General features: G+C 35.1%; 3 protein-coding genes across 6 annotated transcripts in view; all 3 read left to right on the top strand.

The window, feature by feature from the left end:
• Positions 1-2,333, top strand: part of LOC127848306 (ubiquitin-conjugating enzyme E2 G2) — a 15,033-nt gene extending 12,700 nt beyond the window's left edge. The window contains exons 4-5 of the mRNA XM_052380686.1: positions 352-492; positions 1,965-2,333. Of these exons, the coding sequence (XP_052236646.1) occupies positions 352-492; positions 1,965-2,077 (254 nt within the window). The 3' untranslated portion in view covers positions 2,078-2,333. The remainder of the gene's footprint in view (positions 1-351; positions 493-1,964) is intronic.
• A 55,863-nt stretch (positions 2,334-58,196) lies between these two features.
• LOC127847095 (chitin synthase chs-2-like) lies at positions 58,197-118,745 on the top strand. 4 transcript variants are annotated; one of them, XM_052378701.1, is made up of 30 exons: positions 58,197-58,303; positions 68,771-68,875; positions 70,328-70,476; positions 71,092-71,187; positions 71,588-71,841; positions 72,125-72,255; positions 74,100-74,241; positions 74,764-74,984; positions 77,461-77,774; positions 80,298-80,409; positions 84,888-85,054; positions 85,512-85,611; positions 85,879-86,048; positions 86,757-86,839; positions 87,133-87,220; positions 87,459-87,612; positions 90,979-91,180; positions 103,735-103,929; positions 104,617-104,709; positions 105,535-105,839; positions 106,527-106,691; positions 112,190-112,325; positions 113,021-113,105; positions 113,416-113,585; positions 114,486-114,684; positions 115,146-115,332; positions 116,301-116,459; positions 116,938-117,140; positions 117,506-117,619; positions 118,067-118,745. In XM_052378701.1, exons 3-30 carry the CDS (start codon positions 70,370-70,372, stop codon positions 118,275-118,277), a joined length of 4,563 nt encoding a protein of 1,520 aa, XP_052234661.1. In that variant the 5' UTR covers positions 58,197-58,303; positions 68,771-68,875; positions 70,328-70,369; the 3' UTR covers positions 118,278-118,745. The 4 variants fall into 4 exon arrangements, with proteins under 4 accessions (XP_052234661.1, XP_052234663.1, XP_052234660.1 ...); XM_052378700.1 differs by lacking the exon at positions 58,197-58,303 and adding an exon at positions 66,890-66,996; XM_052378703.1 differs by lacking the exon at positions 68,771-68,875 and having other exon boundaries at positions 58,224-58,303.
• A 7,193-nt stretch (positions 118,746-125,938) lies between these two features.
• Positions 125,939-134,736, top strand: LOC127849247 (microtubule-associated protein 6-like). The gene is made up of 2 exons (XM_052381967.1): positions 125,939-126,051; positions 133,551-134,736. The coding sequence occupies exons 1-2, from the start codon at positions 125,939-125,941 to the stop codon at positions 134,734-134,736; spliced, it is 1,299 nt and encodes a 432-aa protein (XP_052237927.1).
• Positions 134,737-144,179: the final 9,443 nt, after the last annotated feature.

Raw genomic sequence — 144,179 nt, 5'->3', positions numbered from 1 at the left:
TGTCTCTGATTAGCCAGTGCAAACTGCACAGGCTAGTCTAGGATTGTACTTTATGCTCATACATTTAGCCCAGTTTCCTAAGAATGCAGCTCAACTAAGTAGGCTAATTCACATTAATACTTTTAACCCTTTGCATGCTGGGAAAAATGTCGTCTGCTGAATTTCTAAAATTAGCATTTTCTTCGATTTTTTTCAAAGAATATTATCAGAATAGCAAACAGTTTGGATCCTGATGAGACGCCACGTTCTGTGGCGTCTCATCTGGATCCAAACTGTTTGCAAAGACCTTCAAAATTTGGTTCCCGCACTGAAAGGGTTAATCTAATTACTGTTTTTATTACATCCCCCTAGTCTACCCAGATGGCCGTGTGTGCATCTCCATTCTCCACGCGCCGGGGGATGATCCAATGGGGTACGAGACGAGTGCCGAGAGGTGGAGTCCCGTACAGAGTGTGGAGAAAATACTGCTGTCTGTTGTCAGCATGTTGGCAGGTAGGTGTTGGTTGGTCATGTGCGGTGTCAAAGTGACTACCAGTATGACCAGTCACTATCAGGAGTTAAAATTCCAGATGCCCGCTCGAATTGGAGACTGAATTGTTGCCCTGGATGAATATAGAACCAAAATACTCCATTTACCCTATTTTAACCCTTTCCCACTTAGAAGCAAAGTGAAAATGGCTATGTGCAAACAGCATAAAACCAGAACAGCCTGGGAGTAACTCAAAGTATGTTCTGGTTTTTTGCTGTTTGCTGCTCATCAGTATCTAAGGGTTGAAAATGAAGCTTTTAAAACTTAAATCTCGTAAGAAAGGTCTTCAATTAAATTTAACTTTCTTAAGGACTACAAATGCGTCAAAATACGTATCTAAGGGGTAAAGGATTAAGATCATTGAGTGCCTTTAGTTTTCAACATGTGTTGGTCTGGATATGATACGACTTTTACTTTTGCTACTTGATATTATACAATGCTTTGATGATACTGTTTGGAACATTAATTAGCTGATTTATGAGCATGTAGGAGTTATATTTACATTGACAGCATGTATTTGCCCATTAAATATAAAAAAACAGCTGCACACTTTATTTCAAGAAAAATCATTTTGTCAAAGGGGTGATTTTGACAAATGAGAAACTATATGTGACTGCATAGAAAGTAATTGATACATTATTTTGTCTGCTGGTATCTGTTCTTACTGACTTGTGCACCCCTTAATATTGACCGGTTGAAAAGTTTGTATGACTACAACTGTTCCTTTACGGGATATAGGTGTTCTCATATACTCAAGCGAGTATGAGAATACGCGCTTTTGATTTAGAGTTGAACTGATTCTCAATGAAAATGGGAATAAGAAGTGTTGTTTTCAGAAATAAACGACACACAAATTCTGATTTTTATATTGTGGTTCTCCTACTCTTTTGAACAAACAACATTTATACTTGAATTTATTTTGTTATTATATATGAAGGTCTGCATGTGCATTTGTTATGAACCCATGTTAAATTTTTCTGAAGTTGTGTCTCTTGTTCAATTTAGAATTTTTGTCATATGGTTATAAAAATGTGCTGCGATCAATAATACTACATGCGACATTTGCAAGTATTTGTCACTAATATGACATGTCTAGTTGGTCGTCAGTTTGCTTTGTATGGGTCCTCATTTGGCTGTGTATGGGTTCTCATTTAACTGTGTATCGGTCCTCATTTGGCTTTGTATTGGTCCTCATTTGGCTGTGTATGGGTCCTCATTTGGCTTTGTATTGGTCCTCATTTGGCTGTGTATCGGTCCTCATTTGGCTTTGTATTGGTCCTCATTTGGCTGTGGATGGGTCCTCATTTGCCTGTGTATATGTCCTCATATGGCTGTGTATAGGTACTTGGTTTGCTTTATATGGGTGCACTCTATGGCCCTTGTAGCTAATTTTCTACAAATATAGTATCTATTTTGTAGTAACATCATGTTACAGAGCCCAATGATGAGAGTGCAGCTAACGTGGATGCTGCCAAGATGTGGAGAGATGAGAGGGACAAGTTTGAAGAAATGGCGGTAAAACACGTACGCAAAAGTCTGGGCTTGTGACCATAACCTTCGTGTAAGGCTCAAGTGGCAACATGGAAAGTCAAACATTGGACTTTGTTGTGTCGTAGACAAATCATGACATTGATATCGGGGTCCTTATTCACAAAGAACTGTACCAAATGGAAAAGCTGATTTTTGCCTCTGAACAGGCTTTGAGTTTGTAGCTGTTGAATGAAATAATGATTGCATTCATGTTTTTGTGTTAACGTTTTTTGACAAATGAATATTTGACAGAATGGGCAATCCATTGAGGATTTTTTTTTAAAACAAAAATCATTGTTTTTTTAATTGAGACTTTGATCCCAAAATTTCATTCAAGTGCATCCGTACATGGATTTCTCCATGGAACTTGAGTGTCAGCATTAGGTTTAAGGATGAAGGCTGTAATGATTGGATGCATTGACACTGTTTATTGTCAAATATGTATACAGCCCACAGGCATTAGAAGGGAGATGTTCTTTGTTATGTTATGGTTATCATCATTGTACTCTTTGACCCATAAGGGTTGAATAGAAGGGCATGATTCCAGTCTATGACCCAAGGGGATAAACGGAAGGGTGTCATTTCAGTCTATGACCATAAGGTTTTAATGGAAGGGGGTCATTTCAGTCTATGCCTCAGGGGGGTAAATTGAAGGCAAATAGCTCAAAGTTGGTGTAACAGAATTTACTAAGCACTACTTTGTTTAGCATTTTCATTTTTCTAAAGTTTGCACCCGTATTATATGTGTTCTTTTGAGAGTATTCCATAGATATGTTTATATTTAAAAACCTGTCAAGAATTGAATTTCTACATTTAAAAAATGTATTGTTGCAATTGCTTAAAGTAAGTCAAAACGATAGTATGTGATAGTCTTTCTATTGAAAATTATCTCAAGGATTTGTATTGACATTTTGGAAGCTGATTAACAGTTTTCTTGTTTTCATTCTGTTATTATTTTTAGAAATTTATATCATTAATACTGCTAAACATTATATCATGTTATTGACTTTTTATGGGTGTTTCTTATAATATAAATGATTCTAAGGTGATTGTGTTTGACTGTGATATTAATAAGCAAGGAGTTTTGAAGATACATTGGTAGATCAAATAAAAAAACACTACATTATTAACTCTTTCAGTGCGGGAACCGAATTTTGAAGGCATTTGCAAACAGTTTGGATCCAGATGAGACGCCACAGAACGTGGCGTCTCATCAGGATCCAAACTGTTTGCTATTCTGATAGTATTCTTTGAAAAAAAAATTGAAGAAAATGCTAATTTTTGAAATTCAGCAGACGACATTTTAGCAGACGACAAATTTCCCAGCATGCAAAGGGTTAACCCTTTACCGCTGAGATACGTTTTTTGACACATTTGTAGTCCCATAGAAAGTTAAATTTAATTAATGACTTTTTTTACAAGATTCAAGTTTTAAAGACTTCATTTCCAACCCTTAGATACTGATGAGCAGCAAACAGCATAAAGTTTACCTGAACAGACTGCAAATTCGCACATAACCATTTTCACTTTGCCTCTGAGTTGGAAAGGGTTAAAGCTGCCTTTTCACAGATTTTGGCATGTTTTGAAGTTTTGCATTAAATGCTTTATATTGATAAATGTTAACATTGGATCTAAAAAGCTCCAGTAAAAATCAAGAATAAAATTATAGAAAGGAAAAAAAGTAGCCGGTAGCAGGGCTCGAACCAGTGACCCCTGGAGTTCTGGAGTGAAAACAAATTAGACCGCTCGGCGATCCTGCCAAGTATGTACAAGAGTCGTATTTTATACCTTATATAAGCAATCTTCGTAGTTTCACAAAATCAAACGACAACAACAGAACTCTCCAAATTATTAAATCGTTAACGTTGCAACGCTTTATAATTTTCAGGTTTTTAAATCTTCAAAAGATGCATATAATGGCTATATAAGACCATGGTAAATGTTCAGAATTACTGTTTCCTCACAAATATTATAACTTAAACGAAAATTTGTGAATCTGAAACAACTTTTTTCAATTTTGTCAATTTTCCAAAACGTGAAAAGATCCCTTTAAGTAGTGGTCAGTATTGATGTGTTGTAATGATGATATGATGCCAGATTCAATGTTTTTTAGCTCATCTATTTTTTGAAAAAAAATTATGAGCTATTGTCATCACCTTGGCGTCGGCGTTGGCGTCCGGTTAAGTTTTGCGTTTAGGTCCACTTTTCTCAGAAAGTATCAATGCTATTGCATTCAAACTTGGTACACTTACTGACTATCATGAGGGGACTGGGCAGGCAAAGTTAGATATCTCTGGCGTGCATTTTGACAGAATTATGTGCCCTTTTTATACTTAGAAAATTGAAAATTTTGGTTAAGTTTTGTGTTTAGGTCCATTTTTTTCCTTAAGTATCAAAGCTATTGCTTTCATACTTGCAACACTTACTAACTATCATAAGGGGACTGTGCAGGCAAAGTTATGTAACTCTGACTGGCATTTTGACAGAATTATGTGCCATTTTTATACTAAGAAAATTGAAAATTTGGTTAAGTTTTGTGTTTGGGTCCACTTTATTCCTAGAGTATCAAAGCTATTGCTTTCATACTTGCAACACTTATTAACTATCATAAGGGGACTGTGCAGGCAAAGTTATGTAACTCTGACTGGCATTTGGACGGAATTATGGGCCCTTTATACTTAGAAAATTGAAAATTTTGTTAAGTTTTGTGTTTTGGTCCACTTTACCCCTAAACTATCATAGATATTGCTTTCATACTTGGAACACTCGCAAACTATCATAGGGGACCCGGGTACAGTAAAAGGACAAGTTGCATAACTCTGATCGTCATTTTTACGGAATTATGGCCCTTTTTTGACTTAGTAACTTTGAATATATGGTAAAATTTTGTGTTTCAATCCACTTTACTTCTAAAGTATCAAGGCTATTGCTTTCAAACTTCAAATACTTTCATTCTATCATGACGTTACTGTACCTGGCAAGTTGAATTTTACCTTGACCTTTGAATGACCTTGACTCTCAAGGTCAAATTATTAAATTTTGCTAAAAATGCCATAACTTCTTTATTTATTAGATTTGATTGATACTTTGACAAAACTACTCTTACCTGACATACCACAATAGACTCCACCCAAACCATCCCCCGTGCCCTCCCCCGAATCAATCTCCCCCCCCCCCCCCCGCCGAATCCCTCCCCTAATTTTTTTTTGTTTTTTATAAGATCATCGCACAAATGACCACCACACCCTCACACTATACTATACCCCCCGCCACCCTACCCCACACATTGTTTTTTTTTTAAACGGTTAAAAACACAAATATTTATTTTTATTATTTTATGTTTGAAATACCGTCCAACCATCGCACCAAAGAATACACCCCCCCCCCCCCAAATTTCCCCCCCCCCTATTTTTTCTTTTTTTTAAGATCATCTCACAAATGACCACCACACCCTCACACTATACTACCCCCCCCCCCCCCCCCCCCCCCCCGAAACCCCCTCCCCCCAAATTATTTTTTTTTAACTATCATCTCACAAATGACCACCACACCCTCACACTATACTATACCCCCCACCCCCACCCCCCCCGAATCCCCCCCCACTATTTTTTTTTTAAGATCATCTCACAAATGAACACCACACCCTCACACTATACTATACCCCCCCCCCCCCCCCGACCCACCCCCCCATTTTTGTTTTGAAACGGTTAAAAAACACAAATATTTATTTTTATTATTTTGTGTTTGAAATACCGTCCAACCATCGCACCCAAGAATACCCCCCCCACCCCCCCTATGTCCCCCCCCACCCCCAATTCCCCCCCCCCCCCCTAATTTTTTTTTTTTATAAGATCATCTCACAAATGACCACCACATCCTCACACTATACCCCACCCCCACCCCACACACCCCCAATTTTTTTTTTTCAAACGGTTAAAAAACAAATATTTATTATTTTATGTTTGAAATACCGTCCAACCATCGCACCCAAGAATCGCCCCCCCCCCCCCCACCGATTTTTTTTTTCCCGCATTTTTGGAAGATAATGTAATAAATGTCCACGCCCCCACACTATACACCCCTCTTCACTCCACCCCTCCCTCCTTTGTGATTGAAAATGAGAGTCCCTTCACCTTTAAAAAGAAAATAGATGAGCGGTCTGCACTCGCAAGGCGGTGCTCTCTTTATACTACAGATAATATTATGTATTTGTCATAAATTAATTAACATGTAATAACACATGTTGTGATGGATTTCTACACATACTGGCACATATAAGTATTTGTTAACAAGTAAGTTGCAATAAATATATGACTATTTGTTATGTGTTTGTATGTGTGCTTCTACTGTTTGAAACGTGGAATAAGTAACTAATTATGCCCCCCTTCGAAGAAGAGGGGGTATACTGCTTTGCTCATGTCGGTCAGTCGGTCCGTCCGTCCGTCCACCAGGTGGTTGTCCGTCCGTCTGTCCACCAGGTGGTTGTCATACGATAACTCAATGACGCTTGGGCCTAGGATCATGAAACTTCATAGTTACATTGATCATGACTCGCAGATGACCCCTATTGATTTTTAGGTCACTAGGTCAAAGTTCAAGGTCACCGTGACTGGAAATAGTAAAATGGTTTTTGAATGATAACTCAAGAATGCATACACAGCTAACAGGGCACACTCTGAACAATATTACTGAAGCAACTGGTCTGTTATCCTAAATCTATAATTATCAGTCCAATGAAACATCATCCTTTTAGTAAAATACAGTGGATCAGTAAAAATATTATCAGAATATGAGATTTTTTGTATATTTTGTATATTAAATATTGTGTTAATGTTTAATTTTGTTGATTAATATAAATATAAGCAGGACAGGGGAGGTAATTGTTACAGCATTTGCCTTCCTTGTAATATATTTAAATTTTACCAAATGTAAGGCTTACTGCTTTTTTGTAATGCATACTACTACTACTACTTCTACTACTACTACTACTGCTGCTGCTGCTTCTACTACTACTACTACTACTACTACTACTACTACTACTACTACTACTACTACTACTACTACTACTACTACTACTACTACTTCTACTCTCCTCCTCCTCCTCCTCCTCCTCCTCCTCCTCCTCCTCCTCCTCCTCCTCCTCCTCCTCCTCCTCCTCCTCCTCCTCCTCCTCCTCCTCCTCCACCACCACCACCACCACCACCACCACCACCACCACCACCACCACCACCACCACCACCACCGTTCACAGTGACAAAAAACGTATTCACACAATAGCTGCTACTACAACTTATAGCCCATATAGGGGGGCATGCTTGTTTTACAAACAGCCCTTGTTAGCAATTGCAGCAGCTACCAATCCTTAAGCTGGCTTGGAAATGTCAGGGGAAGGTTTAATAAAGACTTCCAGTGTGGCTGCTCTTACTGAATTCATTTTTTTTCGATTTTTTTAGCATCCATTTCTTCTTGTATGTGAGTTTATTTCTACAACCCTGTATTCCTTATAGTTGGTCATTTAATATGATTTAACTCCTACAGCTCTGTATTCCTTATAGTTGGTTATTCAATATGATTTAACTCCTACAACACTGTATTCCTTATAGTTGGTTATTCAATATGATTTAACTCCTACAGCTCTGTGTTCCTTATAGTTGGTTATTCAATATGATTTAACTCCTACAGCTCTGTATTCCTTATAGTTGGTTATTCAATATGATTTAACTCCTACAACTCTGTATTCCTTATAGTTGGTTATTCAATATGATTTAACACCTACAGCTCTGTATTCCTTATAGTTGGTTATTCAATATGATTTAACTCCTACAGCTCTGTATTCCTTATAGTAGGTTATTCAATATGATTTAACTCCTACAACTCTGTTTTCCTTATATTTGGTTATTAGTCCCCGTCCGTCACACTTTTCTGGATCCTGCAATAACTTTAAAAGTTCTGAATATTTTTTCATGAAACTTGGAACATGGATAGATGGCAATGTGGACATTATGCACGTCATTTCATTTTGTTCCTACGTCAAAAATTGTGGTTGCTACGGCAACAAATAGACTAGAAATAGTGCTGAAAATGGTGTGTTTTTTCTGGATCCTGCGATAACTTTTAAAGTTTGTAATATTTTTTCATGAAACTTGCAACATAGATAGACGGCAATATGGACATTATGAACGTCATTTCATTTTGTTCCTGCATCAAAAATTGTGGTTGCTATGGCAACAAAAAGACTAGAAATAGTGCTGAAAATGGTGTTTTTTTCTGGATCCTGCGATAACTTTAAAAGTTCCTAATATTTTTTTCATGAAACTTGGAACATGGATAGATGGCAATATGGACATTGTGCATGTCATTTCATTTTGTTCCTATGTCAAAAATTGTGGTTGCTATGGAAACAAACAAAAAATATTCTGAAAATGGCGAAATTTATGACAATGGTGGAGCCGGTAGGGGACTTTTATTGCTTGGCAATAGTCTTGTTCAATATGATTTAACTCCTACAACACTGTATTCCTTATAGTTGGTTATTCAATATGATTTAACTCTTACAGCTCTGTATTCCTTATAGTTGGTTATTCAATATGATTTAACTCCTACAGCTCTGTATTCCTTATAGTTGGTTATTCAATATGATTTAACTCCTACAACTCTGTATTCCTTATAGTTGGTTATTCAATATGATTTAAGTCTTACAGCTCTGTATTCCTTATAGTTGGTTATTCAATATGATTTAACTCTTACAACACTGTATTCCTTATAGTTGGTTATTCAATGTGATTTAACTCCTACAACACTGTATTCCTTATAGTTGGTTATTCAATATGATTTAACTCCTACAGCTCTGTATTCCTTATAGTTGGTTATTCAATATGATTTAACTCCTACAACACTGTATTCCTTATAGTTGGTTATTCAATATGATTTAACTCCTACAACCCTGTATTTCTTATAGTTGGTCATTCAATATGATTTAACTCCTACAACTCTGTATTCCTTATAGTTGGTTATTCAATATGATTTAACTCTTACAACTCTGTATTCCTTATAGTTGGTTATTCAATATGATTTAACTCCTACAACTCTGTATTCCTTATAGTTGGTTAGTCAATATGATTTAACTCTTACAACTCTGTATTCCTTATAGTTGGTTATTCAATATGATTTAACTCCTACAACACTGTATTCCTTATAGTTGGTTATTCAATATGATTTAACTCCTACAGCTCTGTATTCCTTATAGTTGGTTATTCAATATGATTTAACTCCTACAACACTGTATTCCTTATAGTTGGTTATTCAATATGATTTAACTCCTACAGATCTGTATTCCTTATAGTTGGTTATTCAATATGATTTAACTCCTACAGCTCTGTATTCCTTATAGTTGGTTATTCAATATGATTTAGTTTAGTTTAAACCTATTTATTTTAGCTCGATTGCATAGAAAGTAATTCCTACTTATTTGAAATGCTCTCGAGTCCGTTTCCTGGGCCTAGAACCAGTACTTGGTGTCTATATGGGAGATCGAAAGAACGCTCCCACTGCGGGGATCGAACCCGTAACCTCCCAGTCGCAAGGCGGACACCATATCCATTACACCACGGCGACCTTATGATATATGATTAAACTCCTACAACACTGTATTCCTGATAGTTGGTTATTCAATATGATTTAACTCCTACAACTCTGTATTCCTTATAGTTGGTTATTCAATATGATATAACTTCAGGCTTTCCAGGGTTCCTAGTATTTCCTAGTTTTCCTAGTTATTTAAATGTGCTCCTAGTTTTTCCTAGTTTTGTCTAAAACCTCCTAGTATTCATAGTTTTTCATTTATTTGGCACTTTTGGGGACAAGGTAAAACTGTCTTTTTATGTGTTTTAGAGATTTTGATTCAAAATAGGACCTTCAGGTTGTTGAGCTGACAATATTTGATAGTCTTTGTGGGGTCTGGTGTCACTGGTCACATAGTCTAGCCTTCATAGGTGATACCTGAAAGTTGGATTTAGCTCTTTGATGACTACAAATGAAAACTTATGGCCATATTCTGAAACGTTCCTCCACTCAACCCAACATCAGTTGAATCCGATCAGTATAATTACACACGTGATTTTATATAATGGTTCCCTCCTTCACTCACAAACGTAAGGACAGCTCAAGGTTCCTCGCCTGAGGGAGGATATGGTGAGGTAGTGAAGTTGTTCCTGGAGCCTCACTCGCCGTTTTTTTTTTATGAATACCGAAACAGAAGCTCATACAACTATATGTTTATTTTGTTAGTTTTAGTTATTTTAAAGTGTGGGTAACCTGAAAAATACCCTGTATTGCGGATTTGGAACCACAAAATCTTGTGTTAATGGATATAATATTTTGTATATTCCTATAGAGCACTTTGGTGATGGCTATTTTTAGCTCGGCTGTTTTCGGAGAAAACCCGAGGTATTGTCATAGCCAGCTCGTCGTCTGCCGTCAGCCGTCCACCGTAGGCGTCGTGCTAAAACCTTAACATCAATCTCTAAAATCAATGTGCTTCCACCTACAACTTTGAAACTTCATATGTAGATGCACCTTGATGAGTTCTACACGCCACACCCATTTTTGGGTCACTAGGTCAAAGGTCAAGGTCACTGTGACTTCTAAAAAAAAAATAATCTGACAAGCTTTCGCTGCCGAGTATGGCACCCGTTATGCGGTGCTCTTGTTTAGTTTTATATACCACTTGAATCTTGTGCGCATGAAGTACAAGATGGTAAACAACATTTAGTTTGAGGAAACCCACTTATGTCAGTACTAACAATCGCTTTTTGTGACATTTTTTCAGGTGAGATTTTTAACCAGGTTTTCCGAAGGAAAAAACTGGTTATTAGATTGGCGAATGCGGGCGGGCTGGCTGGCTGGCGGGCTGGCTGGCTGGCGGGCTGGCTGGCTGGCTGGCGGGCTGGCGGAATAAGCTTGTCCGGGCCATAACTATGTCGTTCATTGTCAGATTTTAAAATCATTTGGCACATTTGTTCACCATCATTGGACGGTGTGTCGCGCGAAATAATTACGTCGATATCTCCAAGGTCAAGGTCACACTTTGAGTTCAAAGGTCAAAAATGGCCATAAATGAGCTTGTCCGAGCCATAACTATGTCGTTCATCGTCAGATTTTAAAATCATTTGGCACATTTGTTCACCATCATTGGACGGTGTGTCGCGCGAAATAATTACGTCGATATCTCCAAGGTCAAGGTCACACTTTGAGTTCAAAGGTCAAAAATGGCCATAAATGAGCTTGTCCTGGCCATAACTATGTCATTCATTGTGAGATTTTAAAATCATTTGGCACATTTGTTCACCATCATGGGACGGTGTGTCCCACGAAAGAATCACGTCAATATCTCCAATGTCAAGGTCGCCACGACTAAAAATAGATTTAAAAAAAAAAAAAAAACTTACAAAGGGGGTTAATTTTTTTTGGTCATTTCAAAAGTTCAGTTTGAGTTTTCTCCCTTTATCAGATTTTTTTTTCACAATGAAAACCTGGTTTTGTGACAATTTTGTCCCTTGTTAATTATTGTTTCGAATAGTAATATTTTTATTTGAGGATTGTTGCCTATCAATTAGTGTCATTTAAAATTAATTGTGTTGAATGTTATATAGCCTCTCATTTACTTGTAATAGTATAATGATGTATATAAATTTACAACAATGGTCATGTATTCGACAACGTTAACAGTTAAAGCGGGTATGCACGATCTTGACAAACGTTTGTTCAACAAAAATAAACTTAAAACTTGATATACATGCAGTTCATTATTAATTTGGAGACCCTTTCAGAAGAACATGTGTCAGAAAATGTGAATTAAGGAGGATATTTAATTCAGAAATTACACTTAACTGTACAGACAGTTATTGCATCATGTATTAATAATAATAATAATAATTCCATACAGAAACCATTTTGTGGGTATATAACTTTTGTTTGCATTTTTCAATTATTATATTGATATTTAACATAAATTACTCTAATCTGTAATTTGTTTAAGTAAATATGCTTCATAACAACGTTTAATTGAGGATATTAAAGATTTGTTTCTTAATTCCTGTCTTAATTTGTTTCATACAATAATATGCAAATGTATCACTATAGTATTTTGTGCATGGGTTGTTTTTGTCAAAACAAGATCTTTTTGCAAAGCTGATCTAAGACAGTGGGATTTATTATTTGAAAATGTTACTAGATCATTCATATATGGAGGTGCTAAGTGGAAAATGGTTTTATATTTTTGTATCACAGTGTGATAATATACCCTGTCATGAATTGGCATCCCAATCAATGTTTTAAATAGTTAAATGTAGATAATGCATGTACACTGTAATACTAAATTTATATTTGGTTACCAAGCCGATCATTATTGCTCATAATTATAACCCGTCGCCATTTACGAATATTTATGATTCAGACCAAAATCATTCGTTATGCTCTTATTCCACTAACACACAAATGCAATGGTTGCTGTTTGAAAATATATGTATAAGCTTTTTCCATGTCGGCATAAAGCACATAATTGTTCTAGCTGCATTAAATGAAATGTTTCGCCACTCTGTTCTTTGTTCTTGAATATTTGGTATTCTTTCAACATATTGTGATAAAACTATTACAGAAAGATATATGTTAAAATCACTTAAATGATTATGATAATAGTACATGTTCGAGCCAAAAAATCTATCGGTAATATAAACATTTGAAGCCATTTATATTGTTTGATTTTAATTTCATAAATCAAAGTGAAAGCAGCTGCGTTTAACCATATTTACCCAACATAATTTTAACAGCGTTTAATCAATTTAAAAAAGCCAGCACATAACCTCTAACCTGTAATGAATATACATTTGTTAGTCCGATATTTGTATCACATCACGTATTTACATTTAAAAAGGATCTTTCGTATGTGCTTATGGTGTGATGTAAATTTGGGTCTATGGCTTTTTAGTTTGTGATGTGGTTTCGTAAGTGTTTAGAAAATTTATTATTTGCAACATACAAGATAGAAAGCTTATACTTAAGAAAGCAAGTATTAATAGCATACCATAGTTTTATTGTATTTCAGACCCTGCAGATATTGTGCCTACTTACCGAGGCCACACACTAAAGACTTTGAATCTACAAAACCAATAATGATGATACTACTAGTAATTATGTTTCTGATAAAGTCGCGCTTTGATGTGCTACCCATTCCCTTGTTATATTCGTAAGCATTTGCCTTTTGGATTTTTATGCCCCAGGATCGAAAGATCGGGGGTATATTGTTTTTGGCCTGTCTGTCTGTCTGTCATTGTGTCAGTCAGTCATTGTATGTGTGTGTCCCAAAACTTTAACCTTGGTTAAAGTTTTATAACTTTTGCAATATTGAAAATAGCAACTTCATATTTGGCATGCATGTGTATCTCATGGAGCTGCACATTTTGAGTGGTGAAAAGTCAAGATCAACATCATCCTTCGCGGTCAAAGGTCAAATATCATTGTATTTTTCTTTCCTAAAACTTTAACCTTCGTTAAAGTTTTGTCATAACTTTTTTATTATTAAACATAGCAACTTGATATTTGGCATGTTTGTGTATCTCATGGAGCTGCTTGTATTGAGTGGTAACAGGTCAAGGTCAAGGTCATCCTTCAAGGTCAAAGGTCAAATTTATAGCTTCAAAGCAGCGCAATAAGGGGCATTGTGTTTCTGACAAACACATCTCTTGTTTAATATTGAACACAGCAACTTCATATTCGGCATGCATGTGTATCTCGTGGAGCTACACATTTTGAGTGATGAAAGGTCAAGGTCATCCTTCAAGGTCAAAGGTCAAACATTACAAAATATATTTTTTCATTTCTCCAATCAAGCTCTTACTTACTTCTCATGGAGCTGCACATTTTGAGTGGTGAAAGGTCAAGGTCATCCTTCAAGGTCAAAGGTAAGAAAAAAGCGGCGCATTAGGGAGCATTGTGATTCTTACAAACACATCTCTTGTTTTTTTATCAAGTTGTATACGAACAGAATAAAAAAAACACATAGAATCACTGAAATATAAAATTTATTTTTGTCAACGCAAGCAGTCAAGTTAGGTTAATCAGGGCCGATACTTTCCGCTTTTATGGTATTTTGAGTTTCAAGGAAGTCTCTCCTTACCGAAAATCAAGTTTAGGCGGAAAGTGTCGTCCCTGATTAGCCTGAGTGGACTGCACAGGCTAATCTGGGACGACACTTTACGCGCATGCATTATGCCCAGTTTTCTCAGAACACGACTCATTTGTTTGAACTCTCAGCTGTGTACAAGATTGGAAACCGCATTGACTCAACAACTTTTCTTGTTGGTTAAAAGATGCAGTGAAAAAAAGTACATAAAAGTCAAACTAAATAGCCTAGCCGCTACAAATGCGGTGTTATCAAATTGTATTTTATTACTAACCTTGAAATCATCAGGATTGCGGAAGATGATTAATACGTTGTTTCCACTCATCACACACACGTTATCTCAACTTTTAAACAGGCACTTTCGAAACTGGATATCAATCGACGGATACCCCAATTAACCCGTCTTATGAGCCGCGTCATTCAAAAATGGGTCTTATGCCATCCGCTCAATCTGGTTAGTAGGTTCCCTGTTTGCTAAGGATTCCACGCAACCTTGCGTAACTTAAAGGCGGTCAGAGTAGGTATTTGACCATATTGCGCAGGCTGAGTTGAAGTTACGATGACCTCATATGACAAAAGACCCATTTTCGCATGACACTGCTTATCATCATATGGCATAAGACCAATTTTCGCATGACACTGTTTATACGGTAATCTCGAGTCTCCTGGTGTCCCGCAGCTGATAGATTGGCGCGAGTGTTGTTAAAAAAGGTGTTTCTGTATCAGAAATGATTGAAACTTAAACGTTCACATATTTGGCGGCATAGCCCTCTTAAGAACGTATCGGCTTAACTGATACGATTAGCATGTCAACGCTCAGCGTAAAGTTTTGATGTTTTTGTTGAGTCGATGTTCGATATACGTAATGATCACGTGCGAATTGTTTAAATGACGTGCACAAGAAACTCCACCCGAAAATGCGAACGTTCACGCTACATATCTGTGATTCTATAAGCAATAGTTACCGTTACTTAAGAAAGATAATTTTGTGATAAGAAATCATTGGGGTTTTATCGAGCATGAGGTTTAAGAAAAAAACAAACATTAAACAAGTAACCAATTTTAAGAGTGGTTAAGTGTTGGAATGACACTTTCCGCAGATAGCTCAGTCTGCGCTGACTAATATGGAATGACACTTTCCGCAGATAGCTCAGTCTGCGCTGACTAGTATGGAATTACACTTTCCGCAGATAGCTCAGTCTGCGCTGACTAGTATGGAATGACACTTTCCGCAGATAGCTCAGTCTGCGCTGACTAATATGGAATGACACTTTCCGCAGATAGCTCAGTCTGCGCTGACTAATATGGAATGACACTTTCCGCAGATTGAGTTTCACCATTTGATGAACGTATTATTATCTGATGTACGCATTAATTTGTTCAAGATAGATGGCACGTGGGATTTGATGATGATTTGAACATACTATGATTGAATTAGTGAAATTTTAGGTGAGAAGAAGATAGGCGTGGGGATGAGTAAGCATGCCTTCTTAATAATATTAGTCAGCGCAGACTGAGCAGGCTAATCTGGGACGACACTATACGCACATGCATTTCCCCTTATTTTCCCAGAACGAGGCTCAAAAGGAAGAGCACCCGAATGTGGTCCGGCAAGCACTCCAAGAGGTAAGCTCCAAATGTTTTGCATTTACCGCAACAAGGTTTAACCACTGTTTGTCTCCACATTAAGCAGTAAGTTTTGTTTCTAAATTTTGTTTGTTTGAACTAAATAAAGAACAATTATATAAAAAGGGGGGTTTCTTCACAATACAATGTTTAAGTACTAACATTATTAACATTAATCTATTTTCAATAAACGAGTTACATTTGGCTAATAGTTTTAATCAAACCATAAAAACAGTTCAAAGTTGAAGAATGCGTCCAAGCACTCCAATCAAACTTAACCCTTTGCATGCTGGGTAATTTGTCTTCTGCTAAAATGTCGTCTGCTTAATTTCTAAAAATAGCATTTTCTTCGATTTTTTTTCAATGAATACTATCAGAATAGCAAACAGTTTCGATCCTGATGAGACGCCACGTTCTGTGGCGTCTCATCTGGATCCAAACTGTTTGCAAAGGCCTTCAAAATTCGGTTCCCGCACTGAAAGGGTTAATCGTTTTTATGTGTAATCGTTTCTACTTATGACAAGTATATATGTGCTACCAGTTTAAACGTAATCAGTGACTATTCCCTTTGAAAATGTCCATAATTTTGTGCCAAGTTTCAGTTTTATGTGGAGTGATATTTTTAAGGGGCTTTTTAACGTTTTGGTAAATTTACAAAATTAATAAAAATTGTTTCAGATTCGTAAATTGTCGTTGTAGTTGTGATATCTGTGAGATAACAGTAATGCTAACCATTTGCCATGCTCATATATATCCATCTCTTGACGGCATATAAAGCTATGCATTATTTCTTTCTTTATTTTTTTTCTTGATTTTACCGGATGTTTACAGATCAAATGTTTACCTTTATCAATATAAAGCATTTAATGACAAACTTCAATACAAATCTGTGAAAAGGTTCCTTTAAGGTTTGCCGCAATGTAATTTTGCTAAACGCAAATTTCCTTGGAGGCAAAAGGTATTAAAGTTTCATTGAAATGTGGCAATACTTTGCGAAACAACGTCAAACAATGTCTTTGTAGGTATTGAGATGCGTTAACATTACGTATTCGCCCACATAGACAACATCACCGATAGAATCACCATGGTAACAAACTCGCGAGTCTGAAAATTGACTACGGTTTTTGCTTTCTTAATTGAATCACATTTAATTGGAAATTAATAGCGTCGCATAGGATTCTGAGCGTACTTGGTAAATGCCGCGGTGATTCAAGGCTAAATATAATGTTGAGACAATTAGGAACACATATAATTGAAAATTATATGCGGCGTAAACGTACCTGGGCATACTGTGTAATTGACAAGATGATACGAGGCGCAATATAACGAAGGGAAAATTAGTATTTCAAGTGGATTTACTATTAATTAGATGCAATTGAAACTTATTAATGTTTCATTTCATCGTGCCTAAAACAGTTAAAATTATGTTGCTATGATTATATGGTGTCATTTCTATTAAAATAATTCTCTTGAATTTTGATGTTAGGAAACTTTTTGTATGCACTTAATTGAGCCGCATTCTTAGAAATCGATGTTTAACCCTTTCAGCGCTGGAATCGAATTTAAAAGGCCTGTGCAAACAATTTGGATCCAGATGAGACGCCACGTTCTGTGGCGTCTCATCTGAATCCAAACTGTTTGCTATTCTGACAAAGAATTCTGATAGTATTCTTTGAAAAAAAATCGAAGAAAATTCTAATTTTTAGAAATTCAGCAGACTACATTTTAGCAGACGACAAATTTCCCAGCATGAAAAGGGTTAAAGCGTGTGCGTAAATTGTCCGCCTGATTAGGTTGTTGAGTCCGCACTGGGTAATCAGGGACTAAAATATCCGCCTAAAATGGATTTCCGCTAATAAGACTCTTCTTTTATGCGAAACACACGATGACAGCGGAAGAAAGCCTCAGTGATTAGCTTATGTGGACGGCACACGTGGGCGGCTCACAATAATCAGGGACGACACTTAAATGGGCCTTTTCACGTTTCGGTAAATTGACAAAATAAAAAAAGGTTTTTCAGAATCGCAAGTTTTCGTTTTAGCGATGATATGTGTGAGGAAATAGTAATACTGAAAATGTACAATGCTCTAACATATTGATTATATGCATCTTTGAACGATTTGAAAACCTGAAAATTATAAAGCGTTGCAAAACGAAACGATTGAATAATTTGCAAAGTGCCATTGTTGTCGTTATATTTTGTAAAACTGCGAGGAGTGCTTGTATAAAGTAAAAAATACACAACCTCATAGCATGAGCATGGTGGCCGAGTGGTCTGAGCCGAAGACCTTTTTCCCCAGGACTCAAAGGGTCAGTGGTTCGAGCCCAGTTGAAGGTTCCTTTTTTCTTTTATAATTGCATTCTTGTTTTTTACTGGAGATTTTTAGGTCTTATGTTTATATTTATCAATATAAAGCATTTAATGACAAACTTCAATACAAGCCAAAATATGTGAAAAGGTCCCTTCAACGGACTTGTAATACGCCCCGTTTTCCCAGAGCGAGGCTCAAACGTATTGTGAATAGCACTGGGCCAAGTGTGAGGTTTGAGCTCCTTAAGGTCGGTTTGAAACCCGAATACCTTCCATAGGCAGAACCAATGCGGTGAACCCAGGTTCACTCTTTTTGTTGTTGTGTATTTGTGTGTAACATCTAGAAAATACGGAATCCGGATAGTGCCATATATAATATCGCCCTTCTTTCATCAAGGGCGACACGATATTTTGCGCGATAGTCGCGGCGACGCACGATATTTTGTGCGACAGTCGCGACGACGCACGATATTTTGCACAATACACGAAGTGATGCGCGAGAATGAACCACGAAATATCGTCCTTGTGTAGGTAGCCCAAAAGGTGATATATCGTGTTAAATATATCGTGCGTCGCCGCGACTGTCATGCAAAATATCGTGCGTCGCCGCGACTGTCGCGCAAAATGTCGTGTATCGCTTCGTGTGTCGTGTGTCGCCCTTGATGAAAGAAGGGCGAGATTATAGATGACACTATCCGGATTTCGTACAAAAATGTGTTTTGTGAATAACTGTTAAGCAATTGGTTCCTTTTCAAATGTAAAGGACTACTTGCTATGCCGCTTATGATGCTGATGTTTCACTTCGTTTATAGTAAAATGGACTTTTACACCATTTTGGATATAGACAATACTAGCTTAAACCTCACGTTAATATCACAAGACTCTGAAACCACATTGATTGTTCTAGTTATTTAGTTATAATGATTTTGTTTTAGTGGCTCTAGCATCATATGCGCTTTTTAATAAATCACGCTGCTTTCAGCTTTCTTAGTTTTGTTCAGCATCATTCTTTTATCTATGCAAGAAATGCCATAAGAAAGGACTTTCGTTCTTCGACACCTCTCCGGCGTATTTCCAAAATTAGACAAAACGTTCTGTTATTCACCCCGAAATCAGTACATTGAGTGTAATAATTTATGTTTTGCACCTGTCGGTCGGACGTTCTGTCGGATGGTTAGTATGTAGACCTGTTTTGTTTCCCCATATAACACAAAAACCTTTTGACATACGATCAATTAAACTAGTATTTCGGGTAATGTCGAAACAATCGAAACGCCAAGCACTTTGAGGTCAGCAGAGCAAACATCGAGGTCACTGGGAATTTGTTAAATGAAAATCGTTTCTTATTGTAAGAACGTTTATCTTGACAAAGATCAAGAGCGAGTTCAAATCTGGGTCACAGGCCTACATTATTTGACATTATCTACCTCGGTATGTCAATCGTTGTCGCGTGCATCAATTAATATGTTTTACAACTCTAGGAACGATTAATAACTAAATCTTGGTGAAACTTGTTTAGAATGTATATATTGACAGTATTTAAGCCACACTTGAATATGGGCCAGTTGTTTCCAAAATCTAGGTCACCAGGTCAAATCTTATTAATTCCAAAGTTTTTTAGCAATCTTGAGGTCACATATTTGCTCCAGTCTTGAGGAAACTTGGCCAGTACGTTTTTTTGACAAGATGAAGGTCATGTGTTAATCTAGTCAGTATTTTAAGCAACTAGGCCAACCCTTCAACATTTGCTCTCCGTGCACTTAGGTTTACACTTGAAGAACATCATAAACCCTTTAAAAATTGTTATTTGATCTGTGCCCATTAGATGCCCTGTAGCGTAATTGCACATTGTTCGTGGAGAACACACAGAAACAAACAAAGTTCATTTCTGTTTTCATCGCGATTTATTTCTGTTGAATATTCTCTTATACAACGCTTGCTAATGTTCGTGAAATACAATCTAACAGCGCGGCGGCCAACATGGCCGCCCTGTCAAGAAAACGTGACAACTCTCACCGCAGATTTTCAAATCTAACCGCAGAATGAAATTCTTACAACAACCACACAGCATTTTATTCTCATGAAAATAAACATAAAATTAAGATATTTTTTATCCCATTCTCGATTGGTTGACGGTTACTCTTCCCCCGATTTACAAAACCCACCCCTTCGAATAACCCTTGTTGATTGGATGGATCGCACATGCATCTACCACATGTCACAGCAGAAGAGTGCAATACACAATTATCACTTTGGGAACAGGAGACCTCATTTCATTAGCATACTTGATCATACAAACAGATGTTCTCTATGGACAAACCACATTGGTAATATGAAATCTAACACTTCTATAATAAATTATGTAAACCCTGATACACATTCGATACACATTCAATCCGAACTTGTATCATTATGTATCTTGGGAAATTGGAATTACCTTTATATAATTATCATATCTGAATTATGTATTGGTTTGAAATAATGTTGACCAACGAGCCAAACTGTTAATTAAGAACTAAGACCATGTCAACAGATGTTCCCGATAATTTAACTGCATTGGAGAAATGAAACCATACTTCCATAATCAATTTTCAAACTTCATTACATACCCCATCCGAAGAAATCTATTATGTTTATTCCTAAATACCCGCAACATACAGCTACTTTGCAAGATGAACTCTCAAATAGTTTGACCATTTTAAACTTTTAAATTCTGTTTACGTATAAGATAGAAATATTGATGTAAATAGCCTTTCAACATTTTCTTACATATTAGTAAACATTACAGTTACTAATTAATTACTCAAACATATTATCAAAATATTTCCCTATTATTTAATCTATCTGTACTTAAATTTCTATCATAAGAATAAACAATATGCATATACCGTTATGTCACAGCCCATTAAGCAACAGTTTAATTCATTAAACATAATTATAATAAATCTTTATAACCGTAGCGTACAAAATAAGTGGATTCATTACTGATACATGGTCTATATCGGTGACTATATCGGAAAAGTCATTAATTAACACATTTGATTTAAATGGCCTGTAATGAGGTTTGGCATGACTTAAGTCAGCACTGGATGAGAAATGTGGTAATCATTACCGTACAAAACTTACCTGAACACAGAAGATGTCAAAAGGCATCTGAAATTTTGTATCTGAAATCGGTTGTTCGAGACAGAAAATAATAACACGAAGGGTTGAAATTGCTTTGATACGATTATGGTATTCATATATAATATTTGTTGCATTATTCACCAGAAAGGGCGTTATTAAATGAGTCGTGTTCTGAGAAAACTGGACATAATACATGAGCGTAACGTGTCGTCCCAGATTAGCTTGTGCAGTCCACACAGGCTAATCAGGGACGAAACTTTCCGCCTTAAGTGGATTTTTGCTAAGAAGAAACTTCATTTAAACGAAAAATTTCATAATAGCGGAAAGTGTCTTCCCTGATTAGCCTGTGTGGACTGCACAGGCTAATCTGGGACGACACTTTACGCACATGCATTATGCCCAGTTTTCTCAGAACGCGACTCAAATTTTGTTTTCCCGTCGTTTAGTATTCCCAAAGATGATACTTAAAAATTTGAGCAAATAACGTATGCATACGTATGCTACACATACAGTCTTCTTACTTTTACAGTTTTCAACAAGAAAATGATGCATATACATATTCTTTTTATATATTTAGTGTTGAAAACTGTAAAAGTAAGCATACGTATGCATACGTTATTTGCTCAAGTTTTTAAATATCATCATATATGTGTTAATAACACGTGATGATCGTGTGAAGAAGTGTTATTGGAAGTTAATTTATAACACATTCATTTTGACAAGAATAATTAGTTCATTAAGCTAATTTAAAACAGTGCGCATATACCACGATACTGTTTTACACGGTGTAACATATTAATATCTACCCGTATTTTTAATCTCAATTAGTACACAAATAATATACGCAAACATTTTCATAAAATCAAATTTTTTATGTAGATGGACATTCAAATAAGAAAAAATAATTCCTAACTATGATAACACTTAATTTCGTTTTAAATTGCCAAAATATCATCATTTATAACATGTTTACTGGTTAAGAAACAATTTTCTCTGCAGTCTTCCATATTGCACACACAGCTTCTAAATGTCATTATCCCTTTGCATGCTGGGAAATTTGTCTTCTGCTAAAAGTCGATTGCTGAATTTCTAAAATAAGCGTTTTCTTCGATTTTTTTCAAAGAATACTATCAGAATATCAAACAGTTTGGATCCTGATGAGACGCCACGTTCTGTGGCGTCTCATCTGGATCCAAACTGTTTGCAAAGGCCTTTAAAATTCGGTTCCCGCACTGAAAGGGTTAACTATGAAACAATAAATTTAGCAAACATATACCATATACCAATTTTAATGTTGATACAAAAAGATACAACAAACTACTGGAAAGAGTTAGACAAAATACTATTTTACATCATTTATGTAATAAAGACAAAGTGATAATATCAATCCTCGAACATTCACAGAGTGCCGAGTAAAAAGACGTAAAGTAGCAAAAACAATTATGTGTAACATAATTTAAATAAAAAAAGAAACGCACAGAAATTGCTGAATAAGTTAATCATTGACAGAGTTCTACAATATAATGGAAAAAAAGTTATTCCAACATCTGCTCTGCAATATGACTGGTTCCGACTGGTTCCGAGCATTTCACCATACGCTCTGAGGTATGACTGGTTTCGACTGGTTCCGAGCATTCAAACATTCGCTCTGAGATAAGACTGGTTTAGAGCATGCAAACATTTGCTCGAGGATATAACTGGTTCCGAGCATTCTAAAATCCACGCTGGGATATGACTGGTTCCGAGAATTCCAACATCCGCTCTGAGATATGACTGGTTCCGAGCATTCCAACATTCTCTGTGAAATATGACTGGTTCCGAGTATTTCAACATCCGCTCTGTGATATATTACTGGTTCCGCACACTTGACCATCCTCTTCGAGATATGGCTGGTTCCGAACATCCCAACATCTGCTTTGAGATATGACTGGTTCTGATTATTCCAACATCCTAAATGAGAAACGACGGATTAAGAGCATCCCAACTTAAGAAGTTAGATAAGACTGGTTCCGAGTATTCCAACATTCGCTCTGAGATATGACTGATTCCGAATATCGCAATATCCGCTATGAGAAATTACTGGCTCCGAGCATCCAACTGTTTCAAGATCCAATCCCTTTCGTCCTTGCAAACCAAGTGACGGTAATAAAATCTAATGATATAATATTATATGTGGTCGTTATTTGAGACGCTTGTTCCCGTTTCGATTTAGACTGATTTAGACTGAAAACGATAAATTGTTCAAATTTTAATATGCATACAGCTTCTAGATTTGGAAACTGTTTAATTAAGGCGGCATTGACTAGCGCCTTTAGAGTAGGTGATTTCTGGAAGGGGTGTGTACAAATTCAAATAGGTGATGATGAAGATTTTCTCAACGGCGCATGCGCAATGATGACGTTACAGGAGGCGGAGTCGCTGGAACTGCGTATATCCAACAACGAAGGCACCCTTTTAGGTTGAAAGTGAGCGACCATCGGTGATTTACTGGACATTCCGGGCAAAGGCATTTCGGTGCGAGTTAATCGATTGACTGCCAGGTCTTTTGTTGTGATGTGGCTAAAGGCAATGGACGCTTCCATGACGCTTTGTAACCCCGTAGAAATCGTGTAGACTTCCGTTTCTCTTAATGGTACCACCTTGTTGTGAGGCTTAAACAGTGATTTTATGCTTTGTCGAAATTTAATATTTAACGTCGTTATAACCAACGGCGTGGAAATATTACATACATAATATAGAAAATATACCAATCGAATAAATGTTTTGGAATGCCTTTGGTTGCCCGCAGCCAGGACGATATACAAAGCATGTGGAAAGCACGTACACAAGTAGATTGCAGTAATAATGAGAAAAGCTCTCATGGCTCTGTAGGTGCTTCGATTGAAGTTTATCGCCTGGCCTCCGCGAGGACCCGTATACATAACAACAGAGAGCTGGGCTATTGCCGTTACTCTGTGGTGAGAACGGACCTCGACCATTATTATCACTAAGGTGACCAGGATGATACATGAGGGCACTATTGTGCACAGTGTTTCCTTGACAACGGTAAACGCCGGTGATGAGTGTTCATATAATAGGCACCTACCGTACATTTCAACAAAACCGTAGTTACCAACGTTTATCAAAGGGAGCAGAGCAAAGCCTGCGCTGACGAACCAAATCACGCTGATAAAAGCCGAAGTGGTCTTCTTGGTGACAAACGCGCTATACTGTAAAGGGTGAGAAATAGCGATGCACCGGTCAAGCGAAACTCCCAGCATGCTGAGCGATTTCCCAGCACGAGACAGTGACGTCATATAGGCAACGAATTTACACAGTGGAACGTTTAACGTAATAGAAGATACGTAAAACACAACCGCGCTGAATGGCATAACGAAGACTGAAAAAATAATATCGCTTGCAGACACGCAGACCAGAAAAGCGTTTGTCTTTGTGTGAAGATATGTTGTTCGAAACACGGCTGCGATCAGTAAGGTATTTGCTACCAGAGTTCCTATTGCTAAGAGAAGTGCTAAAACGCCGAGAAAAATGGAGACTGACGTTGACATTAAAAACTCACTGTCCTCAGTTAGTGACTCATTTCCCGAAAACGACGTATTGTTCATCTCACTACCACCCACTGTGTCTAATGTATTCCATTAGATGCCACAGTAGTTCTATTTAATTGTGCACGCGATATTTAATTAGTGTAATTATTCAATGATTTATACGAAATTGAATAATCGAAAATAACATAACAATAGTTTTCTTCTCCGATATAAATCTACGGTTGTATACACCTTAGTTAGCGTTCTTATTCAATAGCTCAAGTTCAGTGTATCAATTTTTTCTGCAAATTCTCAGTAATCAATAACAAATATTTTTCACAAGTTTCTTACTATAGTTCCTCACTACTGTCAACACTTTCTACATGCTGTTCCACAAGCTGACTATATAAACTGTTCCGCAGTCGCCAATAATCAATTAAGGACAGCACACTGTTCGTCATAATGACTCCAGCACTTCATATGATTTTATCAGAAACTTAACTACTCCACATGTCTTTTAACTATCACAATAGAACGCACGTTCGTCTTCTCTGTCATTTTCTTGGTACAGCATATACCGTACTTGTAATATAAATAAAAAGCAAACTCCATGTACGTCTTAATTTCTAAGTCGCCGTATATTACAAATCCAATGTTAATAGGATGTCACATTTCACAGAGAATCTTCATGAGAACTATAAAAATAAATAATGTACGTTTTAAAAAAAAACTTTCCACACTCAATCCTGCTATTAGCTGCCTGGTATCACATGTTGAAATGCAATGTCAATGGTCGCAGAAAGTTCAACTCAGAAATTAGCATCATCTGATGTAGATTGTCGTTGTGTTACGTATGACGTATTGAGAGAGGCAGCCAGATCTGAAAGTCGTTGTCGTCATCTGTGTTTCCCGATACGTTATTGAATGCGTTTGCGTGAAATCCCAATTGAGTAGTTAACCTGGAGTGAAATCAGGCGGCACTGTATTAGTAAAATTGTGTTGCTGTGTTTTTTACATGAGCGTTGTTTTGACATTATATTTTTATTGTATTTACTTCTCAGTAATCGATTTCGTTTTAGGTTGTTATGTCGTTGTATAACTCGAAAGGATCATGGTTCAAACAGATGAACTCGATGGCAACTAACGCGAGATCTGAGAAACGTCCGACAGGATCATTATTACTTATTGAATTTCTGTCTGTGAACAGGTTATACTTGCGAATCGTTGATTGCGTTTGATGTAAACTAATAGAGGATACATAAAACGATCGATTAATGAAATAAGAATAAATAACACCCTGAACTGTTACCTATACATCGATTTAGATCAGAAAGATTATATGCAGGAAAATGTCGTTGATGGAGTTCAATAATTGCGAGTACTTCATGATGATGAAAATGATCCAAATTTCATAAGTAAAAATAATCTATTCTTACTTTTTTGCGTCCATTCATTAACGCGAATGTCCAATGCCTTGCTATTTTCCAATAATCATCAATGACAACATTAAAGCGTTCTTTAGTAAACACGACTGTGTACGACTGGCTCATACGTAAGCTGGTCTATGAACTGTCTCGTCACCCTGGATCAGCAGACGAGTTATTGCATGATTCGTAAGTGGGATGCCGGAGAAAGTCGATGAATCACAACTGAACTCAATGTATCTTACGGATGATTTCGGAGATAGTCGATGTATCACGACTGAACTCAATCTATCTTACGGATGATTTCGTAGATAGTCGATGTATCACGACTGAACTCAATCTATCTTACGGATGATTTCGGAGATAGTCGATGTATCACGACTGAACTCAATCTATCTTACGGATGATTTCGGAGATAGTCAATGTATTACGACTGAACTCAATCTATCTTACGGATATTTATGGAGATAGTCAATGTATCACGTCTGAACTCAATCTATCTTACGGATGATTTCGGAGATAGTCGATGTATCCAAACCATTGACTATCAATTGTGTGTTCAAATGTGGTTAATGCAACACCTTATACAATGTGATCTGAAGGTTTAACTAAATCTTGAATTGTGACATTTTATTTGCTTTTATTAAAGTGTTTATCAATAAAAATAAACACATTTTCCAAATGCTATCTGGGTAGATTCACATTACTGTCCATTTTTATATGTGTTTGTATCTTTCCTTTATTGTAAAATTTGTTTATTGTCATGTGACCTTTAGTTTCACACAAACGATATATATAACCTGAAAAAGAAATGTCCATTTTTTTTTAATTCTATCTGTATGTTATTGGCCTGTTTATTTCAATAATACCAATTTCGCGATAAAACTATTTGTGATATTCCTAGAATAAATAACAATACATCGATGCGCTGTCCACTGTCATTTTAGATTTTCACATTTCACACCTTCCACAACCCAATGTACAATCAGTTGATGAACTACTTTTTCAGTATAGACGTGTTGAAGCGTTTTTTATTAAACAATACTTGATTGAAGTAATCGATCAACAGGCATTATTTAATACTCAATTTTGAGTTATTATTTCAACTAAATGTGCGTAATAACAATCATAAAGAATACACGTCGTAATCAGTTATCAATCCAATACAGCGTTTCTATTATTTTTTAAACTGAATTCATAACAAATCGCCAAAGCCGAAGTCTGTTCTAGCTATACAGGGCTACTCATGGACAAAACGCATAAGGAAGATGTGTTCTGAAAATGTAACCTTTGATATATTATTAAAAGTAAATGCACTGGACATTATATATCCATGTCAGGATCGAGGGCAAGTCTCGTAGCGTCCACTTTTCATAAACTTGTCGCATAAATTAAAGTACACAAATACACTAATCTTATTTTCACTACATCACTAGAGTTATAGCAAGCTATCGATTTCATTACTTTCTATAAACGTGTAATGCTCGATCGATAAAATGGCAACATTTGTAGCGATGATTCCTATAAATTATTATTAATCAATAGCTATTACTGGATCATGAACAATTAGCCTTTATTGGTGATATCAAAGACTACCTTCGTGATTTATTTCTTTATTAATAATACACGTAAATCAAAGTCACTTTGATGATTGCAGTCATTTCGAGAAGGATATGCATTTATAAGTGGCAAGGATGGTAATGTGCAATTGAAAACGTTAAAGTTATCTTTATTCGTGGGACATTACTTCTCGTTGATTTCGTGGGTTGAACTACTGACGAGTTTAACACAAACGCATCCGAAAATAGTCGCCGCAAACTTCTCTTTTAATGAAATTCAGAAATCCTCGAATTTCATTTTTTAAATAAGAAATCCCCGAATTAATGTGCCCACGAATAAGTCATTTTTGCAAAACCACTTAATTTCATGCCGACGAGGGTAAATTATTTCACAGTGTTTGATATTCCATCAATTAATCATAAGAGGGCAATTTCAAAGTTTACCGACCGTATTCTTATAAACTTAAATCAACATCTTTATTGCATATATATGCTATTGTGTACAAAGGTTTTACCGTCTAAACAAGATCTGAACGCCCCGGTCTCACTTCGGAACAAAATACAATTGTGTTGGCCAAGCGGATGGACACATTACCAAACTATATGAGCCACGTCTATGGATGGACACATTACCAAACTATATGAGCCACGTCTATGGATGGACACATTACCAAACTATATGAGCCACGTCTAGGGATGGACACATTACCAGACTATATGAGCCACGTCTAGGGAAGGACACATTACCAAACTATATGTGCCACGTCTATGGATGGACACATTACCAAACTATATGAGCCACGTATGGGGATGGACACATTACCAAACTATATGAGTCACGTCTAGGGATGGACACATTACCAAACTATATGAGCCACGTCTGGGGATGGACACATTACCAAACTATATGAGCCAGGTCTATGGATGGACACATTACCAAACTATATGAGCCACGTCTATGGATGGACACATTACCAAACTATATGAGCCACGTCTAGGGATGGACACATTACCAAACTATATGAGTCACGTCTAGGGATGGACACATTACCAAACTATATGAGCCACGTCTATGGATGGACACATTACCAAACTATATGAGCCACGTCTGGGGATGGACACATTACCAAACTATATGAGCCACGTCTAGGGATGGACACATTACCAAACTATATGAGCCAGGTCTATGGATGGACACATTACCAAACTATATGAGCCACGTCTGGGGATGGACACATTACCAAACTATATGAGCCAGGTCTATGGATGGACACATTACCAAACTATATGAGCCACGTCTGGGGATGGACACATTACCAAACTATATGAGCCACGTCTGGGGATGGACACATTACCAAACTATATGAGCCACGTCTGGGGATGGACACATTACCAAACTATATGAGCCAGGTCTAGGGATGGACACATTACCAAACTATATGAGCCACGTCTGGGGATGGACACATTACCAAACTATATGAGCCAGGTCTGGGGATGGACACATTACCAAACTATATGAGCCACGTCTAGGGATGGACACATTACCAAACTATATGAGCCAGGTCTATGGATGGACACATTACCAAACTATATGAGCCACGTCTGGGGATGGACACATTACCAAACTATATGAGCCACGTCTGGGGATGGACACATTACCAAACTATATGAGCCACGTCTATGGATGGACACATTACCAAACTATATGAGCCAGGTCTATGGATGGACACATTACCAAACTATATGAGCCACGTCTATGGATGGACACATTACCAAACTATATGAGCCAGGTCTATGGATGGACACATTACCAAACTATATGAGCCACGTCTAGGGATGGACACATTACCAAACTATATGAGCCACGTCTATGGATGGACACATTACCAAACTATATGAGCCAGGTCTATGGATGGACACATTACCAAACTATATGAGCCACGTCTATAGATGGACACATTACCAAACTATATGAGCCAGGTCTAGGGATGGACACATTACCAAACTATATGAGCCACGTCTGGGGATGGACACATTACCAAACTATATGAGCCAGGTCTGGGGATGGACACATTACCAAACTATATGAGCCACGTCTAGGGATGGACACATTATCAAACTATATGAGCCAGGTCTATGGATGGACACATTACCAAACTATATGAGCCACGTCTGGGGATGGACACATTACCAAACTATATGAGCCACGTCTGGGGATGGACACATTACCAAACTATATGAGCCACGTCTATGGATGGACACATTACCAAACTATATGAGCCAGGTCTATGGATGGACACATTACCAAACTATATGAGCCACGTCTATGGATGGACACATTACCAAACTATATGAGCCAGGTCTATGGATGGACACATTACCAAACTATATGAGCCACGTCTAGGGATGGACACATTACCAAACTATATGAGCCACGTCTATGGATGGACACATTACCAAACTATATGAGCCAGGTCTATGGATGGACACATTACCAAACTATATGAGCCACGTCTATGGATGGACACATTATCAAACTATATGAGCCACGTCTATGGATGGACACATTACCAAACTATATGAGCCAGGTATGGGGATGGACACATTACCAAACTATATGAGCCACGTCTGGGGATGGACACATTACCAAACTATATGAGCCACGTCTAGGGATGGACACATTACCAAACTATATGAGCCACGTCAAGGGATGGACACATTACCAAACTATATGAGTCACGTCTTGGGATGGACACATTACCAAACTATATGAGCCACGTCTAGGGATGGACACATTACCAAACTATATGAGCCACGTCTATGGATGGACACATTACCAAACTATATGAGTCACGTCTAGGGATGGACACATTACCAAACTATATGAGCCAGGTCTAGGGATGGACACATTACCAAACTATATGAGCCACGTCTGGGGATGGACACATTACCAAACTATATGAGCCAGGTCTATGGATGGACACATTACCAAACTATATGAGCCACGTCTGGGGATGGACACATTACCAAACTATATGAGCCAGGTCTGGGGATGGACACATTACCAAACTATATGAGCCACGTCTAGGGATGGACACATTACCAAACTATATGAGCCAGGTCTATGGATGGACACATTACCAAACTATATGAGCCACGTCTGGGGATGGACACATTACCAAACTATATGAGCCACGTCTGGGGATGGACACATTACCAAACTATATGAGCCACGTCTATGGATGGACACATTACCAAACTATATGAGCCAGGTCTATGGATGGACACATTACCAAACTATATGAGCCACGTCTATGGATGGACACATTACCAAACTATATGAGCCAGGTCTATGGATGGACACATTACCAAACTATATGAGCCACGTCTAGGGATGGACACATTACCAAACTATATGAGCCACGTCTATGGATGGACACATTACCAAACTATATGAGCCAGGTCTATGGATGGACACATTACCAAACTATATGAGCCACGTCTAGGGATGGACACATTACCAAACTATATGAGCCACGTCTATGGATGGAGACATTACCAAACTATATGAGCCACGTCTGGGGATGGACACATTACCAAACTATATGAGCCAGGTCTGGGGATGGACACATTACCAAACTATATGAGCCACGTCTGGGGATGGACACATTACCAAACTATATGAGCCACGTCTAGGGATGGACACATTACCAAACTATATGAGCCACGTCTAGGGATGGACACATTACCAAACTATATGAGTCACGTCTTGGGATGGACACATTACCAAACTATATGAGCCACGTCTAGGGATGGACACATTACCAAACTATATGAGCCACGTCTATGGATGGACACATTACCAAACTATATGAGTCACGTCTAGGGATGGACACATTACCAAACTATATGAGCCAGGTCTAGGGATGGACACATTACCAAACTATATGAGCCACGTCTGGGGATGGACACATTACCAAACTATATGAGCCAGGTCTATGGATGGACACATTACCAAACTATATGAGCCACGTCTGGGGATGGACACATTACCAAACTATATGAGCCACGTCTATGGATGGACACATTACCAAACTATATGAGCCACGTCTGGGGATGGACACATTACCAAACTATATGAGCCACGTCTGGGGATGGACACATTACCAAACTATATGAGCCACGTCTGGGGATGGACACATTACCAAACTATATGAGCCACGTCTGGGGATGGACACATTACCAAACTATATGAGCCACGTCTGGGGATGGACACATTACCAAACTATATGAGCCAGGTCTATGGATGGACACATTACCAAACTATATGAGCCACGTCTAGGGATGGACACATTACCAAACTATATGAGCCACGTCTAGGGATGGACACATTACCAAACTATATGAACCACGTCTAGGGATGGACACATTACCAAACTATATGAGCCACGTCTGGGGATGGACACATTACCAAACTATATGAGCCACGTCTGGGGATGGACACATTACCAAACTATATGAGCCACGTCTAGGGATGGACACATTACCAAACTATATGAGCCAGGTCTAGGGATGGACACATTACCAAACTATATGAGCCACGTCTGGGGATGGACACATTACCAAACTATATGAGCCAGGTCTGGGGATGGACACATTACCAAACTATATGAGCCACGTCTAGGGATGGACACATTACCAAACTATATGAGCCACGTATGGGGATGGACACATTACCAAACTATATGAGCCACGTCTAGGGATGGACACATTACCAAACTATATGAGCCACGTCTAGGGATGGACACATTACCAAACTATATGAGCCACTTCTAGGGATGGACACATTACCAAACTATATGAGCCACGTCTAGGGATGGACACATTACCAAACTATATGAGCCACGTATGGGGAAACTGGGCTGTATGCTTGATCGTAAACTGTCATCTCAGATTAGCCAGTACGGTCCGCATCGGCTAATCTGTTAGGACACATTCCGCTTTTATGGTATTTTCGCTTAAAATAAGTTTCTTCTAAGTAAATGTCAAGTGTCAAGTTTAAGCGGAAAGTGTCATCACTAATTAGCCTATGCGGACTGCACAGGCTAATTTTGGACGACCATTTACGCACACACACATCAAACTCGGGTTTCCCAAAGCGATGGTTATTTAATTCGCACGCACTGAGCGGTCTTAAGATTAGCAGTTTATTTATAACGTCATGCCTAATTCCCCACTGATGGCCGGGAAACAAAAACAGGAAGCATACAGATTGCGACAAAACGTATTTAAGTGGAGAAAAATAAAATGCGGATATATTGAATACAATAAGCCACCTAATAATGACGTCCTGTGTATATTTCTTCTTTAGGTATCTATAAACATTTGATAAAGCATTTGTAAAAGTTATTGTGTTGCTGTTATGAAAATGAATATTATTTAGAATATAGATGACGCGTTGCAAAACAATCGAGTTGAATCGGTATGCCTATAGGTATGTCAAAAGCTGATACGAATAAGCGGTCAACACTCGAATTCATTATCGTTTGAAATATTCATTATAAATATATAGGATCTACGCGAGTTGTCATATCATACGATATTTTATTAAACGATTTCAGGAATTTTGTTAGTAAGCGAGCCATTTGCGAGCTTACTAACAAATTTTCTGGACATGTTTAATAAAATATTGTATGATATGACAACGAGTGTCAGATCTTTTTTATCACATGTTTTTAAATGAGCAAATTAAATAAAAATTCACGCAAACATAATGATAAATCCCGAATGTTGTTTACATTTTGTGAAGTCATTTCACGTTGCAACGTCATTTCATCAAAATAACAAAATGCGATTGGTCAATAAACGAAAACTAAGCCAATGAAAACGCTTAAAAATGTTGTTAAACACATGTGTAATATAAAAACTAGAAATATCTTTAAAAAGATATACGGCGTTGATGTTGAAATGTTTGCGACCAGTGAAAGGAGATGGAATGAAGCGACCATGTATTTTAATGAAGGTAGTGAGTGATAATAAGATAATATATTTCAATGTATTAACAAATAAAAATGATGAACAAGTAGAGATGAAATTGTATGTTTTATTGTCAATAAGTATTCTAATGACTAGGTTTTCATAATTGAACGAGTAATACATTAGTTTCAATAGAAAAAGAAAACATATTCGCCACTGAAAAACTATGAACGTAATGTTGGAATGAAATGAAAGATAATGCGTTATAATGTGTACAGATGTTAGTAGAATGTAAACATTAAAGACTCAATATTGCAAGCATCATAGTGATATGAATTTTTTGCAGAAAAACAGAACTTTATATAAAAAAAGAACGAAGCAAGGTACAAAGAAACATTTTTACACTAATAAACGCAAATATGGATTATAATATATCAAAACAGATATATTTCCAACACCTATATATTTCCTTAGTATCGCGGGCTACCGCCCCAAACCTTGCTTTGTCGATAGTGGTCAGAATATACTAAATAGTTTCCCTATAAAATTCAATGTGAAAGCGACAAGTTTAGGCCAAAGTAAATGCAACATTTTGCGCATAGAGACCCCCATAACCATACCTTTTCTTAAAGGCCATTCTAAGCGGAATCGATTTATGCAATAAAAAAGATATGTCATGTTCAATGCAAGAAAGAACTTGATACAAATCAAAATCGACTGTTTTTGCAACTTTTTTTTTCAGCCGTTTCTTAGTGGAATGTTACCTTTTTCAGTGCGATGGTTTACTATAGTATTCACGTTTATCATATTTCAGGGATTCAGTAGTGAACACCTATTCATGCCCTACCATTATTTCCGAAAGACAACACCCAAATAATAGATTAAAGTGTAAAACATGCCTTCCTGTCAACTATGGTATTTTTTTTAGAGAGTACAGCCCTTCATGAAACAGTTATTTAATGTACTGTAACCTAGTGGTAAACAACTGCGTACCGATAAAGTGCAATCTAGCCTGCTTTTGTAGTGTTTAGTGTGGCCGCTACGGCATGTAAACATTAGATTATTTTAATTGTACAGACATGTGATTAATGCTTTACTGCTTCGTAAACAAAGGAGAAACGTTCCGATGTAATGTTTAGAGGATGGTTTGTTTCATGACAGTTTTTAATTTATTGTAATTTACATGTAATTTACAATATGTTCATATTTCATTTTCAGTTCAAATGATATGCATCTAATGTTTAAGTTTGGGAACCAGACTACCAATGTTTACGGTGATTTTTGTATTATTAGCCAATGAACAATACGGGTTTATTTATTTTGGATGATGAAGGTCATCTAAGGTCAAAAGTGACGTTAAACAGCTATGCCGAAAAAATATGTAATGGTTATATTACATGGGATACAGGGTATGGCATGTTATAAATCAATATACGCAGATTCCATTCAAATGCAAACAAGCCGTATTGTGCTAACGTAGCTCAATAAAAATGCTCTTTTTGGTCATGAACTTGGTTTGCATAGTCTCATTTTTCGACATGTCAGCTTATTGGTTGCGCTAGGACTGAACAATAACTGTTAGAAACCACTTATTGTGTCTTAGACTATATTTCAGGAGGCGGGAAGCGAGAATCTCAATGAGTCGCGAAGATGGATTTTTCCACTCCTTACAAATGTCCAGGTTTCAAAATACTATACAAATGATGTGGATTTCAACAATGCGAAAGTGTATTCCAATTTTGGAATGACATTCAAATCTGTAAATAACAACTCAACCAGGCTATATAAATTTTTTCACATAAAACCCACGTTCAGAAAAATATTATTGAAACGTATTTGTGAACAGTAGATAAATTTTATACGAATAAAGAACATATCAGTATAACACAATAACTATTATTTCATATTCCAACACTAAAGACAACACACGATACAGATACAAAACACAAAATTTATTTATTCGAAAGTCTCCACAAAGGAATAAAACATTCTTAAAAATGGTTGATGTTTTGTAAAATTTTACACCTTGGAAAACTATTTCTTTTTGGATTTAACTAAGAAAACGTGATTGTGAAAAATGACTTCCTATTTTGTACTGCAAGGGATATTGTCAGTGACAAGCGACATATCCATCGCCAAAAGAAACGCCATTTGGGAGGCAGGCTCATTTGTTACTGGAGCGCCATGGAAACGACACTTATTGGAATGCAAATCACAAAACAGATTTATAAGAGTAATAAGCAGTATTTATACATTGTTTTTGAGTACATTTCATATTATGTATACTTTCATCAAAGAGTTGTTTTAATCAAACAAATACCTATCGCCATTGTCATCTTAAATGTATTGATGTTTTACTTCAAGTCTCTTTGAAGATGATTTGACATGCCACTTAAAAGTTATTGAAATGCCATGTCTGCGTAGTCATCACGAAACTTGGCATATTCAATGATGACACCGGTATAATGGATCTTCAATGTAAACAAGAAAAAAAGCAAAAGCGAAATACAAAAATGCGGAAGGAAAAAAAGCTTGAAAATACCGCATCAACAAATCCAAAACACTTCTGAAAATCTCTCAAACAGTGCTATAAGCAGAGCTCAAACACAAATAATAGTACAAAACTAGATGATCTATACTCACACTTCAATCAATTATAAGGTAAAGATCCTACAGATCCTACCAAAATAAACGCTAACTTAGATTTCGATGAAATAACTGACAATGGATTAGATTGAGAATTCACTTGAGATGAATTAAAATCAGCCGTTTTCAAGCAAAAAACAACAAGTCATGCGGCCCGGATAATATAAGCGCAGAGATAATTAAATCGTCTTTTGACATATTAGCACGGCAATTTCTTTCAATATACAATAAGCTATTAAGAAATGCTGAATATCTTGAAAGCTGGGGCCTTGGATACATAGTTCCAATATTTAAGGGTGGAAAGCAAAACGAAGCTAAAAACTACATAGGTATAACTTTAAATAACATTTTAGCCAAAATATATTCGCAACTACTTCTCAATCGTCTTACAAAGTGGACAAACAAACGTGGTAAAATTATCAACTGCCAATTCGAATATCAAAAAGGAAAAAGCACATCAGACTGCATTTTTATACATCATGCAATAATATCAATTAATTCAGGTAAAAAATTATACACAATTTTTATTGATTATCAACAATGTTATGATAAAATCGATCATACACTACTATGGCAAAAATTAATGACAGAAAATATAAGCTAAAAAATGGTTAACGCCTTAAGAGCCATGTATATTGTCGTTAAATCAATATTTAAGTTTATTCATACATTGTCAGACCCCATCAGTATTCAACAAGGCGTGAAACAAGGCGACGCCAGCTCATCTTTGTTGTTCATGATGTTCGTTAATGACATACTAGAGCACATTGAAACAAACATAGATGACTTATTCACCATAAACGAGTTAAAACTCTTTCTAATATTATACGCTGACGACCAAATTCTTTTCGCAACCTCACAAGTAGCGCTGTAAAAGATGTTAACCAACATAGAAACTTACTGTAACACGTGGAAATTAAAAATCAATACAGCCAAAACAAAAGTTTTATTTTTTGAAAAAGGAACCAGATATACTGATATCGGTATTTTGCTCTACGGTGACAAACTCGAAGTCGTAACTTCCTTCAAATATCTAGGAGTATACCTTTTTAAAAATGGCAGTTTTAACAGAACACAAAAAAGGATAGCAGAGCATGCTTCTAAGTCAATGCATCGATTATTCTCTATCTTAAATAAATACGATTTCAGTGCCAAAAGCAAACTAAAATTTTTCGATAATTTTGTTGCATCAGTCTTAAACTACTCATGCAAAATATGGGTAATAGCGCGAACAACCGATATTGAAGCCGTTCACACGAAGTTTCTAAGGAAGGTATTATGCGTTAATCAGTCAACTAATCTCAGCGCCCTGTACGGTGAATTAGGACGAATTCCTTGCAAAGAAATACAAAAAATAAATATTGTCAGGTACTGGTTTAAACTACTATCGTCAAATGGAAGCAGCATTATACGACTTACATACATGTTAAAAAACGATGCTTATGACGGTAATACTTACGGCAATCAAAACTGGGCTTGGCACGTGAAAAGCATTCTGGAAAACATTGAGATGTCTGAACTATTGGTCAATCAAAACATTACTGAAGTACAGTTACAGCTTTGTAAACAAAGGATAATGGATATTTATACACAAACATGGCATAGCGAAGTGATAAATTCCCCACGTCTCTCATCGTATGGCCTATTTAAACACCATTTTACACTTGAATCATATTAAGATAAAGTAAATGAAACAAAATATAGAATCGCACTTAGCAGGTTCCGCTTGTCATCACATAATCTCGAAATAGAAAGGGGCGGTATAATAATATCGAACGAGAAAATCGGAAGTGTAAATTATGCATCATGAACGTAATAGAAATGAATATCATTTCCTACTAGTATGTCCAATATATGCACACCTACGAAAGAAACTTTTTAAACCGCACTATTGCAGATGGCCAACAATAACTAAATTTGCAAGATTTATGTCCAGTAAAAGTAAAACTGAAATGATAAGTACTGCGAAATTTATTTACGAGGCAAATAACTTAAGACAGCATCTCGATTCGTATTCTATATTTAATCAGTGATCAATAAGTTCTCTTGATGTCGATGATAAAAACATAAACATGCTAGGAATGTGTACCTTGTGTGTTTTTGCCATCACTTGCAAATATAAAATTAATGCTCATTTTCAAATATGAGGGCTATGAACCTGTATAGGCTTTATAGATAAAGAAATGTATGTTGTTGTTCTTGTATACTCACATATACATAATAAATGCTCATTTTCATATGTAAGGGTTATAAACTTGTATAGGATTTATTGATGAATACATGTTGTTGTATTCTTGCATATATTAAATTAATGCTCATTTTCATATGTGAGAGTTATGAACTCGTATTAGCTTCATTGATGAATTGATGTTGTTGTTGTAAATATCTCATAGCATACACACAAAGAATTGTTTTATAATATGACGAAACAGTGCATTACATAATTTACTTACATGTTTAAAGAATTTTATTTAACATATTCCACGTAGATAAGATTCTCAAAATTGTTATTTCAGACACACCCACATATAAAATCCGTATTCACACATGTTTATTTCTCCAAATAATAGTGAAAATTCTTCCAATCGTATGTCTTGTAAGTAATTAGTGCATATAAGATGTGCAGTTGCAATATCAGATATGCAATTATGTATTCCCTTCATAACTAACCATGTTAACCAGTTCATCACACTATCGTCCAATTTCTATCTTCTACCATTAATTATAAATTGTTTAATGCATATATAATGTAGGCTATGAGCTTGTATAAGCTTTACTGCTGAATAAATTTTGTTGTTGTTGTTGTATAGATTTCGTAATAATAATTGATTGCAACAATACTTTTAACAAGTGATGTGTTCGTCAGAAACACAATGCCCTTTACTGCGCAGTCTTAAAATTAAATTTCTATTTATTATTGGCAGGTATAGAAATTATCTCCCTTTAAAGCTGATTACTTCCCTTGGATTTTGTCCAATCCAACCGGGGGGTAAAGTAAAGTAAAAAATGACCAAGTCAGACATCACTGACAACCAAGGCCTTTGGTTTATCAAATATATCATAGCCAGAGTTCATCATGTATATATTGACTTAAGTACACAGGTATGTAATGAACCCTACCATTCACAAATTAGTACAGGAAAGAAATGATAATTATATCATTAAAAAACTTTGACAAATCAATCATTTGAGTTATAAATAATCAAAATAAAAAAATCTGTACAGTAACTATGAACAGAACTTAAATTCTTGGTAAGGAAATATATAATCTAAGATTTATAATTATATAAATTACTTCCCTTGAAAATAATTGTCTCTAACAAATCTCTATTTTAGTAGCAAATAATTAAAAGCCATTACCGTGCAGATTCACCGCTCAAAATTTGCAGCTCCATGAGATACACATGCATGCCAAATATCTAGTTGTTATGTTCAATATTGAATAATTATCTCCCTTTAAGGCTTATTACTTCCCTTGGTTTTGTATTTACCTTGAAGGATGACCTTGACCTTGACCTTTTACCATGATGTGTTTGTCAGAAACACAATGCCGCCTACTGAGCCGCTTTGATTTATTTAACACAAATATATAATTATATAATTATGTCCATTTAAAGCTTATTACTTCCATTGGATTTGTTTTTTCGACCCCGTGACCTAGTTTTTGACCCGGCATGACCCATATTCGAACTTGACCAAGATATTGTCTAGATACTATTTCTGACCAAGTTTCGTAAAGATCGGATGAATTCTATTTGAATTAGAGAGCGGACACAAAAAGTGTGACGGACTGACAGACTGACGGACAGTGCGAAAACTATATACCCCCTTTTCTTCGAAAGGGGGCATACAAAATAATCATGATCAGTCAGTAATGTAGAACTAGTAAAATACATTAAAGCCGGTGTTTCCCGATACAAAACGAGGTTTTCTAAGATTAAGTTTTGGCATATTTATTTCAAGCAATACAATTTGTTATTACATAGCATTACATGTAACATTTATACAATGAACATGTTTGAATAGGATTAGAACGAAATACAATGTCTTATACAGTTCTTCTCCCTATACAAATGCAATTCCATGTTTTCAGGCGAACATGATCGGATTTTGATCATTAAACAACAATAATAACAGTTTGAGAAAGAGACAAACTCCGTGTATAGTGTTCCAATTGTAAAAAAAAAACAGTTTTAAGTTGACATATGCAGGGGAAAGATAGAGTGGTCGAGTTCTGAGAAGAAGATAAAAGTAGTTTTTAAATATTTGATAAGGAAAAAGAAGAGAAAAGGGTTGAGGGTCGTTCTGTAGCTTATTTACGAATCAAATCGCTTACTATTAACTATAAATTTTTGTGAACAACATCAGCTATTTTAATATTGGTAAGGTAGTCACGCGTGTTGTCTCCAAAATAGAATCGTTTCAATGCAGAGGACGGAATTTACGGATAATGTGTTCAGAAGTTCGCCGCGAGCATGTGCATACTGAGTGCATTCGAGAAAATAATGTGACGTCGTTTCCTGAAGTCCGCATACACATAATAGGGATGTAACAATACAACGTCTGAACAGATGGTCATTTAAGGCGCTTCACTTTGTACGTAAGCGCGTGTGTAATATTTGAGAGCGTCTTTCGCCGTACGAGAATATGGGATTTTGAATCGGTCGATAAATGTTAATAAGCCTTTTGAAGGAATGGATCGATTCAGCGATTTTGGCGTCATCTGGAAGATTATTCCATTCGGATACAGTGGACGGTAAAAACGAATTTGAATACAGTGACGTTCGCACGTGAATCGGCTAGAGATGTGACGTATTTCTTAATGAGTAATTGCTACGCGACCCAACTGTTACGGTAACAAGTGACTGTAAGTAGTTCGTAACATTGTTTGATTTCATGTTATACATTAATATTAGTTTATGTTTACGTCTTCGTTGACTGAGAGTTTCCCATCCTAGTTCATTATAAAGTTCTTCTAATGAGACTAGACGTGTGCATCCGGCTGTTATTCGCGCGGCTTCAGTTTGTATTTTCTCTAGTTCATCTTTTTCGTATTGCGTACAATTGTCAAATACAGCGTCTGAGTACTTAATGATTGGTCTAATAAACGAAAATATACTTCCTCTCGAGAGTTTTTCTATCAAGAATTGTTTTTAATCTACGCATCATATGAACTCGTGACCATGCCTTTTCCTTTATACAGGATATATGAGCATGCCAAATACAGTCATTTGACATAAAACACCTAAATGTTTATGGACATTAAAAATTGGAATATTAATGTTCTGCATGGTCAATGGTGGATTATTTGGTTTATTTATTTTGCGAGAAATAATCATTGATTCGGATTTTGAAGGGTTAAAAACTAACATCCATTTGTTAGCCCAGCTGGAAATTTTATCGATATCTGATTACAGAACGGCTGCAGTTTCGTTAGGCGAATTAACGACCATAAAAAGACTTGTATCATTAGCGAACAAATGTATATGTCAGCAATAATGTCATTTATTTATACTAGAAATATAAGTGGTCCTAAAATAGAACCTTGAGGGACTCCGGCGAGAATTTCAATAGGGGTTGATCCGGACGATCCCGGTACGATTACTGTTTGTTTACGATCAGACAGATAATTAGACAAAAACGATAATAGTTTTTCTCGAATGCTTGCTTGTTGCAGTTTACATAAAATACCTTTGTGCCATAATTTATCAAAAGCTTTACTTTTATCCCATTTTTATACCGACATTAAAGGTATAACACCTTGTGAAATAAACTTGCCTGTCTCCCACCTTGTTGAATATACCTGTCGCGTGCACGGACTACTTTTACTTTTTCACTGAATGATTTTTCATAAGAAATCTCTAGAGTCGAGAAAACTTTAGCTTCAAAATTATACGACCTTCAACCTTTAAATCGAGTCATCCGTATAATGAATCAGCTTATTGATGGCGACATAAAATGACATTGTGTCAATTTTCAAAAATATGTGATGTCATCTTCTGGTGTACACGAAACTAGTATGCGATGTCTGGGAATAAAACATTGAAGACGCGATTTTTTTCAGTGAACATTTATCCTGGATGTAATTATAATATGAAGTGCATAGTCTATGGACTACTTACCTCGGATGGAACCGGTGAGACGAAGGATTAAGATCTACATGAAGATCTAGCTTATTCGTGTTATTGATGTTCAGAATGTGCGAGCACATTTGGATGTGAAATTGTGTGTGTAGAACATATTGATGAGTGTGTATTTTGGTTCAGTAGTCTATTCGAATTGTTTGCTTTTGGATGTAAGTAAACGTAAGGTTAGTTTCTTTTATGAATTAACGTAGTCTTTGTTATTTTAATCAAAGAAAGTCTATTCAGTCAGAATAACCCGTTTGCAACAAGTGTTTCAAAAATTAATCGAATTATGACGGATTATCTTGTGTTTGGTCACAAACTACATGATGTGAAGGCTAGATCTAGACGCCATCAAAATCTGCAGCGTCCATTAAAAAATTAGGTGAGTATAGTTCTTTTGATAATTTATGTTTACAAAGACTCTGTGTGTCAATCTTCACGTACATGTATGTTGACATCGACATCATTTTGTCAGAAGCAATCGCCGCCATATTGGATTTTGATCATTTTCTATCGAAACTAAAATGAATTATATTGAAGTAAAATCTTCTTTTCGCGGTCGTAATGTGTTACCATTCGCATGCTACGTAAAATGGAATCGAGGCATATGGTGATATTTTTTCTCGTTTTACAGTTTGTGTGTGAATTTTTGTTAAGACTATTTTGCGTACCAGAACAAATACATTTATATCACACTACGCATGGTTACATTCGTTAGATTTAAAGCGCTTTTAAGAATGAATTAAAATTATTGTTTAGGTTATAAGATCTATTTATGTTAAATGTCACGTTGAAAAAAATCAAATGGCATAAATAGAATACTAGGATTAGCGTTGAATACAGAGAAGTTTACGTGTTTCTTGGCTCGAACACCTAAAGGCTCGCGCTCCCGGTATTCTAAGCCTCGCAACATAAACTTCTCTGTATTGAACGCTAACCTAGTATTCTCTATATATCGAAGAAAACAACCCTGACCTCAAGGCCATTATCTAGTGCTTTGCAATATGTGTTGAAAATATATGTAAGCTGATTGACAATAGTCACCAGGCAAAAAGCCAGATTGAGTGGGTGCAAAAAAATGAATTCGCACGAAGAAAATGATAAATGTGTTTATGCAATATTCTTTCAAAGACCTTCTCGGTTGTATTTAGCAGATATATGGGTCGATAATTTGACGTTAAGGATGGATCGCGTTTTTTGTATACTGGGCACACATTTGCAAGTTTCCAACAAGAAGGCAGTTTGCAAGTACTTAGACAAGAGTTAAACAAATCACACAAGGGGTAGCTTTATTGATGCATTGCCCTTGTTAGAATTCTATTATCTATTCCATCAGAACCAGACGCTGTTCCTACCTTTAGACATTTAATTGAGTCAATTACTTCCTCTGGTGTTATATGTATAGACTGAAGACTGTTCGTGTGTGTATGGTGCATCGGGGGAAGATCGTGATTTGTTTCATCAAGTGAACACTGGCTAGCAAAAGACTCGTTGAGCATATCCGCTTTACTTGTATCATCCGCTACAAAACTATTGGTTTGTTCATCGTAAAGGTGGTATTGTCTTAGTTGTGTTAGTATGGACAATTGTTCGCAGTGTCTTCCAACAGTCTTTAGCGGAAAGGTCTGATGACTTTAGTTTTTTAGCAATATTGTGAAAGTATTCGATTTTCGAGTTACGCAAGAGTAAAACAACCTCATTCCTTACATGACGGAATTTTGACCAGTGAATATCACTCTTAAATTGTTTTGCTTTTCGGTAAAGGTGCTTCCGTTGTCGATTGTTTTCTTTTTGTTATTGTTCATCCATTGAAGATCACGCAATAGGATACAAACATTTTTGTTCGGAATACATATAATTGCAATATTCAATATTGTTTTAGTTAAATTATCTGCATATATATCAACATTTTCGGATTTATGTAGATCCCAATTAGTAACATCATTTGTCGTAGTTGTGAATAATCTCAAAGATATGTCGATAAAACGTTTTGTATCTGGGTTTTGTAAATTTTATTGCTACAAAAACAGGGCAGTGGTACCGAACGGTTTGGTCTAAAAAGGATTCGCCTGTTCCAGAAAGTAGTACACTATTCCGATTACTTACAAAGATAAGATCAATAATGGAAGATGTGTGTTCAGTATAATGTGTTGGTTCGTTAATGAGTTGCGTTAATTCATAGTGTTGACATAAATCACTAATTTTTCGCGCCGACGGTTCAGCTAGAGCATTTATGTTAAAATCACCTGTTATTATAATATCATTTATTCGCGTGTCTCTGGCTAACCCTATAGAATATTCAATGGAAATCATATATGATCTATCCGCACTAGGCGGTCTATAAAACACGCAAAACAGAATGAATTCATTTTTTGAGGGACAAACTTCAATCCAAAAAACTTTCAACATTATTCAGTTCAAGATCTTGTCTGCGTTTAAAAGCAATACTTTCATTTACGTATATAGCAACGCCACCGTGTGAATCGAATGCGAGATCATTGCGAATTGGTTGGTGGAGACCGTCAAAGAGGAGATCAGCAGATAGAATAGAAATAATTAACCATGTTTCAGTAAAACCAATTATGTCAAATTCTCATTGACCTGTGTAAAGAACATCAATTTTATGCATCAAACTTTGAATATTGTAATGTACAAAACGGATGTGGTTTGTTGCCGCCGAATTTAGAAAGGAAGAAAAACTGCTTGCATCTGTGTTAGAAGATAGATCAGACAAAGTTGGCTTAGGGTTAGGATGAATTTCACCTGATCGCAATAAGACTATAGAGATCCAATAACATGTTGCAGCACACAAGAACCATTTTAGAAGTTTTTTGAGGAAAATAATATCCGTGTGTATGTTCTTTTCCTATCAGAACAAGTTTGCTTGGATGTTCAATTCTCAGTGTTGTGTTCATAGACGCATAAACATAAATATGTAATGAGAAAAGGCTTGTTACATTAAGACATAATTGACATACATATAATAAGTGCAGGAAAATTGGAAAAATAGCTGGTGATCTATATGCAATCATGACAGCATTTCCTGGCCTCTGTTCAATGTACAACATAATAATAACCTCCAATAAATACAAGATGGGCCAGAAACGCTGTAATGATACGCCTGTTGCGATTAGCGACAAGACACATTGCGACGGATACGTTGTTAAGATTTGTTTTCGTTGTTTGCTACAAAACTGCTGCAAATTGAAGATAAAGATAGAGAGATTAGAAGATGGAAGGGAAAAGAAGCAAATGGTAAAGGATGATAATATGTTTGGTATCATTATTATGATACGTGAGGTTATGTTGGGTGTATAAAATGTAAATTATAATAGCCTAGGATAAAAAGATAAACTAAAATCAGTATAAAAAAGAATGAGCCGTCAAAGCTACAATACGAAGGGATTTTGAGTGATTATGGTAATTGCCTGTACAGAGATGATAGTTTAAACAACCGTGCACTTACATATATCAAAATGTGTTAGCATTTCACAAAATACAGTTATATTATAGTGCAAACAAACAATGCGATAAAGTAATACAACAATTACAACAACAAAAAATAATTATAGCAACCGTATTTGTAATTAGATCTTCTCAAACGAACGCACAAAGGCATGATATTGACAACGGTTGAGCGTTGTATTTTACACTGTAGTAGTGAATTTATATACGCAACATAAAACGCATTTTATTTTGAGCACAATATATAGTAAAAAAAATGAAGCCTGAGGCCGTAAGTAGTATAATCTCAGTCAGCTGACTAGTTTCGTCATTTTGTGCATAGTAAGATACTTCTTTAGAAACAAAAAAAACAAACATTTAATGAATTGGCTTTGTGCCAAATGACGCAAAAATAGGATAGGAAAACTGTCATTATTTTAGTATATAGTGATCTGTTTATTCTTTACTTATAATACGATACTACACATTTTATCGTAAGTTTGTTTTTAAGCATATATTGTCAATGGATAGCGGTATCCACCCATTTCAACGTTAGTGTTATTTGAAAACATGCATAGTCACATGATAACGGGATTTACAATTTTAATCACATAATCACATGCTTAATAGAGGAACACAAATTAACTAAAATTAGTTGTATAAAGAATGGGCCGTAAAGGTTACACTACAAAGGGATTTCAAGTGATGAAGGTAATTTCCTGTACAGAGATAATAGTTTCCAGAACGTTCACTTACATATATCAAAATGTGTAAGCATTTCACAAAAAAAACCAGCTATATAATAGAACAAACAAACAATGCAATATGAAACAACAACAGTTACAACAAAAATAAATAAATAATTAGAGCAACCGTATCTATATTAAAATCTTCTCAAACGAACGCTCAAAGGCATGATATTTACAAGGATTGAGCGTTGTATTGTATATTGTAAAAGTGAATTTTTTACTATTTACTCAGGCAGCATAAACGCATTTTATTTTGAGCAAAAATAAAATAAACATTGTGGTTTTTAATTTGTATTAATCAATTGGCGTCAGACTAGATAAACGTTAAGTCATGTGTTGTTGATGTTTACTTTTACAAATGCGTATGCACACGTGCTGGCATTACTCGTGGAGACATAAACTCGCATAAATACAAAACAAGTTAACATCGATAAAGATGCATCATCGTACAAGTCTACGAAATCGTAGACTTGTACGATGCACGTGTACCTGTAAATAATTATTTGGACTTCTACATACATGGTATTTATGGCTTATCAGGCAATGTTACACTATAAAGAGAGTCTAACCGAAAAAAGAAAAGTGAGAGTCCCAAAGTGTACTGTTTACATTATCTGACATGAGAATACAATAACGTGATTTAGAAATATAATGTTTTCATCACTCAAAAACAGAAAAATAGGTATGAAATTAATTAAGCTTGAGGCCGCAACTAGTATATTAGTAAGGTGACTAGTTTTATTAATTTCGTGCATACTTGGATACTTCTTTAGAAACAAAAACACAAATTAAATGATTTGGCTATACACCAAATGAAGCAAAGATAGAATAGGAAACTGTGATTTTACTTTTCAGTAGTCAATGACCTGTATATTCTTAACTTAAGATAACATACTACACATTTCATCGTAAGCGTGTTTTTAATCATACAATGTCAATTGATAGCGGTATCCACATTTCAACTTTAGTATAATTTGAAAACATGCTGTGTCACTAGATAACGGGATTAATCACTTAACCACATTCTTAATAGATGAACACAAATAACAAAAGAATATCGTGATTATCGTGCACATTGTGAGGTCAACTGGAGTGGCTAATACGGCATGAATTGTTTTAAGTTAACTTATTTGACAAAGTAAATGTTGTAATTTTATTGAGATTTATTTTATTGAATTTGTTATTGATAACTTTTACAAATTATTTAACCTTGTTAATATATATATATATATATATATATATATATATATATATATATATATATATATATATATATATATACAAATATACAGTATTACAAAGAGGGTCATAGCAAAACAACATGTAAAGTTTAAAGTGCATGGTATCAAAATATTCATGTACAAATATACATCGAAAAACAAAACAAATACATAAATACATCTGACCAAACATATTTATAAAACTGAAGAAGCAATGCAATCAAGGATTAATAAGCTTAACAAGATTAACATTGATGTTTTACAAACTTAATATTTGCTTATGGCACTTTTAAACAAATATTCAGAGTTAATTTTAGGTAAGTAGAAGGTCTAGTTTTACAGGAAAACGGGCTATGCCATGGTAGTAAAACTAATCATACGCTCAGTATATATCGCACAAGTAAGAGTGCGTGATATTCGTGCAGCTAAAGAGGTCAGCGGCGAATGAAAATAAACTGAACAAAAAGACATGACGTTTTATAATTAGCTGCTTTTGTACTGTTCAAGTTCTGACGCACAGCTGATGCGTTTGATGATTGATTGGCCGTTTTCAGTTAACCTGATCAGAACATTACCATCGGCTGACCATGAAAATCAATGTTTTTTAATCTCACTAGTCCACATGTGATAGACAGCAGTTGCGCACGATCATGGGTTAGGTCTTCGGTATTCGGTCATGACAGTTTTTGTCTGGCCCTGTAGCTTGTGAACTTAACTATTATCGGGCGGGGTTTACGTCCGCTACGTTTACCAGTTCTGTGTGAGCGGTCTATTTCATTTATTGAAACATCAGCACCCATGGACTTGCACAAGGTAATCACTATGTTGTCAGTGTTTTTGTGTGAGTCTAAACTGTCTGGAATGCCAAAGATGCGAGCTTTATTTCGCCTACTGTACTGCTCGCTGGCAGCCATCTTGTTTTCTAGATCTGTAACTCGGTCTCGTAGCACTCTATTTTCATTTAATAGACCTTATTGTCATTTTCAAGTGAAGCTATCTTATTTGATAGTCCATCTACAACTCCAGCAACAATGGACTTGATTTGATTATGTGACCTATTTTAAAATGTCAAGGTGAACATGTTCGACCAAGTTTCTTCAAGAGTTATTCCTTACTGTGACAACGCTTTTAAAAGATTTGACTTAGTTACCCAGCTTTTGGATTCAAATGACATATACTATAAAAATTGTCAAAATAAACATTCTTACAATGTAAAATCACCTGTTATTATAATATCATTTATTCGCGTGTCTCTGGCTAACCCTATAGAATATTCAATGGAAATCATATATGATCTATCCGCACTAGGCGGTCTATAAAACACGCAAAACAGAATGGATTCATTTTTTGAGGGACAAACTTCAATCCAAAAAACTTTCAACATTATTCAGTTCAAGATCTTGTCTGCGTTTAAAAGCAATACTTTCATTTACGTATATAGCAACGCCACCGTGTGAATCGAATGCGAGATCATTGCGAATTGGTTGGTGGAGACCGTCAAAGAGGAGATCAGCAGATAGAATAGAAATAATTAACCATGTTTCAGTAAAACCAATTATGTCAAATTCTCATTGACCTGTGTAAAGAACATCAATTTTATGCATCAAACTTTGAATATTGTAATGTACAAAACGGATGTGGTTTGTTGCCGCCGAATTTAGAAAGGAAGAAAAACTGCTTGCATCTGTGTTAGAAGATAGATCAGACAAAGTTGGCTTAGGGTTAGGATGAATTTCACCTGATCGCAATAAGACTATAGAGATCCAATAACATGTTGCAGCACACAAGAACCATTTTAGAAGTTTTTTGAGGAAAATAATATCCGTGTGTATGTTCTTTTCCTATCAGAACAAGTTTGCTTGGATGTTCAATTCTCAGTGTTGTGTTCATAGACGCATAAACATAAATATGTAATGAGAAAAGGCTTGTTACATTAAGACATAATTGACATACATATAATAAGTGCAGGAAAATTGGAAAAATAGCTGGTGATCTATATGCAATCATGACAGCATTTCCTGGCCTCTGTTCAATGTACAACATAATAATAACCTCCAATAAATACAAGATGGGCCAGAAACGCTGTAATGATACGCCTGTTGCGATTAGCGACAAGACACATTGCGACGGATACGTTGTTAAGATTTGTTTTCGTTGTTTGCTACAAAACTGCTGCAAATTGAAGATAAAGATAGAGAGATTAGAAGATGGAAGGGAAAAGAAGCAAATGGTAAAGGATGATAATATGTTTGGTATCATTATTATGATACGTGAGGTTATGTTGGGTGTATAAAATGTAAATTATAATAGCCTAGGATAAAAAGATAAACTAAAATCAGTATAAAAAAGAATGAGCCGTCAAAGCTACAATACGAAGGGATTTTGAGTGATTATGGTAATTGCCTGTACAGAGATGATAGTTTAAACAACCGTGCACTTACATATATCAAAATGTGTTAGCATTTCACAAAATACAGTTATATTATAGTGCAAACAAACAATGCGATAAAGTAATACAACAATTACAACAACAAAAAATAATTATAGCAACCGTATTTGTAATTAGATCTTCTCAAACGAACGCACAAAGGCATGATATTGACAACGGTTGAGCGTTGTATTTTACACTGTAGTAGTGAATTTATATACGCAACATAAAACGCATTTTATTTTGAGCACAATATATAGTAAAAAAATGAAGCCTGAGGCCGTAAGTAGTATAATCTCAGTCAGCTGACTAGTTTCGTCATTTTGTGCATAGTAAGATACTTCTTTAGAAACAAAAAAAAAACAAACATTTAATGAATTGGCTTTGTGCCAAATGACGCAAAAATAGGATAGGAAAACTGTCATTTTTTTAGTATATAGTGATCTGTTTATTCTTTACTTATAATACGATACTACACATTTTATCGTAAGTTTGTTTTTAAGCATATATTGTCAATGGATAGCGGTATCCACCCATTTCAACGTTAGTGTTATTTGAAAACATGCATAGTCACATGATAACGGGATTTACAATTTTAATCACATAATCACATGCTTAATAGAGGAACACAAATTAACTAAAATTAGTTGTATAAAGAATGGGCCGTAAAGGTTACACTACAAAGGGATTTCAAGTGATGAAGGTAATTTCCTGTACAGAGATAATAGTTTCCAGAACGTTCACTTACATATATCAAAATGTGTAAGCATTTCACAAAAAAAACCCAGCTATATAATAGAACAAACAAACAATGCAATATGAAACAACAACAGTTACAACAAAAATAAATAAATAATTAGAGCAACCGTATCTATATTAAAATCTTCTCAAACGAACGCTCAAAGGCATGATATTTACAAGGATTGAGCGTTGTATTGTACACTGTAATAGTGAATTTTTTACTATTTACTCAGGCAGCATAAACGCATTTTATTTTGAGCAAAAATAAAATAAACATTGTGGTTTTTAATTTGTATTAATCAATTGGCGTCAGACTAGATAAACGTTAAGTCATGTGTTGTTGATGTTTACTTTTACAAATGCGTATGCACACGTGCTGGCATTACTCGTGGAGACATAAACTCGCATAAATACAAAACAAGTTAACATCGATAAAGATGCATCATCGTACAAGTCTACGAAATCGTAGACTTGTACGATGCACGTGTACCTGTAAATAATTATTTGGACTTCTACATACATGGTATTTATGGCTTATCAGGCAATGTTACACTATAAAGAGAGTCTAACCGAAAAAAGAAAAGTGAGAGTCCCAAAGTGTACTGTTTACATTATCTGACATGAGAATACAATAACGTGATTTAGAAATATAATGTTTTCATCACTCAAAAACAGAAAAATAGGTATGAAATTAATTAAGCTTGAGGCCGCAACTAGTATATTAGTAAGGTGACTAGTTTTATTAATTTCGTGCATACTTGGATACTTTCTTTAGAAACAAAAACACAAATTAAATGATTTGGCTATACACCAATGAAGCAAAGATAGAATAGGAAACTGTGATTTTACTTTTCAGTGAGTCAATGACCTGTATATTCTTAACTTAAGATAACATACTACACATTTCATCGTAAGCGTGTTTTTAATCATACAATGTCAATTGATAGCGGTATCCACATTTCAACTTTAGTATAATTTGAAAACATGCTGTGTCACTAGATAACGGGATTAATCACTTAACCACATTCTTAATAGATGAACACAAATAACAAAGAATATTCGTGATTATCGTGCACATTGTGAGGTTCAACTGGAGTGGCTAATACGGCATGAATTGTTTTAAATTAACTTATTTGACAAAGTAAATGTTGTAATTTATTGAGATTTATTTTATTGATTTGTTATTGATAACTTTTACAAATATTTAACCTTGTTAATATATATATATATATATATATATAGATATATCTTATATATATAATATATATATATATATATATATATATATAATATATATATATCTATAATATATATATCTATATATATATATATATATATATATATATATATACACAAATATACAGTATTACAAAGAGGGTCATAGCAAAACAACATGTAAAGTTTAAAGTGCATGGTATCAAAATATTCATGTACAAATATACATCGAAAAACAAAACAAATACATAAATACATCTGACCAAACATATTTATAAAACTGAAGAAGCAATGCAATCAAGGATTAATAAGCTTAACAAGATTAACATTGATGTTTTACAAACTTAATATTTGCTTATGGCACTTTTAAACAAATATTCAGAGTTAATTTTAGGTAAGTAGAAGGTCTAGTTTTACAGGAAAACGGGCTATGCCATGGTAGTAAAACTAATCATACGCTCAGTATATATCGCACAAGTAAGAGTTCGTGATATTCGTGCAGCTAAAGAGGTCAGCGGCGAATGAAAATAAACTGAACAAAAGACATGACGTTTTATAATTAGCTGCTTTTGTACTGTTCAAGTTCTGACGCACAGCTGATGCGTTTGATGATTGATTGGCCGTTTTCAGTTAACCTGATCAGAACATTACCATCGGCTGACCATGAAAATCAATGTTTTTTAATCTCACTAGTCCACATGTGATAGACAGCAGTTGCGCACGATCATGGGTTAGGTCTTCGGTATTCGGTCATGACAGTTTTTGTCTGGCCCTGTAGCTTGTGAACTTAACTATTATCGGGCGGGGTTTACGTCCGCTACGTTTACCAGTTCTGTGTGAGCGGTCTATTTCATTTATTGAAACATCAGCACCCATGGACTTGCACAAGGTAATCACTATGTTGTCAGTGTTTTTGTGTGAGTCTAAACTGTCTGGAATGCCAAAGATGCGAGCTTTATTTCGCCTACTGTACTGCTCGCTGGCAGCCATCTTGTTTTCTAGATCTGTAACTCGGTCTCGTAGCACTCTATTTTCATTTAATAGACCTTATTGTCATTTTCAAGTGAAGCTATCTTATTTGATAGTCCATCTACAACTCCAGCAACAATGGACTTGATTTGATTATGTGACCTATTTTAAAATGTCAAGGTGAACATGTTCGACCAAGTTTCTTCAAGAGTTATTCCTTACTGTGACAACGCTTTTAAAAGATTTGACTTAGTTACCCAGCTTTTGGATTCAAATGACATATACTATAAAAATTGTCAAAATAAACATTCTTACAATGTTGCATCAACATTTAGTCATTAATGTGGCCTCTAGAGTCGTAACTAGGTTTTTACAAGATTTGAACTGGTAAACTAGCTTTCTACGCCACTCCGGACCCAACCGGATGTTATTGCATAAAGTAGCCTCTGGTATAACGTGGGCGCCATTTTGTTTTCGGACTACTTTTGAAATTCAAAATGGCCGAAAAAATGTCGGCACACATGCCCGAATGTGATTTGTGCTTCAAACCGGACAGGGGCATGTTTTCTTTTATATCAAGCAAATATGTAGATTTTACATTGTGAGGAATGTTGTGAACATAAATTTTCCTGCGGGAAATACTATTACATGCTGATTAAATCAAGAGAATGCTCGAAAAAACACACAGTGGAAGACGATTTTTATTGCGATAAATTGAGAAAGAAATTTAGTACATGCGTCACGTTGCTAGAGTGGAATAGTGTTATTTTCAACTGTGTTCGAAGCAATTGAACTTATAGTGGAATTGTTGGTGAAAATGGAATTTAGAAATATGTAATAAATTAATGCATCATCGTGTAAAATTATCATCAGCATCATTTCTGTGTAACATTGCACTATTCATAATACAAGTGTTTCATAGTTATGGTGCTTTTGACATAGTTCACAAACCATTAAGGCTAGTTCACTAACCATCTAGACTGAAGTGATCATGTACACAGGTAAAGTAAATAATTGACTTTGTGTAGAATGTTTATTTTTAAAAATAATGATTTATTTTTACCAATTTATTTTAGATAGATTGCACCGAAAGTCTAAAGCTTAGTAAGACACTCAAGCCTGTTTCATATGTAGACACAATACTTGTTCAGAGTATAGAAGGCTAATGTGGCCTCGGGTTTATTTGCCTCGGCCTTTAACCTGGGTCGATTTGATTTCAGTTTTTTGCTTGGCTGTTTTCGGAGAAACCTGAGATATTGTCATAGCCAGCTCGTTGTCCGGCGTCCGCCGTGATTTAACCTTAACATTGGCTCTAAAAGCTCAGTGTTTCCACCTACAACACTGAAACTTCATATGTAGCTGCACCTTGAGGAGTTTCTTTACGGAGACTCCGGAGATGGACGAAGTGTTACGATTGTTTCTACGCATGTAATCCACATCTAAGTTTGGTATAGATATTGCCGAGGTCACCATTCTGACCCAAAATCATCAATATATATTCTATATTCTACAACTTTTTAGACACATATCACCCTGATTAGAACTCGGTCGTATATAGTTTCATGCTTATTATTCTTACCAAGTTTCATCAAGATAGATATTTTAATCAATATAATTTAATTATTGTAAAAAAAAACACTCGGTATTTTAGAACTTTTCTTTTTCCATCAAGCGCGGTGTAAGGTCCCTTTAACAACAGATTACGAAATTACTTTCTGCATCTGAGTGTCATTAAAAAAACAAGAAGGCTTATCAACTTGCGCTTTGAACATTACCCCCAACGCTTTACATTTGCGCACTGCAGATGAAGATGGGGATCTGCACGTTGTGATCATTTACAATTCACGCACTTTCCCAAATATTCCTGTCCCAAATCAAAGACCGTCAAGCAAACTGTTATTGTTATACGGTGGCGTAGCCAGACCCACATTTTAGCCGAGGCAGTATCTTAGGTCATTCTAGGGGGGTCCAGGGGCATGTCCCCCCCCCCATGAAAATTTGTTATACCTAAAACGTCTCTGTCGCGTATTAAAGGCCATTAAAACCACATTTTATACCTTAATTATCGGAATCGTGGACGCTATATATGACCGTTTAGTATCAATAAAGTTAACAAAGTCAATTTTAGATTCTGTTACCATAAACGGAGTTTGAAGGGACAATGATGTAACAACCTTTACTACAGAAAAAATTCATATAATTCATTTGAAGTCAAATAGAAAAAAGGAATAAAAAGAGACGCAGCTCTCTCATACGAGCCACAATATGTATATGGATTATAGAATGTGCTTTATATATTTTTTATTGAAATACTAAAATCTACATTACAATTTGAAGAAAACAGATCTATCTAACACTTTAGAGAATGATATTTAAAAAATTGTGAAAAACTTTTCCACTGTCTTAACATGTTTTATCATTCTTCAACTTTTAAATATCAATCTTATTGAACGCTAATTCAACTCTCCTGTCTCCATCTTCACTTATTGCATACCTCAGCCAACAAATTGAAATAAATATCTGCCTCAACATGAGCCAATTGTACTCAATGATAATATTTGTTTGTGAATATCATAGTGCCTCAAAGTCATTAAATGGCCTCAATTTCTTATATAGATTTTATTCTATGACATAAATGTTCCTTTTTTTCCTTGTTATCTCAACATTTCTCTGCAAATTTTAGCTTCGGTGTGCCTCAGCGTGGCTACGACGCTGTTATATGTTGTTACTTGCTTTTAATCAACCAAAATCCCATTATCTGAACTTATTAGACTCGTAATGATAAACAGGTTAGTTAAAAATATTGATTGAAATAAACATTAAAATATGCATAGTATTTTTAAAGAAAAACATTTATTGAAGTATAATTGCTATGAGAATGCAAGACTATATACAGACTTTTCCCGTGTTTTTTTTAAAAACATGTTTCCTTTAGCTACTATTAGAATAATATATTGCCTTGCATCTACACCCAATTAAGGAAAATATATTCACTTTATACCATAACAATCTTTCAGTCCTCTTTAATTTATTTGAAAAGCTTTAAAAAGTAATTGAACATTTGCGTTTTAACCAATATATCGCTAAACCTTTTATTTAGTGAGAGTTCACTACTTGATGGTTTTTTAAATATCTTTATTAAATAAAACAAACAGTAATAATCCTTTTAGTTCAAATCAGTAAGTGGGAAGTATTGTAATTGAATTCATGTTTAAACAGGTAGAAATACACAATTGAAGTTGTTTTCTTTAAATTCAAGTCACTGTTGTAATGAGTGAACTTCGAACAGATATGAAGCCTGTTAAGGATACTTCATTGCAGATAGTTGTTTATAATATAGAGTCGAAATAGGATGCACACTGTGAAATAGATAATCGTATCTTTGAATACCGAAATAGGATAGATTACGTTCTGAAGAGCGAAGATAATAAATCAGCGACATTATTCAGTTGAGTGGGGCTGATTTTTCGAAAATAATGTAACCGGTTTAACCAGCATTCGCTTAAGCTCACTGTTTCATTCTGTAATAAAAAGTGCAAAAAACTCCTTAAACATTTTACTAGCTTTAATTGAAAATAACATGTAAACAAAGCATAAATACGTATTTATACGATTGCATCAACTTTGAAATAGACATATGAATACATGAAATAAATGACTTAAGTGGGTATTCTTAAATTTGGCCCGGTGTTCACAAAACGATTTTGCAATCGAAAATCGATTTTAAATGACATCAATTTTCATTTTTTGCCCATCAACTACAATGGAAATCCATTTTCAATGACAAGCAACATCGATTTTCGATTACAAAAAATGCTTTGTGAACACGGGGCCAGGTATAACTATTTTTGTGAAATCGAGGGTGGAAGTTTAAGGCAAGGATATACATCAAATGTGTTTGAGCAGGGTAAGTGCACAAAAACAAAAACTGGTACGAAAAAACTAAAAAAGTAAAAGCATTTTGCAAACATATTTAACCTTCTTTTTTACGGCTTTACTGCATGTACATTCACTTTTGGTCAACTATAGAATTCAACAACATCATAGGTTTTGTTGTTGATTGCGAACATCTGAAGGTACAGTGTTTTCATGAATCCTTGCTTGAACTACTCCGAACGATATATCCTTTCAGTACCCATAGGGATTTTTCAAACTGTATTTTCATGTACATGCTTATTGATTTAAAAATTTTAAACATGGTTTAAACCCCCAATGCTTTGCATTGACCGTTCCAAGGCGGAGACCCGAGCTTTATTCTTATTTGTGTTTATGTTGTTTTGTATTGTACTGTTTTGTACTGTTTGGGCAATTGGTCACTTGCCTTAAATAAAGGACCAACTGATTGTTTATGATAATAATTCAATACTGCTCCAGCAGCTGGAGTTTCACTTCTTTATATTGATATTGTTCTTGGCCGAATGAATCGGAGGCATAGTTAGGATATTAGAAATCAGCATCTTCAGTGGTAAAACATTTTGCATTAATTGTGCCCGCTTTGTGTCTTTACTCGTATCGGCATGAATTTGTTTGAATATGTGAATGCTCATACCTATTCTTTCTACAATGAATAAGCTCCATAAAATGGTCAGGAAACGAGTCGTGATTATATAAAAACACCTTTCCTAACGTGTTCGTCTCGTTTTCGGCGACTTGGATTGAACGTCAACTCGGATTGCCTGTTGAGCAGGGAATTATTAGTTATTGATCTCATGAATTTCAGTAGCAATACGGTCAGAATTACAATTAACAAATTGGCATGTTTAATGTGTTGTTATTACATAAATACAGTTTAAGTGTTTTCTATGAACATAGCTCTTATCGAAAACTAACTATAACTATGTCTTACGTAGATAGCAGATGTTTCGCGGCTATATCTAATCGGTTACACTTTTCATATCACAATTCTTCCCTTTAGTTTACAATCGGTGATTTAGTCTAGTGATCAACGCGTAAGACTTACACCACTGATTCGTTCAGGTGAGATATATATTTGTTCTCATTTACTTATTTCTTCGGTTGTATATTTCATATAAGAAAAACTGCTTGCATTTGTGTTAGAAGATAGATCAGACAAAGTTGGCTTAGGGTTAGGATGAATTTCACCTGATCGCAATAAGACTATAGAGATCCAATAACATGTTGCAGCACACAAGAACCATTTTAGAAGTTTTTTGAGGAAAATAATATCCGTGTGTATGTTCTTTTCCTATCAGAACAAGTTTGCTTGGATGTTCAATTCTCAGTGTTGTGTTCATAGACGCATAAACATAAATATGTAATGAGAAAAGGCTTGTTACATTAAGACATAATTGACATACATATAATAAGTGCAGGAAAATTGGAAAAATAGCTGGTGATCTATATGCAATCATGACAGCATTTCCTGGCCTCTGTTCAATGTACAACATAATAATAACCTCCAATAAATACAAGATGGGCCAGAAACGCTGTAATGATACGCCTGTTGCGATTAGCGACAAGACACATTGCGACGGATACGTTGTTAAGATTTGTTTTCGTTGTTTGCTACAAAACTGCTGCAAAAAAGATAAAGATAGAGAGATTAGAAGATGGAAGGGAAAAGAAGCAAATGGTAAAGGATGATAATATGTTTGGTATCATTATTATGATACGTGAGGTTATGTTGGGTGTATAAAATGTAAATTATAATAGCCTAGGATAAAAAGATAAACTAAAATCAGTATAAAAAAGAATGAGCCGTCAAAGCTACAATACGAAGGGATTTTGAGTGATTATGGTAATTGCCTGTACAGAGATGATAGTTTAAACAACCGTGCACTTACATATATCAAAATGTGTTAGCATTTCACAAAATACAGTTATATTATAGTGCAAACAAACAACGCGATAAAGTAATACAACAATTACAACAACAAAAAATAATTATAGCAACCGTATTTGTAATTAGATCTTCTCAAACGAACGCACAAAGGCATGATATTGACAACGGTTGAGCGTTGTATTTTACACTGTAGTAGTGAATTTATATACGCAACATAAAACGCATTTTATTTTGAGCACAATATATAGTAAAAAAATGAAGCCTGAGGCCGTAAGTAGTATAATCTCAGTCAGCTGACTAGTTTCGTCATTTTGTGCATAGTAAGATACTTCTTTAGAAACAAAAAAAACAAACATTTAATGAATTGGCTTTGTGCCAAATGACGCAAAAATAGGATAGGAAAACTGTCATTTTTTTAGTATATAGTGATCTGTTTATTCTTTACTTATAATAAGATACTACACATTTTATCGTAAGTTTGTTTTTAAGCATATATTGTCAATGGATAGCGGTATCCACCCATTTCAACGTTAGTGTTATTTGAAAACATGCATAGTCACATGATAACGGGATTTACAATTTTAATCACATAATCACATGCTTAATAGAGGAACACAAATTAACTAAAATTAGTTGTATAAAGAATGGGCCGTAAAGGTTACACTACAAAGGGATTTCAAGTGATGAAGGTAATTTCCTGTACAGAGATAATAGTTTCCAGAACGTTCACTTACATATATCAAAATGTGTAAGCATTTCACAAAAAAAACCCAGCTATATAATAGAACAAACAAACAATGCAATATGAAACAACAACAGTTACAACAAAAATAAATAAATAAATAGAGCAACCGTATCTATATTAAAATCTTCTCAAACGAACGCTCAAAGGCATGATATTTACAAGGATTGAGCGTTGTATTGTACACTGTAATAGTGAATTTTTTACTATTTACTCAGGCAGCATAAACGCATTTTATTTTGAGCAAAAATAAAATAAACATTGTGGTTTTTAATTTGTATTAATCAATTGGCGTCAGACTAGATAAACGTTAAGTCATGTGTTGTTGATGTTTACTTTTACAAATGCGTATGCACACGTGCTGGCATTACTCGTGGAGACATAAACTCGCATAAATACAAAACAAGTTAACATCGATAAAGATGCATCATCGTACAAGTCTACGAAATCGTAGACTTGTACGATGCACGTGTACCTGTAAATAATTATTTGGACTTCTACATACATGGTATTTATGGCTTATCAGGCAATGTTACACTATAAAGAGAGTCTAACCGAAAAAAGAAAAGTGAGAGTCCCAAAGTGTACTGTTTACATTATCTGACATGAGAATACAATAACGTGATTTAGAAATATAATGTTTTCATCACTCAAAAACAGAAAAATAGGTATGAAATTAATTAAGCTTGAGGCCGCAACTAGTATATTAGTAAGGTGACTAGTTTTATTAATTTCGTGCATACTTGGATACTTCTTTAGAAACAAAAACACAAATTAAATGATTTGGCTATACACCAAATGAAGCAAAGATAGAATAGGAAACTGTGATTTTACTTTTCAGTAGTAAATGACCTGTATATTCTTAACTTAAGATAACATACTACACATTTCATCGTAAGCGTGTTTTTAATCATACAATGTCAATTGATAGCGGTATCCACATTTCAACTTTAGTATAATTTGAAAACATGCTGTGTCACTAGATAACGGGATTAATCACTTAACCACATTCTTAATAGATGAACACAAATAACAAAAGAATATCGTGATTATCGTGCACATTGTGAGGTCAACTGGAGTGGCTAATACGGCATGAATTGTTTTAAGTTAACTTATTTGACAAAGTAAATGTTGTAATTTTATTGAGATTTATTTTATTGAATTTGTTATTGATAACTTTTACAAATTATTTAACCTTGTTAATATATATATATATATATATATATATATATATATATATATATATATATATATATATATATATATATATATATATATATATATATATATATATATATATATATATATATATATACAAATATACAGTATTACAAAGAGGGTCATAGCAAAACAACATGTAAAGTTTAAAGTGCATGGTATCAAAATATTCATGTACAAATATACATCGAAAAACAAAACAAATACATAAATACATCTGACCAAACATATTTATAAAACTGAAGAAGCAATGCAATCAAGGATTAATAAGCTTAGCAAGATTAACATTGATGTTTTACAAACTTAATATTTGCTTATGGCACTTTTAAACAAATATTCAGAGTTAATTTTAGGTAAGTAGAAGGTCTAGTTTTACAGGAAAACGGGCTATGCCATGGTAGTAAAACTAATCATACGCTCAGTATATATCGCACAAGTAAGAGTTCGTGATATTCGTGCAGCTAAAGACGTCAGCGGCGAATGAAAATAAACTGAACAAAAAGACATGACGTTTTATAATTAGCTGCTTTTGTACTGTTCAAGTTCTGACGCACAGCTGATGCGTTTGATGATTGATTGGCCGTTTTCAGTTAACCTGATCAGAACATTACCATCGGCTGACCATGAAAATCAATGTTTTTTAATCTCACTAGTCCACATGTGATAGACAGCAGTTGCGCACGATCATGGGTTAGGTCTTCGGTATTCGGTCATGACAGTTTTTGTCTGGCCCTGTAGCTTGTGAACTTAACTATTATCGGGCGGGGTTTACGTCCGCTACGTTTACCAGTTCTGTGTGAGCGGTCTATTTCATTTATTGAAACATCAGCACCCATGGACTTGCACAAGGTAATCACTATGTTGTCAGTGTTTTTGTGTGAGTCTAAACTGTCTGGAATGCCAAAGATGCGAGCTTTATTTCGCCTACTGTACTGCTCGCTGGCAGCCATCTTGTTTTCTAGATCTGTAACTCGGTCTCGTAGCACTCTATTTTCATTTAATAGACCTTATTGTCATTTTCAAGTGAAGCTATCTTATTTGATAGTCCATCTACAACTCCAGCAACAATGGACTTGATTTGATTATGTGACCTATTTTAAAATGTCAAGGTGAACATGTTCGACCAAGTTTCTTCAAGAGTTATTCCTTACTGTGACAACGCTTTTAAAAGATTTGACTTAGTTACCCAGCTTTTGGATTCAAATGACATATACTATAAAAATTGTCAAAATAAACATTCTTACAATGTTGCATCAACATTTAGTCATTAATGTGGCCTCTAGAGTCGTAACTAGGTTTTTACAAGATTTGAACTGGTAAACTAGCTTTCTACGCCACTCCGGACCCAACCGGATGTTATTGCATAAAGTAGCCTCTGGTATAACGTGGGCGCCTTTTTTGTTTTCGGACTACTTTTGAAATTCAAAATGGCCGAAAAATGTCGGCACACATGCCCGAATGTGATTTGTGCTTCAAACCGGACAGGGGCATGTTTTCTTTTATATCAAGCAAATATGTAGATTTTACATTGTGAGGAATGTTGTGAACATAAATTTTCCTGCGGGAAATACTATTACATGCTGATTAAATCAAGAGAATGCTCGAAAAAACACACAGTGGAAGACGATTTTTATTGCGATAAATTGAGAAAGAAATTTAGTACATGCGTCACGTTGCTAGAGTGGAATAGTGTTATTTTCAACTGTGTTCGAAGCAAATGAACTAATAGTGGAATTGTTGGTGAAAATGGAATTTAGAAATATGTAATAAATTAATGCATCATCGTGTAAAATTATCATCAGCATCATTTTTGTGTAACATTGCACTATTCATAATACAAGTGTTTCATAGTTATGGTGCTTTTGACATAGTTCACAAACCATTAAGGCTAGTTCACTAACCATCTAGACTGAAGTGATCATGTACACAGGTAAAGTAAATAATTGACTTTGTGTAGAATGTTTATTTTTAAAAATAATGATTTATTTTTACCAATTTATTTTAGATAGATTGCACCGAAAGTCTAAAGCTTAGTAAGACACTCAAGCCTGTTTCATATGTAGACACAATACTTGTTCAGAGTATAGAAGGCTAATGTGGCCTCGGGTTTATTTGCCTCGGCCTTTAACCTGGGTCGATTTGATTTCAGTTTTTTGCTTGGCTGTTTTCGGAGAAACCTGAGATATTGTCATAGCCAGCTCGTTGTCCGGCGTCCGCCGTGATTTAACCTTAACATTGGCTCTAAAAGCTCAGTGTTTCCACCTACAACACTGAAACTTCATATGTAGCTGCACCTTGAGGAGTTTCTTTACGGAGACTCCGGAGATGGACGAAGTGTTACGATTGTTTCTACGCATGTAATCCACATCTAAGTTTGGTATAGATATTGCCGAGGTCGCCATTCTGACCCAAAATCATCAATATATATTCTATATTCTACAACTTTTTAGACACATATCACCCTGATTAGAACTCGGTCGTATATAGTTTCATGCTTATTATTCTTACCAAGTTTCATCAAGATAGATATTTTAATCAATATAATTTAATTATTGTAAAAAAAACACTCGGTATTTTAGAACTTTTCTTTTTCCATCAATCGCGGTGTAAGGTCCCTTTAACAACAGATTACGAAATTACTTTCTGCATCTGAGTGTCATTAAAAAAACAAGAAGGCTTATCAACTTGCGCTTTGAACATTACCCCCAACGCTTTACATTTGCGCACTGCAGATGAAGATGGGGATCTGCACGTTGTGATCATTTACAATTCACGCACTTTCCCAAATATTCCTGTCCCAAATCAAAGACCGTCAAGCAAACTGTTATTGTTATACGGTGGCGTAGCCAGACCCACATTTTAGCCGAGGCAGTATCTTAGGTCATTCTAGGGGGGTCCAGGGGCATGTCCCCCCCCCATGAAAATTTGTTATACCTAAAACGTCTCTGTCGCGTATTAAAGGCCATTAAAACCACATTTTATACCTTAATTATCGGAATCGTGGACGCTATATATGACCGTTTAGTATCAATAAAGTTAACAAAGTCAATTTTAGATTCTGTTACCATAAACGGAGTTTGAAGTGACAATGATGTAACAACCTTTACTACAGAAAAAATTCATATAATTCATTTGAAGTCAAATAGAAAAAAGGAATAAAAAGAGACGCAGCTCTCTCATACGAGCCACAATATGTATATGGATAATAGAATGTGCTTTATATATTTTTTATTGAAATACTAAAATCTACATTACAATTTGAAGAAAACAGATCTATCTAACACTTTAGCGAATGATGTTTAAAAAATTGTGAAAAACTTTTCCACTGTCTTAACATGTTTTATCATTCTTCAACTTTTAAATATCAATCTTATTGAACGCTAATTCAACTCTCCTGTCTCCATCTTCACTTATTGCATACCTCAGCCAACAAATTGAAATAAATATCTGCCTCAACATGAGCCAATTGTACTCAATGATAATATTTGTTTGTGAATATCATAGTGCCTCAAAGTCATTAAATGGCCTCAATTTCTTATATAGATTTTATTCTGTGACATAAATGTTCCTTTTTTTCCTTGTTATCTCAACATTTCTCTGCAAATTTTAGCTTCGGTGTGCCTCAGCGTGGCTACGACGCTGTTATATGTTGTTACTTGCTTTTAATCAACCAAAATCCCATTATCTGAACTTATTAGACTCGTAATGATAAACAGGTTAGTTAAAAATATTGATTGAAATAAACATTAAAATATGCATAGTATTTTTAAAGAAAAACATTTATTGAAGTATAATTGCTATGAGAATGCAAGACTATATACAGACTTTTCCCGTGTTTTTTTTTTAAAAACATGTTTCCTTTAGCTACTATTAGAATAATATATTGCCTTGCATCTACACCCAATTAAGGAAAATATATTCACTTTATACCATAACAATCTTTCAGTCCTCTTTAATTTATTTGAAAAGCTTTAAAAAGTAATTGAACATTTGCGTTTTAACCAATATATCGCTAAACCTTTTATTTAGTGAGAGTTCACTACTTGATGGTTTTTTAAATATCTTTATTAAATAAAACAAACAGTAATAATCCTTTTAGTTCAAATCAGTAAGTGGGAAGTATTGTAATTGAATTCATGTTTAAACAGGTAGAAATACACAATTGAAGTTGTTTTCTTTAAATTCAAGTCACTGTTGTAATGAGTGAACTTCGAACAGATATGAAGCCTGTTAAGGATACTTCATTGCAGATAGTTGTTTATAATATAGAGTCGAAATAGGATGCACACTGTGAAATAGATAATCGTATCTTTGAATACCGAAATAGGATAGATTACGTTCTGAAGAGCGAAGATAATAAATCAGCGACATTATTCAGTTGAGTGGGGCTGATTTTTCGAAAATAATGTAACCGGTTTAACCAGCATTCGCTTAAGCTCACTGTTTCATTCTGTAATAAAAAGTGCAAAAAACTCCTTAAACATTTTACTAGCTTTAATTGAAAATAACATGTAAACAAAGCATAAATACGTATTTATACGATTGCATCAACTTTGAAATAGACATATGAATACATGAAATAAATGACTTAAGTGGGTATTCTTAAATCTGGCCCGTTGTTCACAAAACGATTTTGCAATCGAAAATCGATTTTAAATGACATCAATTTTCATTTTTTGCCCATCAACTACAATGGAAATCCATTTTCAATGACAAGCAACATCGATTTTCGATTACAAAAAATGCTTTGTGAACACGGGGCCAGGTATAACTATTTTTGTGAAATCGAGGGTGGAAGTTTAAGGCAAGGATATACATCAAATGTGTTTGAGCAGGGTAAGTGCACAAAAACAAAAACTGGTACGAAAAAACTCAAAAAGTAAAAGCATTTTGCAAACATATTTAACCTTCTTTTTTACGGCTTTACTGCATGTACATTCACTTTTGGTCAACTATAGAATTCAACAACATCATAGGTTTTGTTGTTGATTGCGAACATCTGAAGGTACAGTGTTTTCATGAATCCTTGCTTGAACTACTCCGAACGATATATCCTTTCAGTACCCATAGGGATTTTTCAAACTGTATTTTCATGTACATGCTTATTGATTTAAAAATTTTAAACATGGTTTAAACCCCCAATGCTTTGCATTGACCGTTCCAAGGCGGAGACCCGAGCTTTATTCTTATTTGTGTTTATGTTGTTTTGTATTGTACTGTTTTGTACTGTTTGGGCAATTGGTCACTTGCCTTAAATAAAGGACCAACTGATTGTTTATGATAATAATTCAATACTGCTCCAGCAGCTGGAGTTTCACTTCTTTATATTGATATTGTTCTTGGCCGAATGAATCGGAGGCATAGTTAGGATATTAGAAATCAGCATCTTCAGTGGTAAAACATTTTGCATTAATTGTGCCCGCTTTGTGTCTTTACTCGTATCGGCATGAATTTGTTTGAATATGTGGATGCTCATACCTATTCTTTCTACAATGAATAAGCTCCATAAAATGGTCAGGAAACGAGTCGTGATTATATAAAAACACCTTTCCTAACGTGTTCGTCTCGTTTTCGGTGACTTGGATTGAACGTCAACTCGGATTGCCTGTTGAGCAGGGAATTATTAGTTATTGATCTCACGAATTTCAGTAGCAATACGGTCAGAATTACAATTAACAAATTGGCATGTTTAATGTGTTGTTATTACATAAATACAGTTTTAAGTGTTTTCTATGAACATAGCTCTTATCGAAAACTAACTATAACTATGTCTTACGTAGATAGCAGATGTTTCGCGGCTATATCTAATCGGTTACACTTTTCATATCACAATTCTTCCCTTTAGTTTACAATCGGTGATTTAGTCTAGTGATCAACGCGTAAGACTTACACCACTGATTCGTTCAGGTGAGATATATATTTGTTCTCATTTACTTATTTCTTCGGTTGTATATTTCATCTTTTTCACGGCTTATATGGTCTTTAAAGTCGATTGAACATTACTTTTTCATAGGCATCGCTTAGATAAATAATAGTTATTATCTACCCGAGTATTCATTTAGACGAAAAGGTATCATAAAACAAATCGGCATGTCAAGGCATGTCAGCATTTCAACAGAAGCCGGTCGATTAATCCTGTTCGAAATGTGTACGTAGGTTTGTAAAGCGCTTTATCCCTTTGACTAACATTTGCGTTTGCAAACAATCGATTGTGTTGTGTTTTATTAATTTTATTTTATAATAAATAGTGGACTGTATATAACGGTGTGCAATAGCAAACAACAGCAGTGCCTCCGATGTTTTGAAATATTTCCAAAGCGGATAGCTGCATTTAAACTCAACTGAGATCAACAATAGATTCACCTGACGAACAATATAAAGGCCGCGCCGCATTTCTTTGCCCGTTCTTCATGAAACTGTGTCGGAATATTTGTTCTAATACAATCTTGACAGAGCTAGGTCACATGGGGTTAAAGACTTGGTCACTAATTCAATTAAAAAATAACTTGTGAACAATATAGAGACTCATTTATTATCCAGTCATCATGACACTTCGTCAGTCATAACATTAGTCCCAATGATATCTCAGGCGAATGTGGAATTGATTTTAAGTATGGTTTAAAACTAGGTCACTTCGTCGAAATAATCAACAAAAAGCGTGTCAACACTCTAGAGGCCACATGTATTGTCAAATCTTCACAGCATTTGTCACAAAACTTTAAAACTGAGTTTGGAACTGGGTCACGACGGGTCAAACCAGGTCAATGGGTAAAATTAAGAAAAAAACTTGTGAACATTGTAAATGCTTCGGTTGTTGCCAAACCTTCATGATACTTTGTCAGAAATTTCCCAATTATATATCGGCCGAGTTTGAATCTGTATCACAATGCACCTAAAAACTAACTTCCTAGTTTAAATGAAAGACAAACCTAATGAACACTTGAGAGGTCACATGTTTTTGCCAATCCTCTTGAAATTGGCAAGAACATGTATCCTTATAATATCTTGAACAAGTTCGAAACAGGGTCACATAAGGTCAACAAGCTCTTTTAGGTTAAATGAAAGAAGTCACATTTTAGACATGTGGTTCCGGTCCATTCAAAAACATGATGCCATGAGGATGGGCAGTTTTAGTATGTGGCTTAAGTAAAACCATTTTAACAATGCAAGTCACGTTAATCACTCACTCATGAAACCGAATTTGAAAATGATTGTGTATAGTCTAAAAGCATCTCCTCCACATGTCCGGGTGGTTTTCCTTATAGTGAACGCTATCTACTTATACATTTTGGTTTGTTGAGGTTCAGGTTAGCGCCTAATGTCATTTTGACATTCTTGTTAAAATATCTTTAAAGCGTGGTCGATTTCTACGGGTACCTTTTGTAATTTGCTTGGGCGGGGCAAACCTCAAATTAAACAGGTTCAGTTTTCACTTCAAATAATGATATAGATTTTGCGAGTACGTGAAGAAAACAAGAACGTAAAACAGACATCTTAGATGTGATTCCTCTTCTTAAAGGCTATTTTCTCTTTTTAAATTCCACATTATGTTTTTTCAAGAAGTTATTTGCCTTTCTGAACAATTAAAAAAATATATGGTGAACCGTGTATAGTGATTAGAGAAATAACATTCGATGTGTGTTTCCCAAATAAAATAATGCTCCTGACACTTATATCACAGGTTTTAACGATGCTAATGCAATGCCGCTGAAGGATCCCAAAGTCTCGACTGATGATCGGACGTACTTTATCTCATACACTGATACAATATAGCGGATTTAGCAAGGTTGGGTTTATCAAACCTCTTTTAATCGCAGTAAATACACTGATTTTTACATTCAGATTTATTAATATTCTTCTGTTAAATACATTCATCGTTTTATATTAGATTAATTTATATTAATTTCCGTCGGCTTCGACATTTTTGTGATCATTGGAAATTCGTAGATATACCGTAAACACTGCAGGCTGTTCACGTTTGGTTGTCAAATGTCTTTGCTGAACATTCCCCAAAGGCTGGACATCTTTGTTCCAATATAAACACTATCACGTCGACTCGATATAAAACAATGCAGGAACACATATATTGCACAATTCGTATTTTACACATAATAGGATCTCACTCATCACAGGTCTGACACGATTTGTATGTTTCGCCTATCCCACTTGTATTATTCGAGTTATCAAAGTTTATATCACATTAGGTTCTGAACATTCTATACAAAAAGGGAACATCAATTATATTTATGTCTATAGTGTAGGTAAGAGATATGATTATACATGCATTTTAACTGCTTATTTTCGGCAAATGTTAACTTTGAATCCTTAAAAAGACTGAAACCGTTATTCATATAGAATGTATGTCTTACGATTGCAATAAGTATGTATTCCCTTGATTTATAAATTTTGCGTTAAATAATCCATAAATGATAAATCTTAGTATACAGTGACCTTAAACAGTTACGCCAAAACATATAATGGTTTTATATAATTTTTACCATATAACCGCTCTTAAACATCGTGCACTTAAGTGTGAATCAGAGAGGATTTAGCAAACCACAAATGTAGCAAGCATTCGATCAAAGCGAGTTTCAAAACGTGCGACATGATGGGAAATGGACCAGCTATGAAATACTGTTCATGTATCGATGAAATACTGTAAGAGTATCAATGCGATACGGTTACTGTATCGTCACAAAAAAAGAACGAAGAATTCTTAAAAAAATGTTTTTTTTAATAGTTTTATCTGTCATGAGCCCCAATAAAGTTCGTCGGATTTGTCGAAAATAAAAAAGTGAAATATTTTTAATTGCATCGTCAGGTATTCATGTTGCCCTGCATACGACTTTTTGTAAAAAGGCGAGTTTGTTTTCAATTATTTCCGCAAAGTTCCGCATTTTATAAAATGTTCATTTTTCTTATTTGAGAATTCACAAACAACATTCAATGACCAGATTGTATTTAGTGGAATATTTTATTTATATAAACATTTGATTGGATAAGGTAGAAATGTAAAATACATTTAGACAAAATATTTACTTTTTTGCCTTGTGCTCGCCTCGGATTACATCGAATACTAATGCATCTCTTTTTTTCGCTTTCTCGCTTGAACAACTGATCAATTTGTTGTGGTCTTAAGGGTTTCATTCTCAATTGGCCATACATATATCGCTTATTTTGCGTATAACAAATAGCACATTATGACTATTCACATTTGACGTCTTTTGTATTATCACAGTTTGTAAGTGAAGAGACCAGTTCTTTAAAGAATCGATAAACTATGAATCCGCAAAACAAAAATGATGCCTATCAGATAATTTCGGAAGACGAAGAGGAGACATTCGCAGTAAGTGACGACAGCGGTGATGAAACGACAAAGAAATTACGGTAATTTTGTCATTTTTTTCAATAATCGGAATATCTGTTTAAAAATGGGAAAACAAGCGCAAATAAACAAGCTACAAATATGAAAACTATTTTTTTACATTAAAAGAACGACAATGAAAATTATCAGTACAGTTTTACTCGAGAAGCATGATCTGCACCAGTATTAACCTCACACAATTAAATAAAACAAATATGTAAGCTAAAGATGCAAATTATGTCACGATATATTAGTTATAAATGAATACAATGCTATTTTATTTATGTCATGTTTGGTACGAAAGATAGTTATGTAACTCTAGCGCCTCGAGCAAGCGATCGCTGGGTTGAACACCCACTGCGTTTTTTTAAGAATAGCAGTTTACCGCGAGCCGAACGTTTCATACCTGTTCCTACTTATGTAATGCCATTGGTCGCGGGTCTGCATAGCTGAAAATTATTTATTTTCGTTGTCATTTTCTTTGTTTATTTTGAAAAAGAAGTGTTATATGAAGAAGATATCTATAATATTAACTGTATTTGAATACATTGTTAATATACATTTCATGACAGAAGCCGAACATGTTTTTTTAACAAATTTTAAAGTGTCTTACTATATTTTGAAACATTTTATAACAGTACAAGAGACAAGTGCATTACGTGTTCCGCTGAAGAGGGAGTTTTAAACTTGACTGATATACCCGTGCATTCTGATCCGCCATCAACGGGTACTGGGTAAATTAACGTTCTTGGTATAAACAAATTGTTTATCATCAATGTGTAATAATTGTGGATTTTCGGCTCTTATATGACAACGTAATTTATAGATGTTCATTTTCAGAGCAGAAATTCCATGTGTCATGTCATTAATGTTATTCGTTTTCTATGGTTGCTTATATTTGCCAAATCTGTCTGGCGTGCTGTTTAAAGGGCGCTACTGGCAAGTATGACAATTTTGACATGAGTCGTTCTTTGGTGTTAATTATTATGACACTGTCGAAACCTGTGTTAGACAGCTGCGCTGAAAAAGACATATTCTTGCACAAAAGTTAGTCTTAATGGAACATTCTATCATAACCGAATACATGATAATTTTCCTATCATTTACTGTTAGTATTCCATAATTTGACCCCAGAGAATCAAACAAATGGGACGTCTTACCGGAGACATCGCAGAACGACGTGACATCAAGTGACCTTGACTTCTGGAATAACACTTTCAAGGTCACGAAGGTCGTTTTCGCATTTGTCTTGTTCGTTATCGTCCTCGGAACTGCCATAATCTCGAAGGGAACGCTGGTTCTGATCGTCTCCAACACTTTCCCGCCAAATGCTCTACATAACTCGAGTCTGAAGACGGTAAACGGATACTTCCGGCACCACACAACAGGTACAGAGGGCTTCAAACTGTGTTATTTGATCAGATTAAGATAGTGCTTATACATATGAAATAATATAAATTTTCGGCGGGTAGATTTCAGTTGGTAGATTGTATTCAGTCCCGGTCCAAATATCCCAGATTATCTTTGCTACATGTTTAAATTCAACTTTGTGGCCATCAAATTTGAACAATTTAATGGTCATTTTCCAATACCTCTGAATGTATTAAGACAGTTGTCAGTTAGAGGCATAGATAAGTGTAATATGTACAATCCCAATCGTTTTTATTTCAGACACTGCAACAAGGTATATCTGGTCCCTGGTTTTGATTGTCCTGACTCCCTATGTCTACATTATCATCTCGTGTCTGCGGCGACTCATCTTTAAGAAAATAAAGCCGATACAAATCGAGCCTTTGGTTTTGGTAAACAAACTTTTATACGCTTTTTAGCTCTATTGAGCTCGCGGTTCGCAAGATAACGAATTTTGTGTAAGTCAAGCTCCGTGCTAATACGTAAGTCGTTGTCCACATTTAGCTTGGTACGCTAGGGCTTCATTCTTAGCTGAGGATGTATATTAACGTCATATTGCGATGTCTATTTGTTAAAGCAAAGATTTTTATACCGTGATCTTCGTAATGAATTGGGCAATTGCTTTACTTAATATGGCCGTTTAGTTTAAAGCTATAATACGTCTTTTACATGTTATTTAACTTATGGGATAACTCATCCAACTTTTTACAATGCTGTCCGTTAACGTGCCCTCAAAAGTGTTAATATATCAGAGGGAATACATAAAAGGAACTTACTAATTGCTACATTCCTTCCTATATCACGGAAACAAAGCACTGACATTTTAAAAAACATACTAATTGGGTTTTGACAGCAAATGTATTTCAACGTGTAACGTTGGCTTACGGTTGAGTCAATACTACATTTGGTTGAGTCACATTGGTTGAATGTTTGATCCTAATGTGCATAAATGTTGGTGAAAAAAAGAATTATGTAAAGTCAAGATGGCATTTGTTGAGCCATTTTTTTGGCCAAGTTGACAAAATATTGGGTATTTTGGTGAAAATTGAGTGTAGTAAAGATTGCATTAGGTTGAGTCAAATTGGCATTGTGCTGAGTCAAGTTGATTTTAGTTTGAGAATATATTTGGCACAAGGTGGAGTCAAGATGGCATTTTGTTTCGGTCAAAAAGCAAGTTCGTTGACTGAATGTGTCATATTAGTGGGTAGAGTTAAAATTTGGTTGAGTTTAATTAATACAAGCTTAAGTCCAAGTAGCACATGGTGCGAAAAATAGTCAAAAGGTTGAGTCTAGCTGACATACTATCTGGTATAGTTGACGTTAGGTTGATTCAGATAGACATTATGTAGAGTGAAATTGACATAATGTTGAATCAAGTTCTTCACAACGTATTGTAGTTTGTTATAACCCTAAATAATGTACACTAGTGTCACTGGCTTTCCTACTATCCTGCTTTTTTCACGAACAGATCATAAAGACTAGGCCATTCAACAGTGAAGTATACTGCTTATTTTTATTTCTGGAACGCAACATTTCAATACACTAACGTGGCTTTAAGTAAATACCACAAAACATATCATACATACTCTTGGCAAAACATAATGCTTACTTTACTCAATGTATATTTAACCTAGCATTATGACTCCGCCAAATTGCTTTTTGTTACAACAATTGGCAAACGTGACTAAACTAGGTGTAATATTGACTCATTTTTATGCCAAAAAAGACTCAATCATTTGTAAACTGAACTCGACATTTTTCCAATATGACTCAACGAGGTGTTATAGTAACTAAACATACTGCCAAATTGACTCAACAGAATAAAACTGGCCTTAATTTAAAGAAAACTTGATCCAACATTATGTCAACTTGACTCATGAAAATGCCGACCAGTCCTAACTAAACGCCAGATTACCAAACATATCCCTTTTCAACTAGATCCGATTTCGGCGATCTATATTCGAGTCTCTAAGTATGTTTATCTGCTGTTTGTGTTTTTTTAATGCATGAACAAAGTACAATACAATTACATGGTTACCATGACTTGGACTTGTCTTTATGAACATGTTATTAAATACTTTTTTTATAATCAACGATGTAAAGTATGCGAATTCAATACCTGTATAATCAAGTGATTTAGGTAATTTTTATTTTAAGTATTTAATGATTACACTTTGTGTAGTTACTATTTATGAAAGCCGTGAATAACAATCAAAATTTATGCCGCTTCCTTTAGATGCTCGTGACGGAGACTACGCACTCAGTCGGACTGAGTATCTTTCTGTTTGTCCTATTGCCAAATCTAGACCCTGTTTCCGGTTCCGCTTTCTGCATGAGTGCGGCTCTTATTCCCGCCATACTGAACCTCGTATATCCAGGTAAGTGTGTGTGTGTGTCTCCAGAATTTATTAACATCGATGCAAGTGTGAAAGATTATTACTTTCACATATATGATATACTTTTCCGTAAAAGGCTTTCTATAATATTTTGAACAGTTATAGAACACATGGTTAATATGGTATATAATATCATATATATATATATATATATATATATATATATATATATATATATATATATATATATATATATATCTGCTCACATAAAATTCAGTTAGGTGATATATATACCAAATTCCAGCAGATACACACTTTTATTCGGGCGTTTAAAAGTGATGTCTTATCACGCGTTTATTTAAAAAGTTAGCTTTTATCATTTACGTTATTATACAAATCGATGTAATACAACATATTTTGTAGTACCGTTCCTATGATCATAAGAGCGTTTAAGGTATGTTACAAAGTCATCAGATTAGAAATATCGAATTAGTTATTAGCTTTAACATTTAATCTCTAAGACAATGAAAATAACTCCACATTTTCTAAAATTGCAAATTTCAGACAGTTCACACAAAAAATCAGAAAATTCCAAATGGAAAATCGTTAGGCGAGTAGTGTCACTTGTTGCCATGGTAAGCAGTGTGCTTTCCACAGCGTTCTGGGCTGTGAACGTTCACAGGATGGAGGGAGCGCGGCAGAAGGACCCCCCCGGCCTCCTCATCTTGTTCATATTTGCTCCCATTTGTGTTTCCATCACTTGGTGGGAGAATTTTGTTCCAAATGTGAGTTTAATGCTGGTTTTAATGAAATGTGTGAAATAATAATATGTTTATATGTTTCTATCGCAACCGTTGTTGATTTTTGATGTTTTCACTTCATATACACTTATATTTGCTAATGCAGCACGAACATACTAAAACAATATCCAGGAAAGAGAAAATAATGCATTTGAATATCAACCGTACCTGCGTACCTTCGTTTTGACAACTGACGACAGAAATTATGTGAATCTTAATTTAGTGTTAGTGCAGATTCGTTCATACGACACAAAGACACAATTTTGTTTTGCGCATCATTTCGGCTTAGAGGACTGGGGCATTCTTGTAAAATATCGAATTTAATATATATATTTTTTATAAACAACTGGTAGCAAGATGAGTTGTAGATATTTGGTCAGTTACCACATTTTAACTAACTCTTTTGACCTGTTAATTCTTTTCAGCTCAATTCAACAGTGAAAAATGCCATTATGCGCATCTAACAGTATATGCTATGTTTATATGTGTCTATCGCAACCGTTGTTTATTTTTGATGTTTTCACTTCATATACACTTATATTTGTTCATGCAGCATCAACATACTAAAACAATATCCAGGAAAGACAAAAATAATGCATTTGAATATCAACCGTACTTTCGTTTGACAACTGACGACAGAAATGATTCGATGTGCGATGTGAATCTTAATTTAGTGTTAGTGCAGATTCGTTCATACGACACAAAGGCACAATTTTGTATCGCGTATCATTTCGGCTTAGAGGACTGGGACAGTCTTGTAAAATATCGAAAATACTATATATTTTTTTTATAAACAACTGGTACGAAGATGAGCAACTCTTTTGACCTGTTAATTCTGTTCAATTCAATTCAACAGTGAAAACTGTCCACAATATTACTTTAACAACACAATTATATTCCAAATATATACTCCAGTGACGTCATTCCGGCGACATAAGAAAACAAATACATATAACATGATTTATTATTAAATTACCGTGAAATCCACGTCAAATTTGGTTATATGCAAAATTTTAGTCACGCAAGAGATTCTAGTGACGTAAACACTACAAAAGCGTTACCTATTTGCATTGCTAACCTTATTCTGGTGGCAACACACCAAAGGGAGCGTACTCGATTGAACTTGGCAATTAACGTGGTGTGTTTACACTAGTGATCTGTTTAATTTTTCAATTTATGTTTTTTGATAAATTTTAATTATTGAGATGCATACAGATTTAGAAATGCGGTAAATCATATTTTTTCTAGTATTTGTATTATTTGTATATATGTTCAATCGCATTATTGTGATTAAAACAAAATACACGTACTGTATGCGTTTAACATAACCACAAAATTCTCGTTCTTAATGTAAAGAAATATCACTGGACAAAGTTTTCCACCGATATTAGGTCACTGGAGGATAGATGTATATAGCGTATACGTTACAGAGCGACATTTATTATTGTTCAATGTGTAAACCAACCGAGCGCCAATATGTGATCCCCTATAGTTTAAGATGCGCGTTTTGTTTGGGATTAAAAATGGGTTAAATGTAACGTTCGGCAAACACTTTTCCTGGTTTTAACTCTCATTGCTTTGCTCCAATGCGGTGATTTATACTTGTATCATTGTATGTTTATACCGTAATAACTTTTATGTTGAGGTTTTGGTGTTTTGAAACCATACTTTTTTCACCAGACTGTCTTGATTTTCAATGTCTGCTGTTCAAAACTAAACCTTAAACTCAAAAATACAAATAAACAGACTAATCCAAAATCTTTCCTTAGCCATTGAAAAGAAGAGGCCCCTACCCAAAGACGTATCCGCCACAAGCAACAAAATAAGCATATCAAAAACAAATGCGATGGATGTGCCTTAAATTTATTTTGTATTTTTTATGAGGTGGATGTCGGTAGGATCTGTAGCATTGTTTTACAAACCCATTCGTACGAATATATTAATTTATGTATTTATGTGTCTATATATTACGTGAGCCTTCGTTTTAGAGGAAAACCTCCTGTATAACAACAATAATCCAATTTACAGGAGGAATATGTCTGTGCAATGTTTTGCCCAGATACTTCTCAAAAACTCTTTACAAATCCAATGCTATTATAAGCCTTTTTTCAAGAAACGGCCTTGAGAAATTATTTTTACATATAATATAAAGAAGTGAAACTCCAGCTGCTGGAGCAGTATTGAATTCTTATTATAAACAATTAGTTGGTCCTTTATTTAAGGCAAGTGACCGATTGCCTAAACAGTACAAAACAGCACAAAACAGCACAAAACAAAACAACATAAACACATATAAGAATAAAGCTGGGGTCACCGCCTTGGAACGGTCAATGCAAAGCATTGAATGGGTTTAAACCAGTTATAGAGCGCTCAACCTCACACTTGGCCCAGCAATAGGCCGTATGTTTTTCTTGTTATCGAGCCAAATGAACACGTTTAACTGAAAAAAGTTTGTTTGAAGGGGGACGGAAATGCCACCGGCCTTAAAAGAATAAAGCGCCAATTGCGCGACTGCAAGACCAGGGTCTATTTGATCGTGTACACGTGGAAAATCGCCGTCACGATTGCCGTAGTAACCGTCATTTACACCGTGGACTGCGCCGACGGAACAAGCTGCCTTGAAACGCTCTATTACGTCCGACACAACGCGACGCTGCTATCCGAAACGTTTGGAAAAACATTGTTAGTCGAGAACTTCGTGCACGGAGAATGCTCACCTTATCTACCGCTGTTCGTCGCCATCGTGAATATCTTGTCAAGCTTTGTCTGTTACAAGTAAGTGGCCTTTGCATGTATTTGATTGCTGTCTTCGTTTTACATTATGTTCATGCTAACAAATACGAGTTACGTGCTGCCTCTAAAAATCAGCAATCAACTTATTATTCTTGTGTTGATTGACATGGGCTGACTTTGAAAATAGTGTCTTGTGTAATTACAGCGATCCACCTTCCGCCTTTGCTAATTTATTCACTCAAGGGGCCGCGGACAAAAATAACCTTAAAGTAGTCTTTCCTGATCAGATTGTTTTTTTTTCACATGGGATATTTGTCGACTTCGTGACAGTGATCTCCCCTGTGTTCAACGGCAAAATGGACGTGTTTTTTTTCATTTTACGTTTGTAAATTATGAAAATTGCCTACTCGGATCAAGCATACGCAATGCTCCATACCATTTAAGGCCACGGGGACATAATAAATAAGTTTTATAAAGCAAACAATGAAACTATAAAAAATATCAGAAGAGCAACCATTGTTTTATCCAGTACGTTGACAACATAACGTCACTTATAAACATTTATCTGAATTATCTGCATTGCATCACCGTCTTGGATCGGTTTATACCGGCTTCAGGGCCAATCGAATGTAACCCTTAAGAATGAAGCACAAACTGAACACACGTCTATACTATCGAAATTTAATGTTAGCCCATGCTAATAGATAATGAAACATGAATGCCAAAAAGGGGCGCGTCAATCGAATACGTCAAACATAATTTTAGAATGGAGAGCACGTCGATCGCACGTCTATTCTATCGTGATTAAATGTTTCCCTATGCTAACAGATACTAAAAATATGAATGCCAAAAATGGGCGCTTCACTCGAATACTTCACTCATTATTTAAGAATAAGGAGCACGTCGATTCTTTTTTCTAAGTACCTTATTCCTTATTCGACTAAGGAATAAGGAACAAATACCTATTCCATATTCAAGCTGAAGAAATTCATATATACTTTTAAAGAAAAACAATAAGTACAATCCTTAAGTAAATCAAAACTTAATATATTAACTCTTTTGTATAACGATGCATGTTCATGCACTTCGCGCTTGAATACGATCTCTTTTTTAAACATATTAGCATTTTCTACTTCGAATTCTTACTTCATATTTAACCAAGCTTTAAATCTATATACATTTATTTTACATTTATGCTATATAAAAAATGCAATCTTGTACATTTTAATATATGTGTTAATATTTATACTCTAGTTTATTTTTTGCTTCTAATAAAAAAACAACAGTTCCTTATTCCTTATTCAAATCGAATAAGGAACTTGCATTTTCTACTTAAAATAAATCAAAATGAAACTAAGAGCCCAATTCATCAATGGAAATTATTGTAAATCCAGGTTGGGTTTAATAAAATTTATTGAAGTACATTTCGACATTGTTTCATAACTAATAACCCAGTATCTGATTTGGTTTGAATGAGGAATAAGGAATTTGTTCATTATTTCTTAAACAAATCGAATAAGAAAGTGAATTCTTTTACAACTTCTTACTTAAAAAGGCGATTGTCATGGGCAAAGTAATAGATATTAATAAAAAGCATTGTAAATGTAGGTTTGATATTAAACATATTAGTTGAAGTTAATCTTTAATTAGTTTTGCTTAATGATAACCAAATTACTAATTCAGTTTGAACAAGGCATAAGGGACTGGTTCCTTATTTCTTGTTTGAATCGAATAAGGAACTAGTATTTTCTTACTTAACGAATACATTAAAATGAATCAAAGGGATCATTAAATCAATGAAACATTTTGTAAATCTAAGTTTGGTTTGAATAAGGGCGTAGTCTCATCATTGTTAAATATGATGTAAACCCGTCAAATTTGTAATTTTAGCGTCAATTTTTTTTTAAATGAGAACTTCAATTAATGTTTTATTTATAACATTTGAATAATTACTAAAATAACTTATATTCAACCGAAAAAATATCACAAACATTACGATGATTATAACATGTTCAACAGCACAATTAACAGCTCTATTTTCAATAAACTCCAATAATTAATCGTGCATTTTAGGATTACAGTATATTTGAGAAAAAAGATAACTTGAACCGTCAGGAATATGACAAAATAAACGCTATAAAATCAGCCTTTATAGATAAAGTTCTAGACAGTCACACACTTTGTTGATTCTGTAGCAAATTATACGAGTAAACGTGTTGCTTTTAGCGTAATGCTACAATTAATTTAGTATTTCTGAATAACATTTAAAAATGAAGTGCTATGAACAAACTTTTTCCTCTGCAAGAGATCGTGTGACCTAGATTTATCGCGATAATTTATATAGAAGGGGAATGCAATGCCAGTCAAAGTGTCGACTTTATTTACGGGATGCAAGCTTATTGGCATTGTTTTTATTTAAAAATGATATGTTGCAAACGGGATAAGTACGCAAAATACAGAACTACGTTTTGGTCGACATGTAGACTATTTTTGGAAATGTAAGTGGAAATCGACACCTAAGTAAGAAACGTGCCTTAAAAATTAGCAGTTTGTTTTAAATTGCAGGTGTTGTGTCGTCGCCACCAAAATCCGCACTCAGATCCCGAGTTTCTCGCTGCCTATCGTGCTGGCCACCCCTATAACGGTCGCCATCATGACCACCGAGTTGATGCAAAACGTGAGTAAGCCTTATGATGATTGTCCGTGTACCACGGTAAAAGCTGTTATTCGAAATTCTGTGAAAACGGTTTTTTCGGTCATGTACATAAGAGGCAAATTAAAGTTATTGAGACTCATACGTTTATATATAATCTTACAATTTAAAGTGACCTATAATTCTCTGCCAACATCCAAATATTGATGTTATACAGGTGCATGTTAAAGTAAAGTCTTATTAGTACCTATGCATAAATTGAGTTCCGCATAAGGTCTTTTTATTAATTACGTTGCGAAAAGTAGTTAACAGTACTATGTGAGATGTTTTGTAGGTAATCACTATAATAACTGGCATGTTCTGGCAGTACATGTGACATCGCCTGATGATTAAGTGTCGTTTAACGTAACTTATTCTGGATTGCCTTCATCATCATCTTCTGCATCGTTCCCTTCACCGGTCTGGCCGTTGGGGGGGGGGGGAATAATGGACGACAACACATAGATTCTCAGCCAGTCAGGTCAGTTGTGGCCTACTGATGGTAGCTCATTCATGGGGAGGGACGTCAATTATTTCATTTTCCAGCTTTTCTTTCGACGGCCTCGACACTGACTTCCCTCTAGCTTGCACTGAAGCACAGTCGTGCAGAGCAAGTCGTGCCTGGAGACTTGTGTAAAACAAAGCTAGCTTTCGTCGTTAAACTGTCAGATTCCGCACGTACTTGTTGGTCTTGTGCTCCATGTAGAAGTTGCGGAGCAGGCCTGTATATTGGTTTCTGTGTCCGCTTTACACAACTTGCAGAGTCTGGTCGTCAATAATGTTGCCATGGCAATCCTTATTCGTACCTCTGCGATACTGGTACTATCATTGGACGGGGTTTCTCCGAATGATAAGAAGCTGGTCATTTCTTTTAGCTTCTCGCCTTTCATTGTGATGTTTGCACTGGTGTTGTTTGTGTTGTTCATATTGACCGCGACTTCTACAATCTGACCTTTATCACATATGCTCCTTCTCTTACATAGCGTCTGTTGTCGAGGTCTTAAAGTTCACTGCTTGTGACCGCTCATGAAGTAAATGTCTTTAGCTAGAGATGGTCTGCTACCGAAGGAGATAAAGGTGTTGTGGTTTTCGTGGGTCTCCTGTATTTTCTTTTAAAGGAAAATGCTTACAGGGCGGGCGAGAGCAGACATCCATGTCGGTTCCCCACTGATGTAATGGATAAGTAACCCTTTGTCGATTGATCCATACTTCGCTGCTAGTGCTTTCGGCGTTAAGTACTTGGATGCCCTAAGCCACCTTTTTGTCAATGTTGAATCCTTTTCTAACCACCATAAGCCAACATACCACACGCGGTCGAAAGCTTTCTTTAAGTCGGTGAAGTTGTCGGAGATCTCACGTTGGTATTGCAAGTTTTTCTCTGCACATGCATATCTTTTCTACTGTGCTCCATCATTATCTCTAAATCTAGATTGCTTCTCTGCCAGAAGTTTCGCGGCCTCACTTTTCAATCGGTTGAATATGATGCACAATATGACTTTGCTGGGATGACTGATTGGGCAGATGGTTCGATAAATCTTAAATAGGTTGGGGATGCCTGTTTTCGGTAATTGGATGACCAGAGACTGGATCCGCTCCTTGGTTCGTTTCTTATAATACCAGATCGTCTGACATAGTGCCGTCAATCCTGCAGTCATTGCCTCTGAAGGAGACATAGGTCTGGTTGAAGCGGGATTCTTATAATGGTCGCTGCAGTATTAAGTCTAACTGTTCAGGACTTCTTCACTCTCGTTCAGGAGGACAGCGTCTGCGATAACACTGGCCTGGATCTGATTGGTCTTCGTGGGGGCTTAGACGATGCTGTAGGCGTTCTTACTGCTGCCGGTTGTCATCTCTTCGACAAAATTGATACATGTCTCCTCACTCCAAGCCTCCTTGCATCTTTCATATTCTTCCTCACCAATTTGTTCGCTTTCTGATATTCTGTTGTAAATTACTCGGTTGTGTACTTCTCATGCCTCAGCTCTCTTTTTTTGTCAAAAAGGTCCATGATCTTGGTCATCCATTGTTTGTTCTTTCATCTCGCTCTCTGCCAAGAAATTATTCGGCCAATGACAGCAGAATCTCCTTAATTTGAAGGAGTCAATGTCATTGTCTAAGATCTTTAGGGCTAACAACGTGCCTTCCATCTGTACTTAAAACAACCAGCTTATTTCTATACCTTAAAGTTTCTCTGAGTTGAATCGAATGTGAGGTTTTCTGGTGTTGCGCTTGTTCTCTTACTTCAGCTTGAAGTCGGTGAGGCATAAGTCATTGTTACTGCCGATGTCTGCGCCAGTAAACGTTTCTGCGTTCGGCTAGTTGATACTGGGCTTAACAATTTGCGGCGCTAGTATGAAATCGAGCATGCAAGGGTGCTGTTTTTAACAGTTTGTGTGAGTGCACCGTGTTGGCCAGGGTGGGTTTGATGCTTTGGGCGAACTCAAGAAGTCTCAACCCTTTGTCATTGGTCTTTCCTAAACAAAACTACCAATTGTCTCTTACCATTAGGCGTATGGTTCAACCATGCCCTTCCAGCCGCCTTTCACTATAAGGATATCTCTTTATAGAACTATATTCTTGTCAAATAATGACGAGAAATCGGTAGAATTATTTGGGTTTTCTTTATGTACAAAATATTGACAAGTATATCAGTGACGAGATTTGCATTAACTACCATTTTCTCGTGTCACGCATATGGCAAGTCGGTCCCTTTCTATTATATAGGTTTCTCTCCATAATATAGGATAAAATATTCAACAACACCATGTATCAGTTTCTAGTCAAATTTAATGTCTAACATACTTAATAATTTCGATTATACAAATACAGTCTGATAGCTACATGCTCGTATCTTTCTCAATCCGTACGCCTCCAAGTCTAAATGCTAACTGAACTATTCCCCTCTAACATTTGCCACATGAAACTCTGTTATGAATCCCATTGGTCAGTGTTCTATGCGTGTTTATTTCTGATTGGCTGAATTACAACCTAGGACCGGAGAAGTCACTATTGAAGATTACAAGTTGTGTCAAATAATGATGAGAAATCGGTAGAAATATTTGGGTTTTCTTTATGTACAAAATATTGACAAGTATATCAGTGGCGTGTGTGCATGACGGTGAAAAGATTAAATATTTGGATCTGGTGTATGTTCAACAACAAAGGGGGTACGATGCTGTTAACACAAGCCTTGGGCTGTATTTGCATTATTTATTGGTATCACAATGCTGATTAGCGGATGCATACTTGAATAGTGACAAATGTATTTGTTCTGGTACGCAAAATAGTCTAAAACCAATTCACACAAAAACTGTAAAACGAGAAAAAAATATCACCATATGCCTCGATTCAATTTTATGCCGCATGCGCGAAAAGAAGATTTTACTTTTATATAATTCATTTTATTTTCGAAAGAAAATGATCAAAATCAAATATGGCGGCGGTTGCTCCTGCCAAAATCATGTCGATGTCAACATACGTGTACATGTCGCTTTACACACAGAGTCGTTCTTAACATAAATTATAAAAAAACTATACTCAACTAATTTTTTCATGGACGCTGCAGATTTTGATGGCGTCTAGATCTAGCCTTCACATCCTGTTGTTTGTGACCCAAGCTTTGAAACGCTTGTTGCAAACGGGTTATTCTTACTGAATAGACTTTCGTTGATAGAATAACAAAGACAAAGAAAGTTTATTCATCAAAGAAAATACCCTTATGTTTACTCACATCCAAAAGCAAAACAATTGCAATAGACTACTGAACAAAAATACACACCCATCAGTATATTTGATACACACAATTTCACATCCAAATAGGCACGCACATTCTGAAAATCAATAACACTAATAAGCTAGATCTACATGTACATCTAAATCCTTCGTCTCACCGGTTTCATCCGAGGTAAGTAGTCTATAGAATATGCACTTTTTCATAATAACATCCAGGATACATTAACACGAAAAAATGCGCGTCTTCAATGTTTTATTCCCAGACATCGCATATCTACTAGTTTCGTGTACACCAAAAGATGACATCACATATTATTGGAAAATAGGTATGTCGTCATTTTATGACGCAGTCAATCAGCTGATTCATTAATCGGATGGCGAAAAATTATGCCCCTTGACTAGATCTAAATGTTGAAGGTCGTATAATTTTTAAGCTAAAGTTTGCTCGACTTATGAAAAATTATTCAGTGGTAGAATAAAAAGTAGTCTGTGCACACGACAGGTATATTCAACAAGGTGGGATACAGGCTAGTTTATTCCATGGGGTGTTATACCGTCAATGTCGCGGTGGAGATGGGATAAACTCGAGTAGCTAACGAGTCACATTCACCCTGGAGACTAGCAGTAGAGTGTGCGTATTCCCCGATAACATTAGTTATATAAAACTTATTCAGTAATATTATTATTCGAGAATCAATAATTAGGAAAGTAATTAAACATACCTTTATCAGGAGCTATCAATGACCTCCGGGTGTTACCTCCTTTTTCCAAGATGGATGGATGGACATGCCTTCGATTGGTCACTGATTGTGGCGAGCATCATGGGATATACGACAATTGTCATGGTGACTTCGTACATTTGGCGGCATACAAAGCAGCGCATGCAACGAAAACATCAGTAATAACAAGATATGTCCTAAGTTTTATCAGTCTTTTATGCTTGGTTGAATTATCATGATAAATGTGTACTGACAGTTTTGTTCTGTAGACGATTTTAGTCCGAATGGATATGAATCACATAGTATTTCATGTTTGAAAAACCCGAGTATTATTTTTAGGCGAAGAGCAACTGTAAGACCCAAATTAAATTAAAAATATTGTTTGAGTGTTTTCTATTATATACCCTGTGTTATTAATTTGTTTCAACGTCGATTTGTTGTCATATTATATAATTTGATTTAGTGCATGTTATATATTGACAATAGTTGATGGCATAACAATAATTATCAAGCATATATGTTACATATAACTGTAATATGAAAGACGTGATTTTGTTAGCAGTATTACAAATTAAACATGGTAACTTAACACAGATTTACCAAAACTTGGTAAATGGTATGGAACTTTTTTTCAAGAATATTCGTACAGCCGATGTACTGCGGCGTTCTGCTAGAACAGTCGTTGCTCCTGAACAGACAGAAAGAAAAGGGTGACACTAAGGCAATCGATGTCAAGGTGATGAAAATAAAGTCGTTAAAGTAGCATATTCATGTATTCATTTTTCATTTTAAGTGCGGAAGAATCGTTTAAATAACATATATGTCTTCTTATGACGTTTATATCACAAGTAAACTGACAAGACAAGTATGGACACAAAAAAGTGCTTCGAACTTCCGTAATAAAGCAATATCTTGTAATACATACTTGATATATCTTGAGACAAAACATGATCTATTCAACTTAACAACGCAATTTTAGAGTTTTGCTAAATAAATTTCGCAGATGAAGGAGAGCAAGGTGCCGACATCGGACAACATCGAGATGTCACAACCCGGAGAGCAGGGCTCCCATAGCCCTCTGCGAAAAGACGACACACCTTTCATATACGTTTGCGCCACCATGTGGCATGAGACCGAGAACGAGATGACACAGATTATCAAGTCGCTGTTAAGGTAATCTGTAGGTGTTTACATAGTCGCTGTTTCGGTGATCTGTTTGAATATTTTCTCGCGACCTTTGGGATCATGTCGACTCTATTTCATCGATTAAGCTTAATTTGTCATCGGATTGAAACGTGTTTTGGAACAGAATTGACCTTTTTGCCGCGAGTGAAATATTTATATGTTAATGTGACTGGTTGGACTGCCTGGGTCGGTTTGAGGTGGAGCACTGAGCCAGAATGGCCTGTTCCCCCATCAAACTAAAAAACTAGGTATATAACCAATACATAATGCCATTGTGGCCTAAAAATCGGTCCATCACTGAGTCATCTCATCTAAAATGTAAATCGGTACTGGTAGTTTCTATTGAATTCAATATCCTTAAATATAGAAAACTACGTATTTCACCATACATAAAGCATTCGTGGCCTAAAATTTGCTCTATCACTGAGCCATCTGATTAAATGTTTCGGTTTAAAAATATGTAGGTCTGTACCAGAAGTTTCCATTTGAAACAAATTCTTAAATTTCGTTATTTCATTGGTCAGACATGCTTCACTGTTTTAAAAATAAGGATGAAGTAGAAAGTTAGCACACAATTGTTTAAAAATATGTGTACGTAAGAAATTGGTAAAACGATATTCCCTTTACCTTTTTAAATTACATCGCATTTGTATTTATCTTAGGTCTTGAAAAATAAATTCTTTCATTTCTATTAAGACTGGACAAAGATCAGTGCTCTAGGGTGCGCTTTCAAGAGGACTTCTCTGGTGCCAGCGATCCAGACTATTACGAATTTGAGGGTAGGGTTTTCTCATTATTGAATTGTTTAGTTATAAAAAGGTATTTAGTTCAAGTTTGTACTATGTCTTTAATATATTTGTTATAAAATGTTTCGATAATATTGTGGGTGTTTCTTCTAGGGACCGTAAGTACTCTCTTTAAAAAAAAGACGTTAGTATTTATTTATTGTTCGGATGTACTTCCTGTCCGGACGAAAATATTCCCGTGAAGTACGGTAAAATCCTCCAAGTCACTGTGCTTGAAGACAGTTTAAGTGAATGTTACACTTTATGAGCTGTTCACTTGCTTTCAGCCCACATATTCTTTGATGACGCGTTTAAAAAGTCACGCGCTAATGTTTACGTAAAACAACTGATGAAGACGATCGATGATGCAATCAGGTGAGATTTACGAAGATGTGTCAAATGTTAAACACATGTTTAATAACTCTGATGTTTAGCTGCTTGTATCGCTCGAGTGCAAAAGTAAACCTGAAACCACCCAAAATACTTCTTGATTCATAAGACACTCATTGTTACTACAGCAACGCCCACCAATATAAGCAACTATTTTAAATCGCCGTCATCTTCTACTACACCATAATAATAGCAATTAAAAAGATATACACACGTGTTTTAGTTCCTTCCACACTGATTATATAAAGATCCGGCCTCCAAAAAAGATCGTTACGCCTTATGGGGGTCGGTTGGTGTGGCGACTGCCCGGGCGTAACAAGCTGATCGCGCATTTGAAGGACAGCGAAACAATACGTCACCGGAAAAGATGGAGTCAGGTAGGTAACACTGAAGTCATTCTTTGTTAAAAACAAGCACGAACAGCACAGGAGTCAAATGAACTGAAGGAATCTAATATGTTAAACTGCAGTATTTTTTTCCCTGCACCTCTTGGAAAAACAGAAGATGAATCAACGGAAGAGATTAAGCCAGATTGCACCGCCGTTACTCTGTGTGCATCCGAACAAAAACTGTAAGAACTGTTCATGGTAAGAACTGAATCATGAATGTTGTACTGCAGAAATTCTTTTGCGCATCAAATTGAAGACTGGCACAAGATCGGTAACCGAAAGACGTGGGTTCAGGTAAGTTGCATGACAGTAATTCGACTCAATGACAAACACACGATTCGTTGACAGAAAATGTGGGACCATGGATTCTTAGCTGCAGAAATAGTTTGAAATAGGTAGGTACATCATCGACGGATACACAACGTAAATGCATTTCGTTTCTACCAATGCCGGAACGTAATCAGAAAACAGGGATATTCTTCTCTAAGTTCTAATACGTCAACCATTTTTATATAGACGTATTTCTTAGCAAGTTCGTATGTCTCCTTTTTATCTTCCCGTCTTCGACATATGCACACATCTTATATTTTCCTGTTCCATACTTTAGGTGATGTACATGTTCTACTTCGACATTTCAGTGATGTACATATACTTCGTCCATACTTTCATACGTCCTCCTCTTACCAGAAAAGAAATTAGATCACGCAATTGGAAATCTGTATCAAGAGACATCTTACAAGCAGATTTTCAAGAATCAAACACAATCGTTGAAAGCTCATCTGATGTTAATGACCTTGAGTGTGAATTCACCAAACAAATTACAGAAATTGTTCAGAAGCATGCACCTCTGAAAGAAAGAACCGTTATATGAAGACAAAGTGTACCGTGGAGTTCTGTGTATCTTAAACAGCTTAAGCAGTATAAACGATCAATAGGAATAATCTTTATGCGTAACAAATCTGGGTTCGTATTCCAGAAGCATCTTAAGTTAAATTTTATTTTTATCCTTAAATTGGGAATTTTTCTTAAGTGATTCGTTTCATACTGCAATAGTTATGCATCAAATATTACATCAAAATAACATCATTATGTAAATGTTATTTTAGGAATACAAAAAAAACATGCAAAATTTGTACAGTAAAAGCATACAACACATTGTAATTTTGAACTTAAGTAAAAATATTTGAGAAATGATTTATTATGTTTCTGGAATACGACCCCTGACCTTTCTAGAAAAGTCTAAAAAGGCTTATATAATGCAGAACTTTTCATAGTCAATGATATATACTACAAAGGCAAAATTTGGGACGCAGAAAGGAATACAAGAACGTTATAAGCTAATATAAAACATCAGCTTTTATGGGTTGATCGAAGGAAAAACCCACTCCAATACATACAAGTGCAGTATCTTTAGCTTATTACTTCATGCGATACTTTTCAGATAATATAATGAAAATAAGAAATGCACTGGACAATTTGCCAATTGAAACGACATGCAACAGTAATTTGTTTTGCTTAAGTCCACCTGTGATCAGAAATCCACTTACTGGTTTTAAACCACTTTCCCAAAGAGATATTCTTAAACTTCTAGATGCATCCAAACCTACAACATGTGAACTTGATGCAATTCCAACTGTGAGACTGAAAGTACATCTTTCAGAATAGACACTTAAAAAGAAATAGTGAAATAGTAAATATATCGTTGCTATCTCGTTTATTTCACTGACACACAGAAAAGCGCTGTGATAAAACAATTGTTGAAGAAGAAAGGTCTCCCTTTGGAATTACCGAACTATCGTCCGGTTTAAAATTATGCATTTCTTTAAAAAATTCTAGAAAAGCTGCATTAAACCAAATAAAAGATCATATTGAGGCTTATAATATCTTTCCACCGTACCAAAGTGCCCAAAGAAGAGATCACTGAGTCGAAACGGCAAAGCTTAAAATGTATAATGAACTTCTAGAAAATATTGATGAAGGTATAGTCACCATCGTGGTCATGCTTGACTTGAGTGCAGCGTTGGACATCATTGATATCCCAATACTTATTCGACGAGTTCGGTATTCATGGCATTCCCTTAAAATGGATAAACTCCTATCTCACCAACAGAACAATGAAAGTGTTAGTCCAACAGTCAACATCTGAAACTGAGCAATTACTGTTCGGTGTTCTTCAGGGTTCTTGTACCGGGCCAGTTATATTTACTTTGTATATATCGGCTCTCAACAGAGTGGTTCGAAAATACCCGGCTGATCTTTATGGATATGCGGATTACAATAAGCTAGCATTCAAAATTCAAACAGGTATTTCCGAAAATGAGTCAACTGTTTTTCAGCAACTTAATAGTTGCCTGGACGACGTCATTAAGTGGATGTCAACCTTCGAACTAAAAATGAATCAGTCAAAAACTGAAATGTTTTTATATTGAATCAGGCAACAGTTGGCGAAATTGAGTACTTCAAGCGTGGTTGTCGGTGGTTTCGAAGTAAAATGTGTCAATCATGTCAGAGATCTTGGTGTAATCATGACCAACACACTCAACTTTGACAAACACATCGAGAAGAAGTGTCAGATCGCACATGCACAACTACGAAATATCAAAGCTATACAAAAACATCTTAAAACAGAGCATACGGCATCGTTAGTACATGGATTAGTTCATTCGCATATTGACTTTTGCAATGGTCTTTTACGGAAGTAACGAAGCTACAGCGAGTTCAACATCATGCCGCAAGAGTAGTCTCGTACGCTTCTTTTGAAGAACCTATCACTGAGCTCCTAAAAAAGTTACACGGGCTCCCAGTAGAGGCCAGATTGATGTTTAATCTTTAAGTTATTGTATTTCGGGTAATCAATGGTACAGCTCCAGTTTACATACACGAATTGTTTGTACCTGCTCGAGGACAACATAAATTAAGGTCACAAAATGACACACAATTTTACATCCCGAGACGACGAACAAAATTAGCTGACAGATCACTTGCAGTTGTCGGTCCCAAATGGTGGAACAATCTACCTGAGTATCTTAAGGCTTGTCAATCTGAAGCCAGTTTTATATCAAGGCTGGAAACACATCTCTTTGGACAATTTGACAATGAGTGTACTTGTAGGATTAATATGAAGTCTGCAATTTTACTAACTAAAATAGTAAATTCTGATTGTTTTAACGTTCTTGAACATGAATGTATATTGTTAACAAGTTTTGGTCTAATGCCGAATATGTAATTGTGAAACGCAATAGAATATGTAAATAATTTTTGCGCTATATAAATGCTATGTATTTTTATTCAGATGGTGTACATATACTTCTTCCATACTTCAGGAGATGTACATGTGCTACTTTCATACTTCAGGTGATGTACATGTACTACTTCCTGGCCTATAAACGGCTCTCGATTGGTGAGGGGAAGGAGCGCATGGCCGACAACACGTTTATCCTCGCACTCGACGGCGACGTCGACTTTCAGCCGTCAGCGCTGCAGCTGCTCTTAGACCGAATGCGGCGGAACACGAACGTCGGCGCCGCGTGTGGCAGAATACACCCGATCGGTTCCGGTGAGTATCCTTGTAAATGCAAATTGCCCGTAAGATTTTGTTTGTTTTTGTGTAGCATGTAAAGCTTGTTAGCATTCCTTACGGTGATTAACTTCCGGTTAGTGTTTGCGTCGTGTCTGCTGATTGTTTGCATAGCGTCCGGCTATTGTTCGCGTCACTTTCGATGATAAATTATTTACTTTCCGGTGATTGGTAGTGGAGTCCGCTGATTGTTCGCGTAACTAACGAGTATTCGCGGAAGTTCCGGCACGGGTTTGTATAAATTTATGTCATGTTCAACTTAATTACCGCTTAATGTCTGCACACATTCCGGTTTGTATTCATGTTATGACGTTAATTGTTTACGTATGTCCCGGTGAAGTTATGAGTAACGTTCGAATAATGTATATGTAATTTCAGGTAAGTGATTCTATTTTTAATGAAGTATTTGTTGATGTTTTTTTTTGTTTTAATAAAAAAAAACATAATAACACGCATTCAGTAAAAACAATCTAAAAAATCAAAATCGCACACCAAACAGTAGAAATACATATAATTATATACGGTTCGACAAAAAGATCACGGCATAAAAATGCATGGTCAAACTACGGTTTTAACGATTTATGCCAAACAACTGTTCCAACTTTCACCAACGTTTTCTATTTGATCTTTATTGAAAGCAATAACCTATTCTGAAAATATGTATTTAAATTATTAATATTGGATGTGTTGTTTTGATACTTATTTGTAAAAATTTGGCAACAATATGATACAATTAAACATCTGTGACATTTATGAATTGCCAACTTAAACGTCTCCGTAGCGTATTTGTTCATAATCAAAATTCGAAACTCACAGCAAATTCGAAGTTTGTTTAGTATGCACTTCTACATCGCTCCAAAACTGTTGATTTATAGGCCATTCCCAAAACAAATGCACATTCGAATCTAATGAGATGCTACAAAAATCACATATATTGAAATGTGTTAACTTAAACCACGCAGCCGTGAGTATATATATTGTTTTGAAAAATTTGCATCAAATATTTATTTTGGAAAGTAGTTAGCTTGGCTTCATGTGTCAATCTTAACGGTTGAATAATTAATTGAGACACTTTGTAAAAAATAATTCTCTTTTTGTAATGGATTTGATTCGTCAGAACGAGTTTTTGTTTGGTACAATAATTTGAAGATTTAGTTGACCCTGTTATTGATGATAGTTCATATAAGTCAAAATGATAAAAGCATGAAACGTTGCAGAAATGGAGTTAAGGTTATAACAATTCATTTTGGATATGGACCCATCTTGAAAAATCAAAATGGCGGACCTTGGCAGCCATTTTAAAATGGCGGCCATAATTTGTTCATAAAAAATCTTCAAAAAATCATCAAAATTATATTATTTCATCTATTTCAATTAAATCTGGTATACAAATCTCTTATAATATCCCCCAATGAATAAACTTCTTCAATTGGCAAAAATGCGACGGCCATCTAAAAAAGCGGCCATTTTGAAAATTACTTTTTTCGAAATTGCCAAAAAAATGCATTTTTAAAATAATTTTTTATTAATAGTAGGTTATCTTTTTTTCATTAAATTACAAACGCTATCTATGTCAATTACTTTTCAATTGAATACATGCACATATCTATTATGGATGCCAGACTAAAATGTTCTGCAGTAATTCACACGACGCGCTTAGCAATTGTTTTCGCAACCTCTTTGAGTCTTTAAAGAAGATGTTGGCGAGGTTTTGAAGCGAGCAACATCTTAAAATTACGATGATGAAGGTATAATCTTAGCAAAAGTTGCAATGATAGTGAGAAGAGATATGCTAAATACTAAGTACCGATAAACAGGAACATTCAATTAACGCTGCCAACAAGAATCAGTTGCACAAACTTTACTTTCATTAGTAAGAATGATCTTAGGAGGACTCAGCATTGAGACTCATGCTAGTAATGTTGTCGAATCGCAATCAATATTAACCATTTCTAAGCTATTACAGTTCAACTGCGCAATATGTCGTCTAAAAGATTCAGATGCAATTTACCATTCTTCAGATAGAGAGCCTCCATTGCCAATATACTTATGAATGGTTATCCACGCAGAAACAAGAAAAAAGGATCTTGTTGATAAACAGTTTAGGTCTCAGCATATCAAATGATATATATGAATATATCGACAGCTGTGGGAAATTCTATTTGTGACATATTTCAAAATGATGATTGTGTGTTTCCAGCAAAACTTCGTGGCAATATTTTTACAACCGGAGCAGTTAATAATATTGACCACAATCCAAGCTCAACAAGAGTTAAAGGATCATTGCATGGAATAGCGATTTCTCTATTTCAACACCCAGAAGTTGATAACCTAGGTACTGACAGTGAAGGAATCTTTATCAATGAAAACCTGAAAAGACACAATATAAAACCATTACCAGAAAGATACTCAATAGTACCACCTGTCATTCTCCCGAAGGAGCCAGCGGCTGTACCACTTTTGGAAGGATCATTGATGATCCATTCAGACCATTTCATTGATGCACAAGACTAAGAGTAAAGATATATCTTATGAGTAGAGCTTATAATTTATATAAAAGCATGTAGTATAAAAATAACACTAGCGCATATAATTTCACATATTTGCTTAATAGCCGTTTCGCACAGATATACAAACAGGAGAAGAAGATGATGATAGAGACAAGGATACAATGACATGGTCTGCCTTTCATGCAAATTTATATCAGAGTCATTTGGTTAAGGCCATTCCTTTGGACATAAGTTCCGTATTACCCTTGTTTCAGGAAGAGGCAAAGTCTGCTGCAATGATTCGGCTCTCAATGACCATTATCAAAGAGTGTCAATTTTCTTAATCCATGACACATACCTGTTATGGCATGTGATCAGCCACTTTATGCCCTTTGCCAAAAACATTCAATGGATTTGGCCTGAGAGATATGGAGAGAATCTTATTGTAGTGATGTTTGGTGGTCTTCACATAGAGATTGTTGCTTTGAGAACGATTGGGGATTGGCTACAGGATAGTGGCTGGGTGAATGCGTTAAGTTAATCTAATATTGTATCTGCCGGTACAGAAGACTCATTCTTTAAGTCATCACATGTAACTAGAACCCGACATGCGCACCAGATAACTGCTTGCTTATTACATATTTTGATGCATAAAGAATATAATCAATTCTTAGACAGTGTCGATGATATAGGGGTCAATAGTCTCAGTTTTGAAAAATGGAAAGAAAGAAGAGAAATGTAAAGTCTACTGTTCAAATTCTGGTCACTTACATTGAAGTTTGAACTGATAATTCTTATCTTTGTCAGGTCTCTACCAGAAAGAAATGAGCTGTATAAACAATCTTTAACCATGTTATTTCTCTGGTTCTTCGCTTTGGACCATCCAAATAATGCTCGTTGGCTTTCTATTCATGTGAGAGATATGATAGCATTGGACAGCGTAGCGCCATGTATAGCGACAGAATACAAGAAGGGTCATTTTGTTGTACAAAAAACTCACCACGCATTTTCTGCAATAGCTATCGAACATGCTCATGAGCAAAACAACACATTAGTGAAGGGAGAAGGTGGAGTTATCGGGCTTACTTAGAATGCATCTCAACTTCGATGGATGGTATGTGGTCCAGAAATGGCTCGTGTGGTCAATGAGTTTGAGATTTCACAAGAACGTATCAAGCAAGAACAAACTAAAGGGCCGGACATAAAACACCATGAGCAAGAAGAAAGTAAACATAATTAATTTGTTAAACAAGTCCAAGCGATGACAAATACTCTTGAGGAAATGGGTAATTCATTCTTGGGAGAAAGTGAGGATCTTTTAGTCCTAGGCACGCGTGACATTGCTGATCCAACGGTTGCAAATACAATACGAAATATTGAACAGATTGGGTAGAATCAATACCAGGAATATATACGGGACAGATTGGACAATCGAACTAAACCTCTTTTTGATCCCATTACACAAAACAAATTACGGCTATTCAGTCGTGAGGAATCCCAAGTTGTCGCAAAGGATAAACCGCCGAAACAAAATTGTTCGTTATTTTCTCAGTTGTATGTCTCTTGTCAGGTTCGTGACGGTAATCTTGACGAATTCTTCCGTCATGAGAACCAAGTGTATTCACCTTCTCTTTCACAATTAAGTTGAGACTCGGTTCAAAGTCAAATTTGTTAGTGCCTCTAGTAAAGATCATCATATAACAAACTGAATGTCCCGAGATAAAAGCTTTGATCTTAGACGGAGCTGTAATTGTCAATATGCTGAAACCAAGATTCTGCAAGACGTTCGATGATTATGCCAAAAACGTTTTTCTACCTTATATTGACAACCAATTGAAGACGTGTAGCCAAGTTGATGTTGTATGGGATGAATAGCGCGTAGACAGTTTGAAAGCTTCAACTCGTGGCAAGCGTGGAAAAGGAATAAGAAGACGTGTTCAGGCAGATTCATTTCAGGAAACTGGAGATCCTTTCTTCGCATTGATGACAATAAGACGGAGTTATTTACCTATCTAGCAGAACAGGTATCTACATTGCAAGCAACCGATGACAAGATAGTGGTCTCGACACTCAAAATGGAAGTTGTATGCAATTGCCCAAGCAAGGATACAAGTCAATATCACCGTGTAACCATGAAGAGGCAGACACGCGCATTATGTTACACGTTAAAGATGCAGTACAAACTGGTATGCGTCAAATAATGATCAGAACCGTAGATACTGATGTTGTTATCATTGCAATATCCAGTGTGCATAAATTGAACATACTTACCTTGCGGATAGCATTTGGAGTCGGTAAAAATCTAAGATACAAACCAGTTCATGAAATCGCTGCCATTTGGGACCTTCCAAGTCCATTGCACTTCTTTTCTTCCATGCCCTTAGCGGCTGTGACCAAGTGTCATCCTTTTCTAATCTTGGAAAGAAGACTGCATGGGAAACATGGTCTGTCTTTGATGAAGTAACTAAAGATTTCGAAACCTTGAGCGATAAGCCAGATATCGATAGAATCAATGAATGTTCTTCAAACATTAAACGTTTTGTTGTGTTGTTGTATGACAGGAGCAGTGGGTGCATAACCGTAGATGAGGCAAGAAAAGATTTGTTTACTCGAAAAGGGCGTGCAATCGATATTATCCCACCAAGCTCTGTCGTATTACACATCATGATAGAGGCTTACCAGGCAGGATTTTGGTGGGGAAAGTCACTTAACAAACAACAAGAGCCCCAACCACCTAGCTCCTGGGGTTGGAAGCGCGACAAAGATGGAAAGTGGGAACCTTTCTGGACAACCTTACAGCAAGCTTCCGAGACTTGTGCTGAACTCATCAGATGTGGATGCAAAAGTGAAAATGGCTGACGAGGACGTTGCAAATGTGTTAAATCAGCTTTGAGCAGCACAGCTTTATGTAAATGTGAAGGGCAATGTGATATGGAATCAATACATTAACTTGTACTATGGGTTTGACAATAAATGTTTATTTGATCATGCACATGTGATCTCTGTTGTCCACGGATAGTGACCTAGTAATTAACCGAATTTGTTTAAAAAACTATTCAAATTATACCAATCACTTGCTTTTGTTATTATGTTTGCAGTGTATGTTTCAAATGAATCGTAAAAATGTTCAAGACAGTTTAATATAATATTTTCATTGATTTTGACAAATTTGGCTAGAATTTCATATTTCAAGATGGCCGCATTTTAATCTTATCATATTTATTTTTAATTTGGTTGTTTGATAACATTAATAAGGTCATTTGCATGGTAAATACAAGATTTTAGGTCAGTTGATACACTAATAAAATGTTGATGAATTTGTATATGTAGTTTTTGAAAATTTGACGGCCGCCATTTAAAAATGGCCGCCATACTTCTTTATGCATTTTTTTAGAGTGGGTCCATATCTAAAATTGTTCAGTATGCTCTTAGCTAGTATTCTGCACATTTTCATGCTTTTATCACAACTTGAATAATTCTTGTGATAATCTGCACAAATCGACTGGACTATATTTAGGCGGTTGATAAAGTCTGAGTTCAGCTTTACAATCTACTGACACACTTTTATGAAGACTGTAGTATTTCATAAAATAACTGGAATTTAACACGTACACATTTTGTTATTTTCCAATACTAGAAAATTGTTTCCTTTATAGTCGTATATTTATTTTCCATGTGTGACTTTTGTAATTTGCTAACCTTTGTTGCACAAAAGCCCTGAACATTGTGTTATAAATGATTCATTCAAATTTACTTCTGCTGCAATATTTGTGAAAAAAGAAGATAGAAAGGTACTGTAAAATTAAGTCATTTCGAATTCAGATTGATGTATAAATCGTTTAATCTAAGCAGCTTTGAAACCACCGACAAAGCTGTTTATATCAATCATTTTTTAACCCCCATTTTTATATTTTTGTATTATTAAGCAACGTTTAATCTTGAAGAATCTTTCTGCAATATGTGCGGTTTAGAAGTCAGTAACTCGAAAACTAGAATAACGGTTTTCAGAGAACGTAGTGCACTACGTTAGGGCGAGCGATGGTTCTATTAAAATGAACCAATACAAATTATTGATTGAATTTATTATCTAGATTGTGTTTTTAAATTAACTGGGAATTCTGCTACAAATAATAGTTCATAATTGGTAAATCTTTAAAAGCTTTAAATAGTTTGCTATACAATTCAAAAAATTACCTTTCAGTCTACAGACGTGCTTTGAATCGGTGCTTTTGTAGATTCTACACTCAATTATGCCATCGAAGTTTGGGGTTTTACCAAGTCAAAAGATATTGAACGTGTGCTTTTAAATATTATATGTAAGGAAATCAACTTCATCAGTAGGAGTTTACGGCGACTTGGGGCCATACCCTTTGTTTATTTCCAGATACACAATTATCATCTCGTATTGGTGTTAGATTTTGCAGAGCGATACTATAATTATTTCAACTTTGTATCATAGAGCTTTAGAAGACTATAAACTAGGTAACTCTAACTGGGTGTCCTGTGTTAAGAAACTTTTAGATGTTGTTCGGTTTTCAGAGGGTTTTTTAAATGTAGAAATTATATGTAGTTCTTTTCCTTTCATATTTAAGGAGCAACTTTATTCAAGAATGGCAAGGTTTGTTAATGCGTAGTTCAGTTTTAACAGATAACGCTCATTATAAAACTAACTTTGCCTATGAAAACTATCTTGATATATTTCCTGTTAACCTGAGGATATTTGTTACACGCTTTAGGATTTGTGCACACTCATTAAGAATTCATACGGGCCGTTATGGCTCGATTTATATACCAAGAAACGGAAGATATGTTACACTACTATACGGAGGAGATTTCTCGATAGAAGATTTTACGTTAGACCTTCTGTATATAAATTCAATTCTTAAATTGGATCTGTTAACGCATATGTTCTTAACATTTTTGCAAACTATATAAAATATGCACTAGATATAAGACAATCTGTTACCGTCTAATACATGTACGTGACTCTCCAAGTGTATGTTACGTAGTCTGAACACTGTAGTTGAATCAATATTTGTATTTTATGTGTTAAGAACATAACCTAGACAATATGACCACTGATTTATTGTATTTAATCACATTACTTTCAAGATTATGCACTATGTACTGATCTCTAATAAAACGCTTGTCTATAAAGCATATGATAAACTTATATGGCGAAACGGGAGAACCTTGTCTCACTTCCTTATTGTTGTCGAAGAATTTAGACAAATACTTATAATACATGTATCAATATTTTGCATAACTATACAAAATGTTTCACCCACTGTATCAGAGATTGGGTGGACCCCATGCTATCTAAATATTGGTTTGTAAAATTATGGTTTAAGCTAGCAAAAGCTTTAAAAAACAAAGAAAAAGAGCAATCCTGTTCAGTTCACTTTGTGAATTTCATAATTCAAAACACTAATGTTTTCTCTAATATATCTCTCTTTAATGAATCCCGTTTGATCCGTGTTTATAAGTTTAAAAAAGGTTTTATTCTATTTGCTACATATTTACTTGCGATTTTATAGTCAAGAAGAAGACAAGTCGCAAATTGCTAATAGATGGAATCTCTTTATGGCAAACGTGAAATAAGACCTGGTGATTGAAGTTTGTTTCAATATCATGTTTCAAAGGAATACTTTACCGAACTGATTCATCATTGTTTTACGTAATGATAAAACAAGTTTATAAACTTTGTTGTTAGTCCATCTGATCCTTGGCTTTTGTTATTTTTTTATTTGATTCAATGCTTGTAAGCATATGTATTCGGATAAATCGGGGTATTTATCTATATCTTCTTTTGAAATATTTTCAAGATTTTGAAATAATATATCGCTTTTTTAGGTCCAAAAATACCTCTATTTTATAGAGTAAAGCGAAATATTGTTTTACGTGTTTAAAAATCTTTGAATGATCATTTTTTATTTCATCATTTATGTTAAGCTTTTTTAGTACGTTTTGTTTTGATCGTTTTTGTTCTGAATTAGAGGTAGTTTCTATTTTTTCTCGGCGGCTCTGTCAATCCACTCTGCTTTTGACCGTATTAAAATGACTTTGACTTTTTCCTCATTTATATAATTGATAGAGGAATTTTCTGTTGTTTCACCTCTTTATATCGATATGTTTGTGGTATTGTTGCGCTATTAGATTTATTTTTTAAATTGTCTTAAATAGTGCTTCTGATTCTGTTTTTATAAGTTTTAATACTTAATGTTAAGTATATTATGCACGCATCACTGATCCTAATATTTATTAATTTTAATAAAATACTATGAGTCGTTTCTTTTTTACATTTAACGACCTCTTTAATTGAATGTTTGGCTTAAGTTTCATAATCTTGATCAACAAGAAGTGAACGATTCAGTTTGAAGTTACCTGGACCCCTTATTTAAGTATAAAAAATAAAGCCGAGTAAGATGAGTTGGTAATCCGAGTAATTTGAAGCCACGATTTATAGTATATGTTTTTGCATTGCTAATAAGTAAAGCTGTACAAAATAAAATAATCGAGATTTCAAAATATTTGAGGGTATGAATTATAATTCCATGCACATTCTGTTGCATGTGGGCAATTTATGTAAGAATCCAATTTATCGTTTATTCATTAATGTTATCAAAACAATTTTATTGGTTTCATTTCTACCATTTAACTTGTCTTTGTACAATTTTAAACGATATTGAAGTCACCACAACCTATCGGCGAGAACTCTTCTAGGTAAGCAATAGTATTTCAAGTTTATTAAAAAAAAATATTATTTATGTCGTAATAATTTGGTGCATAAATAATTATAATAGCAAGTGTGTTATTGTCGACTAATAGTTTTACAGCCAGAAGTCTTCCCACCATAATGTCATAATTGGTAGTATGTATTGCACTTCTTCTGTTAATCAAAATTCCCTCTCATAAACCGTTGGTGCTTTGGCCACTTAAAACATTCCCCCTGCTCAATATTTGACCCTGATCGAATTTGTCTAGTTTGTCATCATAATGAATTTCTAAAAGCAGTGCTATGTCAACCGACTTCTGTTTCTTTCTTTAATAAAATTAATGAACAATGTGGAGGTCAGTTTTCATTTTGTGCAATAAAATTTAATAATAAAGTGTTGCATTCTGTATGTAGAAAAAGTGGAGTTTCAGTGGTAGTTGATATGTAATCACACAAAGCACAAAAAAGTTCATATTATCCATAGTATTTCCATATTGTTTAATACAAATGCGTGCATTTATTAGTTGAACATGTTGAAAAATATACATTAAACTTTGCTACGATTGCTTAATACAGAGCTCTCAAACAAAAATGTTCATCACTGTAAAATAATTGTGTATAGTGTTTCTGTACTGCTAGATATTTATGTAAAGTATGTTATGTTGCATTTCAGTAATATTGAAAACATCAGGTAAATTGCTTTAATAGACAATATATTAGTGGAAAAAATATATACAGGAGGACATATACATATACCCACACACACATACAAATTAACACAAATATACACATAAAAACAAAGGCATTAACAAATATTTCCAGAAATATATTATAAAGAATACATCACAAAATATTTTAATTTATTTTAAAAAATAACAAGAACATCTTCCTTAAATAGTATATTAATTTATGTTAAAGTTTTTTATAATAATAAATATTAAAAAGATAATGACATTATTTAATATAGTTATATATATGCAAGTGTTCTATTTCACATTTAATGCCACAACTTTCCATTAATTTGTTTGGCATATTTACGGCGAACTATTTTAGTATAACTATCATTTACTGCCACCAAGCCATACTGATAATGACGTCCCGGTTAAAGTATAAAATTGTTTTACTATTAATTATTCCTCGAAACAATTAAAAAATCAGAAACTGATTAAAAAGATGCACCGAATATTGGAAGATTGAATGTTTACAGAATCCGAAATGAACAAGATCTCCCCGATTCGCGATTCTGATTTTCCAAGCGGCATGCTCTATATACTGTGGATCACCGCCTGTCACCACTGAAATGTATGTAATTAATTTTCAGGGCATCGAATTTTATTATTTAGGAATGCCTGATATATTTTGAATCTTCACGGCTTTGGGTATATCTCCGTCGTTTTAGCAAAGGTGATGTATAGACAATGCTGCGAGGGTAATGGTTAAACCGACAAGTATTTTAGCTGGTTATCTTGGTTCCAACGTTATTTAAAAATCCTTAAATGTGTAATCATTGTCTGGCTCTGCCAATAGGCTGCCTTTGAAACCCAATGGCACCGAGGGTCTTAGATTTTGAGCTGTCGATGTACACTTCAAGTACTCGGGTTTTAACAAGTTAATAGGTAAATTGGTAAATGGGTTAATTAACTTCTCACTTAGCCACGTTATGTTAATACACATCGCTTAACCACTAACCGATCAATCCCCTTATCTTGATTACAATAGTTAAAAAATGCTGGTAAAATGTGTATATTCCGTCGGAAACTGTTTCCTTGCTAAGTTCTTTGTAACATCAAATCATAATTCAGTGTCAAACCGACACCGTCGTTGAACTACAACATGCATAGTCTGTACATTCATTACATATATCTATCGACGATTCATGTGTTCACAGAAATACTGTGTTTGTAGATAATGCAAATGATGCACACAGTATATTTAAACATGTAACTTTGTTATTTGAAAGTGATTATAAAAACAAATAAGCTGACTACATAAGAAAAATCACTAAACACCATCAGTCATGCTATTTAAAGGGATTTAAAAGATCCGTATAGCACTTCTTTTTCGTTTTATTATAGGTTGAAGTGTTCTATTTTCATTGTAAAAACAGTATATTTGTAATTTTAGTTCAATGTATGATACGTTTCTCAAAGTTGACAAAGTACTAGATATTTAAATCATATTTAACATATATATTATGCCCCCGGATCGATAGATCGGGGGTATATTGTTTTTGTCCTGTTTGTCTGTCATTCTGTCCCAAAACTTTAACCTTGGTTAAAGTTTGATAACTTGTGCAATATTGAACATACCAACTTGATATTTACCATGCATGTGTATCTCATGTAGCTTCTCATTTTGAGTGGTGAAAGTTCAAGGTCCATGTCATCATTCAAGGTCAAAGGTCAAATATCATTGTATTTTTCATTCCTTAAACTTTAACCTTCGTTAAAGTTTTATCATAACTTTTTTAATATTGAACACAGCAACTTCATATTTGACATGCATGTGTTTCTCGTGAAGCTGCACATTTTGAGTGGAGAAAGGTCAAGGTCAAGGTCATCCTTCAAGGTCAAAGGTAAAATTAGAAAAAAAATCAAATCATTTCTACATTCAATCTTTTACTACTTCTCGTGCAGCTGCACATTTTTAGTGGTGAAAGGTCAAGGTCAATTATCAAGATCAAAGGTCAAATATCATTGTATTTTCTTGCCTATAACTTTAACCTTCGTTGAAGTTTTATCATAACTTTTTTAATATTGAACACAGCAACTTCATATTTGGTATGCATGTGTATCTCGTGGAGCTGCACAATTTGAGTGGTGAAAGGTCAAGGTCAAGATCATCCTTCAAGGTCAAGGTCAAAATTAAAAAAAATCATTTCTTCATTCAATCTTTTACTTACTTCTCATGCAGCTGCACATTTTTAGTGATGAAAGGTCAACCTTCAAGGTCAAATGTCATTGTATTTTTCTTTCCTAAAACTTTAACCTTTGTTAAAGTTTTATCATAACTTTGTTATGCCCCCGGATCGAAAGATCGGGGGTATATTGTTTTTGCCCTGTCTGTCTGTCTGTTTGTCTGTCTGTCATTCATTGTGTGTGTCCCAAAACTTTAACCTTGGTTAAAGTTTTGCGATAACTTTTGAAATAAAAAAAATCAAAGCGGCGCAATAGGGGACATTGTGTTTCTGACAAACACATCTCTTGTTGTTGTGTGAAATTGCACTGTAAATGTTTACCCCAATTTGTGAACATTTTGAATGCCTACCTCATTGTTCAAATCTTTTTTCGTGACTTTACAACGTTGGCTAACCTGTGGTCGCATTGCAGGACCTATGGTCTGGTACCAGAAATTCGAATACGCAGTCAGCCATTGGCTCCAAAAGGCAACCGAGCACGGGCTAGGCTGCGTCCTGTGCAGCCCCGGATGTTTCAGCCTCTTCCGGGGCTCCTCCCTTATGTTCGTCATGAAGCGCTACACGACGCCACCTACAGAGGCACGCCATTATGTGCAGTATGACCAAGGTATGATAAACCCTTTATTTTTAATCACAGCCATAAAAAGTAACTTTTGGCAGCATAAATGTATGCTTTACTTATAACATCGTATTCAATTTTCATAAAGCACTAATAGAAGGCAGCGATAAGAGATTTTAATGACAAATTAAGTTAAACGTGTCGAAGTGTTTTAAATTATATAGCTATTTTTATATAATTAATGTAATACTAAAAATTGCAAACCAGAAAACTGCGATTTCCCGTGCACGAATGTAGTTTACATCGTAACATTGTTTCCGTACTTGATAAATTCCTGATTATGTACTGTCAACTAATCTAAAGGATAAAATAAAACGATGACTTTTTAAAGATTTGTGAAATTTACATTAAATCATATTCAGATTTTACTAAATTTCATATCAAATATGACCTCGTTTAAATAAATGCTCGTTAGGCTCCACCAATTAAACACATATTAAAATAATTAAATTAGCTGTACATACCATTGATTTCTGTGCGCTTTATTAACAAATCTCTTTGCCAAAATATATACTTGTTTACCTACGTACTGGACATAAACAATTCTGAATCCCCCAAATGAACGTGTTTTGTGCAAACGGTTATAATTGGGTAAGATTTCCGTTCTGTTTGGAGAAATGATGAGGTAAGGTGATGGTCGTTAAGTAAATTGTATTATGTGTGTAAACTTTGTAGGAGAAGACCGCTGGTTGTGCACGCTACTGCTTCAGCAAGGATACCGCGTGGAGTACTGTGCCGCATCGGACGCTCTGACGTACGCACCGGAAGGTAGGCTTGTTTTCGTCTAGTTTTATAGTGATTCAACGCATGGAACAAAATACAACAGACTGTAAATTGATGGATTAAAACACAGAAACAGTCAAACACGTTTCATAATATAATAGTGTACAACTTAAAATATAACCTCTGTGTATGCTTAAACTGTTAATATATAAATATCATTTCAAACTTAACAGTGTCCGCAAAATATATTACGCTTTTCTCCTATGTGTATTTTACTATTGTGGTTTCGTTTCCTCACGCATATACTTATGATATGTTTTCACATAATATTCTGTAAAAAATACTCTTATTTCTTCTACCAATGTTTATATTTTGTCCCCACAATAATTATTTTCGTTCCCGGACCTTGTCCATGACTACTTTCATTTGCATTTCTCCTCATCTCTTTCGTGCCACCCGTTTCTACTAGTTCTTGTCGCATTTTCATTACTGTGCTTAGAGTGTATTATTTCTTTGAGATTGTTTGCTCGATCGTAAATGATCTCTTTGTTTGCATCCCGTGTTTGTTAAGCTCATTCTTGCTTTTTCTTTAGAAATCTTATATGTTTACCTATTATTTTGTTAAGTAAACTATTGTTTATAATTTATCATTATTCTCAAATCTGATCTTGTACTGTGTTAGTTTACTGTACTTTTAGTGCATTTCTCAAAGCGATCCTTTTATCGTGCGTCATATCTATCATCTCTTCCCATGTTTCTACGAGTTCTTCAACTCATTATTTATCATATCTTTCAACGCGTTCGGGTTTCTACGAGTGCATCTTTTGTGTCTACTATATGCTATTTATCACATCGTTCACTTCTTCACAGGATTCTACGAGTTCTACAACCAGCGCCGCCGTTGGACTCCCTCCACCATGGCAAACATCCTTGACCTTCTCATGGACTTCAAGAACATCACCAAGCGCAACAGCGAAATATCAATGCTTTACGTCTGCTACCAGGTGCTTCTCATGGTTTCCTCCATCCTCACGCCAGGCACCATCTTCCTTATGGTCCTCGGTGCCATCAACATAGCGTTCCCTCAACTGTCCCTATACTGGGCTCTCGTACTCAACCTAATCCCTGTCGCCATCTTTATCCTCTTGTGTTTCGTTGCCAAGAGCGAAATTCAAGTAAGAACATGTTGTGTTATAAACATTTCACATATACAATGTTTAAACATTCGTTAGAGTTAAGTTATTGTCATTATTAAATTTTGCATATGTGCGTTATTCTTACTACTATATATTCGACATGTTTTAAAGTGGCAATCCATTGTCCTTAAGTATTACATTAAGAACATTTCGTTGTTTAATTAATTCAACTTTTTTTCTTGATTTCTGGTTTTTGTAGTTATATGCCCCTTCATAAGCCTAAATATGACATATACTTTTCAACGTGCCAAAATGTTTTTGAATATTCGTAGTTTCGTCCTATTCCAAAACATACAATACGTGTTGTAAATATTTGTACAACATTCATAAATACATACATCCATGTCAATAAACTTACGTAAGCCTGCGTTGTGTCCTCTTTCTTCTAACTTTTAATTGCATTCACTGGTTTCTAGATTTGCTACGACATCAATTTGTTCACGACATTCATATTTATGATGACGTACGATTATGTAAATGCTATTCGCCGTTAACTAGCATGCTTACGCTACTATCTTTTCCACGATGTTGTCCCTTACAATTTAGATATCAAGTTATAACATAATGTTGTTCACTGTTTTCTAGCCTTCTTATGCTCCCATCATGTCCAATATCTTATTTATAGAGATGATTTCCGGTTGTTAAATGTAATTCACTGTGTTATAGCTTGCTTATGCCGCCATCTTATCGACGGTCTACTCGTTGGTGATGATGCTGGTGATAGTTGGGCTTATAAAGCAGGCGGCAGAGAACGGCTTCTGTTCCGTCATCAACATCTTTTTGTGCTTTGTCGCTGGCGTAATGATCGTTTCTGCTTTAATTCATCCTCAGGTAACTGCCATTTCCATAATATTCAGTCGCAAGTGACCTTATTTCCATTTGATTGAGAGCAAACGCAGCAGTTGTAGTAGAATCACCTACTTTTAGTTTATTTTCTTTGCCATATATATGTACATAAACAACATTCTCGGCTTCATACGTCATTATGAAAAAGTATTAATGTTATGACCATAAAAAGCTCTACATATTTTTGTATTATTTTCTATCAGAAACCTGCATTAACATTTTGTTCCTATCCAATATTACCACTTTGATAATATAGTACTCTCAATTTGAAATTCACTTTGGTAGCTTGTTTACGTAAATGAATATGAATAAATATTTAATAACGCCATGTATGAGTGGTAACAAATCGCACCAAAAATCGTAGATCGTAACTAGAATATCGAGATGATCGTAATTTCTTTCTAGTGCTAAAAAAGAAAGACAAACATGAACCGCGAATATCGCACTCGGCTGAATTTCGAACAAGCACTGAAATCAATATGCAATAAAAAACGTCTTTAATTGCTGAAAACAAAAACAAAAACAGATAAAATTAACTGATTCTAACCTTGCGTAGTAATATTACAATTGTTTGTGATCGTTCCCGATTACGCCACTCGAAATAGTCCCAACAAATTACACGCAAAAGCAAAGTAATAAGACAAAATATCGCTATATGCCTCAATTAAAATTTAATCAGCATTCCAAATGTTACACACTCAAGGAGAACACAGACGATATTGTTCAAACTGAAATTCTAGTTTCACCAATTCAAAATACAAAAAACCCTGCTATTTTGAATTTACTCGTCAAGCATGATTCAGCATTTATCCCCGTTAATATTGTTAATTTATTATATAAACAACTCTTTTTTTATACACAATTGTACTATCTGGCATTAAAATGTAAAACATTTACTGGTTCTTGTTCTACTCACCAAAATTGTGTAACAACCATGTTAGTTTTCTTCAAGTATTGTTTGCTAACATGACGAGAAAATTCAATGAAAATTCTGCACACATTTACCTATTAAAATGTTCATTTCTTCATCGTCATCGATCTTTTCCGTTTTAAAGCACTTGGTGTAAGCAGGCAATTCTTTGTGGATAGACATTCTTTGATCGACTGACAAAAGAACGACTTATTCAACAAAGAAATAACCTTTAAGCCAACATCGATTTCCTTCAAAAATTTAAAGAACAATTCACTGACACTTTTCTTAATCCATCAATTGTTCAACAAAACAAGCGTTATTCGAGTACATTCTTCATTTAAAGAAATCGATTATTTAGGCTCACCGGTTTCATTCGAGTAATGTCCATATATTCCAACATTTGTATTTACATTATTTATAATAATCCATCGTAAACACACACACACTCGTACCAAATGCAGACATTAGAAACCTGGACATGAATGAGTTGGTGTATGCCACCCTCTACGTTGACGGTAAACCGTTGAGAGACTAGGGTCACGTTGAGGGTGGACTTTCAGTTCTATCGTGGAACGTAAATGGACTATCACAGGAGAAACAGCAGTCTCCAGACTTTGTAAATTTCATTATTAACTCTGATATTTGTTTTCTATACGAAACATGGACAAACTCTTCTAGTAGTATTGCATTAAATGGATAGATAACATACAACTTCTTTTTTGACAATTTAGCACCGAAACGCTCGACGTTGCAGCGGCGGTGTTGTATTGATGTATAAACAGCATTTAAATGATGGTATTTAAATAGTTAAAAATCACAATGACACCATAAAATGGCTTAAATTAGACCATACTTTCTTCCATACTTAACAAGATAGTGTTTTTCGCTGGAGGGAAAAGGGGCATGGCGCAATTCTTTGAAAAAGGGCATTTTATTATATATCTTGAAGATATATATTAGTGCGGAGCCTACATTTGGCCAGAGAACTCGCCATCTTATGATATTTTAACCGTCGATCTATTTGATATTTTAGAAACAGATATATGCACATATTGTGCCTTTGATGCTGTTGTAATATGCGGTGACCTCAACAGCATTGTTGTCGGTCGCTTTGCCGATACGGGCAAATACACTTATATTTCACATAACGGTTGTTCAGTCATAGATTACCTACTTTCGCATGAATGTGACTTTTCAGTGTTAATAGTTTTACTATTGGCTCTTTTAATGAATGGAGCGATCACGCGCCATTGCATTTTACGATAGCATGTTGTTCATTTGACCATGTGAGTCCCGAGGAAAGTTGTTATAAGCTTAGGTGGAACGATGAGTACCGATAACGTTTTCGGGTGGAGATTATTGGTTGCGTGTCCAAGTTGAATTGTATTGTAAATAATAATGATAGCCAAAGAAGACAATCTGTAAACAATACTCTTAACGAATTGAGAGGTGGTACGATAAGTAACGGATCCATTTTTTAGCAAAATTTACTCTATAAATAAAAAACCAGTGTTTTCAAATAATACTTAAGCGCCAAATAAAGAATGGTTTAATGAGGACTGCATGTCTGCCAGAAAGACATACTTACAAGCGCTTAATCGTTTTAACGATGATAAGTCGAGTGAAAAAGATTGTTTTTAATTCAAAATAAGGCTACATATAAAAATGTTGTTAAGAAAAGTAAGAACAGGTTTATAAAATTAAAAACGCAAGAGATTGACAAATTAAAGAAATCGGAACCTAAAGGTGGTAATAATATAACTGTAGATGAATTTAAAGAAAAAATTTATAATCTAAGTCAATGTTTATCTGAATGTAACAATACAGAAGCAGATAGGTTTTGTGCTACTCGTGACTTTGATGAGTCAAACAGCACTTATTCTGAACTCGATGAGCCAATAACTGTTAATGAAATACGCGGTGCTGTTAAATCGTTAAAACGAAACAAATCCACTGGCAGCGATTGTTTGCTAAACGAGTATTTTATTGAATGCATATATATATTAGCATCTCACTTATGTTATATTTTAACAGCATTTTAAACTCTGGCTGTTATCCAGAGAAATGGACGGAAGGTGTTATAATCCCGCTCCATTAAAAGGGAAGTAAAGACGATGTCAATAATTATCGTGGTATAACGTTTGTCAGCTGTATGTCAAATTAAGAGGCTATACTATTTCGGACGCCGAATTCGAATTTCAAAAAGGGCGCTCGACTGTTGACGCCATATTTATTCTTCATTCGTTAGTAAAAACTTTTTTTAACGAGAATAAAAGAGTGTGTGTCATATGCGAGGACATGATGAAATGTTTTGATTCCATAGTTCGTAACGCACTTTGGTTAAAATTATATGAACATGGTAAAATCCTCAAAATCATAAATTGTATGTACGAAAAAGTAAAATCGTGTGTTTGATCGTGTTCTATTTATTCAGACTATTTCAATTACGCTGTTGGTTTACGTCAAGGGGAGGTAATATCGCCTCTCCTATTTTCTCTTTTCGTTGAAGAACTTGAACTATTTTTGCAAAGTGACATACAGTCTGGCTTACAACTTGATGAGATTGTTTTGATTTTATTATTATTTGCAGATTATATGGGTATTGTAGGTAAAACTCCGGAAGAAATACATGCCCATCTAGATTGTTTGTACACATATTGTGATACATGGGGCTTACGCGTTAATACTTCTTAAACTAAGATAATGGTGTTTCGGAAACGCGGAGGACTGCTTCCTTCGGAAACTTGGACCTACAGTAGCCAGCCCATTGGTGTGGTCAATGATTTTAACTATTTAGGATGTGTTTGTTTACTATACTGTAAATGTTGGTCTAAACATTGAACATCTCATTGGATAATCCTTAAAAACTTCAAACCTTTTATTGTTTAAATGTCAACAGTTTGATTTTCAGCATAACACTCTATGTAAATCATTTGACGCATTTGTGTCCTCTATCATCAATTATTCTTGTGTAATATGGGGCTATACAAAGTCAAAAGAAATTGAGCGCATTCATCTTAAGTTTTGTAAACGGATATTCAGATTAGGAGTAATACTTGTACAGCAGGTGTTTACTGTGAACTTGGTAGATTTCCGCTGTATGTTCAATGATATGTACGGTTGTTGAAATATTGGTTAAAAGTGGTCAATAGTGACAACATTATTTTACGCAAAGTGTATTTTGATGCACTTAGAGATTGCCAGAAAGGTTATAATAACTGGGTAACGAATATAAAGAAACTTTTGAATGATTTGGGGTTCACTTTTGTTTTCGAAAACTACGCTTGTATCAATGAAAAAACGTTTGTATGAGAATACAAAAATAGACTTATTGATTGTTTTAAACAAAAGTGGTTCAGGTCGCTACAAAGTCCAGTTTTGATGTTATAAAAGAAATATAAACTAATTTTTGAATACGAAACATATTAAGATATTATACATAGAAGCTAACCATTTTATTTTAGTCGACTCAGACTCTTGGTACATCCTTTAAGGATTCAAACCGGGAGGTTCGGTAGAAATCGAATCCCGCGAGAAGAAAGGTATTGCCTTTGTTGTAACACAAGGGGCATCGAAGACGAATACCATTTTGTACTTGTTTGTTCAAGTTTCACAACAGTTTGGAAAAAAGAACATCCAAGCGAAATATCATACAAATCCATCTGTATTAAATTTTGTAGAACTTATGAAATCGTGTAAAAGAGAAGATCTTATCAAACTTTCCCTATACATCAAAGAAGCTATGTTTCTCCGAAAAATTCTTTTTAATATTGTCGAGGGATCACAATAGTCTTTTTTGTTCATCCTCATTGCTTATTTCTTTATTAATTTATACCGTTACATAAATTTAGTTATTTGAATATATTAGATTACATCCCCTCTGCTTACTACTTTATAAATGTATGTTATTACTGAAATTTAGTTATTTGAATATATAAGATTACACATGTATTACTAACATTGTCATTACCATGTTGACACAAGACCTTTTGTATCATATGTACACATATGAAGACGATGCACTTTGAGTTAATCAATTCATCAGCTGTGTTTGGTTACATTAAGATTTGTTCCTGTCAGTGATTGCTCGAAATTTAAACGAGCTCGATATTCGCATTTCATGTTTAATGTCGATCGCAGAGGTAGAAAAATATTCTCACCAACTCAATGGTCGCGGTTTATCTTTGAATGTTTTTGTAAGTACTGACTCAACTTCAGCCTAGCTGGTTAACGTTTGAATATTGATCTGAGAGCTAGCATGATATTCGACGTGCTCGATATTCACGAATCATGTGTTAATTACGATCAGAAAGTTAAATCTATATTCGCCCGATCTCGATATTCGCGGTTCGCTTTTAAATATAAATGTCATGTCAAGTCTTAATTTCAACCTATTAATGTAGTTTTTAACCTATCTGATATTCGCAGTTCATGTTCAAATTTCGATGTCGGAGCTGGCGCAATATCCGCAAATGAGAAACAAAATTACCAGCACAACGTCAAATCTTTAAACTCGTTAAAATTCCACGCCCCGTTTTCTTGCATGACATGCACATGTTTTTTGTTCCAGGAGTTCTGGTGTATCGTCCACGGGTACCTCTACTTCCTCGCCATCCCCTCAATGTCGATGCTGCTGATGCTTTACTCCATCGGAAACCTGCACGTGGTGTCCTGGGGAACCAGGGAGGATCCGAAGCCTACCGCAGGTGAGACGCTTGGTTGAGTGATTCAGGTGATGTCGCATTTATCAAACTAAGTTATATATAATATTTGATTCAGCGCTTCCGATAGAAATTGACGTCACGTCATTTTTCCTTGGGGAAAGCGGGGACTTAGATATTTGATTGCTGAAAAAAAATTCGTAGCACAAAGAACGCGAAGATGCAAGTCGTTTACGCTGTATCTACAGCGCTACAGTCGTTGGGATAGGTCAGTATTGATATGAGACATGTACAATAATTATATACAGAAATCATGAAATTCCGTAGCTCATATGCGGAGTTAACAGAGCGAAAGACCGGATTTACTTTTAAGATTGTACATGCTGTATATTGGATAATAGCGTACATGTGGATTATCGGACGTCCTAGGGACTACCACCATTTCTAAAATATACATACGGCTGCCGTTTTTGAGCGTAATTTACATTATATCTCCAAATGACTTTACCGGACACAATTAATAAGATATTGGTGAGTTTAAAATAGTTTTATTCTATTCTATAAGCTCTGTCTCAGTTTTGTATTGTTTCAATGTTCAGTTTAATGTAAATTTATTTTAGCTTATGTTCTTAACTGCACTTTATATTAATATATATAGTGTTTCGTACAATGCCAATAAGAACAATATAAGATGTTAGAAATGATGAAATGATGAATAAAAACATAAAGTTTTTTTTCAGATCAAAAGCCAGGCGAGGCCGATCAAACCCCGCCCCAAAAGAAATGGTCGATGCAGGGATTGCTGGACAAGAGCGGATTGTCGAGGTAAAAATACATATATATTTTATTTTAATTGCCAGACAAGATTCATGCATGTTGTATTCATATAAATATTGGAAAGTGTTCATATTGTTGTATTTGACTTAATGGGTCTTTATTTTCCAAATGGGTCATTTTGTCAGCGGAATGGTTGATCTTAACTGTTTGTTTTCGTCTCATCCGACAATAAAAAGCAACACTATCAAACTACAATTAAGCCATTTTTTGTTAAAAACTTCACTGATACTTCCACCAGATTTATGAACTGTTTAAGGCTAAATAAAAGTTTAAAAAATGCTTATTTACATGGTCACAGGTGTGTTTGTTGCCCACAAGAGACGCCGGACACCGTAGATATGAAACTGAGCGCTATCTTGGAACGCCTGGATGACCTTGAAGCTAAGCTCGTTGATCCGTCCTCCGATCACAAGACAAATGGAAATGAGTCGGAAGCATCAGACTTGTTCAAAGATACCAAAGAGAGAAGTATGACATAATATCATAATATTTCGATATTTTCTTTATATTACAATGACATAAATAATGCCCTTACAAACAAAAATAATGAAGGGCAATATTAAATATTCTTCGATGCTTTCGATGTGCTTGATATAACATTGTCATTTGTGTGGTTAATACTACAAATATAAGTTGTTGCTTTTATTCAGTTTTTGAAGAACTTATTTATTACAATTCGAATATTATGATTGCTGAAATTTTATACTAGTAATACATTTATGTTTTATGGGTTTTTGTATCGGATTTATTATCAATAATTAATAATTATCACTAAAAATAAATAATAATAATAATAATATCTTTATTTCTTTATTTTCCGAAGGTAACTCATTAAGACATCACATTGATACAAAGTCATGCAAACAGTTTAACAATGGTAATCTTATTTTAAAATAAGATTTTCAAATGCACCGTATTTAAGCAATATTATTTTATTTAAAAGTCATATTTTTTTATTGCAAAATCGCAATTAATGTTCTACGCAAAAGGCACTGCCATTGATGTGTTTTGTTTCCAAAGCAAAATCGATTTTGTTGTTCAGCAAATAAAAAAAATTCTTCTGCTTGATTCGAAAAAGCTCTTTTTTTCTTGTTTATTAAATGATAAAAAACACAGATTGACATTTGTTATAGTTAAAACATTCAGATGTAAAAACATACCAAACAAGAAATTACCACAGATATTTGAAAATAATATCGTTGCAGTATTAAACTAACGGTCTTCTTTCAATGATGTAGTACTACAACAGCAAAGTTTATAAAACACGTTTCATGTTTGTATAGTTACCATAGCAACTGCATTCTCATGTACATATTTCAACCTCTTAAATTCCTCTGATATGACCGAAAGTCAACTCTCTGTTCGAAGACGCAGATGACAACAGCAACCGTGTGCAACATGGACCGGGTCAATGGACACAGGACCCTGATTTCCAGAAGAGCATAACCGAAATACTCCCCATCGAGGAAGTGACCTTCTGGCGAGAGCTTATCGACACTTACCTGTTTCCGATTGAAGTTGATAAGAAGCAACAGAAGAAAACGGAGTCGGAACTGATAGAACTGAGGTTTGATGGCAGCTGGTGTTTCTGCACTAGCTGCTGCTGTTGTTGTTGTTATAAAAAAAGACGTGTCTTTGCAACTAAGAGACGTTGTTTATTCGGTTTTTACGTTTTGATATTTGCCGATTAGTCTAAGTTTTAATATTTTTCATTAAAAAAGGATTGGTATTATACTACTTTTATTACGAACAACTGCAATTTCCAGATATATAACACACAGAATTGTGTTTTGGCTTTAAAACATCTTGGTCTTTCCAGTTTCCACCTCGTATTTCTAAGATTAATCACCAAGTTTTCACGAGCAAAAAATAGTTTTTCTCTGAATTTGATTCAACCCCAGAGAAAACCCCTTTACTTGTTTATGTTTTACAAATAACGTGAGTTTTCTTGTCACGTTCCAACGGGATAAAATGTAATGTCAAATAAAAATCTTACTTTGTGTGCGTGTGTGTGTGTTTTATTACTAGAAACAAGGTGTGTCTATTCTTCCTCCTCGTGAACGCACTCTTCGTGACGATCGTCTTCTCCCTACAGCAAGTGAACGCCGACTCCGGCGGCAACATCTCCATACAGTTGCCCTGCGCCGCCGGAGGACGCGGGGCGTCCATTGAGCCCATCAGCATCGCGTTCACCGCCGTGTTTGGGGTACTCCTGGTAAGTGTAGAGAAATAACATTACCTTAGAGTTTGTTTCACATTGCATTTTTTCACATATACGTATAAAGGAACCATCCTCGATACTTATTAGTGAGGGCGTTTTACCTATGGACTAGGATCGTACTTTCGATTCTCGCACACTTGCTCTGTTACTGTCGGTTGTCTAACCAACAGCTACTTAATTTTAAGGATACCGATTCACTTCCTGCAAAGCGCTGAGTTAGCATGTCCATTAGTAAAAGTGTCTAATAAAGTCATATCTTGCCAACATTAATATTGAGAGGTGTAACAGTTTAATAATCAAGCGCACTTAAATTATGTTGAATGATGTATACGAATGTATAATGTTCTCTTGCTTTAAAGTTTTTATGTACGGATCTTGTGAATGCACAATCATCGTGTAAATTTTGCACCGTGGACACATACGTTTTAATGCAATTTTAGCAGCGACAAATGGGCAATGAAACCTGAAGTACACACGTTTGAAACGCAGTGTAGAGAAAGACGCATCAAAAATAAATTATCTAATTTAGTTTTGTAATTAACGCATATAATATACAATGCCGTATTGCCATGATAAAACAGACAACATATTGCATTGCAATTTGGACATAAACGCCGTAAATAACAATTATATATTGAATACACAATATTGGTTTTGCAATACAGACATGACGCATTTGGTTTACGAAGGTACGCATTCGTATGTACAGAGGTGCATTAAACATTTAATGTTGCTAAGTAGTATGAACAAAGATGAAACTAATATAAATTGCAATGTGTGAAAATGCGCATTTGATATTCAACATTTGCAGAGACGCATTGAACATACAATATTTTCACTGCAATTTTGACATACAAAAATTGAATATGCAGTGTTTCAGTGCAATATGGATACAATCACATTGCATGTAAAATGGATTTGTATTAAATAATATTTTACAACAACAATTTTGTTTTTGCCAGACAATACAGTTTCTATGCATGTGTATTCATCGGATGTCCACGTTCCTTGAAATACTCTCCATAACGGAACTTGGACTATTCACGTCGAAACGCGCGCAGACATCCAAAGACTCCACTGTCCCGGTCAAAGACGGACTGAAGTTAGTTCAAAATATGCTGGTTGGTTATTTTTCCCTTTAAATTTTTTCAAACAAACAAGTCGAAATCACCCTTTAAGCATACTCTCAACGGATATTGTTTTCGATTAGGCAAACATCAGTCTTCATTTTGGTACGCCCCGTGATTTCTTATTGAATGTAATGTTAATTGTATGTCGTCAGTAACATTTTTGTTAAAGAAAACATGTGGTAAATCGTCGTATTTACACAGCAAATGAAAAAAGGAAACATTCTAGATTTTCTTCTCCCAACATTTGTCTTTTATCCGTGTTAAAAGGTATGTAGCAATAATAATAATCTTGATTAAGAATTCAAACACCGTCTAAATCCAAAAAACTATATGTCGCTTTGAATGTGAGTTGCGGAACATACCATATTTGAACGTATGATCTGCATACAACGGCATATCCAAAATAATTACAACTCTTGGTAAAATTATTAATCATAAAATTCACAAGTACCCATATGACGTATTTTAGACGGTAAAAGACGACGACTTAAAACCAGAAGATCCTTCAGTCGGAAATGTTGCAGGATTTACAGCCGCCACAGACGACACGGACGAAGCCGGCGTGATGCAGAATGTCGTACGCCGGAAAGAGCTGTTGTCCACTCTGACCAGTCGGCGTCGAGTTGACAAAGTGTACAGCTCGCTTAACACTACATACGTGAAAAACTTAAAGTAATAATGCGAGGATTTTTATATTTATAATCTAAAGTAATTTATAGTTTTGCATTTTATCTTTATTATACGTTTTTCTCATTTGAAATTATGTTATTCGTAATAAAAGGGGCTCATAAATCCTGGTGATCAACGTGCTCATTACCAAAAAATGTTGGTTGATTGCAGCCGCTTTTTATTACAGTATTCGACGGTCCGCTTTTTAAATTGATCATTTAATGCATTCATTAGCTTAATTACATTGAATCCTCCATACGAATGAAAATGCTGCGGTTTGGAAATATATTGCTTAGTGCAGCAAAACAAAATAACGAAATACACTGAATTTAATTAAATTTGAAACAATACTGTTTTTCGTTGTATAGAAAATTACAATCCGAAGAAACACACAGACAAGGGTTCAAATCCGACCGGGGAGAGTTTGGAAAAATTGACCCCAAGACTGTCCACGCAATGGCCCGGATGTCAATGGACCCCAGGTACTTTGTTTGACGCTATGAACATTACACAGGCACGAGTCCAGATTAAGTATATTTTCGAATATTATCTTGAAGGTGTCAAAGAAAATTTCGTAAACCAATGATAAGAGGTATAATCACTAACTATACGATTCCAGATTAAGCTTGTTTTTAAAATTAAATTCCCATTTATTCATATGTAGCTTGAAATAATTTATTAAAATATTTTAATATTAAGGCTAAGTTATATATTAGTAAGTTCGTAACAAGCTGAACAATGCTATGCAGTCTCATGCAGGTTTACAAGACAGTCGGATAAGGATTAACAGTGCAGTTACGTACATTTTCCTTATCTGGTCCTTCACGTCCATCATAAAAATGTTAATATTCATCAACGTTTCGTTGTCATACGCACACTAGTAATTCTAACAATCTTCTGATCTTTCGAAAGTTTTTCTTTATCTCCAGAAACAAAAGATCTATTATGCAACGAGGTGTCGTCGTCTCCAAAAGTAGGGGTATAGTGACCCGAAGCGCAAAAAATGAATATTCAAATGTATCCTCCTCCGGATCATCGCAAGTAACAGCCGGCGAAATTACTGACAGCCCATCGAAGGACAAGTTCGATGAGAGGACCAGTAACGGAATGGAGTCCGAAAATGCGTCCAGTAAGCTTTAAGCTTGCATAAACAAATGTGATCACAGACGAAAGATATTTTAAGTACGATACTGAAAAACTAACACAAACTTAAACGCCAAATCCATTATAATATACATCAGGGGTAGAATTCTAAGCGCTCATCAGTCACCTTACACGTAAAAGAGAACAAACGCTGCTGAACATACATGACATAATTGAACATGTATCATACTAGTGTTTGTGCCAGCATTTGATATTGTACATAAAATGAGAGCAAACATAACGCAATGATTGTAGCTGCAATAAAACATCTGAAGCAATTAACCATATTGATGATACATTATTAACGAACAGTGTTTAATTTTAAAATACTTAAACATTTATGTTACTTTGAATGTATGCTTCTGATGTATTTGTTTACCAGTTTGTCTTATAAATCATTATTCAAGACTCCTGGCGTTGTATGATTGTAATCTACTTTGTATTGTTATTAAAACTCTTATTTAGTTTATGTTTTATATTTTGTTTTTTATTTGTGAGGACAGTTTTATGCTCGAGATTTGATGTATTGGCATGATTTGATTTGTAAAAGACAAATAACAGTGCCTTTATTCAATCATGTATTTCAACATACTAATCAGATGTCATAAAACATACATGATAACTCCCGGTTTGCGTTGTTATTTTTCATCCTAGTCTTGGAATTCTATATAAACATACATATCATATATGAAAACAGATATATATTCTACTTTAACTATGATACATACGAGGAGCGCCAGATTATATTTGAACAAAATCAATGACGCTAAATAGGATTTACAACAGTGCATTTATTAAAGTAAGTTTTCAATTTGAGATCAATGACATGCTTAAATAAGCCGACACATTTTTGCTACTATTTAAGAGTTTTTGAACTGTAACAGAGATAACGTTTCGTACCGTACACGGTGTTTGCAGCTTCCCAATTTACCAAAGAAAAGTTCAGAAGCATCCGGACATTTCGGGAGAAATATTTTACTGTCAATAAAGTTCCCTCTCTCCGTCTTAAGAAACTGTTTAGATGTGTGTCTTATATATACTCTTTATTTTCAATTTTCTATGATTTAAGATACATACAGTATCATGCAAATATACATTTACATTTATACATATACATATAAACATAGAGTTAATTACTATTTACATTAACAATAGTTTACATCTGAATATTATGTATAAAAAAGATCAATGACACGTCTGTTTGTTTTAAAATACGATACAATTACTTTGACGTAATACACATATGAATGAAATTACATATACTTCTGGTTGTCCAATCGATGATGTTGGCCAGTGAAAGCAATAATGTCAATATATCATATGAATTAATATCGGGGAGCATGTCACACACGCGTAGTAGTGTAAGTCTATAATCGCTCAGTCTTTGACAAAAGACGACATAATATTGTTTCGGATAATAAGACCACAATGTCTGCAAAGATGTCCGGGAGTTTGTCCATGTGTGTTCATAAGGGCATGGACAGCTGCCGAGTCTCGCGTTGTTTCGCGAGGTGTCCTCACGTTGCGTCGCTGTTTCGCGTTTTCTCTTGCAGCGAACCTTTCGTAACACGTATTACCCACCTCCTAGCATTTAATATAACTGTCATGATCTAGCCCACAGCTTCTTAATTTGCGCCATGTTGAGCTGATAATACTTTGGTAAAAATGCTATAAACATTTCCGTAAGAGATGACATAGACGACATATCAAGTTGGGTCGGTACATGTACATAATTGAAAAATAGAAATAAATCTGTTTATTGTGAATTTTAATTCGATGCATTTGGTGTTATTGATTACGTAATAATTTTTGCACTTGGATACCTTCAATGCAAATTTGTTATTTCATATGTTTATTTGAAATAAATTACTTTTGAAGGTATTAGGAGTGCAATCTTGTAAATTTTGAATAGAAGTTGGCATTATTTATGCGTGGGTGGCTTTGTTTTTATTTATAGTATGGGTGGCTTTGTTATTATTTATTGCTAGCATGTAACTGTATGATTGTGAATATGTTTACAATACACAAAGCATAAATAATGATATAAATATACTGATTGAGCTTATAATAATCTGATAACTATAGCAAGGTCAATTAAGGACTTAAAATACAATTTTTGTCCTGATTTCATGAAGACTTGAGATATTTATGCACATAGAGTATCAAGATATGGGGTAATCCACAAATAAAAAGTATTTTTGGTCTGTGTTGTGCGGGCTCTTTTTCCATGACTATGAAAGTGAAATTTTCATGTGAAAAGGATGTCATTTTTTTTCTGAAGTATTTCATTCAACCATTGCATATAATGAACTGTTCTGCATATAATTTTCCATTTTGATAGGCGTTTGTTAGGTGATCAACAAGAGATGATCAAGGTACCAGAGAAAAAGGGTATACATTTGTGCTCATGAGAAAATGGGTATACATTTCAGAAAATTTTACCATTTAAGATGTTTAAATACCGCTTGACTAAGGCTCTTTATTCATCTAGCATTAACATGTGTACTATATCTTTTTAACATTAAACAATAATATTTAATGTACAAATTTAATCTACCAATCAGTACAGATACTACTTAACATATATTTGACTGCATTGAATGTAGGAACTAGCTTAAATATTCATTAGAAAACAAAATTAGGAGGTGAAATATTCATTCCCTGAAGCTCTGACCCTGGAGCTATGTTTATATATCTTTAAACACACTGATTAAAGAAGTAAAACAATACATTGATACAGCAGAGGGAACAAAATCATCCCCTCTAAACAACATGATACATAATTATGTATAATATTTTTGGATCTGGATCTGGATTGGTACACAACAAGACCTTTAGGTATGCGCGCTGCGGGAGAGAGATGAGAGTGACTAACATTTTGGATTTAATTTAGTTCACTGAAATTCATCACTGATGTTACAGTATGATCTCATTAGATATAGATGTACATGATGGTATCAAGCAACATATATTAAATAATTATCAGTATAAATTACTGTCATGATTTCAGTATCATTTAAATGATTCCAGTCAAGTTTATCATTCATATACATTAATTTTGTAAATATTATCAATATAAGTATACTAGATGCAAACTCTTTTGAAATGATACAGTTTGATATACTGTATATAATGTAACTACACATCCAAGCAGTCCATCAAACCATTGCAACTGAGCCACCTGGTGTGCCAACGCACAAGCAGAAAAGTCAAATGCCTTCTGACTTAGTGCAATATACTATTTATCACATCTACATTATTTACAGATACATGTTTACATTTGTATGTGTTTGAAAAAATGTATCATCTTTAATGTCATCATCTGACCATGCATGTCCTAGGTTTCAAAATGTAGGTCCTGGTCTGACACATTGGTAACATTAACGTTAAACTGTTACCAGGCTTCTGGAATTAATTTTTATTGAACTATGTAAGGAAATCTAAATCTGGTACTGATTTTTCTTGCCATGTCAAACTTAAAGTGTCAAAGACAAATGAAAGATGCGTTCATAAATTATTGTCCCATTGTTTACTACTGCTGTGAGTTTTCAATATAACTGATGACCATCATGTGAGAGAAAATTCACATTATCTTAGTATATCAGGTTTAGCAGCCTTTTAGATAACAAATTGGCTAGTTTTCAATATCGCTTCTGGGGATCAAACCCGCAGTGCAACCTCCTGCAATCAAAATCGACACTCTACCACTAGGCTTTTAGGAAGATTCTGAAATTGTTCGATCCCTCGAGAGCAACCGAACCAAACATTAAGTCAAATATTGCCTACTCGGTTTTATTGAGTCGGTTCATGAGATATAATGGAAGGTGCAACATCTCTCACGCCCCCTAGCAACGCCTTATGCAGTATTCAATTCTCAAAACGAACGTGTTGGAGTCATTGATCCCGAGGGACCAGAAAAAACTTGATTAATGTTGGAAATACAATCATTTGATTAATGACAATTCTATTATTTGAGCCAGGTCACAGGAAAAGGGCAGTCTAATCAGTATCCAATTAAACTATTTGTTATTTTCAGAAATTCGCTTTTAAGCAAACAGCTTTCAAGCGACTGCAGGCTGATCTGGATCCAAAACTGGCCACAATCGCCTTAATGTCTCTTTTACTGTGACACAATTCATTTAACTTTTAATGATATCAAGTACTTTAAATAGAAAGAAAACTGAATCCAAACCAGTAATTTAAGTAATGATTTGTAATCAATGTTGAATTTCAGGACAGCTTGGTGATCTGCAATTCCATATGATATGTTGATATCGGGTATCATAGTCATTTAATAAGTCACAAAATGCTCGAATACAATAAATAAAGCAAACTGTCACTTTAATTGATCACTAAAAATACCAGTTTGCCAGTTTTACCGTGTCAGGCTGTCAAGATCCAGAAAGTCCTTCATTCACATCAAATATATCCTTCGAATTCCATCCATTGTCGTCATTAGAGGAGATTTAGTGAATAAATAACTCATATATCATAAATGACAGTTTCTAAATAGACAAACAAGCCGATTTATGCTGTAAGAACGTTTTGACACGAGTTTCAACATTCTTTCATGGGCGCGGTCATTGTTGTATGTTGAGGCAAGAACGACAACTCTGCTAGGAGAATGTTATCAATGATAATCAGCGATGTATGCCGATTGAGAAAATCGAGCTATCTCAATCGGACTGGCTCGATCTTTTACATAGGTCGCCATAGTGAAGAATTTTCATGATATTATTACTTAGAGGAGCTGCTTCGCTGAAGCAGCATCGTCAAAAAGCACTGTCTTATAAGAAGTTGAATAAAGAGAAGCTTATCTTCAAACCTCAAATTCTGAGTTCTGATATGTGTATATATATTCGGTACACCTAATAATAAGTGAAAATGTAGCATCATTTAAGTGGTATAAACGATACTTAAAATAGCAGTTGGACATCATTCTCTTATTTTTTTATTATAACCTCCAATTATGTCAATATTTGACGGTAATGGTGTTTACAGGACACAGTCACCATTGTCGGATTAACCAGTGCAAATAGAGCATTGTTACTTTTCGTTCAAAAATGAATAGTTTACACCAGAGTAATTTGGATTTAAAAATAATATTTGTTTAAGCCTTTATGGCAAAAGCGGCAAATTGTCCGTTTGTGACATACACGAATCTATGTAATAAATAGCACAGTTAATTTCCTCTGATCTCAAATATATATTTATGTTTTCATCAAGTAAAAGTAAGAAGAATTTAAGGTCGCACAAATAAATTACAGCCGTTGGAACATATAATCGTGTTTGCATCTGAAGATGTACAATGACATGATCTGTTGAATTCATAAATTCACTGAAGGTGCTTTATATGGCTGTTATGATTGTCGATGCATTATTTACGATTACGACAGGCATTTCAAATAAAGGCGATGTATATAATACCAATTGTTGAAAGGAATTTCGCAAATCAGCGTGCTGAACTAGAATTGCAACAGTTGAAAATGCGGGCAGTTAATTCAATGTCACTTGATATTTGTCACGTTTAATATTTATCCTTTACCAATACACGACAAAATCTCATACATATAGGATCTTGCATGAGTGGTCGTTTTGTATTGAATTTATTAAACAAGTCATCTAAAAAAAGATAAAAACGAGGCTTGCTTTATTTAGATGACGAGTTTAATAAATTCAAAACAAAACGACCACGAATCTAAGATTCTATTTCAATGGCCAACAAATTTTCTTTTTAGTTTATGCTCTTTTCACCGTTTATTCACATTGTAAAAGAGTTTAACTGAATAAATTCGCTGGAATAATGACGTCATTTCGTCAAAAAATGACGTCATTTCACATTTATATAACAAGTGTAATAACATCCGTGTAATAAACAAAATTGAGCATGACGTTAGTTCACTCCTGGAGCGTAGGTCATGTTATAAACTCTGATAATTGAGTATCGTTCTGAGAAAACTGGGCTTAATGCTGTCCGCACAGGCTAATCAGGGACGGCACTGTCCGCTTTTATGGTATATTTTGTTTCAAAGAAGTCTCTCCTTACCGAAAATCAAGTTTAGGCGGAAAGTGCCGTCCCTGGTTAGCCTGTGCGGACTGCACAGGATAATCTGGGACGACACTTTACGCACATACATTATACACAGTTTTATTAAAACGCTACTCATATAATAAACATCATATGTTAAAAATTCACACAAAAAACTATATATACTGAAAGCAAACAATAAATAAGCACTAAATTAATACCAGATAGTATAACAGAAACACCCCAAATGCGTTTGCACAATGTTCACATCGAGTTTTATATTGCGATGTTTAAAAAGCATGTGCAGTTATTTTCGCCGTTCATCTTTTTAATGGGATGGTCTTGATCGTGCATTGACGCTCTGAGGTCGTATTCCCGAAGCATCTTAAGTTAAACTTTATTCATATCCTTAAATTGGGAAATTGTCTTAGTTGTTTCATTTCATATTGTAATATCTTGGCATCAAGATATACATTTAAATAACATCATTATGCCAATTTTATTTTAGGAATACCAAAAAAGTTGAAAAAAACATGTGTTTCCTTATTTAGTAAAGAAATACATAACATTGTAATTTTGAACTTAAGTGAAATTATATAAGAAATGTCTTAAGATGTTTCTGGAATACCACCCCTGCTTTATAAAATGATTGAAATATGCCTTCATAACCATGTTGTCAGGTATACGAGCGCGCTATTATGATGTCAGCTTTGGGCCATTGTGAGATTTTTCGCCCTTAATCAGTTTAGATCCCTTATTTCATGCCATTAATGGATCGTTCACTTGTATTGAACCCGATTGTATTAATTGATTTTCTGTTCTGTGTCTAGGTGTGCGGGTAAATGGTCACTTGTTTCAAATAAAGGACCGCGAATCGATCATACGGAGAATCTTCTGCTCGAGCGGGACTTTATGTATACATTATAGTTGTCTGCATTTGAATTCATTGTTCAAAGGAGGACAAAATACCTCATGAATTTAAATGTGAGATAATAAATATATTGAACCAGTTTTAACAGCATGGTTTATGATAAGTTTACTAAGGAGAGTACAAAACAGTGTACAATATAAGAACGTTGTTACCTAAGCGTAAATGTAAACATTAGCAGAAAATCTCCATCAGAGACAGATAAATATTATTAGCAAGACAACGTATTCTATTTGTTTCATGGCCGATTCGAGTATTCAACTGACAAAAAGCAATAAACACAGACACACAACTGATAACCGTGATCTTGGTATACAGTGATAATTTATAATAACATAATATGAAAAAGCAATTATAAACAACCATCGCATACATCTATATTTCAAAAGAAATGCCGCTGTCTTTAAAACCCGTAAAAATTCGATTTCAGTGCATTTTAAAACGTTTTCGCACCTAACTTACATTCAATAACGGTGTTTTAAGCGAGAAGGATTACATCAAAGTCGCAAATTTTCAAACATTCCGATTTACTCGCCATTTCACTCAAACCGGAAGTGACGTAAATTTTATACATGTTAATGCTCTCAATAATGAACCGGCATTATAGGTCAAATGTGGTATTTCTCGCAACATATATAAGAAAAAATGATTAAAAAATGGAAGATGATAGTGATTATCGATAGTTTTCCGTTGAACCCTTACATGTTTGAGCCGGAATTTAGTGACTGTCAGTCAGATTATTCTAAATCTGACTCGGACAGTGAGGAATCTTGTGTCGATACTCAAGATGACCATCGTGTTGGAAATTCGGATTGGTAAATGAATAATGTTATTTTTGTGTTTAATACATATTTCAGTAAAAAAACACAAGTTAATGTTGATTTCTTTGATTGTTATACTACAGTACGATCGCGTTGAATATGAATACGTTGTAGGGTTCATAATTATCAACACAGTACGGATCTTGCAACAGTTCTGAATGGTTTATTGAAACTTCAAATACAAGTTTCACTTTAATTAACAAATGAAATCAAAATGATATCAAAACAAAGGCATGTAGGTGTATGTATAAGGGGACAGAGTGGGGGACCTTGGTCGACAGGATTATCTGATAGTGATTAATGCAAGATGCAAAGTTGATTTTATTGGGAGAGGGCTAATTTCTTGTCTGATACAATACTGTGTCTGTCAAAATCAACTTGAGGTACACCCACTGATAAGACACATTTCAACACACAAATAGCCCTAAACTACATGACACAGTAATAGTCAGTATAAAATACAACAATTGTTTCAATAATGAAGGAACTGATACAGCGTAACAGTAACGATACAGCGTGTTGACATGATATTTTATTAAGAGAAAATGCCAATGCCAAATAATTTGCGAGATACCCCGGTACTTTAGTTGAAATTCACAACGAAACTATTAATGGAAATTAAATGATCTCAATGTTGTACCCGCTACGAAATTTTTATATACAAATAAATACACCACGCCAATTTTCGCGCGCTTTTTATCAGGACAAAGAAATTCATTTCTTAAATGTAGAATTTTGTAACCTAAAATAGCTGTACACAACGCGTGCAGACCGTGGCAGGTTATTTACGCATGTTGCAATACAACGGTCCTGATTGGGAGCTTATTTCATCATATCTTTAAATAGAACCATATGCCGAAATTCATTTGACACTTTAGAAAATTTCAAACGTTTGTGTTTATGACTATTATCCTCTATATTACCCACCCATAATTTGGTTTAAAAAATATAAATCGGGCATATACGGGATTATTGATTATCAGTTGAATAATCCAATTATTAATTGACAATGCAAACTAATTAGCAGGTGTTAACCGCGTTTACAAAGTTGTCATTAATATTCATTTTCGGTTTCGTTACCGTTTTGAAGAATCCGCTTTTGTTTTGATTTATTTAATGTTTGGCGTCCTTGGATATTTAACGACATCAAAAACGTTGTTGCTATTACTTATTGTTGCGGTTAACAAAGAATTCCAAACTGCGAAATGATGTTGCATCATGTGCGCCAACTATCCAACCGGCTCTCATTATATTATTAGCAGACGACAAATGTTGATTCTGATTGGATGATTAAAATACACTGTTACTGTTTAAGACATTACCGCAAGTGATCGGTGACTGATTAGATAATTGATTGCACTTTGTTATCGGATTATAAGCAATACACAGTGTACAAACACATGGTCAGCGTGTTTATTCTACGTATGTCTGTCAATAAACCGGGCTACCGCTCTTATAGATTTATAGTAGCCCGGCGGGCGTCTGCTGGAAAATTTCAGTAGCCCGATGAAAAATTTCGGTAGCCCCCGGGCTCCGGGCAATGGATTTGTCGGACACTGCACAGTATACATATCCGTGTTGAATAATACACAGCACTGATAAATGGTGTCAATTTGAGATCTCAATTGATAGGTTCCATGGATATTTGTGTGAGTTAAGACAGTTAGAAATCAATCCTTCCCTTGAAAATTTGTCAATTCCACTTACAAGGGTGTCCCTACACAAAAAACAAACAAACATGCTTGGGTTCCGAATGCTTGATATTAACACAGTATCAATTTTCTCCTCAATGGAAGGCTATACGCAGATAAAAATATAGGTGCCCTCACTTTCCGAGATAAGTCTGTCATTGATAATGTAATTGCAACAGCCGATTGCTTCCCAAACATTAACTCACTTTAGGTTATTGAAACAGATCCCCTATTATCTGATAGACATAGCGCTCTTACATGGACCTTTAGAATATTGAACAACCAAATGCCAAAACAAGACACTAAACCACCCTTTCATCATCAAGCCTGGAAACACCGTATGGAAAACCATTTTAAGCAAACATAAATGTCGCAGACATAAAAATCTAATATCACAACTTAACACATACCCTTGTTCCAAGGAAAATGTTGAATTTATAACTCGCAAACTACAGTCCATTTTCCACATACAGCACTGGAAACATTCGATAAAAATTTTTAGAAACATTTATAAAGTAAATAAGCCCTCCAACAAACCCTGGTTTGGACCAAAATGCTATCAAGCCAGACAAAACAACCATATTGCTTAAGACGAATATAACAAAATAAAAATAATGAGAACAAATTAAGATAAAAATTAATGCAAGTAAGCAATACAAAAGAACAATGAATATGTTCATTAACAAACATAATGAAAACACTTCTTCAAAATTAGATAATTAAATGGAAAAAAACCCACCAATATTTGAAAATTTTGAACTCCTTGAAACCTTAAACCACATTGAGTAAGGCACCCCCTATTGACGAATTCTATGAGCACTTCAAAATCATAAATACAAATACAATCGATAATGACCGCTTTGAAAATGATATAAGCACACGAAATATGTACCTTAAAGCGCCACTCACTGAACATGAAATAAGTAAATGCATAAATAACCTAAAAAATCTCTAAAGCATCAAGCCCTTCAGATAACATTCTTAATGAATATATTAAATCAATCAAGAAAATCCTTATACCATTTTATTGAAAACTGTTGAACTGTATCATTGATACTGAAATTATTCCCCAAACATGGCTTGAAGGTACTCTCATCACAATTTAGAAAATTAAATGTGCCTATAAAGATCCCAATAACTATCGACCAATTACAATATTAAGCTGTATTGAAAAACTGTTCACCTTTGTACTAAATAAAATATTAACTCAATTCTTGGAAAACAACAATCAACTAGATGAAAACCAAGCAGGATTCAGAAAAGATTACTCTGGCAGCGACCATATTTTTTACACTACACTCTTTAATAGAAATCCTTAAAGAATGGAAACAAAAACTATATTGTGCATTTTTTTATTTCTCGCAGGCTTTCGAGAAGGTATGGAGAGTAGGCCTCTGGCACAAGCTTCTAAAAATCTCAATGAATGGTAAATGTTTTAATATCATTTTAAACATGTATTTTAATATTAAATCCTGGATCTCACACAATGGCACTGTCTCTTCTACATTTATTTCAGAAATTGGAGTACACCTTTCCTCTCTTCTCTTTTCCTTGTTCCTGAATGATATGCAAGCATCTTTGCATCTGAACGGTTCTGTCGGTGTGGTGTTACAAGACCCATTAGACTTAACATTGTGGCTTAAACTTCTTATTTTATTCTATGCTGATGAACCTGTATTACTTTTACTATTTTGTGCTTTTTTTTATTTCTCGCAGGTTTTCGAGAAGGTATGGAGAGTAGGCCTTTGGCACAAGCTTCTAAAAATCTCAATGAATGGTAAATGTTTTGATATCATTTCAAACACGTATATTAATAATAAATCCTGGATCTCACACAATGGCACTGTCTCTTCTACATTTATTTCAGAAATTGGAGCCAGACAAGGAGTACACCTTTCCTCACTTCTCTTTTCCTTGTTCCTGAATGATATGCAAGCATCTTTGCATCTGAACGGTTCTGTCGGTGTGGTGTTACAAGACCCATTAGACTTAACATTGTGGCTTAAACTTCTTATTTTACTCTATGCTGATGGCCCTGTATTACTTTCAGATTGCTCAAATGACTCCCATAATAGCTTAAACACTTTCCATGAATATTGCAACATCTGGCACTTAAACATTAATTCTAATAAAACTAAAATAATAATATTTGGAGCAAGACAATTACAAAACTTCAATTTTTAAATTGGTAATACACCAATTGAGATAACAGAAAACTATAAGTAACTTGGTCTCACTTTTTCAAGCAATGGATAATTTCTTAAAATACGCAAACATATAGCAGAATAAGTAATCAAAGCCGTGTACTTACTTTGTACAAGGGTAGTAATCCCATAATCATATGTTTTCTAACAAGACAGATCTTGAATGTTCATATATTCTCTAGGGTTTGACATTTCCAGTATCTTTTCAAAATGCTTCCTGATCTTCCCAAATTGACAAAATGACAACCATTATCAATGTATTATATGTGTGTTGCTGTTCCGTATTGCTTTTCCAGTAACGGATTCTTAACCGTTCATTTATTTCCTAAATACTATGTTTGCAAAAAAATTAACACAAAACATTTTGTTTAATGTCAATGTCAAAGAAGATAAAAAATCTGCTCAACAAGACAGTTAAATACTAGACTTTAACAATGAAACAGCTCTTCCATTAACATACTAAGCTTATTAATTTAAAACAATATACCTGCTTACCTGGCGCTTTAACGGTACGTTCCATCCTTTAGCTTAAAATCCGATATTTGCTGACACGCGTTCTTCTTCAAACGCTCATTATTGTACTCGTCACCCTTAACCGCGGACGAATAAATAAATTGTTCCCGGAACGGTCTACATGCTACTCTACTGCCTGTTCATATTTATTTTTTTTGCGTCTGTATTTAAATTAATCCTTTTTCGCTAGAATCAAACTGTATTTTTGCCATCATCGGATAAATATGAACATAATAAATAGAGCGAATGTAAATATAATGAACTCTTTTTATAAATGTCGGTGTTAATAGCTACTCACAGCTTATGTTATTTTGTTAATATGCCTTCCCGACAATATATAAAATGTGAACTGTATTCAATTGTTTTGTATAGGTTTATTGTTTATTACGTATTGTGTACACATAACTCAAATGAATTGGACGCAACTGTAGATTTTCTTTCTCCAAAAAATCAACTTAAGTTACACATAATAAGACTATTATTGATGGGCATTGAATTAAATCTGTATTTATAACGTCCAATACTTAAAAAGTACTTCCATGTTATTTTTCTCTATTTTCTGTTGGATTCATGATCTCGATGTATAATTATTCCATATATACATGTAAAAATATGTCAACCCCCCTCCCAACGAACTAGTAAAACATGAATTTGTTTGAACACTCCATTTCCCTTTGTATCTTGTATTATATAGTAACAATATCTACCGCTACTATTATCTGTTAACATTATGCATGTTTTAACTGATCCCAACTTGAACCGGACAATATTGTTAGAACTCGTTTAGATATATGTTGCCCTTATTGTATACATTGTATTCTTGGGTGTAAATAAACAGTTGTTCTGTTCTGTTACTTTGTGACATTTAATTTTATCCAGATAATTACTATTACTGAGAAATGCCAATCTGTCAATATTTTGTGAAATCAATACTAATGATTATGACCATCCACAAAACCAATAGCATATTATATTGTATTGTAAATATTTCATTATAACATACTGAGTGACATAAGCAAACACAATAAACATGATTCTGATTGCCTTTCAAGAGGTTAAGTTTGGGATATTATTTAAGGTTAATGCACTGTACATTATAGATCCATGTTAGGCATGAGGGCAAGCCTCGTAGCGTTCACTTTTCACATAAAACGTGTCGCATAAATTAAAGTACACAAAGACACTTATCTTATTTTCACTACACAAGCTATCGATATCATTACTTTCTATTCACTTTTAATGGTCGCTCAATAAAATGGCTACGTTTGCAGCGGTGATTTCGATAAATTATTATTGTTCGATATCAATAACTGAGTCATGAACAATCAGTGTTTATTATTATCCAAGGCTACCTTTGTGATTTATTTCTGTATTAATAATACACGTAAATCAAAGTAACTTTGATGATTGCAGTCATATCAAATAGGATATGCATTTATAAATTGCAAAGATGGTATTGTGCAATTGAAAACGGTAAAATTATCTTTATTCGTGGGACATTACTTTTCGTTGATTTCATGGGTTAAACTTTTCACGGGTTTAACACAAACACATCCGAAAATGACTCCTCTTTATAAAATTGAAATCAGAAATCCTCGAATTTCATTTAAATAAGAAATCCACGACTTTATGTCCCACGAATGAGTCATTTGTGCAAAACCACTTAATTTCATGCCGACGAGTGTAAATTATTTTACAGTGTTTAATATTCCATCATTCAATACAAAGAGAGCGATTACAAAGTTTACTGACTTTTTACTTCAATCAACTTAATGAAATCAAAATCTTGCATATGTATGCTGTTGTGTAAAAAGGATATAATGCCTATAAATGATCTGTACGCCCTCGGTCTCATTTCAGAGAAAATACAATTGTGTTGGCCAAGCGGCAAGGCGGATGGACATATTACCAAACTATATGAGCCGCGTCATATATGCTGTATGCTTGATCGTAAGTCCGCATCGGCTAATATGTTACAAATATAAGTAGGTAATCGCTCTGGAAAATACGGCGCTCAATGCATGTGCGAAAAGTGTCGTCCAAGATAAGCAAGAACGTGCAGTTCACACACGCTACAGGTATGGCACTCTCAGCCTAAACAAGAACGTGCAGTCCACACACGCTACAGGTATGGCACTCTCAGCCTAATCTGGATTTTTAATAAGAAGATAATTCCTTTATACGAAAAATACCATAAAAGCGGAAAGTGTCGTCACTTAAAAGCATGTGCGGACTGCACAGATAAATCTGGGACGCCACTTAATGCCCAAAATGAATTATCATGTATGCCTTAATTTACAAAATAAAGTTGTGTGTACTAAATATTATTATTATTATTATTATTATTATTTACATAGTTGCAAGTGGCTTTTATTTGTTGAAATGGTTGAATTAATTGGATTGCTAGTTGAATCCCTCTGTTTGATTGAAAAATATTTAACATTTCAATCTAGATTTTAGGAGTTTGTCTGCCTGATTTTTTCTGTTGAAAGGGCGACAATTATAGTTGCCCTAACTTGCAAAACTTTTTACAGTTTTTCCCCTAGTGTATTCAATGAACAACATTGAAAAAAATGTTAAACATTTTTGCGTTTTGTTCTTGTGATTGTTATATAATTATAAATCGAAATGTCATTTTAAAACCTATATAAGGAAAGGGCGAGAGCTAAAATAAAACTTTCTCTCAAATAAAACTATGATTAGCTTTACTAGTGGGATGTCTTCAGTTGTCAAGCGATACTGTCGATATGACTTCAATAAGAAGCTTTTATTCATAACATATCATTGTATAATACATGTAATTAAAATCATATATTCAATGGCTTGTTTTAATTTTACCGCTAAGGCTTTTACAGTACATACTTGACGACTGTTCAAACTTACTTTCTGAAACGTGGATATCTAAGATTTCTCCTATACAGTCGAGACAGTGAACGGGACAATCTGGGAACCTGCCAAGATTGTCTCCTATACAGTCGAGACAGTGAACGGGACAATCTGGGAACTTGCCAAGACTGTCTTCTTTATAGTCGAGACAGTGAGCGGGACAATCTGGGAACCTGCAAGAAGATTGTCTCCTATACAGTCGAGACAGTGAACGGGACAATCTGGGAACCTGCCAAGACTGTCTTCTTTACAGTCGAGACAGTGAGCGGGACAATCTGGGAACCTGCAAGAAGATTGTCTCCTATACAGTCGAGACAGCGAACGGGACAATCTGGGAACCTGCAAGAAACTCATCCAAGATTGTCTCCGATACAGTCGAGACAGTGAACGGGACAATCTGGGAACCTGCAAGAAACTCATCCAAGATTGTCTCCGATACAGTCGAGACAGTGAACGGGACAATCTGGGAACCTGCAAGAAACTCATCCAAGATTGTCTCCTATACAGTCGAGACAGTGAACGGGACAATCTGGGAACCTGCAAGAAACTCATCCAAGATTGTCTCCTATACAGTCGAGACAGTGAACGGGACAATCTGGGAACCTGCAAGAAACTCATCCAAGATTGTCTCCTATACAGTCGAGACAGTGAACGGGACAATCTGGGAACCTGCAAGAAACTCATCCAAGATTTTCGCCTATACAGTCGAGACAGTGAACGGGACAATCTGGGAACCTGCAAGAACCTCATCCAAGATTGTCTCCTATACAATCGAGACACTGAACGGGACAATCTGGGAACCTGCAAGAAACTCATCCAAGATTGTCGCCTATACAGTCGAGACAGTGAACGGGACAATCTGGGAACCTGCAAGAAACTCATCCGAGATTGTCTCCTATACAGTCGAGACAGTTAACGGGGCAATCTGGGAACCTGCAAGAAACTCATTCAAGGTTGTCTTCTATACAGTTGAGACAGTGAACGGGACAATCTGGGAACCTGCAAGAAACTCGTCCAAGATTTTCGCCTATACAGTCGAGACAGTGAACGGGACAATCTGGGAACCTGCAAGAAACTCATCCAAGATTGTCGCCTATACAGTCGAGACAGTTAACGGGACAATCTGGGAACCTGCAAGAAACTCATCCAAGATTGTCTCCTATACAGTCGAGACAGTGAACGGGACAATCTTGGAACCTGCAAGAAACTCATCCAAGATTTTCGCCTATACAGTCGAGACAGTGAACGGGACAATCTGGGAACCTGCAAGAAACTCATCCAAGATTTTCGCCTATACAGTCGAGACAGTGAACGGGACAATCTGGGAACCTGCAAGAAACTCATATACAGTCTGTTCATCACAGACAGTTTACTACATAGCCTAGACAGTGTATGAGTCTGGGAACATACTACAGACTGTCTCTTATAGACAGTGTGCGAGACAGTCTGGGAACATGCAAGGCACTTCCTGACAGTCTGCGGTTATCCCACACAGTCTACTAGACAGTCTACGCAGTATGCGAAACATTCCTGTAACATGACAGACACTTCCGGACAGTCTGTTGATATCCCACACAGTCTACTAGGCAGTCTACAGTGTGAGAAACATTCCTGTATGCAGGGCACTTCCAGACAGTCTAATAGACGGTCCAGACAGTGTGAGAAACTGTCTGAAAACATTCCAAACATTCACAAAAAGAATTTGGATATCCCAGAATGTCTCCAAGACTTTCTATAAGTAGTGTGCGAGACAGTCTATGAAGATGCCAGACACTCTCAGACGGGCTGCAGATAGAGCAGACAGTCTAATAGACAGTCTTCACAATGTACGAAATAGTCTTAGAACATGCCAGACACTCCAAGACAGTCTGCTTATTATCCAGACAGTTTTCTGGACAGTCTACACGGTGTGCGAGACAGTCTTGGAACATGCCAGATAATCCCAGACAGAATAACCTTTAACGGCCGAAGTTACCTTCGGGTGTCAGTGAGCTATACAAGCGTTCCATTTTTCGCGACTATATGCGAGGTGTTTGCGACCGGCAACCATTTAACGCTAACGTGTAAACGCCCATAGTGGCGTCATCGGCTGCCATTCTACGTAATGGTAGCGGTTCTCTCGTTGCTGTAGGCTGAAATTTTGACCGACAGTCATGACACTTGGCACATTTGTTGAACCCAATGTGACAGCATGTCTGAAGTGTCGCTGATCCTGGTGTTACAAACGAAGTAAAAGTTGAACGTTATGACGCCGACGGTACGGTCATTTGATGTCACACAACGACCGAACTGACACCAATAGTGACGTAATTTGACAATTCTCCGCGAGCTGTACAATCGCGACAGGTCGCATACTACCCCAGTGACGACACTGAAGTTACAAACGACGTCAAAGTTGAAACTTTGGACGTCAACGGCAAATTTTTATGACGTCAGGTACAGGACAATTTGATGTCATTTGACGGTTTTATGTGAGTTCTTCATACGTTCCCACTTTCGCGCATTAATATTCGACGGCGTTTGTTAGCTGTGCCAGATTAACGCTTAGGTGTAAACGCCCAAAGTGACGTCATCGGCTGCCATTCTTTACATATGTAGCGATTTTCTTGTTGCTGACCCAACCCAGCATGTGTAAAGTGTCGCCGTCACTCCCGGTTACGTAATTGACGTTTAAAATGACTTCACCGGATAAACATGCCACGTCGCCGACCCTCTCAGTGACAACATTTTCGTTAAAAACGACGTCAAAGATGAATTTTTCGACTTAACCGGGAAGGTCATATGACGATACATAACAGCCAATTTGACGTCATTCGACTGGTCTCCAAACGTGCCGCGTCGGAGACCCTCTCAGTGACGTTGACATTTATAATGACGCCAAAGTCGAAACTTATGTCGTCACCGGCACCGTTATAGGTCGTTATATATCTGTTCAAGTGACGTCATTCGATGGATATCCGCTCGTTGTACAAACGAGCCGCGTCAACAACCCTATCATTAACGACATTGACGTGTAAAATGTCGTTAAATTTGAAATCAATGACGTCCCCGGCACGGTCATATTAGAACGACATTTAACGGCCTGTATGACGTCATTCGAATGGTCGTAATGAGTTTTACAAACGTGCCAAATATCGCGTCAATATTAAAAGGCGTACACGAGCGGAGCCTGTTTAACGCTTGCGTGTAAACGCCCATAGTGACTTTATCGGCAGACATACCTTATAAGTTATAATGGTAGCGGTTCTACGGTTGCTGGAGGCAACGCATTTGACCGACGGTCATGAAACTTGGGACACTTGTTTCGCTCATTGTTATAAGCATGCTTGAAGAGTCGTCGACCCTTCCGGTCATGTCGTTGACCTTACCAATGACGCCAGTGTTAAAACATATTACGGCATGGGCATATTACGTAATATTACGCATTATTACGTAATGCAGAAAAGACGTCATTCGTTGGGTCTCGTTGAGCTCTACTTATGTGCCACGTCGCCAAAACTCCCAGAGATGACATTGACCTTTTAAATGGCATCTTAATTGAAACTTATGAAGTCGTTTGAACATTAATATGACGTCATATAACGGCTTGAGTCTCGGTGAGCGATACAAACTTGCTAAATTTTGCGACTATATTCAAAGGCGTATGCGAGTGGCGCTCGTTTAACGCTTACGTGTAAACGTCGATAGTGACGTTATCGGCTGCTATTCTGTATAATGGTAGCGGTTCTCTCGTTGCTTGATGCAATATTATTAAAATAAATATAAAACATAACATATTTTATAACATTATACAGTAGATCTACATTCGTACATTTCCATTCACAAGTAAATGCACCACTTGGTATAATTGTTGCACGTGTAAAACAAAAACAAAATATTATACAGTGAATATACTGTCTAGAAATTTGCATTAACGTTTCATTATTGAGAGTAAAAAAGGAAAACTACCACAAAATACAATTACATTCTTTAATCCAATGTCGCGACTTTTTTTAAGTCGGCAAACAGGTCATTTCATATATAAGCGTATATAGTACACCCTGATGCTGTGATGATGTCATCATTCTATGACGGCATTTTATGAAAAATGTGTTATGGCGTAAAAAATAATTCATCGCGTCGACTAAAACTATGGTGGCAAGTCGTTTTCACAAGTGCATGACGCCACAAATTATGTTGATTTGTCGACTTAGATCATGACGACCAATTATTGTTTCGGGAAAAGCCGCAAAAATTTACGTCAAGACTTTAATAACTTAATGTCGTTATGGCGAGTAAAATTAAGAGGGAAAAAACTACAAAACTATGACGACAAACCATGTTATTTCACAGTACGTCGATATTAATTAATCCGACTTGACCATGTTATTTGGATTTACCATATTCTATGACGGCATGGTATGAAAAAGGTGTCATGGCGTAAAAAATAACTCATCGTGTCGACTAAAACTATGATGGCAAGTCATTTTCACAAGAGCATGACGCCAAACATTATGTTGATTTGTCGACTTAGATCATGTCGACTAAATATGTTTACGGGAAAAGCCGAAAACATTTACGTCGAGACTTTAACTTTATGTCGTTATGGCGAGTAAAATTAAGTGGGGAAAAAGCTACGAAACAATGTCGACCCTGTTATTTCACAGTAAGTCGATATAAACTAATCCGGCATGACAATATTATTGGGGTGTACCATATACGCTTCCGGACATGTCAGGCTTTATCTAACTCTTTGTAACACGTTTTTCGGTATTCGTTTGCGCCACTGAACCCGATCCGCTAAACATGACATCAAATGTGTACGGTCGAACTTGTTTTCAATTGCAAGCATGATAATTTAACATACCAATTATAGAAGTACAAATGCATTGTTTGTTTAGAAACAAAGTAGGCATTAACAGCATTTAAGACATTTGCTGTTTGTATTTAATATCGAAATGAAAATGTGCGAAGTTATAACATCCCATTTATAAGTATACATTGTATTTAAGATTTAAGTAGACAGGGACTGGATATACTAGAAAGTTGACCAGAATTTGCATAAAGTAATGCATTATAGTATCAAGAGCTGACTGATTATATGAAAAACATCTTTATTCACCGTTCAATGACTTTTCAGTTTGCATATGACCACGTGCTTCCTTCGGTTGCAATGATGGGTCAGATGGGCAGGGAACATGCGAGGAGATATTTTGTACAATCTACAACATGTCCATATTGTGCTCAATATCCATATCAACCTTACCTTACCTGTTTCGCCAGTTTCATTTAAAGTAAGAATCAACATTGAAGAGTCTTGGGGTAAATTATATCCTATGCGTTATACTAAATAACACCAGGATTTTAATTGTGACGCCGTACACCGAACCATGACATGTAAGAAGTATGTTTTTTGAATAATAAATTAGAGGTAATCAATAGTTCATGTTTGCAATAATTTACAAGGAAATCTTCCTGATTTCCTAAAACCAGACGACGGTAACTTTTTTAATAATTCTCGAATCAAGGATCATGTAAGTGACGAATGATAAATGACGTTCCGGTTTTTATTTCATAAGATCATGAAATACAGCATATACTAAATAAAGTCTGTTTATTATCTCCCCAATCATTTTTGTTTGCATTTAAAATAAACATAGAAATAAACTGTCTTATCATGTTGCATTCAGTTTATGGTGTTTTGTCGTTTTGAAAGGCATATATCGACCTAAATATGTTATTATATAACACAACTGAATTTGCTGCAATTACGTATACCGTAGTCAACATTGGGAATTCGAGGGACCTTTTCACAGATTTTTGAATGTATTGAAGTTCGTCATCAAAAGCGTTATATTGATAAATGTAAACATTCGATCTGAAATCCTCAAGTAAAAAACAAGAATAAAATAAAAGAAAGAAAAATATAACGCTCAACTGGGTTCGAACCACTGGCCCCTACAGCAAACGTGTAACGCGTAGACCACTCGGCCATCCGAGATCATACAATGAGTTATGTATTTTATGATTTATATAAGAAATCCTCGAAGTGTCACAAAATATAACGACAACAACAGCAATCTCCAAATTATTCAATCGTTTCGCGTTGCAACATTTTAAAAATTTTAGGTTTTTAAATCGCCCCAAGATGCGTATAATGGTTATTTTAAAGCGTGGTAAAAGTTCAGTATTACTGTTTCCTCACAAAAATCATAACGACAACGAAAATTTTCGAAACTGAAACACATTTTATTATATTTTGTTAATTAACCAAAAAATGAAAAAGTCCTTTTAAAACTAAGCTTCTCTTGCTTATTTTTTGGTGGTAATGTTTCGAAAGCCGATGATGTAGCAGTTTTTTAGTATCAAACATAAAGTATTGTCGTTTTTATCCGTAATACGCCATTTCAATCTTTTTTAACTGAAATGTATATGAACACGAATAATTTAGCGTCCGATTGACTACACTGATGTGTTATAAAAATAAATTATTCTAAGTCAATTACCTGAGCACAATGACACATTTGGGGAAAAAACGCCGAAAAATTGCTTTAAACGAATACACATGGTTTCACAAAACAAGCGCTGCGTTAATGTGCAAGTGAAACAGTTGACATATGATTCTCTGGTATTATAACATTTTATTTTATGCTTTCCGGTGGTTTATAGAGAAATATCAGTGAATTAAAACTGATAATTTCACTGTAAAAACAGTGAAAATTATCAGTGAAAATTATCGATAATTTTCACTGTTTCACCGGCATTTTTTTACCCCATTGTGACCCCCACACATTCTTCCACCAAGAGCGAGAACTCTTCGATGAATATCTATATTAACATACGGAGTAACTTCCCTTGAACATACATGTACACACTGTTAACGTTATTTACGCTATAAATAGACTCCGAATATTTATACGACAACATGACATAAACAAATTGTGTCATCATATGATTATTTATTTTTTAGATGATGTTATCGGTGTTTTTTCTTTTCACTTGATATGTGTTGCATTGTAAATACAAAAAAGTTATTGTTTAACGTTTGTTTTCTTGTGAACTATTTGCATCGCTTATTGTAAAAGCGGTAATGATATTTTGGGGCGCCCAAAGGGAAATTGGTTTGAACGGATTGGCAAACGTAAAAAAATATTAATTTGTGAGCATAAAATAAAAAGAAAATTTGTTGGATTGGGTGGAATATCGATTTTAATTCACTCGTGATCATAGAAAAATATATTTTCTATGATCACTCGTGAATTAAAATCGATATTCCACCCATTCCAACAAATATCCTCTCTATCTTCCTGAGAGACTTATGTGTATAAAATTTGCTAATATGGGGGTAGACGGTATAGGAAATTTTGTCACGGTGGAATTCATGAAGAGGTACATGTATGTGATAACTCTTTTATTACACACGCGCGTACTTGATGACTTCACATCGAATATGAGAGGTCGTTACTATGTATAGACCTTTATACCATTAACACGTTCTCTTGTTTTGATATTGTTCTTCTGACCAGAATCAATAGCGTTCAATCAAACCTTATGTAAGCATTCAATGGAAGTACTGAAAAGTATTACTATTACATATACGAAAATAGTATTATTTTAGATGTTCGGTTACATTTGCTTTATTTACGTCGTAATTATTTAGTAACAATACACACAGCTAAAGGTATTTGCAACCACACTAATGTAATTGTATGTTTAACTGCAAACCATTTAATTGTTGGAGTTACTCCACGCGTTACGATATGTGAAATACGAAACAGTATACTTGAAATAGTTTATGAGGCTGAGGGAACGCACTTGACCTACTTTAACAAGAGCAACAAGGTAGTAATGTGTTTTTATTTGCATCTAGTTACAAGGAAGTCTTCCTTATTTCATAGTACACACACTCTTATTGGATAACGTTTATTTTTAGCTGCCAATAGGGACACTCCTCTTACTTATATAGCAGCTACAGGGTCATTATAAAAAACTTTAAACTTGATTCTGTTTATTACTAAACTATATCAGCTTAAACGGGCATATCGACGACATTTTCCATAAATATCAAATGTTTCTAAACAATATATAATCCCTAATTTAAAGAATATGTGTATCTGACAATAATAATATATTGAGTACTTTACTGGGGAAAAGATACAAAAGACATATGCTTTTCAATACAACTCTGCAGTGTGACTCGAACAAACGCTTTGAACAGAAAATGTTCCATGAAAAGTTGACTACACTATTGATAACAAGTATGTGTTTAGCAGTACTTCATGTATATTTTATTCATAACGATTTTTATACACAACTTAGATGCACGCGGGCTCTTAGTGTCCTCGGACACGACTATTTAAGTAAAGACATGGCCTGCAATCCGTAGTTCGCTCATTTAAAACTTATTTTAACTGGTCATACAACTAATAAAAAAAAGCTGTTGTTTGCTGGAATTGGTAATCTTGTGTGCATTGATAAACAACGAGGCTTTTCAAATAATGCATGCATATGCAACCACTTACCCCTAAAAACTACTTTTAAAAGTTTATATTTTCTTTGCAACAACTGTTTTAACCCTATTTGATTTACTTGAAAACGAAAAACGCCATTAATTGTGTAACATAACGCACACAAAACGCACATTTGGGGCATTGTTGGATTTATATAATAATCGAAATTTGTACCGCATTTCATACAATCTTAAATAGGCAGCCATCTGGATCAACAAATCATTAGCCTCGGGTTATAATTACCGGACACGAATATTTGCTTACCGTATGTGCCAATCTTCGGTCATTTCCGTATGTATTCGTTAGGTGTCCGTTGCATACGTATATTTAGGTTGCAGACACGTGACTTAACAAACGGCCAATCAGAATTGTACATGTAGACACGTGACGTTACACAGCCAATCAGAATTGTACACATAACAATTATCAAAGCTTTCGTTGTTTATATCTATATTTATGGACAGTCTTACTTAAACGGCCGAACATACAAGTCGCATTATTGCTGGCTTTCGCGGGATGGGCCCATTGCGGGCTTCGCATGTATCTTGTATTTGACAAACATTTTAGAAACGTTGTGTTGTGTTAATAAGCAGAAATAAAACAAAAAGAAATCAGAAATGAACTTTGTTGGTTACTGTGTCTTTTCCACGAACAATACGTAATTACGTGACAATTTCCATCGCTAGAATCACGTGCTCTTGAACCCGGCTAATCAGTGAATTACACTGACAGAACCAGGCACATAATCATCCAATCAACAACAACAACGACGCTTTGACAAATAAATGGAAAATACTTACTAATTCTGATTGTATTGGAATTAGTTGTTGGGGCTTTGTGGTTGCATTTGCATGCATTATGTGACATGCCTCGTTGTTTTAAATGAATAGGACGCGAGCTATCAATTGAGGGGAGAAAACTCAACAATATTGTTTGAAAGTCTGTCCAAGATTTATTCTCATGGACAAACGGCTCGAAATATTGCTTGGTTATTGGCCGACTGTTAGTTAACGGCTGGACAGATTTCTTTGAAGTTAATTTGTTTTTAAAGGTTATCCAAATGCCCATAAGAGAACCAAGGGATGCTTTGGATTTAAGCTATTTTTTACATATTTGCAGCCCGCGAAGTCAGATCTATGATAAATTCTAGTTAATGACATTGTTATAAATCTAATATCAGAGGCTGGGGATTTTTTTTCATGGCTCTTTGTACATTTTTCTCTCATTAAACATGATTTTATATATTAATGTGAATATATTGGGCTCCTGGCCCCTATATTCTATCCAGGGTACGTTTACTCCACCTGCGTTATCAAAGGGATTCCAAATATGTATAACGTGTTGTCTTCATCTTTTTGTTTTAAAATGGCAACGTGATTTACAAGACAATGTGCCATAGACAAACAATGATGGGTTAGTAAAGCTTGAGCACAGAATCGAGTTAAAGTAGTCTGGGTTTTAAAACAGTTTTTGTATGAAAAAGACCAGGGTAACTGTCCTGTGTGATTTATCTATTCCAATGCGATTGAGAAAACACGAAGCATTAGTAATTTACAAGTAAGGCATCTCCGGATTTTAATATTTTCATATTCAATAATAAGTTTTGGTACGTAATTGTGATTTGAAAATATATTAATAATATTTATTTTTATTTATATGTTTATCTTTATGATGATTTACTATAATGAACTGTGATACGATATACATTAAAATTTATTTCCAATTTTTTTCAATATATATAAAATAGTTTCTCGTAAGGCTTGTGAAAAAATATTAGGAATTAATTCTTCCATTTTTTTCGTCACTTCTCTACATGAATTATAATTGAATTTGGTATATGTCTTAAAGGTTGTCGAGAGGGATTTGAAATGTGATTGTGCGGAGGTTTTTGTACAAAAAGTATCAATTTGTAAGAATACAAATACAAATGTTACACACTTGTATGGATTTATTTTAAGCTGTTCGGGCTTGGCAATCAAAATTACGATAGTCTTCAAGCTGTACAGAATTCTCCAGTTTAAAGAGGCCTTTTCACGTTTTGGTAAATGGGCACATTTGTTTTGGTAAAATTTTCGTTGTAGATATAATATTTGTGAGAAAACAGTTAAAAACGAACATTTCCCATGCTCTAAAACATCCATTATATGGATCTTTTGACGATTTATAAACCTGAAAATTAAAAAGCGTTGAAACGCGAAACGATTTGAATAATTTGGAGAGTTCTGTTGTTGTCGTTATATTTTGTGACACTACGAGGATTTCTTATATAAAGTATAAAATACATCACTAATTCAATGAGCACGGATGGTCGAATGGTCTAAGTGGTAGGCATTTAATCC

This window comes from Dreissena polymorpha, chromosome 10, assembly GCF_020536995.1.
Source record: "Dreissena polymorpha isolate Duluth1 chromosome 10, UMN_Dpol_1.0, whole genome shotgun sequence".
Taxonomy (NCBI): Eukaryota; Metazoa; Mollusca; class Bivalvia; order Myida; family Dreissenidae; genus Dreissena; species Dreissena polymorpha.
Note: the sequence above shows the minus strand (reverse complement) of the source record. Positions and strands in the feature narration are given on the sequence as shown.

Coding starts and splice junctions, on each gene's coding strand:
- LOC127847095 (XM_052378701.1), top strand. CDS start 70,370: ATGAATCCGCAAAACAAAAATGATGCCTATCAGATAATTTCGGAAGAC. Junction 104,710..105,534: donor TCTGACGTACGCACCGGAAG/GTAGGCTTGTTT, acceptor ACTTCTTCACAG/GATTCTACGAGTTCTACAAC. Junction 105,840..106,526: donor TTGCCAAGAGCGAAATTCAA/GTAAGAACATGT, acceptor ACTGTGTTATAG/CTTGCTTATGCCGCCATCTT.
- LOC127849247 (XM_052381967.1), top strand. CDS start 125,939: ATGTTTGAGCCGGAATTTAGTGACTGTCAGTCAGATTATTCTAAATCT. Junction 126,052..133,550: donor CGTGTTGGAAATTCGGATTG/GTAAATGAATAA, acceptor TCTCCTATACAG/TCGAGACAGTGAACGGGACA.